At 39.2% G+C, this 118,424-nt stretch overlaps 7 protein-coding genes across 17 annotated transcripts; 5 read left to right on the top strand and 2 right to left on the bottom strand.

Annotated features, from left to right (window-relative positions):
• The first annotated feature begins 479 nt into the window (after positions 1 to 479).
• LOC102218752 (neural cell adhesion molecule L1.1-like) lies at positions 480 to 49,408 on the top strand. 4 transcript variants are annotated; one of them, XM_023336567.1, is made up of 29 exons: positions 480 to 700; positions 16,274 to 16,575; positions 17,893 to 17,907; positions 19,290 to 19,392; positions 20,670 to 20,848; positions 21,383 to 21,505; positions 22,080 to 22,250; positions 22,824 to 22,938; positions 24,195 to 24,379; positions 24,877 to 25,008; positions 33,763 to 33,906; positions 33,989 to 34,100; positions 35,282 to 35,442; positions 35,594 to 35,747; positions 37,100 to 37,236; positions 37,516 to 37,617; positions 38,064 to 38,270; positions 38,610 to 38,680; positions 38,758 to 38,983; positions 39,536 to 39,642; positions 40,258 to 40,522; positions 41,300 to 41,422; positions 41,501 to 41,668; positions 42,095 to 42,208; positions 43,017 to 43,166; positions 43,253 to 43,384; positions 43,466 to 43,535; positions 44,023 to 44,034; positions 46,798 to 49,408. In XM_023336567.1, exons 2-29 carry the CDS (start codon positions 16,455 to 16,457, stop codon positions 47,054 to 47,056), a joined length of 3,858 nt encoding a protein of 1,285 aa, XP_023192335.1. In that variant the 5' UTR covers positions 480 to 700; positions 16,274 to 16,454; the 3' UTR covers positions 47,057 to 49,408. The 4 variants fall into 4 exon arrangements, with proteins under 4 accessions (XP_023192335.1, XP_023192352.1, XP_023192349.1 ...); XM_023336576.1 differs by lacking the exon at positions 480 to 700 and adding an exon at positions 6,762 to 6,863; XM_023336584.1 differs by lacking the exon at positions 17,893 to 17,907.
• A 1,184-nt stretch (positions 49,409 to 50,592) lies between these two features.
• Positions 50,593 to 65,039, top strand: LOC102217219 (6-phosphofructo-2-kinase/fructose-2,6-bisphosphatase-like). Of its 2 annotated transcripts, none has more exons than XM_005814747.2 (14): positions 50,593 to 50,824; positions 53,412 to 53,537; positions 54,300 to 54,396; positions 54,682 to 54,748; positions 55,024 to 55,098; positions 55,186 to 55,242; positions 55,927 to 56,048; positions 56,654 to 56,861; positions 57,958 to 58,104; positions 58,254 to 58,358; positions 59,142 to 59,271; positions 60,510 to 60,572; positions 60,703 to 60,767; positions 62,078 to 65,039. In XM_005814747.2, the coding sequence occupies exons 1-14, from the start codon at positions 50,800 to 50,802 to the stop codon at positions 62,135 to 62,137; spliced, it is 1,347 nt and encodes a 448-aa protein (XP_005814804.1). In that variant the 5' UTR covers positions 50,593 to 50,799; the 3' UTR covers positions 62,138 to 65,039. The 2 variants fall into 2 exon arrangements, with proteins under 2 accessions (XP_005814804.1, XP_005814803.1); XM_005814746.2 differs by lacking the exon at positions 50,593 to 50,824 and adding an exon at positions 52,563 to 52,743.
• Positions 65,040 to 65,527: 488 nt separating this feature from the next.
• LOC102217814 (non-structural maintenance of chromosomes element 3 homolog) lies at positions 65,528 to 74,360 on the bottom strand. 3 transcript variants are annotated; one of them, XM_023336669.1, is made up of 11 exons: positions 74,273 to 74,360; positions 73,996 to 74,059; positions 72,931 to 73,050; positions 72,435 to 72,498; positions 71,838 to 71,917; positions 71,666 to 71,763; positions 71,503 to 71,582; positions 70,633 to 70,675; positions 67,564 to 67,626; positions 66,569 to 66,683; positions 65,528 to 65,799 (listed from the first exon to the last, which is right to left on the bottom strand). In XM_023336669.1, the coding sequence occupies exons 2-11, from the start codon at positions 74,044 to 74,046 to the stop codon at positions 65,704 to 65,706; spliced, it is 810 nt and encodes a 269-aa protein (XP_023192437.1). In that variant the 5' UTR covers positions 74,047 to 74,059; positions 74,273 to 74,360; the 3' UTR covers positions 65,528 to 65,703. The 3 variants fall into 3 exon arrangements, with proteins under 3 accessions (XP_023192437.1, XP_005814805.1, XP_023192445.1); XM_005814748.3 differs by having other exon boundaries at positions 74,202 to 74,357; XM_023336677.1 differs by lacking the exon at positions 67,564 to 67,626 and having other exon boundaries at positions 74,202 to 74,358.
• A 1,062-nt stretch (positions 74,361 to 75,422) lies between these two features.
• taz (tafazzin) lies at positions 75,423 to 82,088 on the top strand. 2 transcript variants are annotated; one of them, XM_005814750.2, is made up of 11 exons: positions 75,423 to 75,498; positions 76,641 to 76,788; positions 76,869 to 76,997; positions 77,072 to 77,117; positions 77,945 to 78,030; positions 78,103 to 78,183; positions 78,270 to 78,311; positions 78,708 to 78,770; positions 79,194 to 79,246; positions 79,322 to 79,399; positions 80,546 to 82,088. In XM_005814750.2, exons 2-11 carry the CDS (start codon positions 76,680 to 76,682, stop codon positions 80,645 to 80,647), a joined length of 789 nt encoding a protein of 262 aa, XP_005814807.1. In that variant the 5' UTR covers positions 75,423 to 75,498; positions 76,641 to 76,679; the 3' UTR covers positions 80,648 to 82,088. The 2 variants fall into 2 exon arrangements, with proteins under 2 accessions (XP_005814807.1, XP_023192413.1); XM_023336645.1 differs by having other exon boundaries at positions 77,945 to 78,183.
• Positions 82,089 to 82,693: 605 nt separating this feature from the next.
• On the top strand, positions 82,694 to 97,328 carry LOC102218503 (V-type proton ATPase subunit S1). The gene is made up of 11 exons (XM_005814751.3): positions 82,694 to 82,859; positions 83,574 to 83,700; positions 84,413 to 84,487; positions 84,870 to 85,063; positions 85,815 to 85,855; positions 85,935 to 86,020; positions 86,104 to 86,256; positions 87,132 to 87,289; positions 87,388 to 87,438; positions 88,173 to 88,410; positions 96,801 to 97,328. Exons 1-11 carry the CDS (start codon positions 82,723 to 82,725, stop codon positions 97,008 to 97,010), a joined length of 1,470 nt encoding a protein of 489 aa, XP_005814808.2. The 5' UTR covers positions 82,694 to 82,722; the 3' UTR covers positions 97,011 to 97,328.
• Positions 89,152 to 95,853, top strand: LOC111609249. 4 transcript variants are annotated; one of them, XM_023336559.1, is made up of 2 exons: positions 89,152 to 94,087; positions 94,717 to 95,853. In XM_023336559.1, exons 1-2 carry the CDS (start codon positions 89,600 to 89,602, stop codon positions 94,720 to 94,722), a joined length of 4,494 nt encoding a protein of 1,497 aa, XP_023192327.1. In that variant the 5' UTR covers positions 89,152 to 89,599; the 3' UTR covers positions 94,723 to 95,853. The 4 variants fall into 3 exon arrangements, with proteins under 4 accessions (XP_023192317.1, XP_023192327.1, XP_023192331.1 ...); XM_023336549.1 differs by having other exon boundaries at positions 89,152 to 92,642; positions 93,057 to 95,853; XM_023336554.1 differs by having other exon boundaries at positions 89,152 to 94,860; positions 94,950 to 95,853.
• Positions 97,329 to 97,447: 119 nt separating the features above from the next.
• On the bottom strand, positions 97,448 to 117,632 carry LOC102219016 (rhamnose-binding lectin-like). Its single transcript, XM_023336594.1, has 18 exons — positions 117,557 to 117,632; positions 116,407 to 116,439; positions 116,276 to 116,335; positions 115,396 to 115,528; positions 115,039 to 115,142; positions 113,945 to 114,013; positions 113,729 to 113,861; positions 113,372 to 113,475; positions 102,941 to 103,009; positions 102,725 to 102,857; positions 102,368 to 102,471; positions 101,274 to 101,342; positions 101,058 to 101,190; positions 100,701 to 100,804; positions 98,976 to 99,044; positions 98,760 to 98,892; positions 98,538 to 98,641; positions 97,448 to 97,676 (listed from the first exon to the last, which is right to left on the bottom strand). Exons 1-18 carry the CDS (start codon positions 117,615 to 117,617, stop codon positions 97,660 to 97,662), a joined length of 1,632 nt encoding a protein of 543 aa, XP_023192362.1. The 5' UTR covers positions 117,618 to 117,632; the 3' UTR covers positions 97,448 to 97,659.
• Positions 117,633 to 118,424: the final 792 nt, after the last annotated feature.

Genomic DNA, 118,424 nt, shown 5'->3' with positions numbered 1-118,424 from the left:
ATTGATCTTTGAGAATGTGTTGTTGCATTGTCATTATGCCATTACATTATATTATTTGAAAATGGTTTCAAAACAACAATATTATCGTTTATAGATAATAATAAAAAATGTTATTGTGACAATAGGGATAAAACTTTACATTTTGTCATAAAATCAGTTAATACTTAAAGATTAGGTAACTGAATCTACTGATTACTGAAATAATTTTCATCCCTACATACAGAGGTGTGCAGTAGCAGCATTTTGAAGGAACAGCAGAGAGCCGGGTTTTTTGTTTTCCCCAGTGGCGTTCTAACAATCTAACCAGTTCACCACCAGTAAAAATGAAAAGCAGGATATGGGACCAAGAGAGATGGATGTAAAGAAGAAGGGAGGGGCGCGAAGTACCGAGGGAATAGATGGAGAGGGAGGCTGCGATGGAGGAGGCTGATGTCATCGGTGCGGATGAGCCAATCAGAGAGCCGGGAGCGGAGCAACGGGGGGGTTTGGAGACGGAGCTCTGAAGGGTGTGTTTTATGATCCACTGCAGATTCAAAGCAAGAAGAAAAAAGAGTAGAGAAAGGGAACGAGCCAGGAGACAGAAGTGAAAAGATGCTGAGATAAAGGAGAAGCGGCGATGGAGACAGGAATGTGAAGAGGAGAAAACGAAGGGATAAAACAGAGGGATAAAAGACGGGAAGACGGGGAAACACCTGCAGAGGTAAAACAAAGGCTTCGCAGGCCGCTGCGTGTGTCTGGTTGTCAGTGTGTTTGTGTGTCAGGACGGATCTCAGCTGGAGGCTTAACCATCTCTTACGTAACACAGCCGCAGGTATGGAAAGCTGAAATGTCTCTGAGTTGGTTTGTGAAACCCTGAAACGAGTTCTGGACGCCTTAATCTGGACTGCAGAACCTAGAAGGTACATTGATTTAAATTTGACCCAAAGTGTGTGTGTCTGCTTTATGAAATCCCCATGTGGATGGAGGTAGGAGTGGCAGTCTGGCCTGGAGAAATGAAACCAGTCAGGGAGACGTTTGATTTTTCTCAGGTTCATTCACGTTTCTGCTTTGCTGTCACCTGTAGTCAGGATGTGGCTCAGAAACGGGACTGAATCAGCCTTCAGGGAGGAGTTCCTCCTTCTCCAGTCTGACATCGTCCCTCATCTGCAGGCGCTTGTTTTTATTAATATTGAATGAAATAATGCACTATAGCAGAATTTGTGATTAATTATTTATACTTGTGTAGCTTCCTAACTATTCCAGATTACCTTCTGTGAAGAATAATCTGTTTCTGATCTGGTTTGACTTTTCAATGGGACGAGAATTTCGTCAAATCAACACATTAGACATTCTGCTGTCAAAAGTTGTTTATTTATAAATTAAAATGATTTATCTTAGTTTCTCTTTTTCAGCTGTGAAATTACTGAGTTGCTCCTCAAACACACATCTGCCTTAATTCTGAGAAACTCTTGACCTTTTTTTTTTTTTGGCAGAGTTGGAGTTCATAAATTAAATTATTTCCTGCAACAGACCCTGGTTTTAAGTCCATTAGGTTTTAAAAGGGTTGAGGTCAGAGCTTTGGGATGCCGTTCCAGAAACTTGCTGCTTCTGTTTGGAAGTTTTTGGGAACATTGGAATATCATCCAGAAACAGAAACTAGCAGCTGCACTCAATCAGGATTACGAACCAGAGGTTAAAAGGTCGACGCCTCCTTCAGGCACAGAGACCATCAAACTCCTAGCAACACCAGCAACTAAGGATTTAGGATTAGATTAGAGAAAATAAAAATAAAAATAGGCATATAATCACTCCAGAAACCAGAAGAGTTCAGATGAATAATTAATGCTCCTGCCACAGCATCTTCCAGTTATTTGTTGGGTTTGTTTTTCCAACATGAACTGAAGGCAAAATGAATGCAGATAAACTCCTCATTCAGCTACCTGTTGTTGGTTTGTTGCCATACATTTATACAGGGTTGTTGTTGTTTTTTAAAGAGAAGACGAGGTTGAATCAGTGCAAACATGCATTATATCGATCTGGGCTCTGAGTATCTCCTGATTAGTGTCAATCAGAGACAGTCTGGGGGGAAAACTTGCTTCTGTAGCGCCAACCTGAAGGTAAAGGTCTACACAGTTCATGTCCAGCATGTGCGGAGTCTGCTGAGATGCTATAAACTTTCACAATGCGCTGAGTCAAACCTGCCAAACCCTCCTGGCCTGTGGGGGCGCTGCACCAAGAACCACTGAAGGAAAAAAACACAAAGACCTCTGAAGACACTGAGAGCAACTTCCTTCTTTACCAAATGGAAACAAAATGGAGGCGTCAGATTTTAGCTTTTGGAGGATTTCTCTTCAGTCTTTGGCTGAAGACCACGAGCCATTTCTCCCACTAGCGCTAGGCTAGCATGTTTGCTTTGGTTGTATTTACCCAGAATGCCCTGCGCTGTAGTCCACTTCTTGCTTTTGGAGCGGTCTCTGGTCTACTTGGCGTTCACATTCAAACGGAACCAGAGTTCACTTCAACCAAACCCAGACCGAGGTTTGTAGGACCAGAGTTAGCTTAGCGTTCACACCTCTCCAACCGAACCGGAATTTATAAACAAACGGACTGGAGTTGGATTAGACAGGCCTGGTGGGAATGCAGCCAAAATCTGATCTTCCTATTTCAGATAAAACATTTTAATAGAGAAATGAAGACTCTTTAATACCTGCTTTTAGGTTATTTAACTTTTAATCAGAATGCATATTCTAATTTATTGAATATGACTGAATGTTCATGTCACTGAGTTTCTGTTCTTATGTTTGAAGGTTTATTTTCAGTCTCTTTCTCGTCTCGCTGATTTCATTTTATTTTATCTCCCATTTAAATCTTGTCATTAGAGGAAGCCAAAATTAAAGTAATCCATATGTTTAAATACTCTGGTCTTAATCTGCGATACAATAAAATAAAATATTCTTTATTGTCTTCCAGATAACTTCTTTTTTTCCCCGGTCAATAATCCATTAGAGCGCTATTAAAGTCCTACACAATAAAAGCATAACCACTCAGCGAGATACATGCCAGAGTTTCAATTAGGAAGATAAAAAATAAAACAAGATGAACATCTCCTGCTGGATGCCAGTAGAAATATGAAGACGTCTTTTAAAGCTTCAGTTGAAGAAAATTTGAAAATGATCCAGTTTACTCCAACTGGATGATGTTTGACAGGTCTTCTGTTTGTTTCATAACTGACGCCGCTGAATGACCTCACTATTGCTGCCAAGGCGACTAATTAAATTACTGAGTGGAGCTTATTCCTAAAGAACAAAACTACGATAAACATGGAGCTGGTTTTTCTGTTTTTTCTGTGTAATCCCAAACACACTCTGGGTCGTTGAGCTTAAAGCAGCCGTCTTGGTTTCAGCAGATTTTTATTCCCTAATTATTTTTACTCATAATATGTTGGGATTTTCGCCCAGATCTGTTTATGATGTTTACAATTTTCAATAAAGTCTCAGACTAGATTCTATTACATGAATATTACAAGTAAAAATTTGATGTTTAATATGAATAATGTGTGATATATTTGCAAGAGACAATCAGATTTAATAATCTTGGACTTCTTCCTACTCCTTTTCATCTGGTTTTTAAAGTTTTTTATATATCATTATGATATATAAATATATTTGCATTCTTGTTTTGTTTTTTACTTGTTTAAATCTTAGTAATGATTTAATTGCAAAATGTCTAACCGTTCCATCATACACGTTCAGTTTCTCATTGAAAATCGTTGTTATAGTTAATTTATGGCTGTGCATTCAGTTGATAATTTTTTATTTTTAATTACCGTATTTTTCGGACTATAAGCTGCTACTTTCCCCCCACGCTTTGAACCATGCAGCTTGTAGCCCAGCGCAGCTTTTCTGTGGATTTTTCTTCAACCACCAGGGGGCTCTTCAGCAGGAAGTGAATCATTGGAAGTCAAAATTGGAAATCAAAGAAGAAATTGCTGCTTTTCATTTAGAACAAGTACATGCTAGCAGCAGATACGACGGAGAAATGTTTTCAAACTCATTCCCCTCATCATGGAAACACACAAAGAAATTTATATGATGCAGCTTTTAAGTTGAAGGCTGTAGATCTGGCAGAGGGTCCTTGTGGAAAACCTTGAGGGGCGGAGATACCAGCGGCTCATCGCCCGGTGCGGCTTGTACATGTTTTTAAGAAAACTTTGTAGGTACGGTTTATGGTGAGGTGCGCTCTATAGTCCGGAAAATACGGTACATTTCTCCTTTATGAGATGAACTTTATGTCCCAGAAAAACGTTCTGGTGATTCCTGAGCTCCACTTCTGTTTCCACCAATAACCACAAACTGAGAAATACCGGTTCTGTCTCAACTCAAACTCTCAACTGGATCTGAAATGTAAAAATCTTTCATAAATCGGTTCAAATGTTTTCATCAAAGCTACATAAAAATAAACTAAAGCTGCATCTAGACCTACAACGATTACAAATTTTACTGGACGATCCTGGATTTTGCTTTATTGCAAAAGTTATTGCAATAAACAATAATATTGTTGTTTTGAGACCATTTTCAAGTAATATAATGGTCACATATTCTTAGTAAGCTTTATATTATAATGAACCTTTAACACTGGAACTGGAAGACATTTTAAATGTCCAAAATAAATAAACAACATAAATGTAAATAAAATGAATTATAAAGTCTGTGTAAACAAAATTGTCTTTCAAAGAAAAGGCCAGTTGAGACCAAAGTACCAGACTGAAGAGTTTTATCATCCAGTTTTTGGTAGGAAAAAAATTACAAATCATTCAAATGGAAATTATTAGCTTGTTTTATTTTATTATGCCATTAATTGATTTATTGTTTATTTTGACCGCACTAATCTCTACATCTATATAACATCAACATAAAGCCAGACTAGCAGTTAAAAAACTCGAGCTCATTGAACTTCCTGCTGTTTGAACTTTTATTCTTGAACTAATTCGGTTCGGTTCAAACTTGCTGTTTTGTTGAGAGCCTGCACTCGTTTCCACCGGTTTGGGGAACCGAGGATGCATCGTCAACAGCAGGTGTGTACAGCTCGAAATCGCTCCCTCTTCATTCATTTCTAGTTCATCTTACGGCAAAAATCATTTTCCCTCCTCCAGCCAAGCGACTGGCAAAGTTTGTGCATGTGGAATATCAACCTCGTGCACAAAGAGGCTGGCGACGCAACATAAGAAACCGAAACTAAGAGTTCGCTCATAAATCAGCCTGACGTTTGGGAGATCGGTGATCGGCCGGTACTTCCATGTGAAGAAAAGGTCTGAAAATCAGCTGCTGCCCTATTTTGCTCCACATCCACCCACCAGGTCAGGTCTGCATGTTAACAGTTAATAATAGTCATTCCACTGTTGCAACTCAGCGACTTTATTGCTATATTAGGAATATGCAGCTGGGAAGATTTGTAAAAGATTTTCAAAACGTACATGTGTATTTGTGCATTAAAAGTGAACAAAATATTTACAATAAGCGACAATAAAAAGAGCTGTGCAGATATGAACAGAAATGTTTAAAATGCTTAAAAAGCTGTGCAGATGCCAGCAGGAGTGTAAACAGCTCCTAAGTCTGTTGGGAGAAGTGATGGTTATGAAGTCTAAGCTGCTGGGAGGAAGGATCTGTGTTAACGCTGCGTTGTGCATCCAGGATGCAGCAGTCCGTCACTGCAGGAGTTCTCCCTATTTAGTGATTGAACTGTTAAAATATGAAGTTGTGAGCGTTTTTAGATGCTATTCGCTGGCGGTTCTGGTCGCTAAACCCAGAAATACTTATTTAATGTGTTTGAATAATTTTTAAACTCTACTGGAAGCATTAACCTTCACCTCAGAAACAAGATTTTCTGATAGTTTTCTGACTTTCTGGTGTTTTTCTGTTTCTGCTTTCAGGTTCTGTTTTACATAAAGGAAAGAATTGCCTCTTGTCCTTTTACAAAGTGAGTCTTTAGTGTTTCAGAGGCAGACTGAAAGGTTTTTTATCAGAAATGAGGGTGAGATGGAGGTCTGCTTGACTAAATGAGATTAGCTAAATTAATCCTCCAGATTGCTTATCCATCATTCCTTTCTCTCATCCGTTGTTCTGCTTTCTCTTTTGCTGTTTTTTTCCTCTTGTGCCCATTAAGACGAGGTTGTTGTATTAATGAAATTAAGGCGTGTCCTGCTTAATTTTTCTTCCTTCAGTCTTCCCCTTCCTCTGAGGGCGTGGGCGTGTGTGTGTGTGTGTGTTGGTTGGTTTGTTGGAGTGAACATTAGCTCACATTAGGGACTGTTTTAAGCAGCTTATCTGAGTTTGAGACCTTAATCTGGTCAGAAGCAGCTAATCTAACTTTAGTGACTTAAACAGATTCGCTGAAGAGAAGCAGCAGAACAAAGAGAAACACTCATCCTGCGAGTAACAAATATGTGACCTCTGATTTTTTATTATTATCATGTGACCACAAAAACAGAGGCAGCTGTGTTGGTCAGCGCTCCGGCTAACTGTTTCATCAGTCACTCATCTGACAGCCAGCCAAATGTTGCACAATTATTTCCTGTGTTTTACACGAACATGTTGGAATGAGCAGCGTTAGGTTTTGGGAAAACGATGAGCTTGGTGATGTTTTTCACAGAGTCACAAAGAACTGCACATTCTGGACTGAAAGACATACATCTTTTGGACAATGTTGCAACACACCAGTTTCTCATCACTGTCTGTCAGTTTGTCTGTCTGTGACTTCATGGAGAGCTGCTGTTGATTCCTCTCCTCATGATCTGATACAAACTGAAGGCTGATGCTTCCAGCCATCAAAACCTTTAGATTCGAGTTGCTTCTGGGGAGGAGGAATAAACCTGAATCATTTCAGAGGTAAGGTTGGCAAATAGCAGCATGTTGTGTTTAAGTGAAGATTGTGTTGGCTGCTGAGGTTAAACAGAGCCGGCCCAAGGCATTAGCAAGCTAAGTAGCTGCTTAGCCAGCAGGAGCCTCACGTAAATGCTTCAATTTCAACCAGGACCTTAAATTTTTATGAAAGAGGATTCCATTAAATTAAATTTGACGGTTTCAGTAGAGACAAATGAAAAGATTTTTTGCTAGTTTATAATGTAAATTTAAAGCTGCAGTATACAACCTTTATAAAGAATATGCTTTTTACATATTTGTTCAAACTATCACCATGTTGTGGCAGTTTGTTATAAGACAGATAATCTATGAAAAAATCGATCTCCACGTCCTCCCTGAGGTGCTACTGAAGAAATGCACTAAAAACAACCAATCAGAGCCAGGAGGCGGGGCTTAGTGCTGTCAATCAATCTCATGCACTCACTGCTAAATGTACTAATGGCGAAGAAACTTACTGTCTCAGGGGAACCGTTTATCTGCCATCAGCTCCTCCTCAGAACTTCATCCCCCGTGAGTTCCCACTCTACTAATTGGTGCTGGCTAGTCTGAAGGAGCAAACAGCTGGTGGAACATCTGCAGAGTTCATTATAGGAGCTACTTCTCAGTGAAACGCTGAGAAATGATTTAAAAACATGTGAAAGGGTTAATGGAGCCATGTTGTGATGACTTCCTGAAGGCGGAGCTTCAGAAAGAGCACGAGCTTCTTAAAGAGACAGTGTTACTTTTATGGTGTTGAATTTTGAAGTCAAATTTCTTATATAACAAGTGAAGGTAACATAGTTACTGGATTATACTATAAAATGGCACTATGTGCCTGGATAACTCAACGCTGCCTCTTTAAGTTACGACACAAATACAGATTTACAAAATAACGTCTTGAATAACTTCACAGAGCGTCACTTTAAAAAAATTCCTGGCAATTCTTCAATTTTCTCTGACAGTCCAAACTTATTCAGATTGGTTGAGTAGTTTATAGAGAGTAAAATGAGGCTCATGGACAATAAAAATCATCAAGTAGATTATTTCACCTCATCCTGTTACTTAACTGTTTGTGATTGCGGTTATTTGTCTGCATGTTCCTGTTTCTACTCACTGTCAGGTTTAAAACTGGAACGTAAACTCCAGCTGTCTCTGTTTTACCCTAGAACAAAATAAACACCTTTAAGGCTTAGACAATAATTCTCCTAATTCTCATAATTAAAGCATTTGGTTTGTAGTTTTTGCTACAGATGGAAGGCGTGTAGATTTCCTTTCTATGATTGGACTGGATTTAAAAAGTCTGTGGCTCTAAGCGCTGTAGAGCGGAGAACAGGAAGGCTGGAGGAGTGTGTGTGTCAGACCGAAGCCTGGTCCCCACAAGGGGAAACGCTGTTTTTGGGTCAGGGGTCAGATTTAAGACTAAGGTGTTAATTGAGTTTTGGTTAGGGTTAGGTATGTAATGGTTAGGGTTAGGATAAAGATACGGGTTTAGGCTGTAGAAATGAATGGAAGTCAATGGAAAGTCCCCGCAAATATAGCTGCGCAAACATGTGTGTGTGTGTGTGTGTGTGTGTGTGTGTGTGTGTGTGTGTGTGTGTGTGTGTGTGTGTGTGTGTGTGTGTGTGTGTGTGTGTGTGTTTGGAGGTGAGTCAAGTGGATGCTGGGAGTGGTTCTGGAGATGAGGTGTGGTGAGACGGAGAGGGGGATGGGAGGACTGAGGGAGGGACGGGGGATGGGGACGGATACACGGCCGTGTGGCGCTGGAGGTTACCATGGCGATGGGGAGCGACAGAAAGTGATGGGAGGGACATCAACGCATATTTCACTGAGCAAATTTACGTCTTTCCCCTCCGACTCATTGACGAGCGCTAAAGCTTCACAGGAAATGAAGAAAAAGCTTTTCTAAATAAAAGAAGAAACCAAACCTCCCATCAGGGAAGACGGCAACTAGAGAGAGAGGTTGTATTTCATAAAGTTTTTAGTTTTCCTCATGTTGGACACAATAAGATGATTCCCAGGATAATTATGGAAAATTATTTGTTTCTGGAATCTGGCTGAACTCATTATTTCTTCTGCAAACTGAAACAAATCTGCAAATTATATTTGTTTTAAATCAACCAGAATCTGTAGAAAGTTGAAAATTATATTCTGTCTTTTGTTTTCTTTTTTGTGGGGAGCTTTTAATGTCTAAACAAAATAACAGTGAAAAATGGTGCACCGATTGCAGTTTTCTGGTCGGTTGCCGGTTACATATTTATAAAAATCCTGACCTGGAAATTTCTGGAAATTTTTTTTCCAGAAAATTTCTGAGACTAGTCTCTAAGTCTGAGTTTTTTGGCAGAATTTTGCTACTTTTTTTTCTTACAGTGGCCCAAATATGTCGTTGTAGAAACAGCAGATTGCAGTTCATGGGAAGATTATACTTTTACCTTAATTCTTAACTAATCAGGAGTAACTTTTGTATTTTTGACTAATCCGGAATAACGATGGGAGTGAAATCTTTGCTTGGCGTGTCTCTGTTTGCGCCCTGAGGGTTTGCCCCTCTCAGCTGGAACCTCTCGCCCCTCGGCTAAATCTAATGGACCCCAGCTGGAGTGGGAACCCACCCGGAGTGGGTCGCTGTTCAGACAGCAGCGTTCCTTCACTAATGACAGATTTATGCATTCCTCTGCAATTGCTTTGTTTGTCGTGTTGGGGACAGGACAGACACCCACGGGCAAGTGGCTTTATGTCTACGAGAAGTGTGTGTGTGTGTGTGTGTGGGCGGTAATGTGAGTGGGGTGGTAACCCAGAAGTGTTTAGACTGTGTTTCAGTGTAATGACTAATTTGAATGAGAAAAGAAACGTTCTGAGCGATGAAATGAGTGGATTCTAGATTTCAGTTTGTAAATGTCACAAAAACGCAACGTAAGAGAGATACTTGAAGAACGTTTTGAAAGGGAACATATGCAAAATCTACATTTTGCCTGTTTTTGTTCTTCCATTTGGGTTTCTACGGCTTACAGAAACAGCCAAGCACTTAAACAAACTACCCATCTGGTTCTTGGTAATAAATGAATGTTTTTTGGTGTCTTAAAGATGAGCCGTTTCAAAACCCTCTGAAATATAACATCACAAATCTGCAGGCGCTGTCCGTTACCTAGCGACCCCACCAAAACTCTGCCGTTACCTAGCAACCTAAACTGAACTCCAGCACGTTTGGTCAGCTAGTTTTACCACTGTATGCGCTGTACAATGGCTGCTGGAAAAGTGCTTTGTTGTTGACTTGCATTCCAGAAACCACTTGCTGCATTCTTGTTGGTTGTGCAGGAGGCTCCACTTCCGCTTTTCAGAGACAATTGGTTGTGTAATTGCGCATCTGTTTGCAGCCATTTTCACGTGCGAGTGTAAACGTTGAGTTAGGGGGCGTGGCCAGCAGTGGCTTAATTGGATTTAAAGTGACAGGAGGAACTAACAGCTCCGAATAGACAGAACTGAGCAGACTGAAATCTCATTATCTAAAAAAATGTAACAAACATGTTTGGTATTTACCATAGGACTAACCTAACCTGTTCAAGTTAGCGTTAATATTCATTGTTATACAAAATTTGTAATTTTTCACTTTTTGACTAACTTTTTGTTTTTGGCTTCTGCCTTTACCTTCCTATATTGTTTATTGGTTATTCTTTTCTTCTTCATCTTTAATTAGAAATATAGAGACCTTCACCAATAAATAATTCCTCTATTAAAACCATTTTCTCTTAAAGACACATTCAGGTCTAACAGAACACACATTATTAAGGCCAGATAGACCCTTTAAATAAACACCCTAAGAGTCGGAGAGGGTTGAAGTCAACCCACCAAGCAAACAGTGAGCCTTGCTTCAGCTTGTCTTAAAGACATTTTATTTAAGATTTAAACATTAAATTTATGAGCATCTCTGGTGATTTCTGAAAAGCTTTTTTGTTTTTGGGACTATATTGTGAAACTGTTTACCAGAAGAGGTTAGCATGTTTTCTGGCAGTAAAGAGTTTATCTGTTGGAGATGTTCTTGTTGATGAATGAACTCGTTTTATTTGCTGCTTTTGCAGACAGATTGAGCTGTTATCAGGCGCTCTACGATTAACCCATTTGCACACAGACTCACATAATGCACACCCCGTTGCACAGCAATTAGCATATCGAGGGCGGTGTGGGGGTTCCCCGTCTTACCCAAGGACACTTTGACGTCTGGCAGGTTGGAGATCAATTAGCTGAAACTCAGCCCCTCCACCCCTGATCCACAGCCAAGAAAACATCAAAAATACCCACATGCTGACACACCCCCACCGTTTTATTTATCAGGAGACATTTAAATGTGTTAATCTGTTCTCACATTTTCACAGAAATTCAGCTATACTTAATCAGAGAAAACTTTGAGCCAACTATGTGTTTTAAAGAGATACACGCAGTCTGAAGTTCACATAAATGGTTTATCTGCCACTTGGTGGCGGCCATATTAGATCTTGAAACGCCCACCCAGGATTCTTGGTGTTTTCCCAACAGAACGTATCAAAAGCTCATTTGGTGGATGGATTTTCCTTAATTAAAGTGGAAAATGTGGTGAAACCAGAAGATTTCTTCAGTTTTTTTGCTGGCAAACACCAATCAAATCTGCGGTTTCAGTTTGTACCCAACATTTTACCCAACGTTTCTCGTGTTTCTGTTTTTCACCAAATAGTGGAAAGGAAACATAATTTCTGCCTCTGGTGAAGGCTGGGATTAATAATCCAATCTGGTGACAGAGATTATGAGCAGAATAAACAGTCGGCTGCATGTTGGGTGACGTTTCCTCAAAGTAGGAAGTTCCTTGGTCGGATTTTATGCTGGGGGTTTGCATGTTCCCGTCATGCATGCGTGATTCAGGTTTTCCTACTGAAAGCCTCTAAATCGCCCCAGGTGCGACTGTGTGCAGGAGATAAGCCCACCAACGCTGCACACGACTGACGGCAAGACAAACATTAATGGATGGATGGTTATGGAGTTAGAAAAATTAATAAAACAGCAGAACCCAATATTGGTACATTCTATAGATAAATGTCTGGGTTCAAAGGTCGGAAACCTTTTCAGCCTTTGCAACAAAATAAAAATTTTCTAGAACCAGAAAACCTTCTTACCCCTAGTTTTATAAATATACACTATATAAAACATTTTTATTATTTATTTTTTAGATTTCAGGATAAACAAAAAGTTTAGACTTTTCCAGGGAAAGAGACCAGCTGGTGAAAAATTTTAGGAGAATTCCTCCATGGAGAACAACTAAAATCTAAAATGAGAAATGTTCAATCAATCAAGTTTCAATTAATCAAGATTATTTGTATATCACATTTCAGCAGCAAGGCAGTTCAAAGTGCTTTAAATCATAAAAACAAAAGTCACCAAAACATCATCAGTGACCAGTTTGAGAACAAACATTATATTTTATCAGGTGTCATCACCAAAAACATCGATTCACATCAAATATGTTGATCAATGTTGCATTTATTGTGGTTCAAAAGCCTCTATAAACAGCTGTGATTTAAAGGAACTCTGTGTTTCAGCTGGTTTTTAGTTTTCTGGAAGTTTGTTCCAGATTTATGGAGCACAGAAGCTGAATGCTGCTTCTCTGCTTGTTGGGCGTCATTTTTAACACAACAGCATCAAATTATTACCAGCAGCAGGACTTTGATTAAATGAGTCAGTTGTGTAGACAGAATCACACACACTGACAAACGTCGTCTGTTCTCATAATTTCTCATAACTTCTGGTGATGTTATGTATCTATTCTGCTAATATTCAGACTTTATTCTCGTAATTAAAAAAACAACAATTCTTAGTCTGGCTCTAATACCAACATTAGTTCCACAGATAAATGATCTAATGTAAGGACAGCATGGGGTCAAGGTGGCGTTTCGCTGCCGTTCTGAGGAAGACTCCAGAATATCTGCATGCTGATTTCAGCTTGTGAGGAAGAGGTTTCCATCTGCTTCCTCCGCCACCGCGCCCAACCAGAAGCAACCGGCGGCCACGCCCGTTAACGGCAGCGCTCCTCTTTCTGATCAGAGCTCTCCTCCGCTGCTGGGAAATCACTTGATTTGTTTGGACCGCTGCCCGAGGAAGTGCTAACTTCACTGGCTGGAAGAAACCTCAGTTCAACTGTTACAGTTTTTTACCTTTCAGGATTTTACAAGTTAATTTCTGCAACAACAGACCGTGTTCAGAGCTCAGCTCATTCTGTAAATCCAGTTAGTTCACCAATCAATCAATCAATCAATCAATCAATCAATCAATCAATCAATCAATTGAGTTTATATTTGTAGCACATTTCAGTAACATGGCAGTTCAAAGTGCTTTAAATCTTAAAAACAGTCACAACAACAACATGCAGCCAACAATTGATAATTAATATTACATTTTGATGAGTGACATCAGCAAAATCATCAATAAACATCCAATATCAACGTTTCATTTATTAATTATTAAAATAAACTCTAAACAGGTGAGTTTTTAGACTAGAATTAAAGGAACTCAGTAATTCATCAGTTTATTCCAGATTTATGGTGCATAGAAGCTGAAGTTAAATATGGAATAAACATCCAGAAAACTGCAAAACAGCCGAAACCATGAGTTCATTTAAATCAAGGCTAAAAACTCACCTGTTTAGATTAATAACTTTGATTAATAATGTCTGGAACATCGACCAACATATTGATGATGTCACTCGATAGATTGTAATGTTTGTTTTCAAACTGGTGACAAAATGATGTTTTTATTACTTTTTATTTTGTCTTTTTAAGATGTGAAGCACTTTGAACGACCGTGTTGCTGAAATGTGAAATAAAGTTGATTGATTAAACAAAATTAAAACTTCTGGCTACGAATCGCTTCTCATTCAGTCAGTTTTGGTTCCTCGTCATCAGGACTCACCAGGAAATAACCAACCACTTACATCTGCGTGTGTGTGTAGGGGTGTGTGTGGGTGTGTAGGGGTGTGTGTGTGTAGGGGTGTGTGTGTGTGTGTGTGTGTGTAGGGGTGTGTGTGTGTGACTCATGAATAATGAAATCAGTTGAATTTAGGCCACATGGACAGTCAAACGGGGGGAAGGTAGGGAAACCTCTTTGTTTTTTGTCTCGTATGTCTGATAATTACCCTCATCGTTCTTCCTTCTCACCTTCTCCTCGTCTCTCCGTCCACCTTTACTGATTTTTATTCCTGCAGAAGGGAATCTATCAGTGAGTTAATTTCTTGCTGGGTTGCACCTGCACCCCGTTCTGCCCCCTGGTCCCTGATTAGATTGCCCCCGCCGCCTCCTTTCGTGCCCTCGTCCTCCGTCCTCCGCTGGGAGTAGCGGCTGATTGGACCCATCTGCTCCGCCGTCTAAAGCCTCTCGGATCCAATGGAACGGGTCGGAAACACTCGATGGAGTAAAAACTGGAGCTGTTTAAGCATCATAGTGATCCGCTGCTTAGTTAGCCCAGTTAGCTCTAAGCTAGCATCAAGGTTTCTCCACAGTTAGCAGCTGCTACAACCTCCTAATGCAACCCCTTCAGAAAATATGAAGTATCCTCTAATGACTGGGCTGGGCATAAATTAGAGTCGTGAAGAAGATGGATGTGTGTTGGAGAGAGTGATGTGTGCTGGGCACAGGTTGCATAACAATTAGCCCCCGGGGGTCCACAGGCCAGCTGCCACCGCCTCCAACGTCATGTGTGTCTCAGAAGTCCTGAGCCAAAGAGCACTTACAGACTGATACGATACGACACGTCCAATAACGACCTCTGACCTTTCATCTTCATATTTCAGGACCTCCTGGTGTAAAACTAAAGCAGAAACACTCTGAACCTGAACGCTGCGGTTCACTTCCTGTGACATCACATCTCAATAAATCTGGGGAAGGCGGCCAATTTTTCACTAAATGTCCTAATCTAAAGCAAGATGGCCTCCGTAAAAATGACTGCGCTCCTTTTTTCCAAACATTTATACAAACTGGTACTTTTTGTATAAAGTTAAAAAAAATTATCTCATAACTTTGAATCTCATAACGACTTTGAAAGTTGTAATTATGACTTTTATTCTCAGAAGTTTGCCAATTATTCTTGCAGTTATGAATTTAAAACTCATAACTAGACTTCATGTTTTTCCTTTGTCTCTTTAGTTGTTGGTGATAAATGATACAACTTTAATTTTCCTGGAATTTACAGGAAACGTTTAGGGAGCAACTTGTGGGGTTCCTCAGAGCTTCCTACTCGGTCCACTTTCAATCCATGTTTCATTTTCTCCCTCTGATTATTAAAGCATCTCTGACTGCAACCGTCTGATGAAACTGCATCACATTTCTGAGTCACTGCATGATCCCGCTCCTTACAGGAACCCAGTGACCGGGTCGCTAAAATACGCTGGTTATTGGGTCAGAGTCTCCTCCAGTTGATCACAGAAAGACAGAAGTTGCTGTTCTTGGTCCCAAAACTGTTTAAAAGGTTAGAGGTCAGCTCTCTATGGAAGTCCAATTCTGCCATAGAAGAAAGAATTAGGAGGAAGCCGTAATTTCTGCTGTAAAAGTCACAATAATGAGTTTCTAAATGATCATTTTGAGAAACTGCTGCAAGCTTCCTTAGAGAAACCTGACTTTGTATGTTGTAACTGAGATTGAAAGTCAAAATTATGACTTTTATTCTTGTAATTAACACGTAAGTTATGACTTTTTGTTGGGCTTTTATTTTTTCTTTTATGGTAGAAATGGGCTTCCGTAGCTCTCACATCGAGTTGGGTGTAAAACTGAACAGTAAGATATCAGGCAGGTTTTATTAAACCAACATTTTGAATAATTCATAAGGTGTAAAGAGAAATTCCCGAAATAAAAGACAAGAATTAGAAATAAGCAGATTTGGTGGTGATGTAGTTTAAATAAAAGGACGAAATTTATGTTTCTTATCACCTCCTGACACGGGTCAGCGGCCAGAACAAAGCAGACAGAACCTCTCCATCTCTCCATCCTCCGTCCCTCCATCCCTCCATCTTCCATCCATCCGTCATTGGAAGCTAATTAGTGGTGAAGATGTTTCTGCTGCTCTGATCTGAGCTGGACGTTATCTTGATGACTTAACTGCTTTATCTTTTTAACACAAACCCCCCGGTCCTCTTCAGCCGTAATGTTTCCATCCATGATTTGAAGATAAAAGTCTCTTTAAATATTCAGATTTGTTGTTCTGCGTTAATTTTTCATGAGCTATGATTGTTAATTTGAATGTCTTGTTTGTCTTGTTAGATGAAATTAATGATGTTTCCTTTTTGTCTGTGTTTCCTGTCCCATGTGTCCTGGCCTCTTCCCCTCTCATCCTCCTTTGTTCTCTCGGTCAACCCCCTTCCTCCTCCTCCTCTTTCTCATCCTCCTCCTCCTCAGTTGGCTGCAGACGGAGGGATTGTGGAAAGCGGGAAGCAGCTTCAGTCACCAAAGCAAACCGGCGCAGACTGAATTAAGCACGTCTCCCTGGGGAGTGTGTGCCTAAACTGGGAGGGTGTGTGTTGTCCCGTGTTGATGAGTGTGTGGGTGTTTTCTGTCACCTTTGATGGGACATTAAGAGATGTGCGCGCCGCAGTGTCTGTGGATGGGCTGTAGGGGACGTTGTCCCCCTGTCCTCCCCCTCCTCCTCCTCCCTCTGTACTTCCTGTTTGCTCAGGGAGCCATCATCATCCCGGAGCATTGTGAGTACCGCACCGCCGCAAACATCTCTGGAAACAGAAAGCTGTTTCCTCCAAACAGTGTGTCCTTTCCCCAGGTTATAGGAACCCCGACCTTCAGTTGGTCCTTCTTTACCCCCAAATCCAAACATTTCCCCCCTAAAGGCACGACGCACCCGCCCCGCCCCGCCAGTGAGACACGCTGGGCTTTTTATGCAATAGACAAACACAAAGCAGAGCAGAATTGTGAGGTGGAAAGGAAAAATACATACATTTAAAAGTTAGAAATTCAAACGTTGTGTACTTATATTCAGCTCAACTTAGGTTTAATTTGACTTTGACTGGGCCAATCGGTTTGATTGGGGATGAAAACTTCAACATTTGTTCCACCTCCAGCTGCTGTGGTTCTTTTTCTCTCTGAGTCAAACCAACCAAACCCTTTGAGCAACCTGCTCCCCTCCTGGCCTGTGGGGGCGCTGCACCCAGAACCACTGAAGGAAACGACACAGAAACCTCTGAAGACACTGAGCGCAACTTCCTTCTTCCAAATGGAAACTAAATGGAGGCATCAGATTTTAGCGGTTGGAGGATTTCTCTTTAGTTTTTGGCTAAAGACCAGGTGCCGTTTCTGCTGCTAGCGCTAGGCTAACACGTTTGTTTTGGTTGCATTTACCCAGAATGCCCTGAGCTGTAGTTTTGCAGCGGTCTCTGGTCCACTTGCTCAAAGAGTTTGGTTTGTTTGAAAACGTTACGAATGTTGCAACTTTGGTCCCAAATCGAACCGAGTCTACTGGACTATGACAGGTGAAAACATCCTGATTTATTTCTGTCTGTTTAGGATTTAATCAGCTACAAGAATTTAATCAAATTTTACAAACTGGGGGCATCTACTGTCACCTTTGGTTGCATTGGATTGTATTTAGTAGCAGCAGAGTGAGTCTTATTTCCAGATTCTGTTTGTGAAAACGTTTCCTTCCACTTCACAACATAAAGTTCAGCTGCAACGAGACAAACTGCAGAAAATGCTAAAGTTGCAGTGAAAACTTTTATTGCTCCCATTTTTGCAGCACTTGTTGTTTTTCTGAGTTTATCGCTCAGTTTGCAGTTTGTACTTAATAAACAGGAAATTTCAGCCGTTGATGTTGATCTGACTCCAACACACATTATGGGTTGGCAGCAGATCAGGTTGAAGCTCAGATGATTCCAGTTCCAACTGTCAGTCTGGTGTTTGTTTTTATGGCTGAAAAGGTCAAAGGTTAACGCTGCAGGTCAGAATCAGAACCGTATTAAACATGTCTGTTTCCTCTCTTTCTTCTTCTATGCTTCCGTGTGGACAAACAGATAATTTACAGCTCTGTAAGTGGTTTTTATTGTTTTTACCGCTGACAGGAATAAAAATATCTGTTATTTCTAAATGTCATGGATATAAAGCTTTACATTATAACTTTCATTTAGGCAGACGATATAATTTTCATAATTTTTGGTTGGTGTCTGCAAATGAATTTCCATTGAAGGAATGAAAAACTGGAAGTTTGACTGTAACAGTTGAGTTTAATTCAAACCCAACGTTACAGTAAGACCTGTGTTGTGAGAAGACGTTCATGTCTGAAGCTCCTTCCTGCAAGCAAACAGCTCACACTGCAGTTTCTGTGTGGAAACGTCTGAAGCACAATGTTCCATTCATAAAGTCTTCTCATGCAAAAATGATGAGACATAGATTAGTTTTCCGGCTAAAGCCAAGACCAAGAGAAACAGATTTAATCCCACATTAAAGGACTTTAATCTGGAAATGTTTCTGAGTTCTTGGGAATGTCGGGTCTCACCTGGATTTTCCTGGATTAATGCTGCACTCAGGAATCAGGAGGATAACGGAAATTTAAGATAAATTAATCATGTTAAAGGTTTCATAAAACACACACCGCTTCTTAAAGAGTTTCCAGTTTAGCACACTGTAAAACATTTCAGCCGGTTTAGTTGTGTTACTAACTTTTACTCTTTAAGTCAAATAAATCTGGAGCCAGATTTATTAGTTACAGTAGTAAGTTGTGTTAACTTTTCATTAATTTTGTTATATCTCCAGGATTTGAGTAAACAAGGATTTTTAAGTTCAAATCTGAATAATTCAACGTTCTGATCTGGGATGGATGATCAATATCAAATTTATTTATAAATCAGATTTAAAACAGTTAAAACTGCACTACATGCTGTACAGACATCAGTAATTACACCACTTATAATAAAATGAAAACAAGCATAAATAAAATTACAAATACTTAAATGCCTTCTTAGTCTCCCTGCATCATTAGTTAGTTAATTTTTCTATCTATTTTAATTATTTAAATTTTTGTTTACTTATTTTTTGTCTGTTTAGGCTGCTGTCAGATTTCATTTATTGTTTACGATTTATTTTGTACTCTGGCTGATATTGTATGTTATTGTCTCTGTCACGTCAGCTTTGCAAAAAAAAAGGTCAATAAATATAAAATTTAAAAATAAAAATGGTCTTTAGAAGAACCTTAAAATCGTCTAAACTTTTTATCAGTATAAAAACCCAGAGTCTGGATTGTGGAGTGTTTAATGACTTTTGATTATTTGATCTCGTTGAAGATATTTAAATAAGTTTGAGCCATTTAAGCTTTTTAAAACCAGTTGAGTCGGATGCTGGGAACCAGCAGCGTTGATATTTGCTCTGGTTTTGGGATGTTCCTCTGTGATTTGTGCTTTCCTTGTGTTCTCAGTGCAAACGCCTCCCAAACTGACGGTGGTTCCCAGATCGGTGACGGCGTTTTCCCGAGAAGACGTCGTTCTGACCTGCAGCGCCACCGGCAGCCCGACCCCGCTGTGAGTGCGCCGCCTCTCCCACAAACGCTCACGTCCTGTTTGCTGTTCATTTCCTCCCTCTGACATTCAGGTCGCCATGGAAACAAATATACGCTTAACAAAATCAGAGGAAAACATTTTCCATCTCACGCCGTCTTGTCTGACAACACTTCCTCTCATTTGGTTTTCTTCAGGACTTAATGTCATAAGAAAACGCTAAAAATAAACGACATCTGGAAAAGTTGCAGGCGACTCAAGCGGCGGCGTGGCCGACGCTCCGGGACGAGATTCTCGATTATTTTACCAAACATTTATCATAAAAACTGTTCTACCTGGAAAGCTTTTCTCAGAAATAAAAACTGAAATTTGATGAACTATTTTCATCGAAGTGAGCAGATACTTAATTTGCTTTTAAAGTTTCTCTGAAGGCGAAACTCAGACGGTGGAAACGTGTTAAACCAACTCAGCTGCACATCAACTGGAAATCAGAAAAACTGTTTCTGGTCTCAGCGACACGACGAACTGGTACCAGCAGCACAGCAGCGGATGGTTTCTCAAAAAATAAAAAATACTTTTAGAACAACTGCAGGAAAAATCTCAGAAGTCAAAATAGATTTAAAAAGCTAACGGAGAGTAAATCATAATCGATCATAATCGATCTAATTGATTACTATTCGGATGAAAATTGGCCCTCTGCAGAATTTTCATTTAACCAATTTAGCCTTTTTTATACAATATTAGAAATACATTTCAATGTGCAAACAAATAATTTATTCATTTTTTGAATAAGAAAATAAACATTTTATTGCCTGAAATGCAATAAGAGCGTTAAGGATGTGAAAAGTTCAGCTGTTTCTGCTTGACTTGACATCAGCGCAGTAAAGGGCCGATCTGAGGATTATTTTTAATATGATCTGATTAATAATTGATAGTAAAAGGAGCTTAATAAGATATTTTTTACAGATGTGGATCTGGGTAAAACAGATTTACAGACTAAAATTTATTTTGAAATCTTAAATTTAAACTGTTTATATTATTTGTAAAGTTTTGTCTCAATTGCTGCTCTGATGATACTCCAATTATCGATTAGCTAATGATTACTTCAATAATCGATCGATTGGATTATGCTTCCAGGCGCATCAGCCAGACTGCAAACTGTTTTTTAAGTTTTGATAACTGATCTGACACAAACGCCACTGAATGAGTCGGGTCATCTCGAGTGCTCCCCGTCGCCGCGGTAACCGTTTCTCATCCTGTACTCTGTGTTACTTTTGACTTTCTCTCTCCTCTGCATGTAGGATCCGCTGGGTGAAGGATGGGGTCCAGTTCGGCCCAGAGAAGAGCGGTTCTGGAAAGATTAACGCCTCAGAAGATGAAGAAACGATGGAGCTGGAGTCTTACGCTGGCGTCTACCAATGCTTCGCCTCCAACGACCTGGGCACCGCCATGACACAGACCGTAGAGGTCATAGTGGAGCGTGAGTCTCACAGCAGAGATCAGGAAACCCGTTCTGGTTCTGGTTGATCTGGACCGACCACCTGACCCGGCTATGCTGTCAGGCTCTGTTCAATGGGAAACGTCTGCTGTTGCTCTGGCAACCGTTTCCTAGGAGCAGATTTATTGCTCAGGCATGAGGTTGCAGTTTTAGTGGTGGGAGGTCCATGTTTAACTCTCTGTGGCGCAATAAGCAATAAATCAATTAGCCGCATGATCAATTAAAACAAGATCAATAATTTCCATCTGCAGGATTTATTGTGTTTCTCTTTCTACCAAAAACTGGATGATAAAATTCTTCAGTCTGGTGTTTTTGTCTCAATTAAACCTTTTTATGAAGGATAATTTGGTTTACAGAGACTCCATAATTCATTTTATTTGTTGTTTTGTTTATTTATTTTAAAATGTTTTCCAGCTCCAGTATTAAATGTTCATTAGAATTTAAAGTTTATTGATCTGGATGATTATGTCATTATCGTTACATGTGATAGATTTTTTCTGGTGTTTTGTGTTTCAGCTCATCCGGTTGTAGCAAAAGAAAACGAAGTGGATAAGTCGGCGTATGAATCAGAGAGCCTGATCCTGACCTGTAACCCTCCGAAGAGGTCGACGCCTCCGTACATCTACTGGATGGGAACCAGTCAGTATTTCCTTCTGTTCACGGTTTTCTCACAGCTCTTTTGATAAACCGGGTTTAGGTGAAAATCGGTGTGGTTTGCCTGAAGGAAAGGTATTTATTTCATTTACGATGAAGTAAAAACCACTTCAACAATTCACCAAACACAACTACAAATGAATAAACGCAACATTAGCAAAGGGAAGTGGTTGGTCTCACTGGAAACCAGAGACGTTGCTGATTGGACGATTCCACTTTTTTATCTGAGAACCTCAAGTTATTCTGGTTTTGGCTCATTTGTTTCACTGATGATCCAAACGTAACTAAGTCTATCCAGGAATTTTGAGACAGGATGTAAATCTCAGCCTTTTCACAGTTTGAGCAGTAGGTGGCGCTGTGACTGACTGACTGCAGATCTAAACAGAGAGGGAGCGAATGCCAGAATAATTTACGGTTCTGAAGTCCAAAGTGGAATCGTCCAGTCAGAGATGTCTCAGGTTTTTTTCTTTTTAAATTTGTGTTTGTATTTAGTGACTTGTTGGAGTGGTTTCACCGCAGATCTTACAAAATGAAGTTTGAATTTCTCTGTTTTCCACAGAGATGCGTCACATTCCCCAGAATGAGAGAGTGATGATCGGCCTGGACGGAAACTTGTACTTCGCCAACCTCATTAAGACCGACAGCAGAAGCGACTACAACTGCTACGCCCAGTACACTGCAGCCAGGACTATTATCCCAGTGACTGTGGCTAGGCTCACCGTCCAATCAAGTAAGGGCTCACACACACACACACACACCCCCACACACACTCACACACCATATGTTCACTCGCCTGGCACATCTATGGCTACGTTCACACTGCAGCCAAAGAATCTAACTCTGGTCCGCCTGTACACCTCGGTCTCAGTTTGATTAAAGTGAACTTTGAATGCATGTGTAAACGCCAAGCGGACCGGACAGTTCGCTCCACAAGCAGGAAGTGGACTACAGCGCAGGGCATTCTGGGTAAATGCAAACAAAACAAAACAAATGTGCTAGCTTAGCAGCAGAAATGGCTCCTGGTCTTCAGCCAAAGACTGAAGAGAAATCCTCCAACACTAAAATCCTCCATCTTGTTTCCATGTGGTGAAGAAGGAAGTTGCTCTCAGTGTCTTCAGAGGTTTATGTGTCATTTCCTTCAGTGGTTCTTGGTGCAGCGCCCCCACAGGCCAGGAGGGGAACAGGTTGGTTTGACTCACGAGAACCACAGCCGCTGGAGGTGGAGCAGATGATGGAGTTCTGGTTCCAGTAGAACCGGGTCTACCGGACTATCGCCTTATGGATTCTTGTTTTTCTTTCCCAGGTAACGAAGTCGTTCGTGGAAGAAAACCAGATTTACTCCAACCCCATGGCTCCCACACCGCAGTGCAGGCCCTCAGGGGTCAAAGTGTCACCCTCGAATGTATCCCCAAAGGCCTGTAAGAATCCCAGAATGCTTTGCTGAAGTGTGTGTGTGTTCAGTATTTATAAAGTATGACTGAAAGTTCAGCATCTCTTTGGTGCGTCTTTTATCAACATGCCTGAATCACATAACTTGGTCATTAGCAAGACTGGCAAACCTGATTGCATGAGGAGGGAATTCAGTCTTTTGATGCAAGAGTGTTGAACTTTGGGTAAAGGACGCAGAAACTTTCTTTATCTCTCTACCTCCAGTTCTGATGCCACACAGCAGGGCAAAGTGATGGCCGTGTCCTGCAACTCGTAGATTTCTCTCTGGTTCAGCTCAGCTAGCTCGTTAGCAGAGCTCTGTAGAGCTGGACTGCATGTTGGTGAGGAAGTTTCACCATTTGATGCCAGTGTGAAGGACAAGGGACTGAAGCCGTTCAGCGATTTATAAACTACGAGCAGTAGTTTAACATCTTTTCTCTCAGTGAATGACTGTAGAACCGGGTGGTGTCTCTATCCTCCTGGTTCTGGTCAGAACTCCAGCAGCAGCGTTCTGGACCGTTGGTTTGTCAGTCAGACCTGCTGCATGAATCAAAGCCACTAAAGAGAAACTAAAGTTTCTCTGATCTGAGACTTCAGTCCTGGAGATTTTCCTCCGGTGACAGAAGGTCGACTTTGGAACCGACTTTATGTGGCTCTGAAGGTACAGGTCAGAGGTCAGAGGTCAGCCTGATCTCTAGTTTCCAGCTGTAATAACTGAAGCTGTGTGTTGACTCTAGATCTATAACTCTAGATCATTCCTCTTTAGGTCCATAGATAATAACTTCAGTTTTGTTTCTGTTCAGCAAGAGAAAGTTTTGGTACATCCATTTATCTGTTCAGTGATTGGACGGTTCAGAGTCACCTGGTGACTTTGAGATGTAGAGCTGTGTATCATCCCCGTAGCTATGGTAGCTAATCGTATTTCCTGTTATAACCTGAGCTAGTGCAGATATTAAATAAGAGGGGTCCTGGGATTGAGTCCTGGGGTACCCCACATGACCTCACATGACCCCACATTGACCCCACATGACCTCACATTGACCCCACAGGACCTCACATTGACCCCACAGGACCCCACATGACCTCACATGACCCCACATTGACCCCACATGACCTCACATGACCCCACATGACTCGACAGTCTGCTTAATTCCTGTGATTATCTGCATTTATTCACATCTGATTCCCGTCATTCGGGTTGACCTCATCAGGCCGTTTTGTTTCTTCCTGCCCTGCGTCTCTGCAGGCCGACTCCCTGGGTGGAGTGGCAGAAGACGGACGGCGACCTGAAGACCACGAGTGCCTCGCTGGACAGCTTCGACCGCTGGCTTTACTTTGACAGCATCACCGAGGACGACGACGGCGAGTACCGGTGCAGGGCGCACAACGTCCACGGGAATGCTACACATTCCTTCACCGTCACTGTGAAAGGTGAAAGAGAAACGAAAACATTTCAGCAACACAAAGACAAACCAGCAGGTTCAACACGGAGTCACACAGTTCAACGCTCTCTGGCTCTGCATGCTCTAGTCAGAAGGTCAAAGGTGAAAAAAGACGCCAGGACAATCAGAAGATGAAACAAATATGGTTTGAATAGAACAGTTAAAGGAGAAACCGATCCGATCCATAAAGGTCGATCTATTTAATCTAGTTCTATGCTTTGTTCTCTGAGCGAGTCGCACCTTCAGACTTAAGTTTGTTGTTCTTCTTTCTTATGTTATAACAACATAAAACATATGAGATATTTATATATATGTTACATCTTCACACAAATACGTCTCACGTTACAGAAGCCGATAAGTAAATGAACTACTGAGAAACGGTTCTTGATCCCTACTTGTTAATTTATTTTATAATTATTAAAGCCTTAAATGAAATTTCACTTATTTTGAATGTTTTATGACGGTAAAGTCTGTGTGTCTGTCCAGCGGCTCCCTACTGGGTGAAGGAGTTCCCAGAGCTGACGTACGCGCCGGGGGAAACCGTGAGGCTGGACTGCCTGGCCAAGGGGAATCCCGAACCCGCCATCACCTGGAGAATCAACGGCGAGCCGCTCACAGGTGGGTCACAATTCACCCTGTCCTTTTACTACTTTAAACCGAATATTTATCATAAAAACAACCAAAAATGCTAATTTAACTGATCAGAATTAATCTTTTCTTTTGTAAAGAAGACTTACAAAGTCATACAGAAATTATTCTGAAGGAACAAGTGACCTGAAACATTTCCTTTCATTCAGTTTCTCTTTGATTTCATTATCCTGTAATTTAAAGGTTGAGACGAACATTAGAGACGATCTGGCACCGCTCAGTCTGACTTCTGTCCCGAAGAGCAAAATAAGATCAGCCTTACCCAGACAGAAACGTTTTAGATAAACGTCCAGAGAAAGACACTTTCCACCGGAGAAAAATATAAAACTGAAGACACGAAAGGAAAAAAGAAAAAAGATATAAATGAAAGGACAAGAGGATAAAAAAAGTAGGAAGTTTGGGTAAAACACAAAGATTAAGTAAAGAGGAAAGATTAAGACATTTTGATCTAGGACGATAAATTAAAGATGGGGTGAAAATAAACAATGTGCAAAGAATCCAAGAAACAAATTATGAAATAAGAAATAAAGAAAAGAAAGAACCTTCAAAAATACAGAAAACTGTTTTAAAAGAAGACCAGAATGAAAAATAACATGACAAACATTTTATTGTCCATGAAGGGAAACAGTCTGAGAGCAGAAGCAACTGAAAAACACAAACACAATAAGATAAAGACAGAAACGTGGAGCGCAGATCAGAGGAACACAGTTCAGGCCGAATTAACGATTTAAAGCAGCAGCATCTAAAAACAAACAGATAAGTAATTAAATTAACGTACAAGATAAAAACAACTGAAATGCATTAAAGGTTTCTCTGCCACAGTTAACTCAGACCAGTAATGGAGGACAGAAGAAGTTTAAAACGGGGAATTTAGTAACAAATGGCTCAAAATGGTGGTAATAATTCAGTCACTAAACAGAAAATGGGAAAAAATAGGAATAAAGAAGATAGAAAGAAACTTGTCCCAATAAGCAATAAATCAGTTAATCACCTGATAAATAAATAAAATAAAAAAAACAGAATAATTTTCATCTACATGATTTATTGTTGTTGTTGCGCAACACCCCCCCCCCTCCTTTCTGTCTCTGCTCTCTCACTCTCGTACTTCCTCTTCTGAGAGGGGAGATGTGCTACCAGCTCTCCATCTAACGGGTTAATTGAGTTTCCTAAATCTGCCGGGATTTACCCTGTCCAGAACTGAAGTAAACTCTGTTTAAGCTGGTTTCGAGAAACGATTCACCTGATTTTTAACGGCCTACATCCAGGTGTCTCACCCTTCTTCCCTCTGTGAATTAGCCAGACTGAGCAGCCTACAGCCAACTAGTTTCACAGAGCACACCTGTTAACGGTCGCTCGTTCTCTTATTTTACAACTTGCATTTGTTATTGAACCAGGTAGGTTTTAGTGACTCGGGCGAGTCCCAAGGATGACGTTTTAAATTTGGGCTACCAGCAACTTAAAAACATTTTAAACTTTTTCCTCTCCAGAATCAAACATCACAGCTATTTTACAACCATCAAAGAACTTTAAGGTGACTCATTAACTGAATGTCCACAACATCTTTTAGATTTTCTTTATGCTAAATATTTTATTAGTAAGGCATTTTTGCAAGGGTCAGTACAGCTTAATTCAGTAGCAGAAATAATCAAATAAGTAAAATCAATCATCTAGTCTGTCTTTCCCTACTGCTGATACTAAGAACTAAAAAAAAGGAACCTTTGAGAGAGACGGACGGAGCATGGCGCCTCGAACCCCAGACCTGGCACGACGACGAAGAAGGTGCTGCAGCAGGAGGAAGACGCCGATCGATGAAGGCCAGGATCTCCGCAGGTCTGATGATGAAGAAGGTGTTGCAGCAGGAGGAAGACGCCGATCGATGAAGGCCAGGATCTCCGCAGGTCTGATGATGAAGAAGGTGTTGCAGCAGGAGGAAGACGCCGATCGATGAAGGCCAGGATCTCCGCAGGTCTGATGATGAAGAAGGTGTTGCAGCAGGAGGAAGATGTTGATCAGCGAAGGCAGGAATCTCTGTAGGTCTGATGAGCCTCCTCTCCGCATGGATGGTGAGGTCACACAGGACTTGGTGCTGGCAGGAAGGAAGGCACCAGTTCTTCTTCTTTGTCTTTGCCTTTGTCTTCATCTTTGTCTTTGGGGTCTGAACCCAGCCGATGAGAGAAGTGCGATTCGAAGCCACAGGTTGTGGGCCAGACGGGTTGGTCCCCATGCATGAGCAGGACAGTCTTCGGCTCCGTGGCCCCGGCTCTTCTTCAGCTGCAGAGTTCTTTGTCCATCTCTTGGCTCGAAGCTGCCCGGAGGATCCAACGAACGGTTCCTCTTTTGCACTCACCTTTTATAGGGTTTCTGACTGCTCAGACAGATGATCTCATATCCATCACTGTCTTACAGACATTTCCTGATGTCTGTGCTAATGTCTCAGGGTTGCTCAACCTCCTATGTCCATTGCCTGCACAACCTTTCACCTACTCTCTAAATAAGGCGTTGATCATCTCTGCTCTCCTGTTAGTTCCTTGCCTTTCACCTTTCACCTACTCTCTACCTCCAACATATCAGTGATGTTTAATTGCAGTTACACCTTTTTACACCATTTCAAGTTCAATGTCAAAATCACATTTATATCACATTTATTTTCTTTAGCTTCTCTGATTTAGCATTCATTTATAATTTTATAACCATAACTTATATCACATTTATTTTCTTCAGCTTCTCTGATTTATCATTCATTTATGATTTTATAACCATAACTTATTAATTATACTTATTATAATCTTAATGTGAGTTATTACAGATGTTTTTCTGAAAAGAAACCAAGAATAATACATGATTCTAATTATTTGATGCCAAAGTTACAGTTACTTGTTTTTCTTGTAAGTGTTCCCACAAATGTTCGTGTAAATATTATTACAAGTAAACCAATATTAATATAAGTATTTTACTTTGAATCTTATCAAATTACCAAAATGTTTAGATTTCATTCTTTAAACTTTCATGATTTAAAATAAGGAATAGTCTCAGCTATTTTTTATAAATCTGCAGGCTGGAACTTACTTCCTCTTTTTCCAGGAAACCTGCTTTTCCTGTTTAATGACTCTTTCTGACTGACTATGATTTCTTATGATTAGATAGAAAAAAGTAGAATTAAAGCAAAGTTTGCATGAGACAAAAACAACACACACAACCAGATTTATTTTATTGACACTTAAGTCTACTGTTGGGCCTAGATATCACTTGAGTGATTCATTTTAAAGATAACTTTATTTATTATTACTGTTAAACTAACTTTATTGACACTTAAGTCTACTGTTGGGCCTTGATGTCACTTGAGTGATTCATTTTAAAGATAACTTTATTTATTATTACTGTTAAACTAAAATCTCCAGCATGGGGAAGTGGGATGAGCTCGGATTTTCTTGACACCCCCTCCACGAGGTCAGACCTTTCACATGCTGGGAGTCCATCACCCTCCTGCAGTTCGCCGTCCTCATCCCCTGGAAAGAGAAGATGTTCGTCTGGGATGTGAAGATGCAGATTCTTCATCCTCAGTTGTCACAGAGGGCTCAGTGTAGTCATCAAAACTCCACTTCTCTTGACACCCCCTCCTTGGAGTTTTGATTTCCCCCATGAGGTGATGAATGTCGAAGAAAACTTGGATCGCTCTGATTCTTCTACAGGAACCTTCGCTGGATGAACTGTCGGTTCTTCAGGATGTGGAATGGTTCTTTAGGGAAGGGAAGATGGGCTGAGACAGAAGGCCTCAAACAAAAAAAAAATTCTGGCTGTTCAGCAGAGCAAAGCAAAAAGCATAAGCATCATGACGCTTTATCCGTAATCATGATCCTTTTCCATTTTAATCCATCAGGTTGTGACAGGAGTTCTTCTTTAGCATAATCCAATTTCTTCACGGCCCTCCCAGTCCAAAGCCTTGAAGTTGTTCTTTGAACGGCAACCTTCCTGTAATAGTGGCCAGTCTACTGTAGGATGGCATGGTGCTTGATTCTCTGGCCATCTTCTCGTAATGTTCTGGTTTGCTGTAGCTAAGAACTGGCTTGAGCACTGCTTCCTCATGGACCCCTTTCTTCATCAGTAGTACTGTGTTGAAGTTCAGTACTTACTTTACAAAATCTTGGGCGTTGAATCTCAGCTTGATCCCCGTAGCTGCAGGCCGATCTTGAGCTTTAATCCAAACTCTCTGCCCTGTTTTCAGTGACACTTTGAGCTGCAACTTCCCTTTTCCTCCTCTGAGCAAAAAGGAGAAGTGTCTTCGCCTCCCTGCTTTCTGTGACGTGAACGGAGTTCCTCTGCAGGGGAAGACCTGCTCTTCTAGCAGTTGTCACTGTGTCCATCAGCACCAAGAGGTACTTCTCACCTCTCTTTCCTGTTATCCCCATTGGCTCTGCTACATCCATGCAGACTGAACCCCATGGGACTGTGCTCTTGATGAACAAACCTTCCATCCGCTGCCCTGGGTGCCCTGCGTATCGACCACATACCTCAAAGTCACACAGCTGCATCGGATGGGCTGAAGGGACATCCAGCAGTCCTGCTTGCTCAGTTCTTCACGGGGGTGTAGCACGCCTGCATATTCGAGGGCCTTATGCACGCACCGTACTACCTGGTCCCCGTGCTACTCTAGGACCACCTGTCCTTAGGTGTTCTGTCCCACCTCGACACCGGCAGAGACAACCTTTCTTAGTGGCACGAAAGGTCGTCATCTTTGCCCCTCCATAGGGCTTCTTCTCAGGTGTGCGCCTTGTCGCTGCACCTCAAGTTTCGGGCGGAGCCTCAGTTCTGCTTTCTTCTTCCATAAGTTGTGATGAGCTACTTGTTTCCCTCTCGCACTCTCAAGCTGCTTCTCTCGGGTCTGGCACTCTTGATTTTCCTTTTCACCAGCTCCAGCAATCCTTCCAGTACTGCCGTTACTTCTCCGGCTTGAGCACTACCGGGAGCTTTTCCTTTCTGACGGCATCTCTCTTTGCCATCTTGCTTCAGAATAAATCCCCAGTATGCCGACTGGTCGGACCCCTTTCTGGATCCATCGGTGTAGATTGCCCCTTCCAGTTGTCCTGGCTTCTCAGATGTCGCTTGCGGTCGTTTCTTACTGGTGGGTTGTGCTGGCCCAATTTCAAGCTCCGGGTCCAGCAGGATGTCTTTAACCATGTCTGCGTCTGTGTGATGATGTCAGCTGCTGGTGTTTGTTCCTCTGTTGCCGGATGTCTTCTCGATGGCTGCAGTGGAGGACGCGGTGTGCTTCCTCATCCATCGTCAGCTGATGATACTTTTCTGTGTTTCTTGTGCATGCTTGCAGGCTGGTCTTTTCTTTTCTTGTCAGCATTACATCACGAACCACTCCAGCAAGACTGAGCCAACTTTCCTTTGTCAGGGGTTGATGTTTCAGTTCCTCATTCTTGGAACCAACGTCCCCCCTTGCTTCAGGTCTGAGTCACAGTAGCTGTGTAGAAAGTTGATGCAGTTCTGTTGAGGTCTCCTCCTTTTCCAAACGATCTGGGCGGCCGGCTTCCTCCGGTTTCTTCCCCAGATTTTCCTCCTCGAAGTGATCATCCATCACTCCGTCTCTCTGTCGGTTCGAGTTGTCTATCCCCCAAAGCCTCTCTTTGCGCTTCGAGCAGGGATGGGTCTAGACTATGTTGGCTACTAGCTTCACTGTCTGGATCCGGTCATTTATCCTCAGTAGAAGCTTTCCCTCACCTGTATGCCATACAGTTACTGCAAGGGTTGTGACTGACGGCCATATCAGTCACCATTAACTCTATTCCCTAAGAGTTAACAAACCAAGTGAGCTATTCAGATCCTCACATCTGTTTTCACTGACTTGGCATAGGGCCCTCCTACTCCGTTAGTCTGGGCCCCACGTTGGGCGCCACTTGTTGTTGCGCAACACCCCCCCCCCTCCTTTCTGTCTCTACTCTCACTCTCGTACTTCCTCTTCTGAGAGGGGAGATGTGCTACCAGCTCTCCATCTAACGGGTTAATTGAGTTTCCTAAATCTGCCGGGATTTACCCTGTCCAGAACTGAAGTAAACTCTGTTTAAGCTGGTTTCGAGAAACGATTCACCTGATTTTTAACGGCCTACATCCAGGTGTCTCACCCTTCTTCCCCCTGTGAATTAGCCAGACTGAGCAGCCTACAGCCAACTAGTTTCACAGAGCACACCTGTTAACGGTCGCTCGTTCTCTTATTTTACAACTTGCATTTGTTATTGAACCAGGTAGGTTTTAGTGACTCGGGCGAGTCCCAAGGATGACGTTTTAAATTTGGGCTACCAGCAACTTAAAAACATTTTAAACTTTTTCCTCTCCAGAATCAAACATCACAGCTATTTTACAACCATCAAAGAACTTTAAGGTGACTCATTAACTGAATGTCCACAACATCTTTTAGATTTTCTTTATGCTAAATATTTTATTAGTAAGGCATTTTTGCAAGGGTCAGTACAGCTTAATTCAGTAGCAGAAATAATCAAATAAGTAAAATCAATCATCTAGTCTGTCTTTCCCTACTGCTGATACTAAGAACTAAAAAAAAGGAACCTTTGAGAGAGACGGACGGAGCCTGGCGCCTCGAACCCCAGACCTGGCACGACGACGAAGAAGGTGCTGCAGCAGGAGGAAGACGCCGATCGATGAAGGCCAGGATCTCCGCAGGTCTGATGATGAAGAAGGTGTTGCAGCAGGAGGAAGACGCCGATCGATGAAGGCCAGGATCTCCGCAGGTCTGATGATGAAGAAGGTGTTGCAGCAGGAGGAAGACGCCGATCGATGAAGGCCAGGATCTCCGCAGGTCTGATGATGAAGAAGGTGTTGCAGCAGGAGGAAGATGTTGATCAGCGAAGGCAGGAATCTCTGTAGGTCTGATGAGCCTCCTCTCCGCATGGATGGTGAGGTCACACAGGACTTGGTGCTGGCAGGAAGGAAGGCACCAGTTCTTCTTCTTTGTCTTTGCCTTTGTCTTCATCTTTGTCTTTGGGGTCTGAACCCAGCCGATGAGAGAAGTGCGATTCGAAGCCACAGGTTGTGGGCCAGACGGGTTGGTCCCCATGCATGAGCAGGACAGTCTTCGGCTCCGTGGCCCCGGCTCTTCTTCAGCTGCAGAGTTCTTTGTCCATCTCTTGGCTCGAAGCTGCCCGGAGGATCCAACGAACGGTTCCTCTTTTGCACTCACCTTTTATAGGGTTTCTGACTGCTCAGACAGATGATCTCATATCCATCACTGTCTTACAGACATTTCCTGATGTCTGTGCTAATGTCTCAGGGTTGCTCAACCTCCTATGTCCATTGCCTGCACAACCTTTCACCTACTCTCTAAATAAGGCGTTGATCATCTCTGCTCTCCTGTTAGTTCCTTGCCTTTCACCTTTCACCTACTCTCTACCTCCAACATATCAGTGATGTTTAATTGCAGTTACACCTTTTTACACCATTTCAAGTTCAATGTCAAAATCACATTTATATCACATTTATTTTCTTTAGCTTCTCTGATTTAGCATTCATTTATAATTTTATAACCATAACTTATATCACATTTATTTTCTTCAGCTTCTCTGATTTATCATTCATTTATGATTTTATAACCATAACTTATTAATTATACTTATTATAATCTTAATGTGAGTTATTACAGATGTTTTTCTGAAAAGAAACCAAGAATAATACATGATTCTAATTATTTGATGCCAAAGTTACAGTTACTTGTTTTTCTTGTAAGTGTTCCCACAAATGTTCGTGTAAATATTATTACAAGTAAACCAATATTAATATAAGTATTTTACTTTGAATCTTATCAAATTACCAAAATGTTTAGATTTCATTCTTTAAACTTTCATGATTTAAAATAAGGAATAGTCTCAGCTATTTTTTATAAATCTGCAGGCTGGAACTTACTTCCTCTTTTTCCAGGAAACCTGCTTTTCCTGTTTAATGACTCTTTCTGACTGACTATGATTTCTTATGATTAGATAGAAAAAAGTAGAATTAAAGCAAAGTTTGCATGAGACAAAAACAACACACACAACCAGATTTATTTTATTGACACTTAAGTCTACTGTTGGGCCTAGATATCACTTGAGTGATTCATTTTAAAGATAACTTTATTTATTATTACTGTTAAACTAACTTTATTGACACTTAAGTCTACTGTTGGGCCTTGATGTCACTTGAGTGATTCATTTTAAAGATAACTTTATTTATTATTACTGTTAAACTAAAATCTCCAGCATGGGGAAGTGGGATGAGCTCGGATTTTCTTGACATTGTTTTTTTCTACCAAAAACTGGAGGATGAAAGTTTTCAGTCTGGAGTTTTGTAAATTATTTAGAATAATTTTGTTTTCAGAGTCTTTAGAATGAATTTTATTTGTTGTTTGTTTTATTTATTTATTTTGGATATTTAAAATGTCGTTGATGTTGGTTAGAATTTAAAGCTTATTGATCTTGAGAATGTGTTTTTGTATTATTATCATACATTTACCATTATGTTGCCTTAAAATGGTCTCAAAGCAACAATATTATTGTTTATCGCGATAACCTCTGGGACAGTTTATGTGCCAGTCCTTCACAGAACTCTGATTGCAAATAATCATCGCTGATGCAGCGAGCCAGCAGCAGGAAGAGTTGCCTTCTTATTGTGCCGGTTTTTCTTCTTCTCTCTCCTCCTCCGCCATTTTTCTTTTCGGCGTAAATCCCTGGGCAGCGGTGGACGAGGATCCTCGCCGCAGCGTGACCGGCAGCGCGCTGATCCTGAGGGACGTGGTCGTTTCTGACACGGCCATCTATCAGTGTGAAGCCGCCAACGTTCACGGCTCCATCCTGCAGAACATCAACCTGTTTGTCGTCGGTGGGAACGCGTCACACTCTGCTGTGCGTAAAATCACTGTCATGCTCCAGAATGTGTGGATGAGTCTGGTTCTGTCCTGCAGAGCTCCCGCCTCAGATCCTGTCTTCTGATGGGATTGTGTACAAAGTGTTTGAAGGTGAACAAGTCAGCATGGACTGCGAGTCGTTTGGGGCTCCCCGACCTCAGATTACATGGTGAGAAGCACAGAGAATTTAATCTAGAACAAAAAAACTCAAATCAAGGTGAGAATTTAAAGTTCTGTACATCAAAGTGATTCCACATACTGATAATGTACTAATAAGCAAATAAAATGAAGCAACTTTGATGACTTTTTCAGCACAAACCCATGTGAAAAGAAAAATACCTCAATCAATTTAGTCAGATTAGTTTCTGGGATTAATATTTGTGGGTATTAGTTCATGAGTGCCAGATATAGTATAAATAAATACTACTTAAGTCAAGTCAAAGTTATTTGTACAGCGCGCTTTAGCTTATAGGGAAGTTCAAAGTGATAAAATAAACAGAAATAATGATTTTAAAAAACATTACAGTGGGAGAAAAGTTGTAATCCAGACAAGAATTCATCTACTTTCTAGTTATTAGTCAAAGGTGACTCTAAACAAATGGGTTTCAGCTGTGGTGGGAACCGCTAACTTTAAAGCTAGCTGCGCTAATGCTAATGCTCTAATCATATCAGTCAAGTTTATTTGTACCTCACATTTCAGCAACGAGGCAGTTCAAAGTGCTTTATGATTTCAAACATCATGAAAACATAAAAATATCATAAACACGTCATAATCATTATGTTAACACTAAAGCGCTAAAGTTAGTTATAACTTTAGTCAGGCTAATGCTAAAGCGCTAAAGTTAGTTATAACTTTAGTCAGGCTAACGCTAAAGCGCTACAGTTAGTTATAACTTTAGTCAGGCTAATGCTAAAGCGCTACAGTTAGTTATAACTTTAGTCAGGCTAATGCTAAAGCGCTAAAGTTAGTTATAATTTTAGTCAGGCTAATGCTAAAGCGCTAAAGTTAGTTATAACTTTAGTCAGGCTAACGCTAAAGCGCTACAGTTAGTTATAACTTTAGGCAGGCTAATGCTAAAGCGCTAAAGTTAGTTATAATTTTAGTCAGGCTAATGCTAAAGCACTAAAGTTAGTTATAACTTTAGTCAGGCTAATGCTAAAGCGCTAAAGTTAGTTATAACTTTAGTCAGGCTAATGCTAAAGCTCTAAAGTTAGTTATAACTTTAGTGAGGCTAATGCTAAAGCGCTAAAGTTAGTTATAACTTTAGTCAGGCTAATGCTAAAGCTCTAAAGTTAGTTATAACTTTAGTGAGGCTAATGCTAAAGCAGCGACTGCTTCTCTGTGTTCAGGCTGCGTGAGGACGCCGTTCCTCTGCTGTTGGATAATCGCGTTTCCTTATTCACCAATGGGACGGTTGAACTGGTCAACGTCACCCATGAGGACAGCGGCGCCTACACCTGCTCTGTTGACAACACCGACATCTCCATCACTGCTAACCTGGAAGTCTTCAGTGAGGGAGTTTTCAGCTTTCTTCTCCTTTTAATTGCTGTTTATGTCATATTTATTTACTTTTATGCTCTTGTGAATATAAAACTCCCTCGTGAGTAAAGGTGATTTGATAGATGTCCAAAATAAAATGTGATGGTTCCTCTCTCTTCCAGATCAAACTGTGATTCTTAAAGGTCCGCTGGACGTTCACGTCCACCGGGGACAAACTGCTTACCTGGACTGTCACTTCTACAAAGATCCTCGGCTGCATGCCAACGTCCAGTGGAAAAAAGACGGACAGCACCTGAACTTCCCAATGCCTAACAAGTAAACGCCCACAAACCCGAACATGCATGAAAACACACTGGCAACAGACTGGTTCTGCTGAGGGGGAGACCGTCCAGAATCTGGATTATTCTAACACTATTTCATCCAGTCATATTTATCAGGCTTTGGTTGTTTGTAAGGCTGAGCAATATGACTGAGAAACGTATCAGCACTTCGTATCAGTCAATATTAGTAATTATTGATATCGACTGAAATACTGACCAACTGGTGGAATGATCCATCCTGTTTTATCTTGTTTTTTCTCCAAGCCGTTCTTTATTTTTAAGCAGTTATGAGACAAAACATTAAGCTACTGTTGTGGAAGATACTCAGCGGGTTGTTGCTAGGCAACTAAAGAGCGAGCGAGTTAGTTGAAGCCACTCGCCTCGTTTAGCTGGCTGTTAGAGGTTTAGCGGCTGAAGTCTTTCCTCTGCCTACATTTCCCAGAAAGCTGTGCAGTTCTGCATTGGAATTCAGTGAATATTCTTCAGACTCGTTAGATTTTATTTTTACATCTGGAAATTTTGTGCATAAGCACAAACTAAAGACTGTTCTTTAGGTGTTTTTAATTTAGTGCAGTGTGGTACAGCAAAGGGAAAAATAACAGAAAAAACAACTCGTACTCCTCTTTTTCTCGCTCTGTCTCAGCTGTGCTACTCAGACTTGTTGCCATAGCAACAGGTCCACTAGTATATCAGGTTTTAAAAAACACTCAAACATTTCCCACACAAAGAACAGAACATTCAGTGTGTCACAGCTTTATGTTTTTATGCTTGATGTTTGTTTTTACTAATGTTTACGATTATTAATAAGTGTAGATTAGCCTCCGCTGCTATTAGCTAAGATAACGCAGCCATAGTTGATTAGTCAAGTTAGTTGGTGTTAAGTTAGTTGGTGTTATGTTGCTTTTTTTTATTGTAACGGATTCCACATCCCATCTACATGTCACGGTTGTCATAGTCAAGCTAGCATAACTGAACTACTTCCCGCTCCCTCACTATTTTTTTTCCTGAACTTGTTACCCAGTTGTAGTGTTGACGATTAGTAGCAAAGCGCTGCGTCCCTTTTTCTTTTATATATTATGGATGCATTTAATATTTATCTCTTTAAGTTGATCATTTGACAGCTAAAACCGATGCTAGTCATTGTTAGCCAGCAGCTGTTTGTCCTCAGGGAGTTCGGGGCGGGATCTTTTGTGTGTGACGTCATGTTGCAACATGTCTATATATTTAATAGTCTGTCAGACATATTATCTATTGATATTGATCCTGTCTGCTGCGATGTATATTATTATTGATGTATTGTCCAGTTGTTTGATATTTGCATCACTTTTCTGCTTGTTTTTTCTCTAGATTCAGGTACAATCTCCACAAGAACCACACCTTACAGGTGAAAAAAGCCCAACAAGACGACACAGGAAAGTTTTCCTGTGAGGTCAGAACCGACCCAGTGGGCCAGGTGACGGCCACCGGCTCCATCACTGTGTTAGGTATGGAAGTCGCTTTATTTTAGTTTATTGGCTTTACCAATAAAAATGACGTCGATCATTTCTGCTGAAAAGTAAAACATTGGTTGAATATCCAGTATGCAACTTCCTACAACTAGTTGCGCTGCAACTCAGCAGTGAACTCACCGAACTTTTAAAATTCCTCTGCATTAAAAAATATGAGCTAAAATAAATTGCTAAAAGCTCTGAGCTAAGATTAGATTCATGGTGAAGATGGGATGCATGTGAACTTCTAACTGGAGCAACTTTCTGGGCCCGCAGCTCCACCGGACCCCCCCGGCTCTGTATCGCTGTCCCCCATTGAGGACTACAGCGCCACCCTCAGCTGGATCCCAGGATCTTCACACAACAGCCCCATAACAGGTAGAGAGGAGAAAAACTCAGACGCATCTGTTTGGTTTGGATTTCTAAAAAAAGTCACCTGAGCTTCATTTCACTGGATTATCGTCCGCATGAACGAGTTCAAACCGGAAACTCAAACACAGTTCGGCCTTTTCTTTATTTTCCTTCCTACGTTTTTGGCGTAGCATCGTGTTAAAATGCAACAGCGCCTCCTGTGGTCACAGAATGTGGTGCAACACCGGCGTAATTTGAGTGAAATTTTGATCTGGTGCACGTGGATGTTCACACACTGGCTAGTGACGCAACACAAGAAAGTTTAAAATGTCGAGGAAAACTTCCGTCTTTCATCGTTGTTTGTCAAAATGGTATTTAGATTAATCTGTGTTATGTAAGATTAATAGGTTAATATTTTCAGATTAATCGTGCGTTAAGGCGTTATCGCTTACGGCCCGAGTTTCTGCCTTTAGAGTTCATCGTTGAAGCCGAGGAGAAGCCGCAGTCGGACAGCGGCGCCGCGGCGTGGAGGAATTGGACGACGGTTCCTGGAGACTTCAGCCACTTCCAGCTCAGCCTGCAGCCGTTCTGCCGCTACCGCTTCAGGGTCACCGCCGTGAACAAACTGGGCCGAAGCAAAGCCAGCGAGCCAACCGAGCCGCGCAGCACTCCGCCTGCAGGTGAACCTGAACGAGGAGTATTTTTACTACACTGTACTGTTTACAAAAATTGCAGTTTTTGTTAAAGTTTCATAAGTTTTTCATTGAAATAAATTGATTTGTTATTTTTTGTTACTTGTAGTCTGATGATGCAATTTTTAGATATAAAATTATTGACAGTTTGATCAGTTACATGAGTAGACTTTTTACCAAATACTTTCTAGAGTAATTTCCTGGACAGCTTCTTTTATTTTTACTTGAGTAAAAATATGTTGAAGTATTTCTAGTATTACAGTCGGTTCTTTAGGAAACGAGTTGAAATGAAAATCCTAATTTTTTCTCCGCTTCGCTTTCCCACAGCGCCACGTTCGAACCCCACGAATGTTCGCACCAACTCCACAGAGCCGGGCGTTCTGCTCATCACCTGGGATGTGAGTGGCTCAGCGCTTCGCTTCCAAACAGGAAATGCTTCCAAACTTCAACCGAATCTGTTGGTTTTCCTCCGCAGGAGATGGAAAAACGTCTCCACAACGGCCAGGACTTCCAGTACCGGGTGTACTGGCGGGAGGCCGACAATAAAAATGCAGACTGGAACTGGTCCTACGTCAAGTCTCCGCCGTTCACGGTGAACAACACGGGAACCTTCACGCCGTTTGAGATCAAAGTCCAGGCTGTCAACGCGATCGAGTCGGGACCGACTCCCGAGGCGAACACTGGACACTCCGGGGAGGACAGTACGTCTCCTGATTACTTATTTATTACAGTCAGGAAGTTCAACTTTCTAACTCCACGTTGACTCTGACAGTTACTATGATGCATTTGGGACTTTTAAAATTCTAATTTTTGACTTCAGTTTGAGATTATTTTTCAAATTTTGTAGAAAAATAGCCACTTTGGGCTCCACTGGTTTAGAATAAGGCTATAAAATAGCAACATGTGTGGATACTGTATGTCATTAGATTCCTGAAAAAATACAGTAAAATTTGTGGTTTTAAACAGATTTAAAGCAGTATAAGCATTGTAACTCTTCAAACTCAGTGCCGGTTGTTTCTGCTGATATTAGACTATTAAAAGCATCAAGAAAAGCATGTTAATGTTTTTGTTTACATGAATTTAAGAGATGAAAAGACCAGGTTCAATTAGTGCAAGATTAAATCATTTATTTATTATAATATGTTTTCTTTGGCTCCCTCTCAGGATTATCAATGTCCTCCACTTCAAATCGAAACCTTTCCCTCATATCAGACTGTCAAAATAAAAGCCTCTTTCTGTTTTTCTGCTTGCAGAGCCGGAGGAGCCGCCCACCGGTGTTGCCTTCAGCGTTGTGAACAGCACCGTCACAGTGACGTGGAACGAAGCGCAGAACGTCCGCGGCCACCTGCTGGGCTACAGGGTACGCTTCCCTACAAGGTCCTGGAATATCCTGGAAAACGTTTCCAGCCAGACGGAGAGCTGCTTCCATGCAAAAACACAGAAACCTACCAAACATTTCTAAAAAATGCAAATATCTCAGAACATGAAATAAGACAAAACTTGTAATATTACAAATTTATTCTCGTAATTTTACAAGAATACATTTTTGTAGTTAAAAATGTAGACTTAGCCTGGCTCCAATACATTGTTATAGAGTTGCTCTGACTTCAAAGTCCAATTAAATTGAAGCTGTGAAACATGTTTGTCAAACAAAATGGCCGCCCTCAGCGCGCTGACATCACTCTGATCTGTGGAAACCCAAGGAGTGTGTTGGTGGACAAAATCCTGGTTTCCAGAAATTAAATCTTCAAAAACCAAAAGCTGAACTGATCGATAAAGTTGATTTGTTGCTCTGCAGTGGAAACCAGAGGAAAACATTTGGTGAGATTCTGTGTTTCTGCAGAGTGGAAGGTAACTGATGGCTGCTTCCTAACTGGTTTCCCAGGACATTTGAACCAGTAAACCCAGTTGGTTTTGGTTGTAGAATCCAGTTTGGGACTCCAGTAAAGCTGTCATCATCTTTCTTCTTCTTCAGCTGTACATCAGGAGGCTGGGTTCCTCCAGCGGACGGGACAGGAGATCTCTCGGCAAACACCACCACACGGCGGAGAGACACCGACTGGAGCAACACAAACTGGCAAACAGGAACAACTGGATGGTGCAGGTCGATGGTCCCAAGACGGTCACTGAGATTACTGGCCTGCGTCTGTTCTCCCAGTACGAACTGGAGCTCACCGCCTTCAACAGCAAAGGGGAGAGCCCTCGCTCCTCACCGACGCGTTTCAACACGCCGGAGGGAGGTGAGGCAACGTTTAGATAATAAATCCATTTGGTCTGGAGCTCTGATTGGCTGCTACTGTACAAAAACATACAGTTTGAGTTCTAAAGGGGAACTATAATGCAAAATTCTCCTTTTGCACATTTTTATTCTTCCATTTGGGTTCCTGCTGTTTCTAGAAACAGCCTCAACGTTTAAACAGCACTTAGAAAAATACTCAGCCATGTTTTGGTAATAAGTTCCTGTTTTTTGGTGTCTGAAAAACAAGCCGTTTCAAAAACCTCCCAATTAAGTCAAACTGCGCCATTTCCTAGCAACCGCAGCCAAGCTCAACCCGTTATCTAGCCACCCCGGTGGAGGTCCAGTTCTAGTTCCACTGCCAGATTATCTTAGTGTGCATTAGAAATTAGAACAAAAATACTTGGTAAGATTTTGTGTTTTTTCAGTGTGGTTGACTTTCCATCCAGAATCCACTTGGTGCATTCTTGTTGGTTGAGCAGGAGGCTCCACTTCTGCTTTTCCAAGATGTACTATTGTATTTCTCATCTGTTTTCAGCCACTTTCACAATAGTGTAAACATTGGTTTGGGGGCGTGGCCAGCAGCAGCTTATTTGGATTTAAAACAGATTAAAATAGGCAGATTAAAATCTAATCAAGTGAAAAATGTAGTGAATAAGGAATCATAATAGGACGTCTTTAAGTTATCGCAACAACACAGAGAAGTTTGGGCTCCTTGCTCGGTTTTCCAGGTTGACCAGCGATTTTTCTGCTCTCCTTCTTGGTGCGTTTGTCTTCACAGCTCCTGGTCCTCCTGCATCTCTGAGGTTTGAAAGCCCAACGGAAACCTCTCTGGTTCTTCACTGGACTCCTCCGCATGAAGTTAACGGAGAACTTCAGGGCTACGAGGTGCAATATCAGCAAGGTAACATCTGAGTCTGAAAAAAGAGACTTTATTCAGGATGAATTTATCTGACGTTGGGCCTGGTTTGCTTCATGTCAGAGGGAGGCAGCCAGATGGAGATCCAGATGATCAATGTTTTCAACGTAAACCAGGTTGAACTGAAGAATCTGGACCCAAGCAGCTATTACCTGTTTAAGGTCATCGCACGCACCGCAGCAGGACAGGGTCCGCCCATCACACGGAGGGGCGCCACGCTGCTGGAAGGAGGTAAACGCACCGCCATCAAACCCCAGCTTCAGCCCACAATCAGAAACCACAAGTTAATACACAGTGATGCTCTGGATTATTATGGGGCGCCATTTGATAGCAAGATAAATACTTTGTTACCCAGCCAAACATTTGATTTACAAACTAAATATTTAATTAGCTTTGAGCTAAATATTTAGCTTCAAACGCTAACTAAATATTTAGTTTGAAGCTTAATATTTACTTTGCTAATTGAATATTTAGTTTGAAAATTTTATAAATGAATGAGTAACGAGATGAAAATATGACGGAAAACCGAACCCCCATTTTTTTCTCTCGACAGGATAAATGAATGTTAATTTTTGGCTGTGTAACTTTACAAACATTAAATTGTTCTATTGAACTTTTGTGGAATCGCATACGTAAACGCCTGTCTGCTTCCTGTAGCTCCTCCCACAAACATCACCGTGGTTTCCAGTGTCACGTCGCTCAACCTGAGCTGGGTGCCTGAAGACCGCCACCGGAACCACGGCTTCCACATCCACTACCTCCGGAAGAGTGGTGAGCAGCAGGACACGTCCAGATTCCAGTTTCACCAAATGTTTACGTTTTTAAAACCTTGGAAAAAGATGTGAAGCAGAGGAGAAGGGCGCACTCCTCCAAATTGCACCCAGTTTCAGCCCTGCTGGTTGCTAGGAGACCAGCATCCTGCTCACAACAAGTATTTACATACATGCTGGTGTTTAAGTAACATTTCTGCAGTTTTTCTGCACTGATATGCTGGATTTCAAACAATGTTTAACAAACATGAACATTTTATTTCTATAATATATTTTTATTCTATTCTACTCTATTCTGCAGACTTCAGATTACTTAACAGACAAAAATACATCAGTAACTGCAGTTTCAGTAACCATATAACTGCGCAAATTGGAATTATGAAAATAAACTTGTTTAATGGAAAGATGCCAATTTTGGGGGGAAAAATGTAGAAAATTTTGATTAAAAGTTTTTTGTGCTACGTTGAGTTGGTTTTTGTGGTCATATAAAAATTGGTTTATTTTGTGAAACTGCAATGGAAACACTTCTTTCGTGTCACAAGAGTCACATGATCAACAACCGGATGTTACTACTGGAGGAAACGACAAAGAAGACGACAGACAGGAAGTAGTAGTTTTTTAATGGCTTATCGCGTAAATAAAGTGATTCACGTGGGATTTTAATTATGTTTCTTATTTAATGGAAACATTACTATTGTGAAATTATATATATATATATACATATATATATATATATATATAAAAGCAGAATATCGACATTAGTAACAGAAACGCAGCAGCTAACTTGTGTTATTTCTCTTTGTGTGCAGCTGGTGGTCAGTGGGAGGAGTCAGAGCTGATCAACTCCACGCAGGGTTTCTATTCGCTGATGGGCCTCCAGCCAGGAACCGAGTACAGCCTGAGGATCCTGCACGACAACAACACGCACTGGCAGGAAATGCTGCGGACCGTCGGACCAGGTGCGTCCGCACAAACACAAACTTCCTGGACTGAATGTTGTTGACGTTCATAAAGACGCTATAAAGGAGAAACGTTTCTGCCTCAGTGCCGTCGGAAATGCCGGGCCGGTTTGCCACCCAGGGCTGGTTGATTGGACTCATCAGCGCCATCGTGCTCCTCATCCTCATCCTCCTCATCCTCTGCCTCATTAAGCGCAGCAGGGGGGGGAAATACGCAGGTACGCCCGACCTGATGATCTGACGGAAAATACGACGTAAATACAACGTGCTGATGTGGAAGAACGTTTTTCTCCTCACAGTGAAGGACAAAGAGAAAAAGGAGATCGACTTCGACCTTCAGAACAAGGATGAAACCTTCGGCGAGTACAGGTGAGTCACCGCCGATCGGAACCGATCAGAACCTATCAGAACCAACAGTCACTGTATCAGGAATCAATAATGAAATAGACCTCTTTGAACCTCCCGGCTCAAACCTTTTGGTAATTAATTGTGACATATTTTTATAAATATTTGAAAGTGAAATCAGTTGATAAACTCTAAATTTATCAACCGATTAATTTAGAGCTTATTTACATCAAACTTGTAAATTAGTTAACAAGTTTGATGTCTTATATTTCACCATCAGTCAACAACAGGAATAATTTTTCTACATGTAATAGCATTTAGTTTATTTTACTCAGTGTTATTTTAAATGTACTTGTTTTATCCTGCTGGCTTGGTGCTGTTGGGGGCGCTAAGCAGCTGTTTGATTTGCATATGCCTGGGGCCGGCTCTGGGAACAAAGAGGAATCACTGAATGTTGCGTTTTGTTTTTGCTCTCATGTCTTTCTTTCCTCCTCTCCTGCTTTTCCTGCAGATCTCTGGAGAGGTGAGGGAGTCGGCCTTCCTGTTGTCATGTGCTTTTTCGTTCTCACTGGCATAAAATAAAACCTTTCTGTTCTTAAATCTGATAAATATCTGAACAAATTATTTCAGATGGTTAAAGAAAACGTTGATGCTTGCTTATCATGTCCGCCTCATTTTCAACATCTTTCACTGCTTTCTGGGATTTGGATGGTTTTCTCTCCCAAACCAGTTTACACCAGCAGTAAAACCAGTAAAAAAGTCTGATAAAATAGCGCTGAGTCATGCTCTCACCTTTCCTGCAACCTCACCTGGATGCTTCCCGCTCGGCATCAAAGTCCTTCCTGAAGCCGTTTTTATTTCTGTTGCAACCGTCTGGTTTCACTTTTAAAGGCTGAGAAATTATTCACTGCTGAAGCAAATTAAACCTGTTCTCACTCTGAAAGTGCAAAGGTTTTAGCAGCCACACAAATCTTTGTTTTTCTAGTTTTTCACGTTTTTATGAGGAAATGAGGAGAAATTTAAAAATGTCTGAGAGACCAATCAGATTTGGATCCTGTTGAATCTGGAGCCGTTTCTCCTGAAGGTTCCCAGTGGGGAGACCAAACCTTTGTTGCCTTTACATTGTGACTCGATACGCATCATGCTGGGAAATGCTGTTTGTAAACATTTACAGCTGTAATCTGGGTTATTTAACCTGTTATAAGAGAAAAATAACTAAGGATTAAATTGTTTAAATCATATTTTCACCACAGTATTCAGTCATTAAAAATATCACTGTTTCAAACTAAACATTTACATCCAAACTAGTTAGTAAGCTAATTATTTAGCTTTATATACATATATAATCCATTCCCTAACATTCTTGTATAATCTGTATAATCTGTGCATATAGCTCCCATATTTATATTTATACACAATATCTATATCTCTTGCTATAACCTCTTATAGTCCATACATACATAGTCTTGTACATCTGTAAATAAATATTTATATCTCATAGAGCACAGCTGGATAGATGCAAACTACATCTCGTTGCTTGTACTTGTGACAGTGCAATGACAATAAAGTTGAATTCTATTCTATTCTAATGAATATTTAGCTTCATTAGTAAGCTAAATATTCTGTTTCAAGCTTAATATTTAGTTCCAATTTAGTTAGCAAGCTAAACAATTAGCTGTAAAGTTAGCTAGCAAGCTTAATAACTAGCTTCAAGCAAAATATTTAGCTCAAAACTAGATATCAAGCTAAACAATTAGTAGCTTCAATCTAGTTAATAAACTAAATATTTAGTTCTAAGCTCAATATTTATCTCCACATGTTACCAACTTCAGTAATTGACTTCAAACTAAACATTTAGTTTCAAGCTATTTATTTATTTTGCTAACTAAACATTGAGTTTAACAACTAAATATTTATCTCTGAATTAACTAAATATGTAGTTTGTTGTCTAAATAGCTTGGAAATAAAAAATAGTTTGGAACTGTGACACTTATAATATGAATGAATGAATGAATGAATGACATGGTGAAAATATGACTAAAATCCTTTTTTCTGACTGGCTAATTGTCACAAGACATTATTGCTGTAAATGTTTGTGTAGCTTCACAATCTGCATCCTGTGGGTTATTAGAAATTAGAGTTTTATAACTAAACCAGCGGTTCTGACCCAGTGGGTTCTTCTGGTCCCACAGAACCCATAAAGTTTGAAAAACCCAACATTTGTGTTGCTGCAGAATCATTTGTCTCAGACTAGAAACGACTTTCTGAGCTGCTGCAGCCTTTAAAGCCGGCGTCTTATTTCTGTTTGTATTAAAGCTTTTTCTGGCTTTTTGTTCTCCATCCCTTTATGTTCCAAAGATTATAGCAGATTATTACGATCCGTTTACAAAATATTCACACCTCCTGACCTTTCTAACATTTTGATGCATCAAAGCCACAAACTTGTTGTGTTTTCTTTTGATTTTGTACAATAGACAAAGTGGAGCCAAAATATTTTACAAATGAAAATCTGAAATGTCTGACACGCATTTGGATACAAAGATAAAAGTAATTTTATTTATATATCACATTTTCAGCAGCAAACCCCCTTCACTCCAAAACCCCTCAATAAAATCCAGTGCAGTGAACTGCTCTGGAGGTCAGCCACCTTATGACCTCTAAAGCCATAAGGTTTAGAGGTCAAAAGGTCTGGTGGTTTTTGGCTAAAGACCACAAGCCATTTCTCCTGCTACCGCTAGGTTAACATGTTAGTTTTGGTCGTTTTTACCCAGAATGCCCCACGTTGTAGTCCACTTCCTGCTATTGGAGCGGTCTCTGGTCTGCTTGGGGTTCACATGTGCATTCAAACCGAACCAGAGTTCACTTCAACCAAACCCAGATGGAGGTTTGTAGACGGACCAGAGTTAGCTTAGCGTTCACACCACCCCAAACAAACTGGACTTTCTAAACTGGACTGGAGTTGATTAAGGCGACTGAACATAACTTGCAAAGTTGATAGAGAACTGCAGCTCTAACCTCAATAAAAGATGGTCCTAAAAAGTATTGAGGGCTAAACACATATGCACACCGCACTTTTCAGATTTACATTTGTAAAAACACAAAACATATGTAAATAATTCATTAATTTCCTTTGCTTTAGCTGTTTCCATTACTTTCTGTCCCACAGAACAGCAAATAAAGTAAAACTAGAAGTTTGTGGTCGTGACAAAATGTGAAAAAGTTGACAGGGAAATATTTTTCTAACGCCGCCGTCACCAACCTCTGTTCCCGCTCTGCTTCCCCGCAGCGACGGAGACGAGAAGCGCTCGGACAGCCAGCGGTCCCTGTGCGACGACAGCAAGCTGGGGAGCGAGGACTCGCTGGCCGAGTACGGGGACAGCGTGGACATCCAGTTCAACGAGGACGGCTCCTTCATCGGCCAGTACAGCGGCCGCTCCGCCGCCGCCGCGCCGCCTGGCAGCTCCGGCCCGGCCTCCCCGCTCAACCCGGCGCCGCCGCCGCCCTTCGCTCCCTCCATGTCCGGCATCCTGAACCGGCCCAGCTAGATCCAGAACCAGAACCGCCTACACGTGCATGCCTGCAGCAGAACGGCAGAGACGGACCCGATTCCACTTCCTGGTTCCGACATCCACAGGAAGTTTTACTCTCCATGTTTACAGCTTTTGATGCAAAACTGCTAACTGTAAGAAAAATTGACAAATTTGGCTCCTTTAGAGAAACAAATATATCTTTATTAAATTCATTCCACTGTCTGATTCTGCAGTGAGTTACTCTTTACTGTCCAACTCTGCAAAAACACAAAATAATACCAAGAGTTTATAGTCCAGTTTGTAGTGCAGATAAATTAATACACTGAGACAAAACTAATTTAAAATCATCTTATCAGCAAGATTAGAAACTTATTTTAAGTACATAATTCCTTAATAATGATGAAAAAGTTCTAGTTCCAGGTAAATTGAACCAGTATTTTTTCATATTAAGGAATTACTTAGTTAAAATAAGCTTCAAATCTTGCTGATAAGTTATTTTCATGTTAGTTTTGTCTTAATTAAAGTGTATTAATCTATTTGCACTACAACTGGACTATGAACACTTGGTATTATTTTGTGTTTTTGCAGTGAATCTTCACTGCCGTATTTTTAACCGTTGCTGTAAAGCTTGGAGTTAGCAGCTTTGTACTGTTGAGCTCACAGAATCATATTATTATCGCTCTGTCACAATATTATAACGGCTTCAAATTTCTCCTTCACCGTTAAAAAGCGAAAACTGGCGCAGCTGGGAGCATTACAGGACAAATATTCGCATTTAGCTGAATTTCCCATGAATATTTCAGCCTCATTCCGTTTTTTCATCCATTTTTACTCAAACATCGTCACTTTTTTTATATAAACATTTAAATTTCTTCATGAGCGAACTGGGAACGATGCACACTTTGGTTTTGAGAGGATAAATCGGTACTAACCTCTGCTTCTCTGTGCAGCTTCAGTGCGCGACTAAACCATGTAATCAGAATAAAGTATAAATCCCACAATATAATGTTCAATTTCACACATTTTCAGCGTGCCTCAGTTTTTAAAGGGAAAAGTTTAACCGAACTGTAATAAAAGGTAGTTAGTCCCTTTGGCCACCAGATGGCGCCAGTTTTAAGTGACTGCAGTGATTTTTAGTTGCAAAAAGCTCGCAGCTTCCTATGCAGAGGCGGGAAAATTATTATGCAGGCAGAAAGAGAATCTCACGTTTTCCTTCTCTGAATGTAAATAAAACCTTAAGATTGTCTCTTTTTGTTACTTTATACAGCTTGTTTTATAAAATGACCAAATTGTTTTTATTATCTATTGACGTGTTTGATTTTGAGCGTTTGTAACGTCCAGACCTCCCACCCACTGTCTGCTGCTGACCTTTCCCCTCGTGTCACTCAGTAGCTCCAGATCCTGTAGAGAAGAAAATTAGGAGATTCAACCCTCTTCCTGTTTCCTGTAGAGCTTAGAGACGCAGCAGAAATACAGATTATTAAACGTGACGTTCAAATGGCGCCGGACGTAGAAAAATGGAGTAAATGTCTGCCAAAAAATCTCAGAAATTTTGAGATTAATCTCAAATCTTTGAGTCAAAAAGTGTTTACAAAAAACTACAAAATTTGAGAAGAAACAAGAAAATGTCTTACTTTGAGAAGTCAAAAACAAATGTAAAATTTTGAATTACTCTCAGAAAGTTTTGAGAAAAGCAGAAATTTCTGAGTTTGAAAAATCAAAAACTTGATAGAAAAAACTGAGAAATTTTGAGATTAATCTTAGAAAAATCTAGAGAAAAAAAACAAGAAAATTTCTGAGTTTCAAATGTCCAAAGTTTTCACTGTTTGAAACTGAGAATAAAAATTTCTAGAAAATGTCTGAGATTAATCTCAATTTTATTTTCCATCAGGTTTTTTGGAGCTCACAAATTTCCTTGCTTTTTCTGAAATTTTTAGGGGAAATTTCTGAGTTTCATAAGTTGTAAATTTTAGTCTTTTGTTTGTTTTTATAGAAACTTTCTGAGATTTTTTGACAGAAATTTACTCCTTTCTTTTCCTTTCTCCGATGGCCCTGCGCTGCCGTTGGTACCGGAGCAGAGAGTTTTTAACGGATTTAAGTCCCTGAGGTTTGCAGATGTTTTGTGATGAAGCAGCTCAGATGTTCCGGCTCTCCTGGTTCCATCCAGAACCAGCCGGAACCGGGAACCCTCGGCGGGACTCGGACCGGACCGGACCGGACGGAGAGGAAATTTGACGGCAGGAGGAAAAATCGCTGCAATACTGAGATGTGCTAACTAACTAGCTTGTTGCATTGTGCGCTGTATGTAAGCTGGCAACTAACCTCAGACTGTCACCGAATAATAAACATGGCAACGCATTTACTGAACAACGGCTCTGGGTTCTGTTTGCGTACGGCGCCGCCATTACAGACGGAAACAGGAGGAAATTTATGGCAAAACGCTCTAGAAAAAAAAATAATTGAACATTTTCAACTTTAGAAAATTTCCTCTTTTTTTATTTCTGAGATTGATCTAAAAGTCTTTGATTATTTTCCTGCATGACTTTTCAAACTCAGAAATTTTCAAGATTTGTAGAACATTTCTTAGATGAATCTAAAAATTTTTTTAGTTTTTTCTTTGCAAATTTTTGATTACTGGAACTTGAGACATTTCTGAGATTTTTCTAGAATATTTCTCCGGTTAATCTAAAACGTTATGAGTTATTTCTCCTGCAAATGTATTTATGCTTCATACTCAGAAAACTTAGAAAATTTCCGAGATTAATCTCAAAATTTTTGTTTTTTCTCACAATTTTTTGACGCTGCATACGAAGAAATCTTTACGGGGTTTTAGAACTTTCAAGAATATTCTTGAAAGTTCTGGGGTTTTTAAATGGTTTTTTTTTGTGTTCAGAAATTTTTCAAGATTTTCTGAGATCAATCTCAAAATGTGTGAATTTTTTTTCTTAAAATTTTTGACTTTTGGAACTGAAATTTCTAAATTCTTTCCCACAAATTTACTTACATTTCATAATCAGAAATATTTGATTGTTCTAGAAAATTTCTAATATTAATCTCAAAATTTAAGATTTTTTCCCCCAAAATTTTTTATCTAATGGAAAACAAAAATTTCAATGTTTTTTTTTTTAGAAAACATTTATCTAATTGTTTTATGTTTTTGCAAAATGTTGACATTTGAAGCCCAGAAATTTTCTGTTTTCTAGAAAATGTCTGATTATTCTAAAAAATTCTGTTTATTTCCATTTTATACTCAGAAATCTTTGATTTGTCTAGAAAATTTGTCAAAAATAGAGTTTTATTCCCTGCACATTTTGACTTTTTGAACTCAAAAATTTCAGTGTTTTTTTTTATTAACATTAATCTCAAAATTTCTCTTTTCTTGCAAATGTTGGATTGTTGAAACTGAAATTTCTAAGTGTTTTCTAGAAAATTTCTGAGATTAATCTCCAAATTTGAGGGGTTTTAGGCAGAAAGTTATTCTTTTTATTTATTATTCCCGCCGTCGCAGTGGGACGTGATGCTCACATGACGCGGCTCCCTGGTGGAGGAGGTGAAGTCTGGAGGTTTCAGTCTGGAAGCACCGCAGGAGGAGGAGGATATTCCGGTAGGATAGTCAATCATCGGCCGGGTCGCTGCTTCCGTGGCCGTGGAGTGGGCGGGCCCACGGCCAGCGTTCATGCTTGGTGCACACATGGTGTCATAACTGACGGCGCTCCGTGTTCCGAGGCTCCGCAGGACGGAACCGAGACCCGGGAAGGATGCTCCGCTTCCAGCGTCCGCACGGTAATCAGCGCCGACCTGCTGCGTGGTTCCCGCTCAGGCTGTTTTCATTCATTCATTCATTCATTTATTCATTCGAGAGGTGAAATCCTCCGCGCGCGACCTTGTGACTCAAACTGATCAAAGATCCACTATTGAGCTGAAGATGCTCGGGTCTTTCTTTGTTTATTATTTTGGTTGGAGTCTCGAGCTGTTTCACCGGAACAACCCGCGGCTCGCGCGTGGTGACAGTCCAGGGGTCTGATGTCATCATGAAGGAAGAGTCATTGTAAGGTTATCGCGGGGCTTCAGCGTCATGTGAGCCGATAAACAAGACGCCCCGCCCCGCGCCGTCCCGCGCCGCGCCGCGCTCCGCGCCGCGCCGCCGCGCCGCCCCCACATGGAGGAACAACAACAAGCCGCTTTAAAATCCTCAGAGGAGAAGAAGAAGAAAAAAGATGAAGCTGCAACACAAAAGTTATTGTTTGGCATTTTGATTTGTTCTACTGGGAAGAATCTTCTGGTAAAACAAAAACGCCTCCGTTAGAACTGATCCCAGAAAAAAGTCTAAAGAGTTTTCTAACGAGTGTAAAGTTTTCATCATGTTATTCACTCAGTTTCCAACAAGTCCAATTAAAATATTTAGCTCCAAACTAAATAGCTCTGAGCTATATATTTAGTTAACTGTTTGTCAAGCTAAGTGAATTTTTGTTTTGAAGCTAATTATGTAGCTTGAAAATTTTTTGTTAGCAAGCGAAATAATTAGTTTGAAGCTCAATATGTAGCTCAGAGCTATTTAACTTGAGGATAAATATTTAGCTTGCTAACTAAATATTTATATGGATGACCAACATTGTGAAAAATTAATCCCTATTTTTTTTCTTTTATTAAAGGCTAAATAACCCAAATTATTGCGGGTAATTTTTAAGTGTCATGGCACCTCGTAGTTTTCTTGGCACCTTTTGGTTTTCGGCATTTCAGGTGTACCGTATACAGGAGCTGGTTGTTTTCATTTGCCAGGGAAGATTTTGTCTACATAAATGAAAGATTGATTCTGCCATCAAAGTGGACAGGCCACATTGATTTAAAAATGTTTCTTTGGCTTTTATCTAGAGAAAAACACTAATAGCGATTAGCCTGGTCTCTGACAACAGCAGTTAGCAAATCCCAGTGATTTTCCACTTTGACATTTGGTTCCTCCACATGTAAGTATTGACGTTTCTTGTCTCTTTGAATAATTTTTTCTCTCACAGTGTTTGAAAGAAGGATTATTATTCCCCACGGAAATGTTGGAGAAAAGAGACAAACACTGCAATTATTCAGAGTCACAGAAACAGTCAAACAGCTTTTCTGCTCATCTGTGTTATGTTACTAGATTAGTTTCTGTATTTGGATCCCAGTAAGAATATTATATTTTATGTACAGTTTTGGCTGAATTACTCCACAAAGTGTGTTATTCTTCCAGCAAATGGCCTTTTTTCTGAGTCTGTCAACGATTAATCGATTACTGGGTTAGTTGGTGGTTATTTCAATAATCAATTAGTCACGATTGATCGATTCAGCCTTATTTTCAAAAAGCACGTGGAGCTTCCTGCTGTCGGCCCATCAGGATTCCCACAGAACTTCCTGTATTCCAGGTCAAAGTGTAGCTTTGTGCTGACTGGACGTTATTCTGTGACAAACAGACGAACCGACCAATCACAACGAAGCAAACAGGTAGCTCCTCCCACATTGTGAGAAAGTTCAAACTGCACGTTTAACTGGGAAGCTCCCTGCTGTCAAACACACACCGACTCTGAGACGACATCAAGACGCACACACACACACACACACACACACACACAGCGGAGTCATGTCCCAGAACCAAGCGACGCTCACCAGAACCCCCCTGGAGAAAACCTGGGTTCCCTGGATGGGAAGCAGACTGAGCAAACGCAGAGGCTGTGAGTAGACAGACCAGCGGTTCTGGTTCTGACCCGGTGTGGGTTTCTGTGCTTCTGTTTTTGAGGAGTGTGAGACTTGAAGCTGTGCTTAATGACTCTGAGTTTGGATGTTTTCTTATTTTGGAAACATGGAGAAGACCTGGAGGCCGTTCACCCCAAAGGGTCACGGGGGTCATTGTGTTCTGATCCGATATTAAAGCTGCAGTTTGTAACTTTGGCAAAATAAATTCATGTTTTTACATGTTTATTCAAGCTGTCACCATGTGAAGATAGTTTAACATGAGACAGATAATCTGTGAAAAGATCGATCTCCTCCTCCCTGAGCTGCTACAGCTGCCTGAAGAAACGCTTCAAAAACAACCAATCAGAGCCGGGAGGCGGGGCTTAGCGCTGCCAGTCATCCTCATATACTCGCTGCTAAATGAGCTAATGGCGGAGAAACAACTCACCGTCATAAGTGGCTATGCTAATTAGCCTTAGCATTCACAGCAGGCCATGCTAGCTAGCCTGGCATTCTGAATAGGCCATGCTAGCTAGCCTAGCATTCACAGCAGGCCATCAATCATAATGTGAAATTGTTGGCAGCTGGATGACCTTCAACCCCTGAACTCTTTGTTTAATTTCCCTTTGGGCTCAATAAAAAATCTTCCTCTCTGGTTGTGTTTCAGCTTCGGTTCCCCAGTTCACCAATTCCCCGACCATGATAGTGATGGTCGGCCTGCCGGCTCGGGGCAAAACCTACATCTCCAAGAAGCTGACCAGGTACCTGAACTGGATCGGGGTGTCGACCAAAGGTACTGGCTGGCTGCCTGGGGTCCAACTGGGTTTACATCTTACTACCTTCAGCGTTGCTGTAGCGTTTTCCTTCAGCCACTGAAAACCCATTTTCCTTAATTATTACTTTTGACCCCTGATGTCTGTCATTTGTCTGGATTACAGCTGGCAGAAAGAGCTAATTTTCAAGTTTTTGGAAATTTTCTGAATTTCAAACGTTGAAAATGTTAAACTTTTAGGGTTTCCAAATGTTTTTCCAAACTTTCTGAAATTAATCTAAAAATGTTTGAGTCTTTTCTTGCAAATATTTGACTTCTGAAACTGAAGTGTCTTGTTGGAAATTTCAACTTTTAGAACTGAACATTTTTTGCCTGTTTTCTTCCTAGAAAATTTGTAAGATTAATCTGAAAGTCTGAGGTTTTTCTTGGAAATTTTAGATTTTTTTAAATCAGAAATTTTTGATTTTTTTCTAGAAAATTTCTGAAAGTAACCTAAAAAGGTTTTTTTATGCATATCTTCAACTTATGAAGCTTAGAAATGTTTTATAGAAAATTTTTGATATTAATCTAATTTAGTTTTTCTTCTTGTGAATTTTTGAGGTTTTTCTAACTTTTCTTTATTGAATAATTTAGCAGCATAAATGGTTTTTGAATTGTACTTCTTGTGTCGATATTGTTTTCAATTCAAGAGCAATTAATTGATTACAGATTCTGAAATTAAGATGTCTAAACATTTTAAACATTAAAATCCTCGTGTAACTTTATTGTTTTTTGCTTTTTTAGTGTTTAATGTTGGGCAGTACAGAAGAGAAGCAACCCGCTCCTACAACAGCTACGAGTTTTTTAAACCCGACAACGCAGAAGCCATGAAGATACGCAAGTACGAGCCTTAAGGCAGAAAACAGTTCAAGAAAATATTACTCCTAAGATTATCATCTCATTTAATAAAATCTTCAGTTTGGGACGATTCAGCTGAAAATCCCACCGGTTACTGAAACATTTATCAGTGGCCTGAAATTTCATGATATTTAATCTATATTTAATTTCTTTATTTTATTTCTTAATGTTTTTATATTGTTTTTTATGGTTTTAAAATATTTTTTATGTGTCTTTATTTTATTTTGTAATGTTTTTGTGTTGTTTTGAATGTTTTGTTTACTTGCAGCGCCTGTGTGAACACGGCCCTGCAGGATGTGTGTGACTACCTGACCAGAGACCAAGGTCAGGTCGCGGTGAGTAAAGGTCAAAGGTTATCCAAAACTGCAGCTTGAAACAGGAGTGATTTAAAGAGACAGGATGCAAATATGGAGGAAGTTCACCTGAAACTGATCCATCCATCCTAAGATTTTTAATTAGTTTAAATTACCCAAATAATTGAATCAGACATTCTTCTGGTTAATGGATGATAAATGTTTTGTAAATGTTTATTAATGTTGAGCTTGAAAACATTTACACGTAGTTAAAGTCATATTTATTATTGGTAAAAGTCCTGATTTTGTTCTGCCAGGTTTTCGATGCCACCAACACGACGCCGGAGCGCAGAGAGGTCATCCTCAACTTCAGCAAAGAAAATGGTTACAAAGTTGGTTTTTAATTTGCTTTCCTGCTGTAAAACGTAGAAATCTGTCAGAAACATCGAGCTACAGTTTCCATCGTCTCCCTGGTTCAGGTTTTCTTTGTGGAGTCGATATGCGACGATCCCGAAATCATTGCTGAAAATATTAAAGTAAGTTACTGTGATGTAAGATTTTACAGCGATAAACGATAATATTGTTGTTTTTTTAGCATAACTGGTGGTAATGTTGTGATAATGACTAAAAAACATTATTAGTTTTTTATGTAATTCTGTGGATTTGAATGCATGACAGTGTTTATTCTGGAAACCCATGATAATCTGAAATAAGCCTTCCTTAAAGAAACGTGATTTATTTCACTGAACTGCACACAGTAACTGCATTTAATCATATTTTTGAATTTCCTGATATTCACTGATGCTCTTGTTGAACAATCAGTGAATAGTAAAAGCAGATTTGTTTTTTATTTCATGTTATTAATTTGAATTTATCAAGGTGATAAAAATCAGAATTATACATTTTTCACAATAGTTAAAAGATGCTATAAATGTCCGCTCCCATTTTCAAGTAAAATAGTATTAATGTCATAATAAAGAGTAGTAAAGCTTAATTTTGTTTTAATATCCAAATTAAAACACAAGCAAAAATGAAAAAGAGAATAAAAACCACAGACAACCAAAACCCTAAATAAAATAGATTATGAAGTTTGTAAGCAAAAATATTAATCTTCAGATTGAAACTTATGGAGCTAATTTTAATTTGTGATGTGATGAACTGATTATTTACTTACCGGCTGGCCTCACACACTAAAGTCGTTGTTTTCTGTTGGTAAACAGCAAGTGAAGCTTTCGAGTCCCGACTACGTAGACTGTGACAAAGAAGAAGCTGTTGCAGATTTCCTGAAGAGGATCGAGTGTTACAAGATGACCTACGTTCCCCTGGACGACAGCAAAGACCGGTAACCAATACCGATACTGATACCGATACTGATACTGATACCGATACCGATACCGCTAACTAAATATACAGCATCAGGCTAAATATTCAGCTCCTTAAGTAGCTTGAAGCTAAATTTGTAACGCCTAAATATTTAGAGGACAAATATTCATAATAATAGTTTCAATAAATATTAATTGAAGCTTAACATTTAGATGCTAAATATTTAGCTTACTAACAAAACATTTAGGTTAGTTAGCAGCTAAATATTTAGCTGGTAAACTAAATTTGCAAACTGAATATTTAACGAGCTAAATATAAAGCTGTACAATAAATAGATATGTAGTTTATATTATATTTAGTTTGGAGCTAAATATTTAGTTAGTTGTAAACTATATATGTAGTTTGCCAATTAAATATTTAGTTTAAACATTTAAGATTAATGAATAATGTAAAAATATTAGTTAAAAAAATTAACCCCATTTTTTTTCTCTGATGCTAAATAATCTAAATTATAGATGTTAATGTTTTACTGTATCTTCACTAATGGCACTCCATATTAAAGGCTAAATGACATAAACGAGCTTCATGCGTTTAGTTACTGCTGGTCTCCCCGTTTCTCTGCAGGAGTTTATCGTACATTAAAATCTTCAACGTGGGCAGCCGGTACCTGGTGAACCGGGTCCAGGACCACATTCAGAGCCGGATCGTCTACTACCTCATGAACATCCACGTCGCGCCCAGATCCATCTACCTGTCCCGGCACGGCGAGAGCGAGCTCAACCTGGTGGGGCGCATCGGGGGAGACTCCGGCCTGTCCCACCGGGGGGCAAAGGTCAGGCCAGCGGTGCATCGTGCTACTGAACATTTTACCAAACAAAACAGAACCAGAGTCTAAGTTTAAGATGATCAGTTTGAGACGAAAGCTCAGGTCAAAGGTGAATCCTGTCATGCAGAGTGCTGGGTGCTGATGTTTATGTTTGCAGCAGCAGCTGCTGCTGCTGCTGCTGCAGCACTCCTAGTTTCACTGCAGAGCAAAGTCCAGCGATAACAAAATCACTCAGATAGCAAAACAACTCAAACAGATATCCATCAATAATCAATATAACAGCACATGCAGGAAGAACACTGATAAGAGCTCTTAAAATTATCATATAGAATAGAATAGAATAGAATAGAATAGAATAGAATAGAATAGAATAGAATCAGATGTAAAGGTTCAAATAAATAAAAAATATTTACCTAACAAGATATGTAGTTGATAAACAACTAAATATGTAGCTCCAAACTAAATGTTTAGTTTACCAACACAATTCTGAGTTGTTAAATAGATATTTAACTAAATACTTAGTTAGTATTTAAAAACTAAATATTTAGTTTACCAGCTACATTTTCATTTTATAAATAAATATTTAACTGAATATTTAGCTGTGAATGTAAATATTTAGTTCCTAAGCTAATATTTAGTTCAGCAACTAAATATTAGGAACTAAATATTTAATTTACAATGTAAATATTTAACTTACCAATTAATTATGTACCTCCATACGAAATAGTTAGTATTCCAACCAAATTTGTAGTTGGTAAATAAAAAATTAGCTAAGAAGTTCAATAGTTAGTTTACCAACTAATTATGTAGCTTCAAACTAGATACTTAGTTTATCAACTCAATTTTAGTTTGAAAAACTGAAATATTTAGCTAAATACTTAGCTAACTTAGCTAGGAAGCTTAATATTTAATTGCTAAACTAAATATTTATATTATTGGTAAGCTAAATATTTAGCTTACCAAGTAATTATGTAGCTCCAGACTAAATATTTAATTGAGAAAATACATTTTTAGTAACTAGATGCATATTTAGCTAGGAAGAGAAATATTTAGTTGCTAAATTAAAAGTTTAGTTTTAGTTCCTGCGTCTCACTGCTCTCAGTTTGCCGCCGCGCTGGGCGCCTACATGCGCGGGCAGAGCATCAGGGACCTGAAGGTTTGGACGAACCACATGAAGAGAACCATCCAGACCGCCGAGGCGCTGCAGGTCCAGTATGAGCAGTGGAAGGCCCTCAACGAGATCGACGCTGTGAGCCACAAACCGACCCGCCGCCACATTTCATAAGCATGGTTCAAACTCTGATGTGATTCCAACGGCTTCTCCTCGTTACATGATAACCTCACATGGAAATACCATTTACCCAGCAGAACACATTCATGTTTTCATTCTCTGATCAGGGAGTTTGTGAGGAAATGACTTATGAGGAGATTCAGGAGCATTACCCAGAGGAGTTCGCTCTGAGGGATCAGGACAAATATCGGTACCGGTACCCCAAAGGAGAGGTGAGTCTGAAAAAAACTACGGCAAGCCCAAAACGTCTCCCAGATTATTCACAAATCCAGAGTAAAGAAGTTTGTGTTAACGCCAGCAGGAAAGACAGAGAAGCAACTGATGCTGGAAGAGTTAAAAGGAAGGAAAAAGATCTGTGACATTTGAGATAATCAGGGTTTAAAAAATAATTCAGACGCTTCCACAAAGTACGAGTAATAATCAGCCTGTCCACGAAAAACTCTCTTCGTTTGTAACTTAATTAGTTTCTGCAAGTAGTGAAGGATCCGAGTCGTCAAGGTATAAAGAGAGAGTTCAAGTGGAAAAAAGGAAAAGAGAAAAACAAAAGAGAAGAAAATAGAGAAAAAATGAAAAAATAAAACGGAAGAAAGGAAACATTAAAACAGAAAAAATGGGGGAGAAATATTAGTTTCACATCTACTCTACAAATTTGTAGATTAGTCTCTATAGAATTTAAAATCTATTAATGTCAACGGTTTGTTTTAATAAATTCTGATTTTAATAATTTCATATTCCAAAACATTTACTGCCGATCAAAACAGCCTTTATATATCAGGGCCAGTGATGATACGACTGTTATTTAAGGAAACCGATCCAGTGACGTGTCCAGTTGACTCACTGTATTCTGATCCTGTACAGAATGACAATAATGTCAACAAAAAGAAAGTCTGAAGTCCTTTTTCTCAGCTTGACAGACATGAGAACGTTGATCACTGGTGAGTTTAACCCTGTAAATCTGACCTGGATCAGGTGACTGTTTGACCTTTGCCCTGCAGTCGTACGAGGACCTGGTCCAGCGTCTGGAGCCCGTCATCATGGAGCTGGAGAGGCAGGAGAACGTCCTGGTCATCTGTCACCAGGCGGTTATGAGATGTCTGCTGGCCTACTTCCTGGACAAGAGTGCAAGTGAGGAAAAAAACATCTTTATTTTACCAAAAATATTCCACTAGCTGCGTTTCCATTAGCCATAAAACTGCACAAAGTAAAATTATAAAAATAATTGAGTTTAAAGCTGCAGTATGTAACTTTTATCAAGTATATGTTCTGTATATTTTTGTTAAATCTGTCATCATGTTGTGGCAGTTTATGAGACAGATAACCGTCCACCTTGACCTGTTGGTGCGTATGAAGAAATGAACCAAAATCAACCAATCAGCCAGGAGGCGGGGCTTAGCGCTGTCGATCAACCTAATGTACACACTGATACATATGCTAATGGTGAAGAAACAACTTTCTGTGACAGAAAAATTGTTTATTTGCCGTAATTGGTGGCTATGTTAACTAGCTTAGCATTCACAACATGCTATGCTAGCTGCAGCGTAGCAGGGAGCAAGCTAAGACCCGCCCCCTAGCTCTGATTGGTTGCTTCTAATTGGCAGTGGGAGAAGCCAGAGGAGCTCAACTTCTTCACAGATTATTATACCAAACTATCATAACATGGTGACAGTTTCAACAAATGTATAAAAAAACATATTTTTTTAAACAAATTTACATGCTGCAGCTTTTAATGGGAACACGTCAATTCTGAAACATTTTTCAATAAATAATTTTAGAGATGGGATGAGGTGGATTTTTAACCATATCAAAAAAGATTTCGCATCACAAGAGTCACGTGATCAACATCTGGATGTTATTACTGATGGAAATGAAAAAGAAAAGACAGGAAGTGGTAGAGGGACGATGGTTTGTCCATCAGAGCTCTCAGCATCGGTTCCTAAAACATTCTGTGTCATTTCAACATGTTGAATCCAAACCTTTTCTGGAAAATGGTCGATTACAATTTCCCCAAAATGCCACAAACGTAGCCACTCCCAAGTAGGCGGGACTTGTTACTCTACGGAAAGCCATCCAGTTCAAATTTATGTGACTTTTAACATGCAAACATGAAAATACATACACAACACACAGCCAACGTGTCACATATATTTGAGCAGGATGGTTTCCCATATCGCTCCAATACCTGAATATATCTGATGCAACTGTTTACATCTGCTGCCATGATTTCTAATGACTTATTAAAAAGTCATTAATAAATAATCTATTATTTATTGGACATTAGCAGAATATAGACAAAGTTTAGTGCACATTTTAATGGAAACGCAGCTGATGTGTTTCTGATGCAGTAACTCATGTTTCTGTGCCAGGCGAGCTGCCCTACCTGAAGTGTCCTCTGCACACCGTCCTGAAGCTCACGCCGGTCGCCTACGGTCCGTCCCTGCTGCCATTGTTCCTGTTAAGTCGGGCGTTTTATCAGCCTCAGAACAAGCTGCTCTGGATTTGAATCTGTTGTTTGTCTGAGACGTATTTCACCACTTCTGTTTTGTTTCCCTTTCTCAGGGTGTAAAGTTGAGTCGGTGTTTCTCAACATTGAAGCCGTGAACACACACAGAGACCGGCCGGAGGTAAAGTCCCTTACACAGCGATAACACGCAGAAACAGATGAAGATTTTCAGACCTGCCTTGGTGATCTGATAAAAGGACTCATGATTTTACAGTAAATATTACATTTGTCCCACATAACTACTGCAAAAACAGGCCAGCAACCAGAAGAAATGGTCTGGTTTAGACACCAGCTGTGTTTCCATGACGAATGTACACAAAACTTTGTCAATATGCTACTAATGTTGAAAAAAATCACAATGTCGCCTTAAATAAGAAAAACTATTAAAATCACACATGAATGAGCTTGTTCACGCGATAAATCATTAAAACGTGCTTCACCATCTTCCTCCGACCACTTCCTGTTGTCTTCTTCTTCATGGCTTACGCCAGTAGCAACATCCGGTTATTGACCATGTGACTCGTGTGAGGCGAAAAAAGTGCTTCCATTGCAGTTTTGCAAAATAAACAAATTTCAATTCAGCCAAAAAAAACAAAACAAAGAAAAACACCTGATTTTTTTAAAATCAAAAAACGAGATATTTTTCCAAATTCAGCAAATTTATTCTCAAAATGTTCAATTGCACAATTATTTGGTCAATGGAAACGCAGCTACTGGATTTGTTTCCACACTAAAATGTTTAATATCATCAAAAATTTAAAAAAAATACAATCAAACAAAAATCACCTGAGGAAATACCTGAGTAGTTTTCAAAAGATTTTCATTTACTCAGGAGAAAAAATATTATCCTAGCCAGCCTGGCACTCTGAGGAAAACTTTCTGCGATTCTGCGGCTGGGGAAATTCACAAAAAAATATCAAATCCCTGCATTTTTTTTTTTTTGCACTAAGGCATAATTCTACATTTCCTGCAAATTTCCTGCAAAACTTGGTTTGTGATGCTAACTCCCACCTGCAGGTGGCAGTATTTCTGACTTTTACATTGCTGCCTCAGCTTTACTGAATGTTAAGTTTTAGTCCATTATTGATACAGCGAGTAAAAAAATAAGCTATTTACATTTTTTTAAGAAAGAAAATGTTTGCGTCCAATTGTTTTTTCTAATCTTTTTTTCTTACATATGCAGGTTTTAGAAGAGTAAAAAAAAAATCAAATATTTCTAAACTAGAACCACAAAATAAGCAATTTTGATTGTAAAGAAAAAAATTGCAAAAACAATCATGACATCCTAGACTTGAGAACAGATTTTTGGTTTTCTTTGGTGTTTGATGATCTAAAACAAAAAGGCAAAACCAGAAGAACTCTGTAGAGAGGCAAACAACTCAAGTAGGTGGTAAATTGTTTGAACAAACAGCTTGAGTTTGTTTTTCTCAGAATGTGGATGTGGACAGAGACCCGGAGGAGGCGCTGGAGACGGTACCTGAACACATCTAGAGGACGCCTCAGCTCAACGTCCGTCACGTCCAGAGGAGAAGTCTTATTTTAATTTATGTAATCCTTGTTTTTAGAAAACTGAGAGCTTACAGATAATGAACGTTTTTTCAACAGCATCTTAATTCCACTGTTAGTGCACTTTATCTAGAAGGGTCCAGGTTGAAAACAACTGCTAAAAAGTGAAGAACTGAAAACGACCTTCAGGACTGTTCACCAGTCATTAATCTGTTTCACACTGCATCACTTCATCCTGTGCTGTTCCTTCAACTCTTGTAATTTCAGCAATAATAGAGGAGATGCCGTGCCGCCATGTTTTAGTGGTAGTTTTAGATTTCAAAAGTGATGTTCATTGATTTACGCAAAGGGCTTCATTCCCTCATCTGCACATTATTCAGCTCAGCAGAGACATTAACAAACCGTATTCACAGTATAGAACAAAACAAAGTCACCACCTGAATTTAAGTTCAGCTACCATCACATTTCCAAGAACTTTGTAACTGACAGCCATGTTGGTAGGCAGTTGCTATGACAACAGTAAACAAGCCACAAGCTTAGAACTAGTTCTTGAGTTCCTATCTGCAACAATATAAGTACATTGCAACTATTATTTGATTAATTACAGTTTTTGAGTACTCTACCCATCTCTACGTGATACTGAGATAAATATAAGCGATATTTACTGTAGTACTAGCTAAATTAGCTGAGCTAATGTAGCTTATCTGCTAGCTAAGACACTAAAATATTTTATTCTGTTTACTAGGGTGTCAGCGCATCCTATAATGTCTTCAGTTCATTAAAACATGTACGGTAAGTTGGTCCTAAGTACATTTATCACAGGTCTTACAATTTGTCGTGGCAGAGCTATTTAACAAAATATGTTTGAGTCGCGCGCACATCATTGCGGTTTAGGCTACCACTAGCTAGCTGCTAACAGACCCTTGCTAGCCACCCATCGAAGCTGGAAAGTCCAGAAATGTCCAGAAGTAAACATTTTCGATTTTTCAAACTCAGAAATTAAATTTTTTCTATAAGATTTCTGAGATGAATCTAAAAATGTCTAAGTTGTTTTTTGGGGGGGTATTTTCGGCTAAAATATAATAGTTTGTTTTATTTACAAAGGCCCTGAAGCGCCGCTGAAGGACCAATTATCTGACGTCACGGCGGAGTCTCTCAGCTGGAAGCTTTAAACTTTCCGTCCACATTCCTAAAACCTTCATGTGTTGACATTCAGTTACACATAAAATATCCAGATCATAAACAATTTGTTATAACCTTCGCTCAGTTTTAGCTCAAGATAAGACGTTCGTTTTTAAGGACACCAGGTCTACAGTAGCCCAGAAGGGACAAATCATTCTGTTTGTTTACGCTGTGCCTTTAAAAACTATTAATTTCCTGATTCATAATATTATGAGCCGGAAGAAGGATGTCTATGAAGGTTCTCAAAGGCATCAAAAATGCAAATAATACCGCGCATAAGTATTCTCATCATGTTCAGTACAGCCATGCGCCGCTAGATGGCGTCGCAGCCTCATTTTTCTACACTGAGGGTTTTTTAGCTGTTAAATTATCTGAATCCAGTGGAAATGTGGGCCTCTGCCTGTTTTAACACCATCCAACATTCCTTCTGTTTACCAAACCCTCAGGCCCATCTGCCACCACCGTGCTTCACATGGTACCTCCATTCATTATTTACATTTTTTATACAAACTCTTGTGAAGAATTCCTGTGGGAATTAACTGTATCTGTGATGATATATGATTTTTTTAATAGCTGAGTACTGTTTGAACAATATGAGCCATGTTACTTTTGATTTTTACTTTTTCAAGCTCTCATCCTTTACTAATCATGTAAAATGTGAAATGGAGGATGAGGTCGACAATCTGCATTTTTTCCACCTTAAAAAGAAATTCTGACTTTTTATCTCATAATTATTGCTTTGAAAGCCAAAATTATGATAACTATGACAGTGTTTCTCTTTGATCTGACAACGCGTTTAGGGTGCTGTTTCTAAAGTTACACAGTAAAACAATTAACAGCAATAATTTTCTGTGTTTAGCTTCTGTGGATGTTTTCCAAAGTCATATTTTCACCAAGTTATTCCTACAGTTATAAATGTCAGACTTCCAAACTACATATTTAATTCACAAGCTCCAAATTCAATATATTTTGCTAACTAAATTAATTTCCAAACTAAACATTTATTTGAATATTAAATATTTATTTGTCAAACTAAATTTTTAGTAAGCAAGCTTTGTATTTAACTTGCTTACCAAATACTTAGTAACCTGAGTGTTTATTTTGCTAACTAAGTAGCTAGCTAAGTAGCTAACTGCATATGTATTTGGTTTGCTTGCTAAATATTTATATTGAACTCAGACTGAAACATTTAGTTCAGAACAAAATGTTTTGCTTCCTAAACATTTTTAGGAAGCTTCCTATTTAATTTCATAGCTAAATATTTAGTTGGGGAAAAATAAATATTTATTTTGGGACTCTAACATTTATTAAGGTAGGAATAAAATGAATATATGAAAAATAAACACCCAGATGAAAGGCTAAATAAAACTATAGCTGTAAATTTTCACAGTAACTTTACAAACAGCATCCATTTGCATAAACTGTTTCCTAATTTACTGGAAATCTGTTTTGTTGCACAAGTGCACTTTTAAAACCGTTTTAGACGGTTGCAAAGCTGCCGCAGCATTCATGTAAACTGAAAGTTAATCTGTGTGGTTTCCAGATTAACCAGAACCATCTCGGACCATCTCTGTCACTGTAATTCTTTTTAATCCAGGTCTTTAAAAATGAAACATTGTGAAACATTAAGTGTATTTGTTGTGTAATCTGTGTTGTAACCGTCTGGTTAAAATCAGGTGCCTGAATAAACATCATCTCTGAACTATTTGTTTTTCTAAAGAGCGTTCCAGCAGGTTCCCTGGGTAACGTTGCACTTTGTTAGATTATTGTTGTTTTATTAGAATATGCTAATTTATTTAAAGTGTTACATTTACTGAAATGGTTCACTTTATCAAAAACTATAAACCATCTGCTCAGACGTAGCTGGGTCTCGTTAAAGTGTAACTAAATTTATACAAAAATGAAAGTATTTGCCCTGAAACATAAAGACAATCTTAAGGACCATTTTAGTTTATCAGTAAATAAAGTAGATTTAGGTTTTAGTTACACTTCAAAAATGAGCAGATGTGCTTGAAATCATCTTATTTCTCTAAATTGTCCTTGTATTGTTGGAAACCAGTAATCATGGCCCAGTTCATCACGGTGAGCGTCAGACCTTCTACGTTTCCTAAATGTCTCAGACATGCCATCTGTCTTTCCATCTCTCTGGTGCTTTTTTGGACCGACGTTATTTGCAGTTGAACTCACACGCCGTATTATTCAACAACAACTTTTTAATGACACATTGCAAATTCATTACTCTGTACAATAAAAACAAACGGTTGAAGTACTGACTAAATGAAATGTTGCATGTTGACCTAATTAAAAACAAATCTGGAACAGAGAGTTCAGTTTTAAATTGTGGAAGAGGCCTAGTCAAAGTAAGCAGGTTATCTGTGGTTGCTGCTGCTGGCCTGGCTGGAGCTGGCAGTGGAGTGAGCTTCTCGGTACTGTTGAGTCCAGCTCTGCGGATCCTGCTCAAGAAGCTGAGACAAACCAGAATAACCAGTGAGAGAACATTCTGGATTAAATCCTGTCAGAGTAAAACAGAATTAATTCAGATTAATCTAATAAGATAAATCTTTATTGTCATTGCCACAAGAACAACAAAATTTAAAAAATGCCATCAGTCGGTGCATAAGCTTAAAAACAAAAAATAACTGTCTCACAATTCACACACAATGTAAGAAATAAATAACTGGAAAAAATAAAAAAATAATTGTCAACTAATTTACAGACGAAAAGAAAAAGGCCATTTACGGAAAGAACAACACTCAGAGCATACAACTGTTTCATGTACATTCTGCTTTCCAATTACTAATCAGTTAATCCCAAAGGATTATCAGATCTTTGGGATTGTTTTGATGTTTAATTTTGTGAAAATAAAAAGTGTCTAAAATGCAGAAGAACTTTCCAGCGTTGGTCCAAATAAAGCAAACATAAACAGAGTCCAGATTATTTGACACTTTTTCACTCCCAGTGTGTTTTGGCTTTAATCCCAGCATAGATAGTTTAGGCTTTTACTGCAGATTGATGAGCAGCGGGAGGTAAAATCATTTCTTCTCTCCTGGATTACTGTTATGGGATCTTGGGCAACAAAATGTTTATTTTCTTATTTAAAACAGAACTGAATTATTTGTTTTTGTGCATCTTTGTGTTTTTATAATATTGTACAAAAGCAGCATTTTCCAGTTTTTCATCCAATAAATCGTCAGATTAATTGATCAGTAAATGAATCGGAAGCAGAACCCTCACCTGACCCATGAACTCCAGGATCTGGGCTTTGGACACCTCCATGTCGGACCGCTGACCCCAGCGAAACTCGTACTCCACCGGTTCTGTGTGCGGGACCCGAACGTACTCCAAGTACCTGCAAACAGGAAACTGTGAGTTCATGACGGATTTATTACATCATACAGAAAAACGTAACAACTAATCAGAAACCAGCCGACTTGCAGCGCCACCTATCTGTTCTGGGCTGCAACGACAGGAAGTCCGGATCAGTTATGGTAGCTTTGAGTTTTTTATTATAATTTACTTTTATTTTGTTAGTTTTAATAATTCTGTAGAGTGTATTTGTTAGTTATTATTAGTCAATATTGTTTAGTTTTTATTAGTTATAGTAGTAGTTTAGTTAATTTTAGGTGCAGAATCCAAAAAGGTCACAGTATTGTTATGTTGGCATTGGTTGGGTGATGAATCCTCAACAAGAGAAATAATTTTTTAAAATTCATTAAAATATTATTGGTTGTTTCCTCCCAACTTTTCCGTTGCCACTTTGCTAGAATAAGTGGAGCGCCGTAATTTACAAACTGCTTGTGTGAAAAAATAGTTTATATATATAAAGAAATATTATATCCATAATTACATTATGCTTAGTTTCAGAAACATAGTTATAGTTCCAGTTTTATCAAAAATGTTTTCTCCGTTTCAGTTATTTTGTTAGTTTTAGTGAACTGTGGTAACTTTGGTCCAGGCTGCATCGTGATGTTTGCAGTGGGAATGCTGGCCGGCCCCTGGGCTGCAGGAGCCGCCTGCTCTCACACTGCTGTTAATCTGTGGTGTGGCATAAACCAGAGTCTATGGTCTGACAGAAACTGGCTCTGAACACACCAAGCTGTGACCCGAGCTGGACTCGAACCGACGACCTCTCGGTTGGAGGCTGAACCAACAGCTGGGTCTGTTTGGGTGACGATACCGAGGCGAAGAACCTTTCGCTAAAAAACCCGCAGCTGCAGCTGCAGCCTTACCTCTGACGCACAAATTCATCAGTGATGACTTTCCTTACGTCACCAAACTCCTCGTGTCTCTGCCTGGAGGGATTTATGTCAGAAAAAAATCAAAACAAAACAGTAAACATGTTGGAAAAAACTTAACTTCATATGTTTTTCACCAGCAGTGGGCACTGCTAACTAATAAGCTAGCTGTGCTAATCATAAATATTAGCTCTGCTAATGCTAAAGCGCTATAACAAGCATTAACCCTTTAACAACCACACCAAGAAAAAAACCTGTGAAAATTTTTTTCTTTGCATTTCTTTTACCCTAGGGTGACTCGTATACACAATCAAAAAAAAATTTTCCAACAGACCCTGTGGTTTTTAAAATATTGATCTCTACCAAACAGTTGAGATGTCACTTGATGGTTTAAGTATATGATGTAATAAAAATACCAAGTACAGTAGATAAATTCAAATAAAATGCTAATTTATAAAGAAATAACCAACAAAAAATGTCTGGGGCATTGGATACAGTTTATTTCTGTCAAAATGCCACAAAACACTGGTTTGAATTTCAACCAAGGAAAATATTGCGTCGAACAAGGGAATATTGCATTTTTAATCTTCCCATCTTGACTGTATCTGTATTAAAGTGCAACAGCACAAAATTCTCACATTCAATCCACTTCTGATTATAGGTAACAGTGCAAAATATTCATTTTTACATTCAAAAAGGAAAAGAAAATACTGCAGAACAATAGAAACATTTGTTGCTTTTATATCTCAGCACACCTTTTCTGTTTTGGTGCAACAGCATGTATTTTGGGACACAAGTGTCACGTATCTGGAGGATTGACTGAACTAGTGTTACTTGTTTTCATTTAAACTTTGAAAAAACATGGCAAACACAGAAAAAACATTACCAAACATATTAAAACATCACATTTCCAACCTTATCTATGTGTTTGCAAAACAACATTCTTTTTGTGCATTAGATGCACTTTACCTCTGGTGATATAACTTAAAGCATTCCTGGTTTGCATTCAAACACAGGAAGACATTACATTTCTCACATTTCCACCTGGACACTCCTTTTGGACACAGACTACATCTCCCTCATAAATGAATGTATCGCCGTAACAGCTGGAATCTCCTCCTTGGCATGATGTCAGTGATCAGGTCGAAGCGTGATTCACGGTGCCAGTAGTCCTCCAGTGATGGGAAATTGAAAACACCCATAAAAAGAAGGATCACTAGGAAATGCTCTATCTTTTCAGGACTAGTCTTGATTGGATCCCCCAACTCTTGAGCAGAGTACAAATTGGTGTGATGTGCGATATATTCAATCATCTCATCAGTGAAGAGCATTTTGAAATACTGGAAGGGTGAGGGCACAGCTTCAAGGGGTTAAAATCTTGAATTAAGAACCTGGAACTCATCAATGTCTTCCTGCTTCCAGATTCTTCTTGTGCTTTTGTTGGGGCCTGGGGTGTAACTTGGGTCGGTGTTGTCATTTGGCTGCTCCGAGGGAACAGTTTTTAGTGTGTGTTTCCCTTTCCTGCTCCTTTTACGAGGTGGCTGTGTAGAAGATCTGCTTTTTCAGGGAGCCTCCTCTTCATCCAGGGATTCAGAAGAGCTGTCTCCAGTATCATCTGCTTGTGTGGGCTGATAATCAGGATCGTCTACTTGGTCATCATCACTTAGATGACAATCAGATTCTTAAGGATTTTGTGGTACAAGGGCGAGAAGAGTGCGTGGCTTTGCACCATAGAAGGATTTAGTGTCCCTCTAGTGGTGATTGAAAAGTTAAAATTAGTTAGTAGTTGTGAAAATTATGATTTCCCCACATTTATTCTAAAATTTTACCATATTTGCTAATATCAACTCAGAAAGTCACAAAAATTATTTTGTAAGATAATGATGTTATAATTATTCTTAGTGTATAACACTGTAATAACACATTGTTTCATATTTACACCAATAGATGAAAATTACTTTTGATTTTATAGCAAAAAAAATTAAATGTTAACTACATTAGCTTAATTTGCAACATTTACCATAAAATGACAAATCAACCGTTTGGTCAAGCATATTTTAAAAAAATTATTAGACCTTTAATTTAGCTTTTTAGGTGGTATCAAGTAACATAATTCTGTTTAGTAAGGTCTATAACACTATTATATGCCAGAAACCTATTTCTACCTTTCAAAGTTTTACCACAACCAGTCGATATTTGTGACAGATTTTTGTGTTTCTGACTTCCTGGTTGGAGAGGGGAAGAAGAAGAATACTATTTAAAGAAACAGTGCCCTCCAGTGGATTTCTTTAGCATATCGTACCTCAACCAAGCGGCAGACATGGCTCAATCAGGTTAAGCTAAGTTAGGCACTCCTCATATTGAGATATAGAGACTCAAAATGTGCTAAATCATATGGTCGAGTGGGCAGTTAAAGGGGATTTATTATGCAAATTTCACATTTTGCTTGTTTTTGTACTTTAATTTGAGTTTCTACAACTCTTAAAAAACAGACTTAAAAAAGATAAAAAATAAAACCACGCAGCCATTTTTAGTAATAAGTTCATATTTTTGGTGTCTGGAAAAGAAGCCATTTTAAAAACCTCTGGTATTGTTAGGCGCTGTTGCCTAGCAACCCAAGCTATTGTACTTATTGTTATCTTGATACCTTCTGTCCATTTATTTTGTTCCTGTTTCTTGTTTTAGATAAAGTTGTGGGGAAAAAAGAGAGAGGAAACAGAACTCACCCACTTCCAAATAAGAGCATGAATATAAACTACAAACTTTATTCAGCAGAAAGTTTACAGAACAGCTAACTAAATTAGCATTTTAGAATTTCTCCTGAAAAACCATCTTAGGAGAAACTAAGTTCACGAAACGTTTTCAAAGTTAGCAAAGTTCTAACCAAAAAATGACCTCCGCTAGAAGAGCATTAGTAAAAGTGTGTCCACCATTGGTCACCATAATTAGAAACCAAAGAAGAGGAAAGCTAACGGCCTGAAGTGGCTTGTTTTCAACCAACAAACTGAACATTAGCTTAGCAGCAAGCAAGTGAAGCTGCTGAAGGTAAAAACTCGTCCTTACCCGGGATCAACACGCAGCTTCTTCAGAGTGTTCCACATCAGGTCTGAAGAAACAAACATTTCAGTCTCATTTTGGTCAACAAATAATAATAATAATAATAATAATAAGGTGAATTAGGGTTGGGTGATAATGTGCTGACACTGCATCATTAAATCCATCATGAAAAAAAAAACACTGCTGTAAAGTTTATGCCAAACATCACAATATGCTGATTATATCCGTTAACTTCCTGCTTTATTTTTTTCTTTCTCATCTGTGCCTCCATCATAGAAACATCTTACTGTCAATGTAGATAAAAATTTAAATATGTGGCTGTGGGGGGTAAATTTCAGTCAAAAAACCCCCTGAAATTTTTATTTTAATTTCACATACTTAAAAAAACGTGGATATTCTGTGATGTCAAAACGTCATCCATTTGCAAGAAAAGAAATTGAAATTTTCCATTAAATGAAACTGAGAAATTCTTCTGTAGTGTAAAGTTGGACATTATAACATTTCAGCAATAAATTTAAGAAATGAGCATCTGGATTTTTTATTATTTATGTTCATTAAAGAAAAAACATCACAACATCCCTAATATTCCTAAGGTAGCACCACAAAATAAAAAAATATTGATAGCAAAAATCAAGAAACCATTAAGGAATTGATTAATGCTACATATGCCGTTTTCAAAATAATTTAATCCAACTAAAAAAACTGTTTAATCTTAAAGTGCATCTGTGTGGTAAAGTTGGAGATGCAGGGTCAAAAGGCACTGCAGTTTCTCCTCCTAAACACTAGGGGTCACTGTAGAAGAGCCTTACACACTGAAGCCAAACAGAAATCATTACCACCCAACTGTATATCGAAACGTTGCATCATGAGACTCACTCTCTCTGACGACGCCTCCTTTCATAAAAATAACACTCAGGATCACAAACAGCAGGCCCATTTTCGGGTTGCTCGGACGCCTACAAACAGAAAAAACTTTATTTTTTAAAACCAAACATTGGAAGTTGTGCTTAAACTACAGGAACTATGCGCTGATACTCACTCCACTGGCGAGGGTCTGGCTGTAGAGGCGTCCAGATTATTCACCAGAACATACATGTGATTCTTGGAGTCAATTTCAACCAGTTTTAAGCCAAACACCTGGTAGAAAAATCTAATATTAATGCCAGATTTACATTTAATCTTATAACTGTATGAGAGCAGATTTTACCAACCTGTTCAAATGTCAGCATTGCCCTCTTTATGATCTCGGGGTAGACGGTTCTGTAATCCTTAATGACGTGTTTAACAAGGTCTGGGAAGAGAAACAAGCTGTGATTTAACATCACACCACTGAAACTTTCTCCAACCCTAAAATATAAACAGAAATTATTTTCTATTTGGGATTTTTTTACAGTAACAAATATTCATTTCCTTTCCTGTCTTAAGACAGAAGAAATAAAAATCTTAGACAACATGAGATTCGCTCCAGAGGTCTGATTGTTTTGTTGTTCTTTGGAGGAGCTGCACTGAAACGAATTTCACAGAGCTTCTGTTCGATGAAAATAAAGCCTGACTCTCTACAGAGTAAACTAACTTATGAACACAATGATCTCTGGAGATAAATTAAACACCATCAAAGCAAATATTCCAGTCAGAATATTAAAAGGCGTTTCATCAAAATGCAGAAAACATTTACAATCTGCTGAATATTCTTTGTAACCTCCTTCACAACATCCATGAATCTGCTCTGCTCCTCTGTTTCCTTTCCTCTAACTGTGGGTCAAACAAGTTGTCGGTTCCATTCCCATGTTGCCATGACGATACTCTACCTGCTCTGCGCACAGGAATCTTCTTCTGGTCCTTTACCAGGATGTACTGCACCACCTCAGCAGTCTGCATGAAAGTATATTACATTAACATTGCCTTAATTAAACAATCCTCCGACCGGGAGGAGGCCCAAGGAAGACCCAGGACGCCTGGAGGGACTATGTCTCTCGGCTGGCCTGGGAACGCCTCGGGATTCCCCCGGAGGAGCTGGAACAAGTGGCTGGGGAGGGAAGTCTGGGCCTCCCTTCTGAAGCTGCTACCCCCACGACCCCCACGACCCGACCCCGGATAAAGCGGAAGAAAATGGATAATTAAACAATACATGTATCTGTACAATTCACCTGGTGTACAGGTGCACCAATTAATCAGCTCTCATTTCCATAATTCTTGGTGATCAGCTGATATTTGCACGTGTACTTTTAGAAATATCTTAATATTTTTAATATATGAAACCATTTATTTTTACAAACCAAACATGTCTGGGTGGCACTGTGTTACCTTCTGATCGACCTGTGCAGCTGTGAGTTTCTCCAGCCCCCTCTGGACCTGTGACGTGCTCGGCTGAGTGAACGTTGCATCTTCGTCCTCCTCCTGCGTCATGAAGCTGTTGGACTGCCGCTAAATAAAAACACAGACACACCAAGAAACGTCCCAATCTGAACACAAACTGTTACAGTTTCATCCCAACGTAAACAAACTTCAACGTCAGTCCACATGAGAACATATGAGTTATGTTGGCACTGGGTTTTTTATTCAGGTTGAGCTGTATCAACACTCCCCAGGTCTTACAGACTCAAAAAAAGATCAATAAAAAATAAATCACATTTTATAAAAACAAACTTAAACCACAGATTTTATTTTCATGGCGTTATTGATAGCATCTGCATGCTATATTTCTTGCTAGCTAAAAGGTTTATACCTTTCTATACATGTTCATTTCAATAATTCAGATGTTTTTAGTGTCAATTTTTTTTATTTTAGTCTAATGAAATGATTATATTAAGAAAATTATTTTAAAAAAAATACTTATTTGAGATTTTTTTATCCGTATGTTCAATGTGTATCTGGACCAACTTGAATCCATTGTAATGCAAACATACTTACTACTCAAATCCAGATTAGATCATATAAAATATGGATTATTTAAATATGGTTTGTGGTCTGCTATTGTCAGTTGACATGTCCATTTTTAAAGTATTGAATGGCATGCAATTTTTATGCATTTTCTGGGGGTTCCATCAGTAATCTAAAACCCAAAATGGTTGATGGACAACATGTGATATGATAAATTACATCGTTAAAGTGCTGAAAACGTTATACAATATTCTGAAAATAAAATATTTCTTATTCCGTGATCTAAAAGATAATGTTTAGAAACTCAAACTTTTCTAAACATAGGAAGAGCTGAAAATTTACCCGATGAATTTTCATGCTTTCTTGGATCCTGGGGCTCTGTGTCTATTTAGTTTTTGTGAGAAACAGAAAAAGGCCAGGAGCGTGACCTGGGAAACATGGCGGCGGAACCAGCCTGCTCAAATAATCCTGCGTGTTTTTAACACTTACTTTACTCTGAGATGAGCTTTGTACGTTAGATAGCCGTTTTCTTTGCGTCATGGCAGCTCAACGTCTGAAAGAGTCATTTTAAGTCATAAAATGAGCTTGACTTGAAACACAAACATAAACAACACAGACGGAAGTGATGCGCGTTAGCTGAACAGAATGTTAGCTTGTTAAACCACGTATAAACAATAAACAAGTAACGTTCTTACCGACGGAACAATGTCTAAATCCCAGTAGAGTAATCGCGGTTTATAGAAAGAGGTTTAAATATTTCACTCACTCACTAAATGAACCGTTTCTATGAACACCAACCGGTTCTTCTTCTTGCTTTGTTTTATGGCGGTTGGCAAACAACCTACTGATGTGCATTACCGCCATCTACTGGAATGGAGGTGGATCGGGATGCTTTATATATTCTCAGAAATAAATAAATAAATAAATAAAACAAATAAATAAATAAATAAATAATACAATAAAACATATCCTTTCTATCAATTTCGTTTTCTTAAGGTCATTTATTAAATAACAAAAATATTCAGAAGTAGAAATTTTGCCCAAAATATATTGTATATTTAGCAGTAATTTATTTTCTTGTAATTGACATACTAATTCCCTTCTCTCAACAGAATATTTAGAACAGAACAACAAAACATATTTTTCTCTTCTTGAAGACAAAAATCACAATTTCCTGTTGGATGTTTTCCCATTTTAAATAATGAACTAATATTTAACCCTGTATGACCACCAACCCGTTGTTTCAACCAACTGTCGAATTCCCTCGAGTACTTCCGCTGATGACGCAAAATTCCTGCGTCTAGAAGGATCGCAATACGCCAAGATCATCGCCATATTGGAAGGGGTGACGCTGGTCATAAAAAGAAAACAATAACATTCAAATGAATTGATGATTTTCAACTTTTGCTAAGTTAAAAAGATTGGCTCTTACATTTTTAAACTAATTACATAATTTAAGAAATTACCAATATAATTTCTCCTCAGAACAGCGCTGCTCAGGAGTATCTTCAGCTTCTCTGTCAGACGGATGTGAAGTCCTGTATGTTCTGGTGTGAATGTCCTTAGAAAATATTTTATCATTTATCTTAACAAAACTATATCTTACTCAATTTTATTATGGTATGTTTATGTATTATATAGAGTGTTTTACGTCACTGCATTGTTGGTTTTTATGTGTTTTAATTTTGATTTTTATTTGTTTAATCTTGTGATTGTACAGCACTTTGGTCAGTGGTACTGTTTTAAAGTGCTATATAAATAAACTTGCCTTGCCTTGCCTTGCCTATGGCTGGGAATTAACTAAAACATTAAACATTAAACAATCCGATCTGACGAATGATTTTATAAGAATAAAGACTAGAGTGATCAGGTTATCCAGCAGGAGGCGACATCGCTGCAAGAGATGCAGATACTGCAGTTAAACTAAAAGAAGAAGAAAAAGAGGAGGAAGGAGAAGAAGGAAGAAAGGTTAACATTAGAGACAGTTATAAAGTAAGTATAACATAAAAAATGAGGTTTTAGCTTTCCTATAAACAACTTAAAAGTGTAGAAATGACGTGTCGACTGTCTGACTGGCTGTAACGTGCATTTATTTGAATGAAAATAGTTATGTGTGGTTATTTAGAGCTGTAAAGTGATCCTGATATTTGATAAAATGTAATGAAACTGTAACCGGAATGCTAGTTGTTAGTTAGCCGGACTGTTGATCAGCTTCATTAACGTGTTCAGGTGAGTGAGACTCTGTTCAGGATGTTCCAGCGGACTGAGCCCGGCTGCTGGGCGCCTTTACATAAACTTTATTTATAACAACAACTGACAATATCAGAAAAAAACAAAACGTCAACAGAAAGACAGCGATACCTCTTTATAATTACAATAATATCAAGTAGAACAACTTTCAGGTTAAAAAGAGAGAAAAAATATTTTTATTCACATTTGGAGGAGAAAAAAAACATCTTGCTGGATGTGACGTCACTTTTAGATCACAAAGCTGATCGCCTTTTGACCTCTGTCTGTCACAAAGTTCAGACTTTAGCCTCCTGATTGGATCCGGGTTTTATGCAGTTTGGAAAAATCTGGAAGTTAAGACTTTTCCAGGTCTGCAGGAGTTCAAACTTTAATCCTTAATTCACATCGTGATAGTTTCATCCATCCATTAATCCATCTGTTTATTCATCCATCCATCTATACTTCTATTCATTCCTTTGTCCATCCATCTGTCATCCAGCCATTCATTCATTCATTCATTCATTCATTCATTCATTCAGTCGTTTATCCATCCATCCTAGTGGAGTTAGTGGAGTTCTCTGGTATTGTTTTTTTCTCCTCCATCTTTCCATTTTCTTGTTTTTTGGGGGAATTCCAACATGTAGCTTTCTATTAGCTTACAGTTAGCTTGATGTTAGCTTAATGTTAACATTAGCTTGATGTTAGCTTATTGGCTAATCTTTTGCCAAACCAGCTCTGATGTGCTTAGCGTATTTGTTTTGTTGGAACATATAATCACGCTCAGGTTTCAAACCTCAAGTTGAAGAATCTGAACGTTGTTCATTCTGGACCAGAACCACTGCAGCTGTTTGACATTTGTTTTATTCTAGCTACTTTATGAATATTTCCTCTCTCCTTGTTGTCAGGGTGACTGTGGTTGTATGTAGAACCTCTGGAGAGCCAGGATGCCACTGGAGGTCCGATGGCCGTTCCCACAATGCCCTGCGCTGGCGTGGCGGGTCTCCAGCTCCTTCATCATGGGCATGGTGGGAACGTATTCCTTCATCTGGACCAGTAAGTGTTTAATCTGTGACTACAAGCAATCATCCAGCCATGCTAGCAGAGCAAGCAGCCACTTTCTGGTCTCCATCCAGAGTACATGAACTACATGATCGTCCACAACCAGGAGGTTCTGCTGGACCTGATTGACCACCGGCCGTCAGACACGCCCCTCATCACTTTGTCCAATCACCAATCCTGCATGGACGACCCGCTCATCTGGGGTAAGATCTGGGAAACGTTGGCGGTCCGGCCCTTAGGGTCGTAACCAGGAAGTAACGCTGTTCGTTTGGAACAGGTGTCCTGAAGCTGCGGCATCTGTGGAGCTACAGGAAGATGCGATGGTGAGTTTTTATTCTCCGCTGTTTCTCCTGGCGATGCACCGATTCGATATTAATATCTGGACAATAAATCAACAACAAATATATATCAGGATAGACACGGGATCATTATCAATAGATAGAAAGTTCACTGAACTCAAATGTAGAACTGCACTGCATTCTGGGAGATGTAGGCAGAGTCAAGACTTTACTTATTCACAAATTAGGTCAGGGAGGGGTGTCCAAACTTTTGGTCACATGGGCCAAAATCGACAAGTCAATAGACCAAAAATAAAATAAAATAATAATAATAAAAATAATAGAAAGATTAAAATAAAATTTTAAACCCAGTTATAGGGTTTTTCAGCCATAAACCTGGGTGTCCGTGACAACAAGGGCAGATCTATTCAGTCTAATTCTATGCTTTATTTTTAGAATTTCTAATTGCTCTTTCTCAACTATCTGAGGTTTGTTGCAGTTTATTTTTTACATGTTTGACCATCAACATATTGTTTCTGTCAGTTTCAGTTTCTTTATTATTTATTTTACATCGGCTGCTCTACTCCTAATTGAGCCAACTGAACAAATCAAAGTTGTTTCTCCTGGAATTTGACCAGCTTGTGAAGCTGCTGGTGTATTTCAGTGAGCTGTGCTGGTGCAGAGTTATCCAATAACTTCAAACATTTCAGTCACTTCAGCTGTTTTTCTGTATCGATCAGTATCAGTTGATGATAAACCTCAGATATTGGTATCTGAAGTGTAGAAAGTGGATCGGTGCATCCCTAGTTGCTCCTCCAGTCCAGATTTTCCCTGTGAGTAACCATGGAAACCTCTGCGTTTGAACCGGACAGGACGCCGACAGCGTCTGACATCTGCTTCACCAGAGAGCTGCACTCCCGGTTCTTCAGCCGAGGAAAGTGTGTTCCTGTCTGCAGAGGTGAGTCCAAGCAAAGCCCCAGTTCCGGTTTCTGCACAAATAAAAGACGCAGTAACAGTTTGTCTCCTGCAGGGGACGGTGTTTACCAGAAGGGCATGGACTTTGTCCTGGAGAAACTCAACAAGGGAGAATGGGTCCACATTTTCCCTGAAGGTTCGTCAGTAATTCATGCTTTAGCTGCTGGATGTTCTTTGGAATCAAAATAAAACTTCCTCTGTGTTTTATTCCTGGTTTAACAGGGAAAATCAACATGACGGAGGAATTTATCCGCCTGAAATGGGGTGAGTGGAGCAGCCTCTCTACCAAATACGGCTGTTGTAAGCGATTATCTCAGTGAGCAAATAATCTATCGATTATTCAGATCATTAAAATATTTTTCCATTTTTTTATTCTCTTCCTGCAACTGTCTGAGGCTCCTCTGGCGCCCCCTGGTGGCCCCACTAGTAAAACACACTAAAACAAAACACACTAGTATAGCTGATAATATGAAGCAAAGCCATTTTTCTATCTGTCTTCTACTGCTTGCACTCTTCAGCCTGACCCAGAGTCTCAGCCTTTAGCTGGTCCAGAACCAGGCATCGGACCAGGTTCTGCTGGTTCTGCCCCAGTCAGGAAGTGGAGAACCTCTAAAATACCTCCTACGTTGAGTGAATCATTGGTTCTGTTGTGTGTTTCAGGTGTAGGGCGGCTGATAGCAGAGTGCTCTCTGAATCCCATCATCCTGCCGCTTTGGCATGTAGGTGAGTAAACCGACAGTACGAACACGTTGCATGTTTTCGTTTACATCAGGAAGGCTCAACGCCGGCGGACAGAAAGACGATTCTTTAACATGCCATCCGTAGCCGCGATGCTGCGGTAGAGACGCTAACTGAATGAAACCTGGAGATCTAGGTGTTATTAATTCAGTGCCTCACAGCAAAGGGAAAAATAGTGCAGGAAACCTGTTTAAGAACAACTCAAAACCACTATTTTCTTGCTCTTTGAGTCCACACTCAGACTCGTTGCCATAGTAACTGACCACAAAGCTACTTTCTGTTTTTTATAAAATAGGTTTATGGTTTGTGTCAGTTCTCTTGATGGTATTAATTAATTTTCCTCTGGATGTTTGTCTTTGCTCCCGGCTTGTTTCCGTTCAGTGAGTGTTTTCTCTTTCCTCTCCTCAGGTTTGACCGACGTCCTGCCAAACGAGTCGCCCTACATTCCTCGGACCGGGAACGTAAGACCTTTGACCTTGATGCGTTCTGGATTTTGTTCTGCTTCTGCTGGTATTAAATGTTGTCTTTTCTTCCAGAGGATCACGGTCCTGGTGGGAAAACCTTTCAGCGTCAAAGAGCTGGTTGATTCCCTCCGAGCTGAAAACAAGAGCCAGGTGAAAACGACAAACTGTTTCTGCTTTTCAAGGGGAAAAAGAAAACCAGCAGCAAATTTAAGAAAAATGTCTGAACTAGGAACGCACTGAAAATATGGCCCGATATCCACATCCAAAATTAATATTATTGTAATTATATTTCATAACCAATATAACACTTATTATACACATTTCCTGGCGGCATTGACTTATTTTTTCTGATGTGTCACTATGTACCAATTTAATAATTATTTATTTACGTCCCGTTTAGTCGAAACCTATCTGAGGCCTTTTTATTTAACCCCAGTAACATTAAGGAAGAAATTTACATGCAGATTTAACAATTATTATAATTCAATAAACATTGGATTATGGAGGACTGAAGCTGCCAAAATTAGCAATAGACATAGAAAAACATAAATGGTTTGATGAAGTAATAATTGTGCCAAATATTGTCCAAAAAAATAACTTATTTGATTATTATTTGATTAGTTACAAAGATTAATATTTAGCACTTTTAATTTGATTAATTTAACATAATCCCAATTTCTTTTCATTTTATTTTTAATCTTATTGTTTTGTTAGTTTTCATTTTTATTTCACTATTTATATATTTTTTATATTCTAGCTTTAGATTTTATTTTTCATTTTGCTTTTACTTTTTATTTTAATTATACATTAATTTGTATGCTAAAGTCTTGCTCTCTCTCACTCTCTCGCAGCCTGACTGAGCTGCAGACATTTTAAACAGCGTCTCGTTTCTGTGGCATAAATTAAACTTTATAACCATAGGCGTAAATCCCAGGGGGATCTGGGGGGCCCGGATCCCCCCAGTCTTAAATCATAAAAGGAACTTTTGTATTTAAACAATAGAAAAATGAAAAGGCAAAAGAAACAAAGAATAAAATAAACCCGCCATTCATCTAAGAAAAAAATAAGGATGAATTTTTAGTCAGATTGAACACATTAAAAACCTTTCAGATAAGAGATATGGGACTAATAAGATACATTGATATCAATTATTATGGTAAACTCTACGCAGTATTGTTAACGTTTCATCTACATATTTTTTATGTTAAATTTCACTGTAACTTTTTCAACACGCTTAATAAATCTCCCTATTTATTGGAATTTTCTCCCTTGGTTTTAACCAAACTCTTGTTTTAGATGGAAATGAGGAAGACGTTGACCGATTTCATCCAGACGGAGTTCAGGAACCTGAAAGCTCAGGCTGAAGGTCTCCACAGACAGATAGAAACCAGATCCTGAGGCTCGATTTCCCTCCAAACAGCGAGCAGGACGGACCGACGGACGGACAGGTTGACGGATGGACGGAGCAACGGATGTAGCGTTAGCCTGGTCAGATGCTAAAACACGGTTTGGACTCTGGGTCGGGTCACTAACCTTCTGCTCTGGACGACATGCTGGATTTTCAGTTAAATTATGAAGAAAACGACGATCATCAGTGATTGTTTTCTGTATTTTGAAGAAACAGAATCTCCAGTTATTAAATAAAAAGCATGTTTTAAAGTGAATTAGCGAACAGCTGCTGTGATGCAGGTTGATGGCTGATCGTTCTGAATGTATGTCGATCCAGAAAATGTTTCTGCTGTGGATTTTTAATCATTTCTGTTCCTAGTTTTCAGATCAAATCCAACCTGTGCCTCTGTTCACCTCACTTGTTTTTACATTTGTTATTCCTAATTTTTAATTCTCATATTTAATTTAAAATCATTTCAGCTTTGATTTAGCTACGTCAGGCTAGCAGTTTACGAAGGCGGTAATTTAAAATACATTTACGATCTTTCTTCACTGTTGTGTTTTGATGTTGATTCTGATGGAGAATTCGACGTAAAGCTGCTCTGTAAGTGACCAGGAAGTGTTGTGCAGTTAAAGCGCCTGTGGATTTACAAGCATCTATAAACTGATGTCAGTCCTGATTCGTTAACGTGCCAAAGCATCAGCAGCTAAACGCCTGGTTCTGTTTATATCTTTCCATTTCCATCAAGTTTTCTCTAAAAGTTGGACTTTTTCTGACTCTGTTAGCATCTAAATCTAACAGTTTTTAGATTTAGATTTAGAATAATACGTTGCTCTGCAAACCCATAACTCTAATTTTACTCCTCTTATATGTTCAACTCTTAATTTTTCCATCAAAGCTACAAACTGACGTCTTTAGCCTGTTTTATCTTTTATAAGGTAACTTTTCACGCTCGTTTACCTCAACGTTGTGCCACATGTCGGTTAGGGAACCGTCTGGTTGATTTCTGGTCTCTGTCTGAGGTCAGAGGTGCTTTAATCTGTTTTCTGTCCTCTGGTTTCTGATTCCTGCTCGGTTTTTCGTTCATCTCTTTGCTGCAGCACCGATCACTATCACAGTTGTGGCTGAATCGCTTTTACAGCCTGGCAGTTCAACACCAAACACTTGATTTGTCATATTCTTGATGGGTTTTTTATGGCCATTATGTGAAGGTTTTGGGAAAGTATTGATGTTTGGAAAATGCTGGATTTTCTGTAGATCTACTAAGTTTTTGAAATTATCCCCAACTTTAATGCATATTTTGTATAAATAGAGAGTATTTTATCCCAAGATTACTGACTTTTCTAAGGGAAACAGAACATTAATTTCCCATTATTTTAAGTGAATCACCTTCCTGTCATTGTTACTCTTTCCTCCTGTATGCTTTCAATAAAGCGTCTGACTTTTAAAGCTGTGATTTGTCTTTGTTTTGTACCCTTGTTTCCATTCTAGCCCCAGGATAATCATATATTTCTAAAAGATATTTTAGAAAACAAAACTTAAGCTTAATTTTACGACTCAGTTAAGGTATTTTGATGTCAGAGTTTATAAAACTGAACAAAAACACAGAAAATACTTTAAATATGTGTAGACACTAAGCCAGGCCTCCAGCCTAATATAATATAGTTTAGCTTATAACTTATCTTAGTTACTTATGTGTCACTCTTTTAGTTGAAGGAAAGCTTAAACAAAGTTAACCAGAGAAAAGGTTCTATTCCCCCGGCCTGGGGTCTTTCTGCATGGAGTTTACATGTTCTCCCTGTACATGGTGGGTTCTCTCCGGGTTCTCCGGGTTCCTCCCACAGTCCAAAAACATGACTGTCAGGTTAATGGGTCTCTCTAAATTCTGTGTTTGTGCATGTATGATACCAACCCTCCCGACCCCACTAGGGACAAGGATGTTAGAAAATGGCTGGATGATTATGTGTTAAGTTGTTTTGCCATAAGACACCGGACTCTAGCGCACTCCTGCAGAGATGCTCCTCAGGAGTCACGTGATCTCCTTTACGTCACGTTCGGCACCTGCTGTCATATCGGAGGAAAGATGGCGTCGTCAGGGACAGCGAGCCTCTTCCTCCAGCGGATTCCCGGGTCCATGGCCGTGTTTCTGGCCGTGTTCAGTGTTCTCATCACGGTGCAGTGCGATGAGCAGGTCCCGGTCATCATATGGACCAGTGAAGGGTGAGTGGGCCCCAGGGTTCGGGGTTCTACCGGGGCTTGGACTGTCCGCTAACCGTTAGCAGTGTATTGATGTCGGAGGAGGAGAAATGTTAGCTGTGATGTCAAAATTTGGTCTCAATTTAACTAAAATGATCGCGCATTATTTCATTTATGCGTTTAGTGTCACCTCAGCCTACGGAAGAGGATGAGGGCCACTAAGAAAAAAACAAATTAAAATATTTTTTTCCATTGGCTCTAATCATCTTCAATATCAGTTTTCAATTAAATAAATACGCTTTTAAGATTGACGAATGTGTATACATAAAAGTAGACTATTGGATTATATAAAATTATATTTAATGTTGTTACAATGTTGAGCTTTAATCGTAAATAACTAGTTACTATCTGCCTCAGATAATCTAAACATTCAAATAGGATTCCTTGATTCCTTCATAGGAATCAAGCAAAATTACAAACCGAACACCAAATAAAATCATCAAAGAAGAACATTTACATAATTAGTACATTAAAAATGTAATTAAAATAATAAAACAGGACAATAGTCATACATTACAGCTGTTCTGAAGATATTTACATTTATTTGTTCAGCTTCTGGAAAATATTCCAGCTAAATTATGAGCCTGCAAGTCATGTTTTTTTCCATATAATCAGATATTTATATGTCTTAGTTAGTTTCTGGTTGTCCACCTGCTTGATGTTTCCTTTTTTTTGAAGGGTCTCCATCCCTCGGCAGGCTCCACCCACTGCAGGTCACATCGTTGGGCACCAGCAGCTCTCCTCCTACCTGGAGAAGACTCTGAACGTCGGGCCCCGAAACCTGGTGCTGTTCCTTCAGGATAAGGTACAAAACACAGACGCTTAACAGTTCCCCCCTCTATGAGAACGCACACAAATTAACAACGCTTAATTTACTGAAAAAGAACCAAAAATAAAATGATTAATGCTGTAAAATAAAATACGGCCTTTCTCCGTTAGATTCACATGGGGATTATTCTTTTAATTTAACCTATTAGTTAAAGTTTAACTCAGAGATTTAAAGAGGGGCGGCAAAAGCAAATGAGGCGGATTAGCAGAGCTAGCTAGCCACTGATCCAGGACATGTTATTGTGGAATATTGTCTGTGCTGCCCAGATACTGAGCTGTTAGCATCTGATGCTAACAGTCTTTGCTCAGAGGAGTCTTCTGATTAGTTGCAAGACTGACTGCTACTGGAGATCCTGTCTGCCAACAGCATCGACTCTTTAAAGATACTTGGATGATATGACTTAAGACAAGTTTTAATTTTCCTTTGGGAGAAATAAAGTATTTTTCAAATGCGGTGAATGTAAATTTAATTATCAGTTGTTGATAATTAAATCAAAAACATGACTGTTAGGTTAATTGGTCTCTCTAAATTCTCCGTAGGTTTGAGTGTGTTTGTGCATAACACAGACACAGGAGAAATGTTGTCCTGATGGTTCTTTCCTCGTGTCTGGGCCCAAAGCTTCAGTCAATACATTTCTTGTTTGGCTTTCTTGTCTCCCTAACCTCTGTTTTCTGTTTTTGTTCTCTAGATGAGTATTGAAGATTTTACCATGTATGGAGGAGCCTTTGGAAACAAGCAAGATGGTGTTTTTCCTAATCTTGAGGTAAAATATTACAGTCAGACACTCAGGGTGGTAGTATATGAGAAATATACCTCAGTTTTTATATCATGGTTCAGTAAACAAAGCATATAATCTATGCTGAATATGGTCTTTCTTCAGATAAATTATCATTAAACATTTTTGTTCTAAAATGAATTAAAGAATAAAAACATAATTGTTAAAGATCCAATTTAGAACAGGAAGTTAACTGGATAGGCTGGGCTATCGGGAGAGATTTGGACTATTCTTGAATTGAAGTTAGGGGCTTCACAAAATCAGTTAAATGGCCGCAAATATCCCCAGAACCCCACTTTGGACATCCTTGCTATAAAGAATAATATTCATTTCATCCCTTGTCTTTATTTATTTCTCTGATCTGTCCCAGGGAGCGCTTCAGGCCTCCTCTTCTTCTCTGGTTCTTCCTGCGGTGTCTTGGCCCGCCTCCAACGCTGTGATTGGTCAGCTTCAGGACCAATTGGAAACGTCCCCTCTGTACATGGACCCGGAGACGCTGAGCCAGCTGAGACTGAACGCCTCGTCTCCGGCTCTGCTGGTGTTCAGGCTGCCGTATGGGACCGGGTGAGCTGGTGTAGCATGCAAACAATTCATCTACGTACGATTAATGGATTATTAGATTAAAATTATTTCCATTCGATTAACTAATAACTCCTTTTAGACCTTCTTTCAGTGTTGTAGTGCGGCCGCTATCCAGCAGAGGGCGCCCTGTTGATAACAAAAATTAAAGATGGCGGTAATATCCCAGCTCAGCAAAGAGAAACGGTCCAAACGGAGTCCGGTGCCGGATGAAAAATGTACTTTATGCGGTTCTTCCTTTGAAACATAAACACTCGACAAAACTCCTTATATTATCACCTTTATAATATCTCATTCAGTCGAGCTGAATGGCGGAGCAGCGTGAATTTATCGGTCTAAAATACTGACATGCTTCGAAGGGAGGATGTGGTGATGACAGAAAAACGGAGAACACAATGCAGAAAAATTTAACATTTCACGGTTGAGTTTGAGATTTTTCCAAGTATAATAATGTGAGAATAACACAATTTTCTGTTTATGCAGTCAGTATTTAACATATCTGACAAAGTAATGTTCAAATATAATGATAGAAAATGAAAAATTTAGCCCTTCGTGTTATAAGTCGCTCGGCCCTCTTGATACAAGAGAAAACTCGGTTGTTGTTTTTTTTTTTATATAAAATGTCTGCTTATGAACTGTTAGTCGATTGATAAGAAAATTAACTCTAGATAATTAATTGATAACTTTCCATCCTCCCAGCCGGATCTCACTGTTTTCTCACCGGATTGTGTTGCAGGTCAGATCTGCTGTCTGCTAAAGACATTCTCAGTGGAAACGGTGAGACCTTGTGGTCAGTTTTCATTCATCAAAGCATCAAATTGATATGTTTTTGACACATTTATCCGTCTTTGTTTAGATGAGGTCATGGGTCAGGTGATGAGCATCATGAAGTCCCAGTCCATCCCCTTCACGGCCGTTTATACCGGCCTGCAGCCCTCCAGGGTGAGCCCGCCGTGGTGATGGTGAACGCTGATCTTCATGAGGTTTGGCCCAACCCGTTCCTCCTGTTTTGTTCCTGTCGGCAGAAGGAAGCGGCGTCCATGTCTCTGGAGGCGGGGCTTGGTGGAGGACGCTCCCTGCTGCAGTCCAGAGGCGGATACAGGGACCGGTGGAGGGACCGGGAGCGCCAGCAGCGCGTCAAGGAGCGGCCCGGAGTCTACCCTCCTGTGGAGTTTAAGGTGCTTTTTCTGTCTTTCTCTGGCTTAAAGGGACAGTACAGAATTAAAAAATTTCCGTTGAATGGTTATAATCATTCAGAAGTTTTCACATTTTGTCACATTTCATCTACAAAACTTGAGGTTTTATGTGTTAAACAAAACAAACTTTAGTCCAGGGAATTAGATCTGTCTGTCAGGGGGTCCAAAGTGTGGCCCAGGGGCCATTTGTGGTCCTTGAAATGGATTTGTTTGGCCCCTGAAAACAAGTCAAGAATGGTACAAATTTGGCCAACAAAACAGAAACAATAAATTTGGAAATCATTCTTTTTATGGTTTGGTTCTTTAATAATATAAATATTTTTTTATAAAAATCTGTTTTATTGTTAAGCAGGAAAAACAAACAAAAAATAATAATTAAAACATTAAACAATTTTTGCATTTTTAATTTAGCAGGCCAGTAGTTTAAATTTTCTGATTTTGGGCACCCTTGATCGGAGTCCTTTTACTAGCAACCCACAGCATGATGCGGCCGCCACCGTGTTTCTATACTTTCTGAAGGCACAAATCTACAACAAACATCTCATTAAACTATTCTTATTTTACTTTAATTAAACAGAGATTATTTATTTTAATAACTTGAGAGTTTGAATCAGGTGAAGCCAGAACTCTGCTGCATGAAAAGTTCTGGGTAGAACAGATTTATAGACAAAGAAGTTTTTTATCTTGTATGCAAATTTTTTGCTCAGTTTTGGCTTAATTACAACTCAGAATAACAATTGCCTTTTTTGTCATTTTACTCCATTTAACTATTAATTGGTTACTAAATTAGTTGACAGTTATTTCAATAATTGATGAATTTGATGAATCGCTTCAGTTTTCTGCTTTGTTTTCTGCAGGAGGACGACAAAACCTGCATGATGCTGTGGGCCAAAGGCCTGACGGTGAGCATTCTGCGGAACAACCACTGGGAGGAGCACGACCTGACGCCAGCCACCTTCGGAGAGGGAGTTAGCCCCAAGCTACACGGCTCCGACTGCGACCAGAGCAAATCGAGGTGGAAAAGGCTGAATTTTAGGTTTAGCAGCTAAAACGGAGGCGATGGAGGAGCTTCCAGCCGGACGCTTCCTTCATTCCTGCTTGATTTCTTTCCAGGTTGGTTCTGAACTATGAAAACGTCCTCGCCCACCGCAGCTTCAAGCTGATGTAAGTGTTTCACCGGGCTGTGATGTAAACGATTATTTTCCATCTACTGATTATTATGACAATTGGTCTTATAAAATATTTTAAAAAATAAAATACTGCTGCAATAAATCGCGATTATAGCGTCCTCTGGTGGATTCATCACAGCAGGACAAAATTTAATCTCACATTTTATGACATTAGCTAAATGTGTTCATCTGATTACGGATGGGAAACATTTTTTAATAAGTTCTTTCCTCATGTATATTATTGTACAAGGTTACATTTGACTCAGTTTTGCAAAATGCGGTTAAACCATTTTTATTGTTATTCTCTTTAAATCATAAACAATTTTTATAATTACAATGACATTAAAAAAGAAACAGAAATGCATTCCCTGGAAGTATTTCTTTTACCACATGCTCACATTTGTCGATGTTCCCCGAAAAACGATGAAAACCCGAACATGTCCGGGGAAAAGCTCTCTGCTATGCTAATAGCAGTTAGCATTCATCAGCGACTCATTGGCGGAAGTGAGGGCGTCACGCAGCACGTATCGGGCCGGAACACACGGCGCTACGTAGCAAAACGTAATTACGACGCTTCGAGGCGCATTATTTGATTTGAGGAATTTTAATAACTGAGTCTCTCCACTCATTCGATGAATCGTTACAGCCCGACTGAGATCGCCTGTGTTTTATTCTTTATTTTGTTTTTTTGCTTGTTTTTTTTTAAACGCGTTTTGCGGTTGGTTCCAGCTTCGTCATGAGCCAGCGCCATTACACGGTGTCGGCGCGCCGCTGGTTCACTCTGGACGCCGTGGAGCTGGAGTACGACGGCACCAAAGCCACGTTCAACGGCAGCAGGAACATCTACGCCCCGGCTGAGTACTCCTACCGCTGCAAGTCCGTCAGCAGCTTCCGCTGGCCGCTGCTCGTCCCGCGCTCCGCCAAAGACCCGGCCAACCAGTGGAGGGTCTCCTTCGACGACTTTCAGGTGAGTTTCAGTCGGTTTGGCCGCAGATTCCCAAACGTTTCCATCAATGCTACAGAATACAGAAACATCAACTCACTATTCACAATTATTACATTTATTTAGCACAAATGCTAACCTCTTACCTGAGGCCGTAAATCCCATCTCATTATTGGGGGACCATAAACCATAAAGTTTTTGGGGGGGTCGGCAAAGTTACAGTAAAATGTGGTTTAATTCTTTGTGTGTGTTCAAGCTGCACCATCAAAAATGACTAGTGTTGGAGCTATTTATTCTTTATTTCTTTATGCATCTGAATTTTGTTAGTTTATTTTTTACATTTCTAGTTTTTTGTATTATTTGCAGGTTAATAATTGTCAATTCTATTTATCTTTTGTTTTTATTATTTGTTCTTATTTATTTGATTTCTGAAGACAGGAAGTGTGGTGGATCAGTCCATTTTTTCTATAAGTGTAGGGGCCTGGTAGAGACAAGTAGGCATATGGGTTTGGGGCCTATGGTTTTTACCAGAGCACCAGTGCAACAGGGCACCAGAGACAGAAGTAGATAGGAGTAACAAAGGAAAGTTTGAATGTTATAAGTGTTTTGCTGAAAAGGAAAATAAAAGCAACCAAGAAAATCAAGAAGTTTGGACATTAAACTTTTGTGCCTGCGTGAAGAATCTGGACCCCAGTACCTCATAGTGGCAGTTGGAACTTTTTATTGGATGTTTGGTTTGACAAACAATCGCCACTATATCAAGTAAAAACCTCCCCATGGATCAAGTAAGGAACCAACTCGTGGACTAAAAGGAATAATCCCGCATTAATGGACATGTTGGATGTATGGATCTCAAGGATTACCATCAAACAAAAAGTTTTGGATCGTCGTTGAAATCAAGCGTCAGGCCTGGATCGACACGTCACTCATTCATCAAGCTGGTACGTGGCAATATTGTTCAAGCCGTAAAGGAAAACGGTGAAACTATTGGAGTTTAAAGACATTATTTCACTGCAAAGACTGATGAGATGAGTTTGATGTGACAAGTTGACGCTTAATTGGATAAAGACGTGTGCCGACGCCCATCATGGAAATGTTTGTTCACACGAATCAACCTCTTTAAACAAAGAGACACGTTTGTGCTTTGTCCTGTGGATTCCTTGTGGATTATGCTGCTTTTAAATGTTTGAAATAATTCAAAGAATCGCTAAAAATGTCTGATGTAAAGAGCATAAAGAGCAAAGAGGATGACACTCAGATGTCGCGAGAGAAAAGAAACATCAAATTCACACCAAAGGGTTTGGAGTTTTACATAAAAACATGTCAAGAAAAACGAAGTTTAAAGTGTCAACAAGCTTCAAAATTAGTGGAGAAAATTTCCGCATTAATGACGTCACAAGAAAATGTTAAGAAAGTGTCTTCTGACTTTGTCAAGTTTATTAAATGTTATCAAGATGCAACCGATTTACATGAATCCTTTTTAAGCTTGCCATTACCAGAAGAAGAAGTGAAAAGGCAATCTGTGTATTTTCAGTCCAAGGTGACGACATTCTCTGATTTTATGGACAATGTAAAGGTTTGGTTGCATGAAGCAGGAGATTCATATACTGAACGGAAAAATAATGTTGATGATGATCAGGTTGCAGATCTGGATGAAATAAATCCTGAAGACAGTGTCTCTAATATTTCAAGTGTAAAGCCACGTTCAAAAACATCTTCACAGCAGTCTCGGACTTCATCTACCTCTTCTGCACGCATTAAAGCTGCGGCTGAAAAGGCAGCGCTCATGGAGAGATTGGCCGCGTTGGACAAAAAACATCTGATCGAAGCTCAAGAGGAAAAACTGAGAAAAGAAAAGGAAAAACTGAGAAAAGAGAAGGAAAAATTTGACTTGGAAACAGAGTTGGCAGCAACTAATGCAAAACTTCATGTTTTGAACATAAACTCAGTTGCTAGTTCTCAACGATCTGATGGAATGAACTCTTATTTTGAAAGAGCCCAAGTAAAGGACACGCCTCTGCTAAATCCTGGCGCTGATGAGTTTGTTCCGAAAGAAAGAGCAAATTTTTCATCTGACTCTCCTGTCGTCAGACCTAAACAGAGGCAGAAACAACTTCAAATGGATCAGATGAGAGTAAAAGTTGATTCTTCAACTCAAGCAATACAGCAATTGCAATCTCCCTCTTTGACTGAGAACTGTCAGAATGATATTGTGAACATCATGCAGAGACAAAATGACATAACTGCCTTGCTTGTAAAACAAAACTTATCGTCTGTTCTCCCATCCAGAAACATCCCTGTGTTTGATGGTGACCCCCTGCAGTACAGATCATTTATGAACGCCTTTGAAAACGGAGTGGAAGCTAAAACTGACAACTGGAACGACTGTTTGCACTTCTTAGAGCAGTTCACTAGGGGGCAGCCTAAAGATTTGGTGCATAGTTGTCAGCACTTACCTCCTGATCAAGGTTATTCCAAAGCCAAATATCTTCTTGAAGAACATTTTGGAAATGAAAATAAAATTGCTTCTGCATATATGGAGAAAATTATGAGTTGGACACCAATAAAAGGTGATGATGTGAAAAGTCTTCAGTCATTCTCTCTTTTCCTTCAAGGATGTTCAAATTTAACACAACAAATTGTTTATATGAAAGAATTGGACTTACCTTCAAATATGAGAACGATCGTCCTGAAACTTCCATACAAACTGAGGGAAAAATGGAGAGTTACTGCTTATGAGCTGCAGGAACAAAATGGCCACCGAGCATTGTTTACTGATCTGGTTGCTTTTATAATAAAAGAAGTAAAAATAGCATCAGATCCAGTGTTTGGCAACATCCAAGACCCACAAACTGGGGGCAACTCTAAAGTTTCAAGTTCCAGCAAGCAAAGGAAAAAAGGAAGCAGTTTTGCCACTAATGTCAGCACAATTCCAGAAGCCAGAACTCACTCAACTGAAAACAAGATCAAGTCTACTGTTCTTCACAGCTGCTTGTTTTGTTTACAGAGAAATCATCTATTGGAAAACTGTATGCAGTTTAAAGCTAAAATGCATCGGGACAAGTTGACCTTCATTAAACAAAAGGGGATTTGTTTTGGTTGTCTGAAAGTTGGTCACACAAGCAAAGACTGCAGGAGTCGTTTGGATTGCAACGTGTGTCACCAAAAGCATCCAGAGGTTCTTCATATAGAGCAAAAGGAGCCAGGAGCCTCTTCAGAACAAACCCAACAGACAACAAGGTCTCATGTCAACTTTTCAACTGCAACCACTCAAACATGTGGGCATATTGGGGCCAGTCATAATGATGATGCTGTTTTTTCTATTGTTGCAGTTAAAGTTAAAAGTCAAAAGAGCAACAAAGTTGTACAAACATATGCATTTCTTGATCCAGGAAGTTCAGGTACGTTCTGTACAGAAACTCTGGCAAAAAGTCTGAACTTAAAGGGCAAAAGGACAAATATTCTGCTGAGAACAATGAATCAAAATAAGATTGTTAATGTACAAGTTTTGTCTGGTTTGGAAGTCTCTGAATTGAAAACAAATGACTTCATAGCGTTGCCAGATGTTTTGACTCAAAGTACCATGCCAGTTTCTACATTGAATATTCCCCAGCAAAAGGACATTGATCAGTGGCCTCATCTTAAACCTGTTAATCTTCATAACATCAATGCAGATGTGGAACTACTGATAGGAACTGATGCTTCAAATGTTTTAGAGCCCTGGGAGGTGATAAACAGTGTGGATGGTGGGCCTTATGCTGTAAAAACTAAAGTTGGCTGGGTCATAAATGGTCCTCTACGCACTAGAAGCAACAACAGAAATAAAAATGTCTGCACTACTGTAACAGCCAACAGGATCTCTGTTGAGCATCTTAAAGAAATGCTGGTTAAACAGTACAATCATGATTTTAACGAAAGATCCTCAGAGGAGAAAACTGAAATGTCCAGAGAGGATCTGCATTTCATGAACATTGTTAATAACTCAACAAAACTTATTGAAAGTCATTATCATATTGACTTACCTTTCAGGAGTGAAAGTCCCAGCTTGCCAAATAACATCTGTGTTGCAGAGCAGCGCCTCCAGAGTCTCAGGAGGAGATTTGAAAAGGATGCTCAGTACAAAGAGGAATATACTGCCTGTGTAAACAACATGCTGCAACAAGGACATGCTGAAGCCGTACCAGCAGATGAGCTACAGAAAGGTGATGGACAACTGTGGTACATTCCTCATCATGGAGTGCATCATCCCACAAAAGGCAAGTTAAGAGTTGTATTTGATTGTGGATCAACTTATAAAGGAGCATCACTGAACTGTCAGCTTCTACAAGGACCTGACCTCACAAACTCTCTGGTTGGAGTTCTCATCAGATTTAGAAAAGAACCTGTTGCACTAATGGCCGACATTGATGCTATGTTTCACCAAGTTTATGTCTCTGAAAAACATGTCAACTTTCTCCGTTTCCTGTGGTGGCATCATGGTGACGCTTCAAAACCTGCACAGGAGTTCAGGATGTTGGTTCATTTATTTGGAGCAGTGTCTTCACCCAGCTGTGCAAATTATGCTCTGCAAAGAACTGCTGATGATAACGCACAACAGTTTCCAGCTGAAGTGATTGATACAATCAAAAATAACTTTTATGTGGATGACTGTTTAAAATCTGTTCCCACAGAAGAAGATGCAGTGCAGATGGTGAAGAGGCTGACAGAGCTCTGCTCTAAAGGAGGATTCATGCTTTCAAAATGGGTCAGCAACAGTCGCACGGTGCTCATGTCAATCCCAGAGGAAAGGAGAGCAAAAGAAATTAAGAATTTGGATTTGGACAAAGATCAACTTCCAGTTGAGAGAGTACTGGGTTTACAGTGGAGCATTGAAACAGATGAGTTCAAGTTCAGAATGTCTGCACAGGACCGCCCACACACCAGAAGGGGCATTTTGTCTGTGGTCAGCTCATTGTATGATCCTTTGGGAATCCTGGCTCCCTTCAGTATGCCAGCTAAACTGTTGCTACAAGAACTTTGTCGACAAAATTTGAAGTGGGACGAAGTTATTCCCCACTCCATTTCTAGGAAGTGGCTTGATTGGCTGAAGGATCTCCAGCTGATATCCAGTTTTAAAGTGGACCGTTGCATCAAACCAAGCTGCATCAGAAAACCAGACAAAGCACAACTTCATCATTTCTCTGACGCAAGTCAAGATGGCTATGGAACAGTGTCATATTTAAAACTGGAAAAGAATAACATCTCACATGTTACTTTCATTTTAGGAAAAGCAAGAGTTGCTCCTATGAAGCAAACCACAATCCCCAGGTTGGAATTGACAGCTGCTGTTCTGGCTGTCCGAGTGAATAAATTGCTGCAAAAAGAGCTGCAAATACAGTTAGAAAAACCTGTTTTCTGGACTGATAGTACAACTGTACTAAAGTACATCTCCAGTGAAACCAGAAGATTTCACACCTTTGTTGCAAACAGGATCTCTGTCATCCGAGAGGCAACAGATGTGAATCAGTGGAGATATGTTTCCTCCAAGGAGAATCCTGCAGATGATGCATCCAGAGGCATGAAAGCTGAGGAGTTCCTCAAATGCAAGAGATGGATAAATGGGCCTGAATTTCTCCACAGATCAGAAGAGGAATGGCCTAAACTGGAGGTGGATCACCATGTAATTCCTGCAGATGACCCAGAAGTCAAAAGGGACCTAACAGTGAGTGTTATTGTGAATGAATCACAAAATGCTACAAACTATCTGATTCATTATTTTTCAGCTTGGACAAAGCTTAAAACCTCTGTTGCTTGGTTTTTAAAGTTGAAAAACATCCTGATGTTGCTGCAACAGAAAAGGAAAGAGTTTGCTGCTGCAAACCTGAATAAAAATGATCCAGAAAACCAAAAGAAGGAACTGGAAAAGCAGATGGAAAGGTTCAAGACCACTCTAAAGAAAGAAAATCTGACTCCTGAAGACTTGGCCAAGGCAGAACTATCTATTATTCAGTTTGCACAACAACAGAAATTTACAACTGAAATAGCTTTAATCACTAGTGGCCTTAAAACAGTATCCAAGAGAAGTTCTCTCTACAAACTTGACCCAGTATTGGATGCTGGGGTCCTCAGAGTGGGTGGCAGGTTGAATAAAACAGCCATGCCTGTAGAAGCAAAGCATCCTGTAATTTTGACAAAGGATATGTATATGTCTACCCTCATTTTACACCATATTCATCAACAGTTGGGACATGCAGGAAGAGCTCATATGCTGTCAAGGTTAAGACAAAAATACTGGATAATAAATGCTAATTCAGCTGCCAGAAAAATAATTTCTCATTGTGTTGTTTGCAGACGTAACAGAGGAAAGTTTATTGAACAAAAGATGGCAGATCTGCCAGAAGAAAGAGTTCTGCCAGCCACTGCTCCCTTCACAAATGTTGGAGTGGATTATTTTGGTCCTATAAGTGTTAAAAGAGGACGAAGTCTCCTGAAAAGGTATGGAGTTCTGTTCACTTGTTTCACCAGCCGTGCAGTACATCTGGAAATTGCATACACCCTCGATACAGATTCCTGTATAAATGCAGTTCGCAGGTTCATCTGTAGAAGAGGCCCAGTTTCCACCATCAGATCTGATAATGCCACAAATTTTGTTGGTGCAAATCGAGAGCTGAAAGAGAGTTTGGCTGAACTGAACCATGCTAAAATTCAAAATGCTTTTGTGCATGATGGAATCAAATGGAACTTTAACATCCCAGCAGCCTCTCACCAAGGTGGAGTTTGGGAGCGTCTGCTTCGTTCCATAAGAAGCATTTTAGTCTCAGTTCTTAAAGAACAAGTTTTGGATGATGAAGGACTTCAAACAATCTTTTGTGAAGTTGAAGCCATATTAAACAACAGACCTATTACCAAAGTTTCAGATGACTCAAATGATCTTGAGTCACTCACACCCAACCATTTGTTGTTGCTGAAAAACAAACCAGTTTTGCCACCAGGACTGTTCAACCAAAAGGATCTGTATGTCAGGAAAAGGTGGAAACAGGTACAATACATGGCAGAGCTGTTCTGGAAAAGATGGCTTTCTGAGTATTTACCTTTGATGCAGGAAAGACAAAAATGGACAAGAACTAAAAGATGTCTCACTCCTGGAGATGTTGTCTTAATTGCAGACTCTACAGCCCCAAGAGGATCGTGGATGATGGCCAAAGTCTTGAGTGTAAACCAGGACGCAAAAGGCTTGGTGCGTTCTGTGCGATTACAAACCAAGACCAGTGTTTTGGAAAGACCTGTGACCAAACTTCTTTTGCTGCTGGAAGCATCACCCTGAGGAATTAAGGAGATGTTTGAGGGAATAGCTCCTTTTTTCCTTTTAAGTAATTGTGACAGTATTCCCAATTAGGGGCCGGAGTGTTGGAGCTATTTATTCTTTATTTCTTTATGCATCTGAATTTTGTTAGTTTATTTTTTACATTTCTAGTTTTTTGTATTATTTGCAGGTTAATAATTGTCAATTCTATTTATCTTTTGTTTTTATTATTTGTTCTTATTTATTTGATTTCTGAAGACAGGAAGTGTGGTGGATCAGTCCATTTTTTCTATAAGTGTAGGGGCCTGGTAGAGACAAGTAGGCATATGGGTTTGGGGCCTATGGTTTTTACCAGAGCACCAGTGCAACAGGGCACCAGAGACAGAAGTAGATAGGAGTAACAAAGGAAAGTTTGAATGTTATAAGTGTTTTGCTGAAAAGGAAAATAAAAGCAACCAAGAAAATCAAGAAGTTTGGACATTAAACTTTTGTGCCTGCGTGAAGAATCTGGACCCCAGTACCTCATAGTGGCAGTTGGAACTTTTTATTGGATGTTTGGTTTGACAAACAATCGCCACTATAACTAGTAAGTAGCAATGGAGTGTTTTTCTCAGTAAACAAGCTGGTGAGACCCATAGAAGTCAAACTAACATTCAAATGTTGCTTAGATACGAGTTTAGTTCAGAGTCACAGATCTAATCTCTGCTACACCTTTACAAAAAACATAAGGCTCTAAATAAAAACAAGTTTTAATGAGTAACTCCACTTAATAAAATTCCTCATAAATATTGATTTATTGCAGTGGTTTTCAATACAAGTCATGTTATTTAAATGATAACTTAAGTTGCTTTAAACTTTTTTATTATTGTTTATTTTGGGGGGTTTCTTGTCCTGGATGGCTGAGAATCTTTAAATATGTAGAAACTGAAGATCTGGAAGTATCATAACTTAAACTTAAAGGTCAGCACCAGAGTTTTCTAGAAAAATATTCAGATTTAATTTTGTGGTTTTAAAGGCTTCACGTTGAAGATTGGAGATTAGGGCGGCGCTCACCTTCAGGCAGCAATAGCAGCTCAGGGAGATCAATCTTTTTACAGATTGTGATTATAATTTTATTTTAATATTTTCCCAGATCCAGGGCTTCAGCTTGAGCGGCAGCGAGTTCTCGTACGCCAGCGACTGCGCGGGGTTTTTCTCGGCTGGGATCTGGATGGGCCTGCTGACCAGCCTGCTCATGGTTCTGGTTCTGACCTACGGCCTGCACATGATCATGCAGCTGCTCACCATGGACCGCTTCGACGACCCCAAAAGCCCCGGCATCTCCGTGCCCCAGACGGAGTGACGCAGTCCTCCCACCACAACCAGCCCTCCCATTCCATCATCATCACTGAAACCTTAATGTGAATCCCAGCACTGACGAGTCAAAGTTTAGGTGGTTGAAACATCCAGAGATAATTACTGATTATTTATTAAATGGAATAAAAGATGCTATTTATTATTGTTACTGCTGTGATTGTTGTGAAGTTCCAGTTTACATTTGGTTTGTTGTAGATATGTGAGATTATTACTGGAAACATTAAACTTGGATTATGGATTATGTTCATGACATTCCATTGTTGTTGTATTGTTGCTGTGACTCCAATAAAACATCCTAAAGGTGTCACTCCTGGTTGGCGGCCATCTTTAAACTCAAAGTTCCTTCCTGTTCAGAGTGGAAGAATTTAAAAACTGAATTTATAGTTTAGGAAGGTTTTTGGAAGAGTTTTTATCCAGAAAATGTAAATGCAAGTCAGGTTTATTCATGAAAAATTGAAATAAAAAAGCAAAACAGGTTGAGAAATCTTAAAGAAAGAGAAGAGTAGAAAATTTCCCCTTGAGACCAATAAAGTATTTAAATTTAATTTGAAGAGACATTAAGCTGCTAATCAATGCTGTAGATGTTCCTGATTATTATGAATTTCATCCAGAACACAGGAGACCTGATGACGGTTTCACCCAGTCAGAAAAGCTGCAAAAAGAAAAAGAAAATATCAATATAACTTTTAAACACTTTAGAAACTTTTTTTTCCATTAGAAGCAAAATTGTTGAGCTGAAAACACTCAAGGGCCAAGAAAAATAAATGTTCTTTAATAAAATGTTTGAAGTTTATTTTTTTTAAAAATATTTTAAATTAAATTTAAAATCTGTTCGAAGAAAAAAAGCTGCAACAACCTGGCTGCATAAATGTTCAGACCCCAAAACTACATCTTTGTTAAAGCAGATTTTCTCAGAATAAAATGTTTTTTTGGAAGAAGTGTTTCAGTATTTCACATTTTGAGTGGATAATGTCTCCCGACTGGGCCCACAAGCTAATGTTAGCATGTAGTTTCAGCTCATACACCAACGTTTGTACACTGAAGGGAGCCAAAGTTAGCCAATATGCTAGTGATTGATGACCAACATGGTAATGGTAGTATTTAAGCTAATATTAACATTGTAGCTCATACACTTCTATTGCTGTAGGTCATGTGCTAATGATAGCTAGAATCCTATAAATGGCACGTATGCTAACTAGCTTAGCTAATTTTAGTTTATGCAACGTAGTTTGCCATCAAGATGGAGTATGTCGCTGTAAATATCCCCAAATTAAGGTCTATTTGTTTGCTGTAGGTCAACATGCTACCAACAGCCACTATTCTGATGTTAGAATTTTAGTTCACATAGCATTTAAGCTAACTTTGATACAAAACCTCAACCTAACAAACTAACAAGGAGTAAATCAGTGTTGGCCAACATGGTAGTGATAGCATACATGCTATTCATAGGCTTTTAGCTAACTCTAGTTGAACTAATTTTAGTTTATGCACAAACCTTAGAGGCTAAACTCACCGTAACAAATATAATCCACCTCCAGGTATTTATAGGTTCCAACGCAGGGATCTCCAAACATCGAGTTACTGGCTTCGACGTTACAAAGCTGTTTCCCGTTGCATCTGTGGATTCAAATCAAGTCAGTTTCCAATAAAATTAGATTTTTATCTTTGTGAACCTCCTAGTTCACACATTTAGATCCAGTTTTATAAACATTTACAAAAAGGTGAACTTCTGTACCTCTGGCCAACGCTGTCTGAGCTCCTGGAGCATTGGACGTTGGTTATCTGGTTGGTGGGTCGTCCAGCGATGCACGTCTTCTGATCCCTGCGTCCGTATGTAGCACTGGTCACAGATATAACCTCACCTTTGTCTGGCAAAGAGAAGAGGAAACGTTGGAGAGACATTTTCCTGGTTTAAGGCTCCAGAACTGACCAGTAAAACCAGTGATCTTACCACACTGGAGTTGAGCCACTGATCCCTCACATGCCACAGTGGGACCGTTCTGAGGTTTTCTTTCAGGGTCTGTCATAAGAGAGATCCAGGTCACATTAATGACCCGTCAGGACTCTGAATACAAAGTTAGAGGTGGAATTGGAGAAAGCCCGGCCCTCCATGCTTTCATTAGAGTTAAAAACAGAGTGGAGGTCCAGCAGAACCTTCGTGTTTGACTCGGTTCATTGGTTGAAGGCGGCTGCTCTTAATCCAGCTGCTGATAAAACATCGTTAGTGAGTGAGCGGGAACATGGCCGACATGTTTAAACACAACAAAGAAAACATGATGTTTTGTTCTCTGGTCCACTCTTACCACGCAAACAGCTAATGATTGTTAAATTCAAAGCTAATATTTTTATTGTATTTTTCTGCTTTTAACTGAAAACATCAACAACGAGCAGTTATATCTAATAACAAAAGTTTAGTGGAGTAAAATGATTTACTGATAAATTTTCTCATTTGTTAATTATTTTTTATTTTATTTAGTTTAGAGCATTGTTTTTCTGAAATTGTGGCACACATTTGTCTTCAACCCCATTTACTACGATACTCCAAAAATAAACCCGCTGCTAATTATGCACTAATTTCTGCTTTTCTGTTGCAAATAAAACCCAAATTAAACACATGAAACTTTGATCAAACTGCATTTGGTAAAAGGCGACTCAACTACTGAGCGACTGATCAAAACATCGATTATTTAATGTTTAAAAATTACACCATCAGACGGTCCAAAACAAAAGTTACAGGGAAAGTTTGGTGTTTTAAAGATAAAAAATGAATATAATTCATAATTACAAAATAACAAAGTCAGGCAAAATAAGCATTTTTTCAAATTTCTAAAATTAAAAACTAATGAAAAACTGCAGGTGAATTTTTGTTTAGAATAATTTTTTTCTTCATTCAGTGAAGTTACTCCCAGAGGGCAGAGGATCCAGAAATTTTACTCAAGTAAACCTCATAAAAAATAGTTAAAATGAAAAATATACTCCTAATATAAATCTTTTCCAAAAGGTTGCTCAGCTACATGTAACTAGTTACTACCCACGTCTGCTAGCATGTTTAGCTAATGAATCCAGGTAATCCGGATAGTGCCATAAAACTTTAAAGATTATTAATCTTATTCATCAATAAGCTGAATGGATGCGATTCCTGTTGCCTAAGGGTCTTAGTGTGACAAAATGAGAAAAAGTTAAAAGTTTTGTGAAGGTTTTTGCGATCCTGTCAGATTTAAAGTGTTTTAACCGCTACCCGTTCTGATATGGCCGCCATCTTTAATTCTGTTTTCAACAGGCTGTTTTAGGAAGACCAGCGGCGCCCTCTGCTGGACGGCGGCCAAACTACAACACTAAAGAAGGTCTAAACCAGGGGTGACCAAAGTGGGTCCTGGAGGCCCGGCATCCTGCATGTTTTAGTTTTCTCCCTGGTTTAACGCACCTGGATCCAATGGCGGCTCGTTAGAGGCCTAAGAAGAACACTGACCTGCTGAAAAGGTTGTTGGTAAAACCAGGGAGAGAACTAAAACGTGCAGGATACCGGCCCTCCAGGACCCACTTTGGGCACCCCTGGTCTAAACGGATATTATGAGTTAAAAGAATCTAACTAATTTAAATCTAATAAACCTAATCAGTTGATTAATTGATTGCATCCCTGACTTTGTCAAATCCAAGTGTTTCAACCTTTACTTACTTTCACATTTGTACTCCACCTCCAGGTACTTGTAGGTTCCAACGCAGGGATCTCCAAACACAGAGTTTGATGCTGTGATAGAACAGCTCTGCTTCCCGTTGCAGCTGAGGATGGATGTTCAAGTGAAGGAGGATTAGAGATTTAATCCACAATCATCTCTTTGGAAGTCAATTTGACCCCAACAAAAACATTTAAACTTCTCAGCAACTATATTTGAGCCGCTGCCTTTGGGAAACACCTTCCCAAAGATCATGTGTGTACCAAACGATTTTCTAAAACGTCCAAATGGGTTGATGCTTAAGCTCCTGGAGCATCGGGCGTTGGTTATCTGCTACACAAAAAGGTGAACTTCTGTACCTCTGGCCAACGCTGTCTGAGCTCCTGGAGCATTGGACGTTGGTTATCTGGTTGGTGGGTCGTCCAGCGATGCATGTCTGCTGGTCTCTGCGTCCGTATGTAGCACTGGTCACAGATATAACCTTTCCTCCGTCTGGCAAAGAGAAGAGGAAACGTTGGAGAGACATTTTCCTGGTTTAAGGCTCCAGAACTGACCAGTAAAACCAGTGATCTTACCGCACTGGAGTTGAGCCACTGATCCCTCACATGCCACAGTGGGACCGCTCTGAGGTTTTTTTTCAGGGTCTGTCATAAGAGAGATCCAGGTCACATTAATGACCCTGAATAGAAAGTTAGAGATGGACAGGATGGAGAAAGCCCGGCCCTCCGTTCAGCAGCACCTTCAGTTCTCACATGTTTGAACTGGTTTATTGGTTGAAGGCAGCTGCTTATAATCCAGCTGTTAAAACATTGGTGCTGATGGGGAACATGGCCGACATGTGTTCTTTAACACAGTAAAGAAAACACATGATGCTTTGCTCTCTGGTCACACCTTACACTTACACAGTTAATGACAGATTTATTCAGATTTGTTCAGAAAGCAATCAACAAAAACCCTCATTACCTGACAAAATATTAACTTTCTTTATATTAATTTCTAGATTTTAGAATGTTCATCATAATAATTAATGTATAAATAACAACATGATAGCCAGATGCTAGAAAACGTCAGACTGAGTCTCAGAGATCAGTCTCCATCCTAAGTTCACAAAGTAGCTTTAACAAAGATCCTTCCTCCCAGCAGCGTTGCTCCTCGGCATTTCAACTTCCAAAACTGTATTTTCTTTCAAATAAATATATTACATGAAACAATTAAAAACGTCAACAGGCGAATTTTCCACAAATTATCTGGAGCGTTCCTCCGAAAAATCCAGAAATAGTCGGGATCCACTGTTCTGGATATCTTGTGACATTCTCCCCTCTCTGGCGTTTTCTGACTCTAACAATAATATTAGACTTTTTTTTAATTAATTGCAATTTTTCCATCTTATCACAGAACAATGTTAGTTGACTTTAGTTGTAATAAAAAGACTGGATAGGAATCTAAAATATGGGGTTTTCTAATATGAAAGGAGGATTGTAAACTTGCTTTATTTTGTTTCTCGTCTTTCATTCAGATTGAAATAAATACATTAACTATGAGAGCTAACAGAGGACATCGTGGTTCTTGTAGCTCCATTTTCAGAGCTTTGCTTCTTATTGACAACTTTAATTTTTCCTCCTCTGCTTGGAGATTTTGACCAATCTCAAGTGTTTCAACCTTTACTTACTTTCACATTTGTACTCCACCTCCAGGTACTTGTAGGTTCCAACGCAGGGATCTCCAAACACAGAGTTTGATGCTGTGATAGAACAGCTCTGCTTCCCGTTGCAGCTGAGGATGGATGTTCAAGTGAAGGAGGATTAGAGATTTAATCCACAATCATCTCTTTGGAAGTCAATTTGACCCCAACAAAAACATTTAAACTTCTCAGCAACTATATTTGAGCTGCTGCCTTTGGGAAACACCTTCCCAAAGATCATGTGTGTACCAAACGATTTTCTAAAACGTCCAAATGGGTTGATGCTTAAGCTCCTGGAGCATCGGGCGTTGGTTATCTGCTACACAAAAAGGTGAACTTCTGTACCTCTGGCCAACGCTGTCTGAGCTCCTGGAGCATTGGACGTTGGTTATCTGGTTGGTGGGTCGTCCAGCGATGCATGTCTGCTGGTCTCTGCGTCCGTATGTAGCACTGGTCACAGATATAACCTTTCCTCCGTCTGGCAAAGAGAAGAGGAAACGTTGGAGAGACATTTTCCTGGTTTAAGGCTCCAGAACTGACCAGTAAAACCAGTGATCTTACCACACTGGAGTTGAGCCACTGATCCCTCACATGCCACAGTGGGACCGCTCTGAGGTTTTTTTTCAGGGTCTGTCATAAGAGAGATCCAGGTCACATTAATGACCCTGAATAGAAAGTTAGAGATGGACAGGATGGAGAAAGCCCGGCCCTCCGTTCAGCAGCACCTTCAGTTCTCACATGTTTGAACTGGTTTATTGGTTGAAGGCAGCTGCTTATAATCCAGCTGTTAAAACATTGGTGCTGATGGGGAACATGGCCGACATGTGTTCTTTAACACAGTAAAGAAAACACATGATGCTTTGCTCTCTGGTCACACCTTACACTTACACAGTTAATGACAGATTTATTCAGATTTGTTCAGAAAGCAATCAACAAAAACCCTCATTACCTGACAAAATATTAACTTTCTTTATATTAATTTCTAGATTTTAGAATGTTCATCATAATCAGTGTTGTATAGTAACGAAGTAAAAATACTTCACTACTTTACTTAAGTATATTTTGGAGTACTTCATACTTTCCTGGAGTATGAAAATTTTTGATGACTTTCACTTTTACTTCACTATATTTCCGAACTTAATTGCGTACTTTTACTCCGATACATTTTCAATGTGTGGTTTAGTTACTCGTTACAAAAAAGCGAGAGAGAGAAACGCAAAGTGTTTTGACCCCACCTACTGATTAGCAAGTAGCAAGTAGGCTACCGAACAAAGTAGGTCGCCTACTTGCCTGGGCTTGTTCATCACCTCCAATAGGATACACCTGTTTCGCTTCTCCCATTAAACACAAAGCAAGTCTCGCAATCAGCAGCAGCCACATGGAGGAGGAGACGGAGACCACAACGACTGCAACTACGTCGGACACGGCTCCAGGGGAACCACCAGCTGGTGATGAGAGCCCATGGCCTTATTTAAACACAATATACTCTTTCGTGGGTGTTAAAGATTCGTCGTACCGCATGCAGTTTATGTTATTCCTGCCCGAAGATGCGGAAATTCTATCTTACAAAAACTCCCCGTCCAACTTGAAGAAACACATCGAGGTAACGTCTTATGAAATGGTTATAATCCTCCTGTTTCAGTAACTATAGCTTGGTCACTAGGTACTACTGTATTGTGAAACGTTGACCATAAATGAACTTTGTTTGGCATTGTTTCAGTTCCATACGTGGTGTATTTAGCTTAGGCCTAATGTTGACTGTAGCAGGTGTTAAGGAAAATGATTATTTAATGCTAAAAATACACTTAATCTTACGACATGTGTAAAGGGATAGCCAACACTTTATTTGGAACAGTTTTCTGTGGAGCATGGGGGAAGTAGGGCCTTTTCCTCCCCCATTGACACAACAGAGCAATAAATTTGCATTCCAATGGGAGTGGGGGCTACGGAGGTGTCTGTGAAATCTCATCTTAGGACTTTTGGCGCCAGGGATCTTCCGTATCAGGCAGCGATGGGCACGAAGTGGTCCGCCCTCTTACTTAGATAAAAAAAAACAGACACCTTTGCCATAATGAGGGGACTGTCCAAGTTTTCTGAGTCCCTACGGAGTTTCTAATAGGTCAAAGAACGGAACGCCTTGACTGCATATATTAAATAGGGAAACACCCTTTTGGTTTATAGTTTCAGGTCATCACCGGAGAGGGAGAGTTTTTTCATCTTTTCTCCACGTGGGCGCCTTTGTCTGTCTCTGTGTTTGTCTGTCTACCCCTTGTGTGTGTTTTTATTTTTATGAGAAAATGCATATCTCTGTTCCTCTGCAGTTTTGTTGTTCATTGCTTGGTATGGAATTAAACTCTGTGATCTGTGACGTCATTGTGCCTTGCCGTCTCCTTGCCAGCTGTGACGAGATCCACTTGCGACCTGGCTAACAGGAGGAGAGGAGAGCCATGCTTTTTCCAAAAGTTTAAGCTAACCTAATAACTTCCTTCCTTAACAATTTGGGGGCTCGTTCGGTTGCGGATTTTGAGCGGGCGGCTCTGTCACGCGTTGGCCTGGTTCGGCTCGGTGAGGTGAGATACTTTTCATTATTCTTTTGTTGTTTGCACCGCCGTGTGCTGGGAAAAAGGCGAGCTGGATTGTTGTGGCTGTATCCAGCCGCGCGGAGTTTTCGGAGCTGCAGAGATAGATAGATTGTGTCTTTAAAATAGCCAGTGAATTACTGATTGGATTGCAATACACAGGAAACAAGAGGATCGTGGCGGTTCCGGACATAGGATTTGCTACCCTATTGTCAAAAAGGCTGGGTTTTTCTTCATTATTGTTCTTTTGCCCTGAGGATTTAGTCTTGTACCTCTAAATTGAAAGGAAATTGTGTATTAAAATTTAGTTTGAGTGTGTGGTACACTTTGAATAGTCTGAGGTAGACTGTTACGGTAAAATAGCCTGGGGTAGGCTTTAGATTTTGAGAAATAGTAATCAAGTATTAGTGTGTGGTACACTAGATAGGTCTGAGGTAGGCCGTCAGATAGAATTTGTGGTAAATTCTTATTATAGTTTGTGGTAAACTTTGAGTGTGTGGTACACTAGATAGGTCTGGGGTAGACCGACGGATAGAATTTGTGGTAAATTCTTATTATAAGCTTGCGGTAAGCTTTGAGGTTGCATTTTTATTTTTAGCTGGCGCCTTCTTTGTATTTTTGTTTTCCTTCTCCTCTTGTCTTTCTAATTTGTCTATCATTCTGTTTAGTGTTATCTGTATTTGTCTGTTTGTGGTGTTTTTGAAGCTAGCGGCTCTTCTGGGTGAAGTGTGCGTGCAGAGCTCTGCGTGTGTATCTGCGTGTGTATCTGCGTGTGTATCTGCGTGTGTATTTGCGTGTGTATCTGTGTGAGTATGTGTGTATGTGGTCGTGTGTGTGCGCGTGCACGAGTTCGGGCTGGCTGTGTGTTTCAGCAGAGTGTTAAGTTGTTTGAATAGCGCTGTTTGTGTGAATTTGCATTGATTGGGCTGCGTTTTATTGTGAAGTTATTATGGACACTGAGTTGCGACACGTGCTATACGCTATTTTATGGTCGGGGTTCGTCTTAACGGGGAAAGTAGAACGATGGCGAAAACGTGGTCGTTTAGTTTAAAAAATAAATAAATAAAATAAAAATAACAGTTAAGTAAATTAAACTGGTACCAGAAAACAAAATTATTGGTTGTGGTTTGATTTTAACATAACTTTGAGATTTTTTTTAAACGTGCACGGGGAATTAAAAGGTTCCTGACGATTGGAGTTTAAAATTAATTAAATTGACACATGAAAATATGTTAATAAAACATTGGACAATTCCTGAAGCTTCAGTAAATTTCATATAAACTTTAGTAAAATTGATATAAATTACAGTAAAATTTGATAGAATAATGACCACAGACTGACACTTGGGGACTGATGAAATTCTGACTGACTATGAAACCTGGCCGGATGTGTGTTTTGTGTTTTCTGTAACATGTTTTGTGTTTTTGTATTGTGTTGCAATTCATTTTGGTGTGAAAGTGTGTGTGATTGGAGATGAAATATCACTGGGTATTTCATGTCTTATAAATACAGAGAAATTTTTAGTGTTGTTTTATGGTGCAAAATTTCTAGTTTTTACAAACATCCTCTGTGTTAAATTGGACTAAATTATTAAAATTAAACATTAACAGCAGTGTGACCTGCAGTGTACAGTTTGGAAGGTGATTAAAGGATAGAATTTTGATAAAATAAATCATCTGAACAAATTGAAAATAAATTATGGGTTCTAAGGTTAAATAAATGAATAAATAAATAAATAAAATAAGAAAGAATAAGCCAAGAAAATGAGGTCACAGAGGATTGTAGAAATGCTGTCTTGGCAAATTAATAGTTAACTACATAAATATGGTGAATGGGTGAATAGATAAATACATAACTGATTAGGTACAGCAATGAAATAAATTAAATAAAAATTTATATAGACTTGAGAACTACATAGTGGATATAATGTTAATTATTCCTTCTAAGGCTGTGAAGGTAGTAGGAAAATGGAATAACATACAATGAGTAAAATAGGACTTTTTTCATGAGTTGAGGATAAGAAAAAACGTAGATTTTTAGAGAAACAGGCTCTAACTGTAAGCGGTAATTGTTCAGATAACAACAAACTGCAATATGCAACTGACTCTAGATATTTTCACAATCAGTCTTTTTCAAACAGACCAAAACTTTAAGATAGATAAAATATTGTTAAATCTACAGGACTTACGGATAATTAGACAGGATAAATTGGAAGTCACTCTCTTGTTAAATAGAAATTGGTTAAATATAGAAAAGTTTGCTAAAATTTACAAGATTTGTTGTTGAAGGATAACATTAAGTTTGAAATAACTTATTGGTTAATAAAAAACATTATATGGAATTATTGTAGAGAATCAATATTAAACTGTAATAAGAGATGATTAAATAGTGCCTGTAGACAGACGAGAGGGCTGCAAATAACATAAGAAAATTAAGGAAAATAAATAAATAGCAAAAAACAAGAAGAAGCGACAAGTATGTTTATTTAGACATGAGACTAATGGAGCCCAAGGAGGAGTTTCAACCCCATTCACAGAAGTTCATCACGGGAGAACAAGCAGCTGTGAGGCAAATCATTGTCTCTCCCATCATTTAAAGTACCTTCTGACAAACTCTCTGAATATAACTTACAATTTTTGTAATGGTACGACAAAAGGGTTTTTAAGTTCAAATTTTACAATTAAAGGAGACTAAAACATATCTGATGCTTTCACTGACAAAGCCTACTAATAAATTTAAAGAATTGGGAGTTCTTCCTGAAATCCTTATTGGCTCTTTTTCCTGCCATACAAATAGTTCCTCCGAGAGGTGAAAAGGGGGTTTTATGGTGGGCTTAGGAATTTGTTTTATGGTCTGACAATGGAGTTTGCTCAGACTGGTGTAGTGACTTTCAAATTTAAATTGTGAAATCTAAAAGTACAAAAGGATTTAATTTTTCTTTTTCCTAAGGAACATAGAGATTGGCTGTTTAAATTTTAGGGTATTGTTTCACATTATAGATTATAGGAAGGAGTAGAGAGTTTTTTCTCATCACATAAGACAGGATGTTTGATGCGGTTTGGTTTCCTAGCTTTAGTGAAACATTTTCTCTTTAAAGTAGATAGTTTAAACAAGCGAATACATAGTGAGTAAGGAATAATGTGGAAAATGTTAAATATAAGTTTTTAGCATCAAAACACTGAGTCAACTGTCACACGCTGACACTCTTGGTAATGATTTTCTGGTTTCCTTTCATATTACTTTTATATAGTGAGTAGTGAGTAGTTTAGATTTATATCTTTAAATTTGTTTTCATTAGTCTGACTCCTTAGTTGGCTATTTGTTCTGCACTCATTTAGTTAACTTTAAGTGTCAGTTCTTCTATATTTTGTTAAATATCACGAATTCATTTTGAGTTACCAGTTTCCTCTTATTTTGTTCCGAAAGGGGGAGGGGGAAATTTGATCTTTAGTTTACTTTCTTTTCATTTGTAGATTTAGTGATATACTGACCAGTATTTTAGGATTTTGTGTTTAATTACCCCTTAGTGTGTTAATGGTCTGATCAGCCGTTATCTAAGTTCCCCTCATGTCTTGTTAGGTCAGTTTGTGCTTACGTCGTTCTGTTACTACCTGTGTTGTTTTTTGTTATGTTGATTTCAGTAGGGGCCCAATTTATTATTTTTGGATTTTCTTTGTTAACTGTGTTTGAATTTTTTTTTTTTTTCTTCAACGTCTCTCTGGTTCGTTATGCAAAACCTTCGCAGAGTCTTAATTGGTACACATGCTTTGTCAAACACTGCAGAAAATTTTTGAGAAGTTTTCTACAACGAATTATTTGATAATCATGAGAGTAAAATTGAATACTGAGTTTTAAAACTGTAATGTGAAATGTTTTTTGAAAATAGCAATCTTGAAGGTTTAAAGCATGCTATAATAAATTGTTCTGTTTGTTTTGACAGTTTGCCTGTTAGGACGGGGCAGTATTGGGTAGAATTTCTCAGTAAAATAATGACCCTGCTTCATCGACATCGTTATTTCACATACTAGAAATAGTGATACATTAGTCAGTAATGTATCAAAGGGGGAGAAGATGTATGGGTTCATCTTTTATAATACTTAAACAAATTTTTGAAGAACATGTCTGATCTGTGCTACACATAAAAGTGAAAGGAAAAGATATTCTCTGGTAATATATGTGCTTATTTTAAATAGGTTTGAGTTGTTCTCCATTAAAAGATTTTCTGACAATGGGCTAACATATTTTGAGAAAATAGATAAATTTATAGTGATAATGAAGCATATTTTGGTTAATTACCTTGGGAAAATAACTATAGAAATTAAAATATTATTGTGTCAGCCATTTTCAGAGCATTAATTTAATGGAGCATGAATGTTTTAAGAAATGTTTTGAAGAATCTGTTCTTGATTAAAGTTATCACTAATCACTAAAAGTACACAGGTGGGATTATAATGATTTTTCTAAACTTGATTTTGATTTTTTGATTTACATCCATTTAAAACGATTTTGAATAAAACTTTAAATTCGACGACAAGTAAAAGCCGAGGTAAAAATTGGTATATTTTGAAAATGTTTGGATTTGTTAAGGCATACATTTACATTATAATTTCTCCAGGTCTAACTCTTTTGAATTTTGTTTAAGGAACGCATGTAAAATGATTTAGATAAATAACCAATAAGATCTAGTTTGTTCTATAAAAGTAATTTAAATGGGACAGTTTAATTCACAGCGATTTTCATTTTTGATGGTAAATGTAAGCTTTACAACTACATTTTTAGGTTTTTGTGTTTGTTTTGTTTCGTTTGTTTGATCCTATTTTTACAAGATTGGTTTAAGAAAAGATCTGCATTTGTTTAACATTCTGGGAAAACGTTACTTTGGAAACATGTCTTTTGAAGCAAATGATTACAGGGTTTTGGTATTTTTCATCGGTTGGAGCTATAGTATATAATAATAGCAACGTACATTGAAGGGATCACATCCACCATTTGATGAGCAGAATTGGACAAACTAGGAGATAAGGTTTCAAGTGATGTGTTGCTCATGGTTTTACACGCAGACTGCCCTGGAGTTCCAAGCTCCAGGTGGGACTCTGGACTCTGTCACACAAGCTGTTGTCATGCGAGGCAGGGGTGGGGCTGCTTGGAGAAGCGGTTTCACACTTATTACGAGGATAGCAGCCACAGAGTCACGAGCATTGGAGGATTCACTTGAACACACAGTGAATTGAAGATGTTTGTGATGATTACACAAATGAATGATGCCCTTGGACAAATCTGATCTCTGTTTTGTCGTTTCAGTTTGGTTTCCTGGTGCCCTGCGGATGTGGTCTCATTCAAAATCTGCGTTCTTTGATAAAAGGATTAAAATAATTTCCCTGGATGGAAGATAACAAAACAAATTTATTTTTAGGTGAAACCATCGTTTGATTATGCTGACATTAATGAAGATGATATTAAAGAATGTTGTAATTGGGTTTCTGATGCTAATGAAATTCATGTTGAAACAAAATGTCTGTTTAATAACCTGTGACAGGTCGCTTCACGAGATTTGGTTTCCTCACGAGGAGATTTCATTTTCTCCTTGACATCTCTCTGTAATATTGACCTAATAATCCCATTTTCAGTGAGCAACGGACGCTCAGGTGGAAGCCTGAGGTTTTCGACCGAAGAAGATCAAGCTGCAAGAGGATCATCATAAACTTTTATTGCGTGTTTTTTTCGTTAGTTGTGAACTCTGAAAAGGACTGTCGTTTTGTTTTTTGCGCGCATTTTTTGAACAATTTCTGACGAAGACTTCATATTTTTTGAGAGACTGTCGATGGACATTAAAAAAAAAAAAAAAAAAAACAGAAAAGACGTGCAGCAGATTGTAATTTTGTGTGTTTCTTGGTTCGACGTTTGTAATTTTGTGATGAATGTTGTCTTTGAAGTTGCAGAGCATTTCTTACTAGTTTTTTATATGTATGTCCCTGCTTTATTTTTTATTGTATACTTTGGGTTTTTGGTTTGTCTTGTGTTTTGGTTGTATTGTGATAATTTTGTTTTATGATTTTACATTTTTAAGGATAAGTCTTTCTACACCTTGGGTTTTGTTTCAAAGGGGGATTGTATGTAATTAGGGTACGTCACTCTTTTGTCTTTTTATTTTTCGGTTTTTTTCGTTTTTTCATACATAGTTTTGGTTCTGTATTAGAAGGCTTAATCAATTTTTATTGAGGTCTTTTGATTAAGACCTCAAAAGGGGGATTGTTAAGGAAAATGATTATTTAATGCTAAAAATACACTTAATCTTACGACATGTGTAAAGGGATAGCCAACACTTTATTTGGAACAGTTTTCTGTGGAGCATGGGGGAAGTAGGGCCTTTTCCTCCCCCATTGACACAACAGAGCAATAAATTTGCATTCCAATGGGAGTGGGGGCTACGGAGGTGTCTGTGAAATCTCATCTTAGGACGTTTGGCGCCAGGGATCTTCCGTATCAGGCAGCGATGGGCACGAAGTGGTCCGCCCTCTTACTTAGATAAAAAAAAAACAGACACCTTTGCCATAATGAGGGGACTGTCCAAGTTTTCTGAGTCCCTACGGAGTTTCTAATAGGTCAAAGAACGGAACGCCTTGACTGCATATATTAAATAGGGAAACACCCTTTTGGTTTATAGTTTCAGGTCATCACCGGAGAGGGAGAGTTTTTTCATCTTTTCTCCACGTGGGCGCCTTTGTCTGTCTCTGTGTTTGTCTGTCTACCCCTTGTGTGTGTTTTTATTTTTATGAGAAAATGCATATCTCTGTTCCTCTGCAGTTTTGTTGTTCATTGCTTGGTATGGAATTAAACTCTGTGATCTGTGACGTCATTGTGCCTTGCCGTCTCCTTGCCAGCTGTGACGAGATCCACTTGCGACCCGGCTAACAGGAGGAGAGGAGAGCCATGCTTTTTCCAAAAGTTTAAGCTAACCTAATAACTTCCTTCCTTAACACAGGCTACCTAGACTCCTCTGTTCAAGGGGGACAGAAGCCATAGCGATAGCAATTTAGACTAAATTTAACGAATATAGGAAATGCATGCAAGTTCAAAACCAGGTTTACAGATGCCAATAAGCTGCATTTCCCTCCCAATTCTTTTTTTCTTTTGCATAATGACCAGTTGTGTGCACCACCTACTGACTGTAGCATTGACTGATTCACTGATTTGTGAAGTAGAGTAATCGTAACAGCTCTTTTTCTTCATGTTGGCCTCATTTTCTGTACTATTTATTTTTCTCATTTTCAGCACTGACCTTACTTGAAGGGAAAACTTAAGGTTTACAAAAACTTTGTATTTTCTGTCCTGGAGGGTTTACTAAGAAGCTGGTTCAGTTGTAAAGCAGGTTAAGTTAACCTTGTGCTATAGGTAAAGCACCTAATTTTCTTAACTAAATGATGCCTGCAGGTATATCTATTAGCAGGTTTAATTTTGCCTGCACTTGGTTGGGTACATTATTTTAAGTGTATTTGACAAGTTTACCAAAATATAAAAAATGTCATTCAAACTGCATTTGCCTTGTTTTACTTTTTACTTGTACTTTTCATTACATTACTTGAGTACATCCATTTTTACAGTAATTTCCATACTTAAGTACAAGAAGTTTCAGATACTTTAAGACTTTTACTCAAGTAACATTTCAGTCAGTGACTTGGACTTTTACCAAAGTCATATTTTGGAGAGGTACTTGTACTTTTACTTGACTCTGAGATTTCAGTACTTTATACAACACTGATCATAATAATTAATGTATAAATAACAACATGATAGCCAGATGCTAGAAAACGTCAGACTGAGTCTCAGAGATCAGTCTCCATCCTAAGTTCACAAAGTAGCTTTAACAAAGATCCTTCCTCCCAGCAGCGTTGCTCCTCGGCATTTCAACTTCCAAAACTGTATTTTCTTTCAAATAAATATATTACATGAAACAATTAAAAACGTCAACAGGCGAATTTTCCACAAATTATCTGGAGCGTTCCTCCGAAAAATCCAGAAATAGTCGGGATCCACTGTTCTGGATATCTTGTGACATTCTCCCCTCTCTGGCGTTTTCTGACTCTAACAATAATATTAGACTTTTTTTTAATTAATTGCAATTTTTCCATCTTATCACAGAACAATGTTAGTTGACTTTAGTTGTAATAAAAAGACTGGATAGGAATCTAAAATATGGGGTTTTCTAATATGAAAGGAGGATTGTAAACTTGCTTTATTTTGTTTCTCGTCTTTCATTCAGATTGAAATAAATACATTAACTATGAGAGCTAACAGAGGACATCGTGGTTCTTGTAGCTCCATTTTCAGAGCTTTGCTTCTTATTGACAACTTTAATTTTTCCTCCTCTGCTTGGAGATTTTGACCAATCTCAAGTGTTTCAACCTTTACTTACTTTCACATTTGTACTCCACCTCCAGGTACTTGTAGGTTCCAACGCAGGGATCTCCAAACACAGAGTTTGATGCTGTGATAGAACAGCTCTGCTTCCCGTTGCAGCTGAGGATGGATGTTCAAGTGAAGGAGGATTAGAGATTTAATCCACAATCATCTCTTTGGAAGTCAATTTGACCCCAACAAAAACATTTAAACTTCTCAGCAACTATATTTGAGCTGCTGCCTTTGGGAAACACCTTCCCAAAGATCATGTGTGTACCAAACGATTTTCTAAAACGTCCAAATGGGTTGATGCTTAAGCTCCTGGAGCATCGGGCGTTGGTTATCTGCTACACAAAAAGGTGAACTTCTGTACCTCTGGCCAACGCTGTCTGAGCTCCTGGAGCATTGGACGTTGGTTATCTGGTTGGTGGGTCGTCCAGCGATGCATGTCTGCTGGTCTCTGCGTCCGTATGTAGCACTGGTCACAGATATAACCTTTCCTCCGTCTGGCAAAGAGAAGAGGAAACGTTGGAGAGACATTTTCCTGGTTTAAGGCTCCAGAACTGACCAGTAAAACCAGTGATCTTACCACACTGGAGTTGAGCCACTGATCCCTCACATGCCACAGTGGGACCGCTCTGAGGTTTTTTTTCAGGGTCTGTCATAAGAGAGATCCAGGTCACATTAATGACCCTGAATAGAAAGTTAGAGATGGACAGGATGGAGAAAGCCCGGCCCTCCGTTCAGCAGCACCTTCAGTTCTCACATGTTTGAACTGGTTTATTGGTTGAAGGCAGCTGCTTATAATCCAGCTGTTAAAACATTGGTGCTGATGGGGAACATGGCCGACATGTGTTCTTTAACACAGTAAAGAAAACACATGATGCTTTGCTCTCTGGTCACACCTTACACTTACACAGTTAATGACAGATTTATTCAGATTTGTTCAGAAAGCAATCAACAAAAACCCTCATTACCTGACAAAATATTAACTTTCTTTATATTAATTTCTAGATTTTAGAATGTTCATCATAATAATTAATGTATAAATAACAACATGATAGCCAGATGCTAGAAAACGTCAGACTGAGTCTCAGAGATCAGTCTCCATCCTAAGTTCACAAAGTAGCTTTAACAAAGATCCTTCCTCCCAGCAGCGTTGCTCCTCGGCATTTCAACTTCCAAAACTGTATTTTCTTTCAAATAAATATATTACATGAAACAATTAAAAACGTCAACAGGCGAATTTTCCACAAATTATCTGGAGCGTTCCTCCGAAAAATCCAGAAATAGTCAGGATCCACTGTTCTGGATATCTTGTGACATTCTCCCCTCTCTGGCGTTTTCTGACTCTAACAATAATATTAGACTTTTTTTTAATTAATTGCAATTTTTCCATCTTATCACAGAACAATGTTAGTTGACTTTAGTTGTAATAAAAAGACTGGATAGGAATCTAAAATATGGGGTTTTCTAATATGAAAGGAGGATTGTAAACTTGCTTTATTTTGTTTCTCGTCTTTCATTCAGATTGAAATAAATACATTAACTATGAGAGCTAACAGAGGACATCGTGGTTCTTGTAGCTCCATTTTCAGAGCTTTGCTTCTTATTGACAACTTTAATTTTTCCTCCTCTGCTTGGAGATTTTGACCAATCTCAAGTGTTTCAACCTTTACTTACTTTCACATTTGTACTCCACCTCCAGGTACTTGTAGGTTCCAACGCAGGGATCTCCAAACACAGAGTTTGATGCTGTGATAGAACAGCTCTGCTTCCCGTTGCAGCTGAGGATGGATGTTCAAGTGAAGGAGGATTAGAGATTTAATCCACAATCATCTCATTGGAAGTCAATTTGACCCCAACAAAAACATTTAAACTTCTCAGCAACTATATTTGAGCCGCTGCCTTTGGGAAACACCTTCCCAAAGATCATGTGTGTACCAAACGATTTTCTAAAACGTCCAAATGGGTTGATGCTTAAGCTCCTGGAGCATCGGACGTTGGTTATCTGCTACACAAAAAGGTGAACTTCTGTACCTCTGGCCAACGCTGTCTGAGCTCCTGGAGCATTGGACGTTGGTTATCTGGTTGGTGGGTCGTCCAGCGATGCATGTCTGCTGGTCTCTGCGTCCGTATGTAGCACTGGTCACAGATATAACCTCACCGTTCTCTGACAGAGAGGATTGGAAACATTGGACGTTTTAAGCTCCAAACAATCAAACAAGGCAGTTCAAAGTGCTTTACATCATAAAATACAAAAATAAAAAGTTATGAAACCATCATGCAGTCACCAATTAAGAAGCCAGTAACAAATTTACATTTTGTCGAGTGCCATCATCAAAATCGTCAATACATGTCAGATATAATGGTCAATATTTAATTTATTATGTTTCAAAAGCAACTATGAGCAGGTAGGTTTGAGCCTTTATTTAAAGAATCTCAGCGTTTCAGCTGTTTTTCAGTTTTCTGAACGTTTGCTCCAGATTTGTGATGCATAGAAGCTGAATGCTGCTTTTCCAGAACCACCACCAGAACCTGAGAGGTCTGGAAGGTTGATCCAGCAGCAGCCTTTAATCCGTTCAGTGATTTATAAACTACCAGCAGTAGTTTAAAGTCTGTTCTCTCAGTGAAGGACTGTAGAACTGGGTGATGTAGAACTAGGTGAGGTGCTCCATCTTCCTGGTTTTAGTCAGAACGCCAGCAGCAGCGTTCTGGGTCAGCTGGTCCTTTAATGCTGAAAATGTTCTTCAGGTGATAGGAGGCTGGTTTTGGAACCATCTTTATGTGGCTCTGAAGGCTCGGAGTTCATCCTGATCTCTGGTTTCCAGCTGTAAGAACTGAAGCTGCGTTGATTCTGGATCGTTCTAAAGATAATAACTCCAGTTAGAAGCAGAACCAACAAACCCGGTGATCTCACCACACTTCAGCTGAGCCACTGATCCTTCACACGCCACAACATGAAGCTTCTGGGAGCCAGCTGCAAATAAAACACCGTCAGTCACCAGGAATTAAAACTAACGAGCAACGCGCCTTAGAGCATCTTTTTACCTGAAGTTATCAGCACACATGATACCGCCAGGACTAGAAGAGAAAAAATTTTATTAAAGCTGTGAGATTTTTCATAATGAGCTGAAAGTTCAGCAGGATTCAGTGGAAATTATTAAAAATATTCTATCTGCATTCAGGCTGACAGTTTAGTTATAAATTCATGTACATATGATCCCAATAGTAAGAATTATTTGTTGTGAAGACTAGAGAATAAAATTCCTTTATTCTTTGGTTAATCGATTAATGATAAACTGAACTGTTGATAAAGAGATTTATTCTTATTTTAAAGATTATGTTCAATAACCAACCAGAGTTTCAGTCGGGATTTAAAGCAGAAAAAATGTTCTGTCCTGCTTTATTGGACCTGAGAGTTGAGTTCCCCTCCACTAGATCCTACTATTAAAGTTTATTGCACTAAAATTGATTAATTATGACCAATTTAAGTTGTTTGTATCTTTTAGTTTGTATTGTAGCAATGTGTGGTGTTCCACAGGGTGGTGAGCTGAAACCACTGCACATGACCAAACCAAAATAATGTCCATCTGGCAAATGAATTAACATTTTGAAATCAATATTATATTATATTATACATTATATACATCTTCCCTAAAATAAGCTGGTATACTGATGACGTCCTGCTATAATCGTCTATGAAAGTCAAGGAAGCTAATTAGATATGAATTCTTTATTAGATCAAATTAAATTATATTATTATATATGCACACGTTCCCCAAAATAAACTGTATGCTGATGACATCCTGCTGTAACTGCTAAAGATTTTATGAACATTTTAAATTCAGGATATTTATGCTAAATATAATAAATGTTATTCTTTTCGCCTTTTTTAAACAATTTTGTTTTTAAAAACTAACTGATCTGTTTATCTATTAGTTTTATAATCTGAGAAGGAAACAGCTCCAGCTGTGCTTCTTTGCACATTTCACCCACCAGTTACAGACCAGAGTTCCCAGTTTTCACTGGGAAATCTTATTCCCACAAAACAAAGCATGAAGTGCAGTAACAGTTAAAAATAAACAACTTTTCATTAAATATTTCAAACTCTTAACTTTCCCTCGTGTGTGTTTCTCTCCCGCAGTCCGTAGAATTGAAATAGTTAAAGCAGATTGAATTAAAACGTCGGGGTACTCACAGAGCGCGGAGTAGAGCATGACGGAGAGCTGGATGGATGCTGGGAGAAGCTGGTCGCTCATATTTAAGCCGTTCTCTGTTCCCAGCCCCCAAGGAGGAAATCCATCCCATAATCCTCCGTCACTTTCTCCACCAAAACAAACTGCTCGGTAAATTTGATACTCTGTTTAACTTGGTGTTGCTTTGTGTACCATTCTCACAGTCAAACAACTTCTGTCATCTCCTGACACGCATGCAGCCTGCATAAGATCAGAAAGGGCTTGCCGTACATCTGATGGATGGAAAGTTTAAATCTTGAAGCGACGACAGAATCAGGAAACTTTCAGAAATCATCCAGGAAGAAACGGAAAACCGCTAAATAGTTTTAAAATGTTTGGTTTTCACAAAAAGGAAGAAGTTATTGAAAGTTACATTTATCCTGGAACTTTGCATCAATAATTGCACAATTTGACATTTTGAAAATAAATTTGCTCAATGGAAACACGGCAGTTTTTTCAATAAAAGGTTTTAGGATTAGGATTTTTTATTTGCATCAAAATTGGTTTATTTCTCAAAAATGCAAAGTCACATGATGAAGGTTTGTGCCCCTGCTTGCCCCTGTGAGAAAAAAACAGAGATGCGCCCCTGGCCCAGGTGTTTCATTTATTCCTGAGAAAAACAATAAGGACCCCAAAGACTTGAAACTTTAGGATTCTGGTTCATGTTTGGACGCCACAGAGCAAAGTTCAGTTAAAATGTTGGAGTCACTAAAAAAAGGTAAAAGTTTAAATTCTGTTGGAATGTAAATAAAAATAAATAACTTGTGAATTAATAAAAGTTCCACATTTATTCAGTTTGTTTATGACTGAATAGTCATAAACATTTACTGA

Source organism: Xiphophorus maculatus, chromosome 1 (genome assembly GCF_002775205.1).
Source record: "Xiphophorus maculatus strain JP 163 A chromosome 1, X_maculatus-5.0-male, whole genome shotgun sequence".
Taxonomy (NCBI): domain Eukaryota; kingdom Metazoa; phylum Chordata; class Actinopteri; order Cyprinodontiformes; family Poeciliidae; genus Xiphophorus; species Xiphophorus maculatus.
Note: the sequence above shows the minus strand (reverse complement) of the source record. Positions and strands in the feature narration are given on the sequence as shown.

What these genes read in the sequence shown, in the direction of transcription:
- LOC102218503 (XM_005814751.3), top strand. Translation starts at nt 82,723, where the DNA reads ATGGCGTCGTCAGGGACAGCGAGCCTCTTCCTCCAGCGGATTCCCGGG. An exon ending in TGCTGTTCCTTCAGGATAAG is followed by an intron (nt 83,701 to 84,412) that starts GTACAAAACACA and finishes TTTGTTCTCTAG; the next exon opens with ATGAGTATTGAAGATTTTAC. An exon ending in CACCGCAGCTTCAAGCTGAT is followed by an intron (nt 87,439 to 88,172) that starts GTAAGTGTTTCA and finishes GGTTGGTTCCAG; the next exon opens with CTTCGTCATGAGCCAGCGCC.
- LOC102219016 (XM_023336594.1), bottom strand. Translation starts at nt 117,617, where the DNA reads ATGAGCGACCAGCTTCTCCCAGCATCCATCCAGCTCTCCGTCATGCTC. An exon ending in GGTGGAGTACAAATGTGAAA is followed by an intron (nt 114,014 to 115,038) that starts GTAAGTAAAGGT and finishes CTCTTATGACAG; the next exon opens with ACCCTGAAAAAAAACCTCAG. An exon ending in GGTGGAGTACAAATGTGAAA is followed by an intron (nt 103,010 to 113,371) that starts GTAAGTAAAGGT and finishes CTCTTATGACAG; the next exon opens with ACCCTGAAAAAAAACCTCAG.
- taz (XM_023336645.1), top strand. Translation starts at nt 76,680, where the DNA reads ATGCCACTGGAGGTCCGATGGCCGTTCCCACAATGCCCTGCGCTGGCG. An exon ending in AGCTACAGGAAGATGCGATG is followed by an intron (nt 77,118 to 77,944) that starts GTGAGTTTTTAT and finishes TGAACCGGACAG; the next exon opens with GACGCCGACAGCGTCTGACA. An exon ending in GGTCCACATTTTCCCTGAAG is followed by an intron (nt 78,184 to 78,269) that starts GTTCGTCAGTAA and finishes CTGGTTTAACAG; the next exon opens with GGAAAATCAACATGACGGAG.
- LOC102217219 (XM_005814746.2), top strand. Translation starts at nt 52,653, where the DNA reads ATGTCCCAGAACCAAGCGACGCTCACCAGAACCCCCCTGGAGAAAACC. An exon ending in ACTGAGCAAACGCAGAGGCT is followed by an intron (nt 52,744 to 53,411) that starts GTGAGTAGACAG and finishes GTTGTGTTTCAG; the next exon opens with CTTCGGTTCCCCAGTTCACC. An exon ending in GAGACCAAGGTCAGGTCGCG is followed by an intron (nt 54,749 to 55,023) that starts GTGAGTAAAGGT and finishes TTGTTCTGCCAG; the next exon opens with GTTTTCGATGCCACCAACAC.
- LOC102217814 (XM_023336669.1), bottom strand. Translation starts at nt 74,046, where the DNA reads ATGACGCAAAGAAAACGGCTATCTAACGTACAAAGCTCATCTCAGAGT. An exon ending in GATTCCTGTGCGCAGAGCAG is followed by an intron (nt 71,918 to 72,434) that starts GTAGAGTATCGT and finishes TTCTCTTCCCAG; the next exon opens with ACCTTGTTAAACACGTCATT. An exon ending in AGGAGGCGTCGTCAGAGAGA is followed by an intron (nt 70,676 to 71,502) that starts GTGAGTCTCATG and finishes TTGTTTCTTCAG; the next exon opens with ACCTGATGTGGAACACTCTG.
- LOC102218752 (XM_023336567.1), top strand. Translation starts at nt 16,455, where the DNA reads ATGTGCGCGCCGCAGTGTCTGTGGATGGGCTGTAGGGGACGTTGTCCC. An exon ending in AACTTCCCAATGCCTAACAA is followed by an intron (nt 35,748 to 37,099) that starts GTAAACGCCCAC and finishes TTTTTTCTCTAG; the next exon opens with ATTCAGGTACAATCTCCACA. An exon ending in TTTCAACACGCCGGAGGGAG is followed by an intron (nt 40,523 to 41,299) that starts GTGAGGCAACGT and finishes TTGTCTTCACAG; the next exon opens with CTCCTGGTCCTCCTGCATCT.
- LOC111609249 (XM_023336549.1), top strand. Translation starts at nt 89,600, where the DNA reads ATGTCTGATGTAAAGAGCATAAAGAGCAAAGAGGATGACACTCAGATG. An exon ending in AGTGCATCATCCCACAAAAG is followed by an intron (nt 92,643 to 93,056) that starts GCAAGTTAAGAG and finishes CTGTTCCCACAG; the next exon opens with AAGAAGATGCAGTGCAGATG.